The sequence below is a fragment of the Bufo bufo genome, chromosome 4 (genome assembly GCF_905171765.1).
Source record: "Bufo bufo chromosome 4, aBufBuf1.1, whole genome shotgun sequence".
Taxonomy (NCBI): Eukaryota; Metazoa; Chordata; class Amphibia; order Anura; family Bufonidae; genus Bufo; species Bufo bufo.
Genome location: NC_053392.1, coordinates 216,622,657 through 216,766,835, shown reverse-complemented (window position 1 = coordinate 216,766,835; position 144,179 = coordinate 216,622,657).

The following is a 144,179-nucleotide window of genomic DNA, read 5'->3' as shown; positions in this document are numbered from 1 at the left end:
CTTACATGCATACAAATATCCCAGCAGGAGGGGAAGAGCGCTCTTGCTTTGTAACAGAAAGTGTTTCTACAATAAAAAATGGAATTTAGGCAACAATCTTAATGCCTGTTTAATGAAGTGAATAAAAGAGAGAGATTCCTGCTATATAACATGGTCTACTCTACACTAACACATACACATATGCAGACTTATTTGATCACTATGCAAGTGAATCCGTAGAAGAAGATGTAATTCAAGCATTTCGATTTAACCTGTTAATTAAGTGTTCTTGCATGGCAAGGCCACTTATTGTTATCTCACATATATATTCTTGTTATTATAGCCAAATTTACCACCCTAACTCCTCCTACAGTTTTTACACTACATAGACAGTAATAAACCAAAACGTGCGGATTGTTCCTGATTGGTGTGCTATTACTTTGTGGAACGTTTCGCCGAATGGTTCATGAAATATGGGCGTTTTTGTGGCGAAATTGGTCCCATAGGAATGAATGTTCAAAACTAGAGTGGGAGCTGACAAAAGCTAGAGTGGGAGCTGAAAAATCAGGACATAATTTCTAATCTGCCACCACTCCCTCATTATCAAGCCCACCTACACAAATCTTATATCAAAACATTCAGCTATCCCTGCTGCCACTAAAAATGTCCTTGGCTAAGCTAAAGTCCTGATAGTTTTCACAATATGACCATTTGTTTGCAACTCACGCCGCCCATTGACATTCATTGAAACTCCACTCTAGCCACCGCAAATTTGAAGGGCAATTTCTAAACTGCGACTGTGCCTTCATTTTTAATATTTCAGAGACATACTATTCATCAAAATGTAGGTCAGGGTCTTGTGATTCTCACAATATAAAGCTCTTCGCTGTAGGAAGATGGCAACCTCCAGTGAAGTGAGCAAGTTGGAGCAGTTTGTTTTTAACCGCTCTTCTCTGCCCTTGCTGTAGAGTGAGTTGCCATAGGAACCCAGGTGTGTGAGCAGCCAGCAGAGTGACAAAAGCTAGAGTGTGAGCTGAAAAATCAGGACATGATTTCTAAACTGCCACCACTCCCTCATTTTCAAGCCCACCTACACAAATTGGCTGCTAATGTTTTTATAAATGTATGTTTTAATGTAACTGTGAAGCACTTTGGGCCACAACATTGCAATTAAATGTGCTATATAAATAAATAAAAGTTGAAATGCATTTCTCACTCTATCAAGCTTGCCATGTGCACTTTTTAAATTTGGTCAATCAATTGGTTAGTGTAATGTTTACTATCTTTATTCACTCCAAACACTCCACACAGTTACTCTGCCCACTCCATAAAGTTACTCTGCCCACTCCAGTTGTAGACTACTGGTGGAGGCAAAAACACTTCACACAATTTCCCCAGAAATTGTAGCCTTTCTAGTTTTTAAACACGTTAAAGGGAATCAGTCACCCCGACTTTGTATTACTATCTACAATAATACATGTCTAATTTTGTGGTTCCCCCACTGTCAGTACTAAAATCTGCACTTAGAAAAACAGTCTGGATTGCTGTGCTGTTCTAACATAATGGAGAGGACTCATGTGCGCATGCACGGCAGGCCTGACAATATACAGTATTTAAGTAAAGCTTTGAGAGCTGACAATGGCAGGGAAATGGGAAAATAAAAAATAGCCATCTGGAATCCTTATCTGCAGTACTACGCATGAACACCCCGTGATCCAATCAAAGTAGTTCCTAGGCATTTGTTCACTGGGACAGCCTGTCACAGTGATCCATGGTGAAAAAAAAATGTAAATAAAAGAAGATAATATATATATATATATATATATATATATATATAAAAGCCAGCAGGGCCTATTTCTCTGCTAAGATTGTTTTAGTTCTTCCTGTGAGAGAGAGGCCCTGCTGACTACAATAGTTTTTCATCACAGTGTTCCAAAAGCCATAACTTTTTAATTGTTCCTTTGATATAGTCATATGAGGCCTTACTTTTTAACCCTTTCATGACCAAAGGTCATTGATGCCCCAGTGTCCAGGTCAAAATTTACAAATCTGACATGCGTCACTTTAAGTGGTAATAGCTTTGGAACACTTTTACTTATCCACGCCATTCTGAGATTGTTTTCTCGTGACACATTGTACTTCATGACAGTCATAAATTTGAGTCAATATATATAACCTTTATTTATGAAAAAATACCAAATTTACCAAAAATAAATAAAAATTAGCAATTTTCTAAATTTCAATTTCTCTGCTTCTAAAACAGAAAGTGATACCTCATAAAATATTTATTACATAACATTCCCCATATGTCTACTTTATGTTGGCATCATTTTGGAAATGTTATTTTATTTTTTTAGGACGTTACAAGGCTTAGAAGTTTAGAAGCAATTCTTTAAATTTTTAAGAAAATTTCCAAAACCCACTTTATAAGGACTAGTTCAGGTCTGAAGTCACTTTGTGGGGCCTATATAGTAGATACCCCCATAAATGACCCCATTGTAGAAACTAGACCCCTCAAGTTACTTAAAACCAATTTTACAAACGTTATTAACCCTTTAGGTGTTCCACAAGAATTAAAGGAAAATGGAGAGGAAATTTCTAAATTTCACTTTTTTAGCAGATTTTCTATTTTTTTAAATTTTTTTCTTTAACACATTAAGGGTTAACAGCCAAACAAAACTCAATATTTATTACTCTGATTCTGCGGTTTACAGAAACACCCAACATGTGGTCATAAACTGATGTAAGGGCGCACGGCAGGGCGCAGAAGGAAAGGAACACCGTATGGTTTTTGGAAGGCAGATTTTGCTGGATTGGTTTTCCGAACGCCATATGTTTTTTATTTTTCTACCGATCGTCTTGTGCAGGGGCTCATTTTTTGCAGAAAGAGTTGAGGTTTTTATTGGTACCATTTTTGGGTACATAGGATTTTTTGATCATTCATTATTACACTTTATGGGACAAGGTGGCCAAAAAATTGGCTGTTTTGGAACCTTTTTTTTTTTTTTTTTTTTACAGCGTTCATCTGAGGGGTTAGGTCATGTGACAGTTTTATAGAGCAGATCGTTACGGACATAGCAATACCCAATATGTATACTTTTTCTTATTTATTTAAGTTTTACACAATAATAGCATTTCTGAAACCAAAAAAAATATGTTTTAGTGTCTCCATAGTCTGAGAGCCGTAGCTTTTTTATTTTTTGGGCGATTGTCTTAAATATGGGATTTTTTTGCGGGATGAGGTAACGGTTTGATTGGTACTATTTTGGGGTATATACGCCTTTTTTGATCGCTTGCTGTTGCACTTTTTGTGATGTAAGGTGACAAAAATGGCTTATTTTTTTACACCGTTTTTATTTTTTATGGTATTTATTGGACGGGGTTGATGATGTGATATATTTATAGAGATGGTCGCTGCGGACGCGGTGACACCTAATATGTGTGGTTTTTGTTATTTTTTTTTTATAGGAAAAGGATTTTTTTTTTTACATTTTTATTTATTTATTTTTACTTTTATTATTTTCAATTTTTTTTTTATCAGTTCCCTCTTGGATCTTGAAGATCCAGTGGGGCTGATTGTTGTACTATACTTTGCAATGCTTTTGCATTGCAAAGTATAATACAATCAGATGCCTGTAGGTGGCAGCACCGGACGCCTATGCCATGGCAACCGGACGCCTTTTCAACCGGACGTGATAGCTGCACGGGGTATGTGCAGCTATCACGTATATATACAGATTGCGGTCGTGAAGAGGTTAATAATAGTTAATTTTTTTTAATGGCACCATTTTGGGATACATATAATTTCTTGAAAAACATACTTTTGGGGGGGGGGGGGGGTGAGAGGATGGAAGAAAAACAGCAATACCATCCTTGTTTTTGGGTTTTGTTTTTCTAACATTCATAGTGTGGTATAAATGATATATTAGCTTTGTTCTGGGGACAGCACATTACTACACCAAATTTATATAATTTGTTTTGTGATTTACTCCTTGTGTATAATAAAAGCACATTCATTAATAAAAAATCAATTGCCATTATGTCGCCTTACTTCTTTTTTTTTTTTCATTTTTAATGATGTTCACCAAGTGGGCTAAATAGCTTATTAGTTTTATAGTACAGATCATTACAGTTGCTGCAATACCATTTATGTGTACTTTTTATAATGGTTTTTCACATAGTAAAGCACTTTGAAAGGGGATACATATGTTTGATATTTTAAACTGTTGATTAACAACCAATTTGTATTAATATGAAACAAATACAGTATATTTCTGCTAGTTTTATGTTTTCAATGTGTAGTCACACCCTAGTCATTGATCGCATAGATAAAATGGACAGGAAATCTTTGAAGGGAATATTTTCGAGATATTTTCCAGTAGCATATCATTAAAGCCTTTCTGTTTCTCTACAGTGACCACGACCTTTAAAAAACAAACAGGGCTAAAAATAAAGCACTTTCCCAGGTATGTAAGATCAGAACTCTAAACACCACACCTATGAATCTGAAACCTTTACCCTTCAGGCCCAACCTGGTTTGTGAAGGTGGAACAGTGGAATTACCGCCCAAACAGATGTAGGAAAGTTGAACCAGAAATCTGATCACTTTGGCAACAGGATAGCAGTGCGGAACCTCTGATTTATCTTCAGCTGTTTGGCCGAAACTTGCATATCAAGTTAAAACACTTATATCTATATGTATGTTTATCTCAGTCCTTAGTATGTGCATATGCACACAGAATGAGGAGGAAATAAATATTCAAAGGGTGCACCTGTACTGAACATAGAAGGCTTAGTATTGTTCTTGAGTAACATTCTATCCTGGCATAACACATTGTGATTAGAGTTGAGTAAACACCTAGATGTTCGGGTTCGGGGAGTTCGGCCGAACTTTAAAAAAAAGATCCGAACTTGGACCCAAACCCGAACCCCATTGAAGTCAATAGGGACCCGAACTTCACTTTATTATTTTCCGTTATAACATGGTTATAACGGAAAATAATAGTATTAGCTTTTTCAGATCCGACAGTATATTCTAACACAGAGGCGTTCCCATGGTGATGGGGACGCTTCAAGTTAGAATATACTAAGAACTGTGTACATAACTGCCCCCTGCTGCCTGGCATCACCCGATCTCTTACAGGGGGCTGTGATCCGCACAATTAACCCCTCAGGTGCGGCACCTGAGGGGTTAATTGTGCGGATTTCAGCCCCCTGTAAGAGATCGGGTGCTGCCAGGCAACAGGGGCCAGATTCCCCTCCCTCCCCAGTATTAAAATCATTGGTGGCCAGTGCGGCCCCCCTCCCTTCCTTTCCCAGTATTAAAGTCATTGGTGGCCAGTGCGGCCCCCCCATCCCCACCCCCTATTAAAATTTTTGGTGGTTAGTGCGGGCCCCCCCTATTAAAATCATTGGTGTCCAGTGCGGCCTCCCCTCTCCCCCCCACCCCTAATTAAAATCATTGGTGGCAGTGGCCACAGGTTAACAACCCCCCTCCCCCCCATCTTTGGTGTCAGCGGAGCGGCAGTTCCGATCGGAGTCCAAGTTTAATCGCTGGGGCTCCGATCGGTTACCATGGCAGCCAGGATGCTACTGAAGTCCTGGCTGCCATGGCTACTTAGCACTTTTAGCAGCATTATACTTACATGCGCTGTGTGGCCGACCGGGCGCTCCTCCTACTGGTAAGTGACAGGTCTGTGCTATAAGCAATGCGCCGCACAGACCTTTCACTTACCAGTAGGAGGAGCGCCGGCCGGCCACAGAGAGCGCATGTAAGTATAATGCTGCTAAAAGTGCTAAGTATCCATGGCAGCCAGGACTGCAGTAGCATCCTGGCTGCCATGGTAACCGATCGGAGCCCCAGCGATTAAACTTGGACTCCGATCGGAACTGCCGCTCCGCTGACACCAAAGATGGGGGGGAGGGGGGTTGTTAACCTGTGGCCACTGCCACCAATGATTTTAATTAGGGGTGGGGGGGAGAGGGGAGGCCGCACTGGACACCAATGATTTTAATAGGGGGGGCCCGCACTAACCACCAATAATTTTAATAGGGGGTGGGGGGGAGAGGGGGGGGGCGATTAAACTTGGACTCCGATCAGTACTGCCGCTCTGCTGCCACCAATGATGGGGGGGAGGGGGGTTGTTAACCAATGATTTTAACACAGCTTTAGATTCGAAATTGAGATGGAAATACCCTAATGACAATGTTCACTATCAATACTAGTGCTTTTCAGAGAAAACTAATTTTTCAAACAGATATTTAGGCAAATTAAAGGGATCATCTGAGATAATTACAAATTTGGTCATTGTCTCAGAATGCTTTAAAATAAAAAATAAAAATCATTATATAAAGGAGGGTCTCGTATTGAGTTGCTCAACCGAGAGTATAAATGGATAGGTGCAACTGTTAAAGACTCACCCAATCTGAAAAAGTAGTAATTTAACAAACAATTTAGCAGGCACTCTTACATGCGGAGTACGTCTTTATTAGATAAAATCAAATATTGAATCAGCACACACATAAATAGGTTAAAAAGTAGATTGTAGCAGCATCAATGAACTAAGGTAATTCACAAGGTCAAAACATCCACATTAGATATTTATCACTAGGGCGCTGATATGCCTCTATATTAGCAATAATAATGTGGAGTTGTCAGTCTTCCATCAAAAACCACATATATGGAGCTCTGAGTTAAATCAATGTCCTTGGGACAGTTGTAGCAACAGCAAAAATTAATAGAGTCAGTATAAAAGAATATCCGAATATTAGGACAACTGTGGTAACCCGCGAGGTCAATATGGTTAGCACCAAAACTTGGAAAGTGAAACAATAACAGTTCTTCCAGTTAGGTAGTATTTTCCAAACATCAGCACCAGCCTAATAATGAAGGATTAAAAAGTCCGAACACTTATGGGATATAGCAAAGTCGATGCCTCATATATCTAATAGTAGTATATTTCCAAGCAACGACAACAAACAAATAATGAAGGACTTACATGTAGGGGTAAATGGGTATTAGACCGGTGTACCTAGACGTGGCATCCTGCGTGTTCTTCGGTACTCACACGCCGCTTACCTCTCAAGAAGTTTTCTCTCCCCCTTTGCAATCCCGTTGGTTTCGTTTGTTGTACGTATCTGTACGTAGACCTTCGGCGTTCAACGTGGGGTGAGGCGGCGCGCGTAGTCACTGTTTGTGAAGCGCAGCTCGGCGTAGTGCATACGTCAGCGCTGACCTCACTGAGATTCCCCCCACGTGACCGGTGTTGTGACGGTCTCAGGTGATGGTAGCCAGGAAGTGATGCGATGGATTTGGTCTGGTGCTTCTGTAAACTTGTTTGTATATATTTATATATTCCTTTTGTATTTTGTAGGGTTGAAAATAAGGTCCAATAATTCTTTATCTTCCTTGCAAGTGAAAAGGTTAGTCCCCAACTTCCTCAAATGGGTTTCGGGACCCGTAGTCCCTTCATCACACAAAAGCCAGGTATATGCAAGCCATCAATCTATCCATGAGACAGATGACAGGCTGAGTCAGCATATCTTACAATGGCTGCCTTGTGCACTATGAGACATTCCAAACCAGCTCTCATCTAAGCCAGTCAGCCTCAAAGTTACTTCAGATCTGTTGGATGGCTTGGGTGGACCTGCACACCTATATCAATATCATTAGGGTGACTAAAAGTTTTCTGATTGTCCTAACATAATACTCAATAACCTTTCTATACAGTTTTGTCATGTAAAAACTCATTTGCATAAACATGCATATGGGAAAGACATGCAAATGAGCAGAATTTGCCTTGTTTTTCAGCTGATAACCATTTGCATGGAAAATTTGCGATCTACACGACTCATGAACAGCGCTATCTATTGGATTCATAGTCTTGTAATAAGACTATGAAACCAATAGATGGCGCTGTTCATGAGTCATCTATTCCTCCGCAAGTAATCCGTTGCTAATGTTATAAACACGCTGCAGTGTTTGGGGTTGAGCATTTCCTCCCATTTAGGCCACTTTACTCAGTGATTTTTCTTTACATTTCTCTGAATGTGCTAATTCTTGTCATTGGTAACATTCTGTTTCACCTGGTAGCCTGTGTCACATGGCCTGTTATAGGTGGGGCTTGCAGCCTCCTCCTCCCTCCCATTGTATTAGTGATCTTACTATGGAGGTACAGTGACTAACAGAAGTATTTGAACACCCTGCGATTTTGTAAGTTCTCCCACTTAGAAATCATGGAGGGGTCTGAAATTCACATTGTAGGTGCATTCCCTCTCTGGGAGACAGAATATAAAAATAAAAAATCTAATGTATGATTTTTAAACAGATTCTTTTTCTTGCACTGCTGAACATAAGTATTTGAACACCTGAGAAACAGCAAGAATTCTGTCTCTCAAAGACCTGTTACTGTGCCTTTAAACAGTCCAACTCTACTCCACTCATTAATCTAACTTAGTAGCACCTGTCTGAGCTCCTTAAAGACACCTGTCCTCCCCACAGTCAGTCAGACACCAACTACTACCATGGGCAAGACCAAAGAGCTGTCAAAAGATACCAGAGACAAAATTGTGGACCTCCACAAGGCTGGAAAGGGCTATGGGGCAATTGCCAAGCAGCTTGGTGAAAATAGATGAACTATTGGAGCAATTGTTAGAAAATGGAAGAGGCTAAAGAGTAAGATTGGGGCTCCGTGCAAGACCTCACCTCGTGGGGTATCACTGATGATAATAAAGGTGAGGAATCAGCCCAGAACTACAATGTGAGGAGTTGGTCAATGACATGAAGAGAGCTGGGTCCACAGTTTCAAAGGTCACTGTCGTTAAAAGACTACACTGTCATGGTTTCAAATCATACATTGCATGGAAGGTTCCCCTGCTCAAGTCATCACATGTCCAGGCCCGTCTGAAGTTTGCCAATGACAATCTGGATGATCCAGAGGAGGCATGGGAGAAAGTCATGTGGTCAGATGAGACCAAAGTAGAACTTTTTGGTCTAAACTTCACTCGCCGTGTTTGGAGGAAAAAGAAGGATGAGTTGCATCCCAAGAACACCATCCCTACTGTTAAAGCATAAGGGTGGTAATATCATGCTTTGGGGGTGAATTCTGCGAAGGTGACAGGACGACTGCACTGTGTTAAGGAGAGGATGAATGGGGACATTTATTGTGAGATTTTGAGCAACAACCTCCTTCCCTCAGTCAGAGCATTGAAGATGGGTCGTGGCTGGGTCTTCCAACATGACAACGACCCGAAGCACACAGCCAGGATAACCAAGGAGTGGCTCCGTAAGAAGCATATCAAGGTTCTGGAGTGGCCTAGCCAGTCTCCAGACCTAAATCCAATAGAATATCTTTGGAGGGAGCTGAAACTCCATGTTGCTCAGCGACAGCCCCGAAACCTGACAGATCTAGAGGAGATCTGTGTGGAGGAGTGGGCCAAAATCCCTGTTGCAGTGTGTGCAAACCTGGTCAAGAACTACAGGAAATGTTTTACCTCTGTATTTGCAAACAAAGGCTTCTGTACCAAATATTAACACCGATTTTCTCAGATGTTCAGCAGTGCAAGAGAAATACATTCTTTAAAAATCATACAATCTGATTTCCTGATTTTTTAAAAAAAATTCTGTCTCTCAGAGTGGGAATGCACCTACAATGTGAATTTCAGACCCCTCCATGATTTCTAAGTGGGAGAACCTGCAAAATTGAAGGGTGTTCAAATACTTCTGTTCCTCGCTGTATGTAGGAGTTTGGCTGTGAGTCGGTCCTTAGCACCTATCAGACTGTGTTCACACACGGTAGGTAGTTTAGCGGTAGGACCCACGCCACACTGAGACACCTTGACGGGGTGCGCAGGGCTCCGATATATTCCTGACTGGAATATATTTGCTAAAGTCTCAGCTTTTAACATCAGCGTGAGGGTCTAGCCAGTATGGTCAGTCGCATATTATTGTGGTGCACCTTTTTTCAGTGATTTATGTGACAGCTGCAGCCAACCATTGTCCTCACAGGTGGACAGCAAGAGACGGCAAACCTTGGGAGTAGAACTGGAGCTAGAGAAAGAGGTATTAGAGATGAGCATAACGATTTGAAACAATTTAGCAAAAATTCAAGGTGAATGTGAATCCAAAATGTTGGTGATTCGATTTAGTGGTGAGAAAGAAAGTTTAAAAACAAATTTAATAGAAAAAAAATGAGTCCTAGGAGACTTCAAAGTGTCATACAGAAATTGAATCAGATTTGACACAAATTTTGTAAAAATTTGGGGGTGAATTTTGAAAAGCGATAGAAAGAGAGAGAGAGAGAGAGAGAGAGAGAGAATAAAAAAAAATTAAGTGAGAAACAACAGAGAAAATTGGAATGATCTCGAACACCTCCTTTAATTTCGATCACTATGGCGATTGAAATATATTTTATTCACATATTAATAAATGAGCCCCAGTCTTATAAAGTATAGAACAAGAAAGGTTTAGATAATGATGGTTTTACTTTGGCGTGCACAGGTCTCTGCAGCTGGTAGGCATAGTGTATATCCGCCCTCTGCATAAATAAACAAGTGGCCTGTGACACAGATCTTATCATCTCTAGACAAAGTGTAATTATCAGATAAAGTCATCATGCACTGGGTCACGCTTCCTGTCCCATACACATTTTCCCATCCTTCACATCACTCCAATCTTTCCTTACCCTGAGGCACACAGGTGTGATTGACAGCTGGAGCACCTGACTGGAGAGCGTGCCGCCTACAGATTATCATTCCAGCCACTTGGAGCTAGAAAACAAGATATGGAGGTAAAAGAAACATCAGGAAAAAGTGTGTACAAGCCCACAGCGCTCAAACATATAGCCCAGGATACTATTATCATGCTGATCCTAAGAATAAGCTATGTTGACGCTATTGTACGTCCCACTTTTGTGGCTAGAGAGTACTTTTTTTAACAGAACAAAATGGAGTGGATACTGGTATAAAATGCTTTTCAATCTTTTAGGGCTTTATTATACTAACAGATCATCTGACCAATATCTGTCCAATCAGACCAATAGTTGATGTGAAACAAAAGATCTGTGTGTGTAATTGGCCACCTGACCAATGATTGGTCAGAAAATCGGCCAGATAATCTGTTTGTGTAATACAGCCCTTATTCCAATGCAATGTACAGATAAACAATGTTTTGTGTTATGTAAATTACATTTAGCCCCTTAAGGACCCTCGCCGTACATGTACGGCGCTGGTGGATGTGACTTAAGGACCAGCGCCGTACATGTACAGCGGGCTGATTGGGCGGGTGCAGGAGCTGCGCCCGCCCAATCAGCGGCACGGACCCGGCAGTCACTGACAGCCGGGACCCTGCTGCATATGCCAACATCGGTGAAAACACCGTTGCGTTAACCCCTTGTATGCCATGGTCAAAGCTGACCGCGGCATGCAGAGGGTTCGCGGAGGGTATGGGGGCGGGGACCCGATGGCAGAGAAGGCAAGCCCGATGCCTTTCCATAGGCATGGGAGCTTGCCTTCTGCGGAAGCCTGTGAGAATCAGCCCTTAGGCTCGGTCTCACAGGCAGGCTGTCAGCATTAAACCTGACAGCCAATGCATTACAATGTAGGTTGTATTGCAATGCATTGCAGAGGGGATCAGACCCCAGAAGTTGAAGTCCCAGAGTAGGACAAAAAAAAAGTGTTTTGCATGATAAAAAAAATAGAAAGTTTCAGTAAAAAAAAAAATATAATTCCAAAAATAAAACATAAAATTGTAATAAAATAAAAAAACTAGACATTTTGAGTATTGCCGCGTCCGTAAAGACTGGCTCTACAAAAATATCACATGATCCACTCCATCACCTGAACGCCGTAGAAAAAAAAACCTGTGCTGAAACAACCATTTTTTTGTCACCTTACATCACAAAAAGTGCAACACTAAGCAATCAAAAAGACATATGCCCCCCAAAAATAGTACCAATCAAACTGTCACCTCATCCCACAAAAAATGAGCCCCTGCATAAAACAATCAAGCAAAAAATAAAAAAATTATAGGTCCCAGAATATGGAGACACTAAAACATGATAGCATTATATAAATCATTATAGTACTGTGGGATCCTGTCAGACGTCAGAACAGGAACTCACACTGCCACAAGCAGCAAATTTCTCACACTGAACTTGCTCGTCTGTGTCTGACCTAAGGGTGTGTATTTGGCTTGTGAAAAACTCCACAAAATATATAAACGTTTTACATGCGTTACCTTGGGCTGCCATTGTTAGTCACATATCGTACTTGTGTTTTTTTCAGACAATTTTTTTTCCTATAGAGAAGTCTATGAAAACGCCTGAAAAAATAGTTTTGAAGTTCCCCTACAAAAATACAGTGATTGTACAGTGTTTTATAATTGGTGGAGGTGTTTTTGGTGCAAAAAAAAATAAGATGCAAAAAAACGCGTTTTTGAAAAAAAGACACTAATTGCACTACTAGTGAAATAGCAGTATTAAATCTAGTATAAAATTACTTGATTTTATTTCAATTCATCTACAATTAGCCAGAAAGCACATTAACCTTATTTAAGATATTATAAGATTCTTATAGGACTGCACGCTATAGGTAAACAAGAAAAAATAAATTCTGTGGCTTCTTCTCATTTAAAGTGAACCTCTTCTGTAATGCTATTAATGGTTCTAATTATTTCTGTATTATGTATATTTGAGCTTTATCTTTTCAGAGATATATCGTACAGTCTTGTGGAAAGGCTGCGTGATATGTCGGGAAGCATCATTAATGTCATTATTTCAGCAGGACAAGAAAGGACTAGCTGATCTGGGCTCTGTGCAGTGATGTTGGCTTTGCTATGCTAACGTTTGCTCAGTGACTCAGAGTTGAATCATAGGTTTCTGCAGGTGTACACTCAGAGACTCTGGACCCTTTCCATGTCTCATTGGATGCAAATGTTTACTTCATTAGTTCATGGGGTTGCTCAGCAGTCCAAACCTGCTCATTTTATAAAAGTTTGAGGAGAATATAGTAGTTTTCTACCTGATTGACATTTATACTGTGTAACTAACTGGTGATGTGTTAATTAAAGGCTTATGCCATCCAGTTGGCAAGCCATTGAATTCAGGAAGTTAAAATATCCATTGCAACTGTGCTCTTAAGGGCATATATAATGATACCAATTTCTATAAAATATCTAAAATGTATTTTAAGAAAATTGTGGCCATATTTTAATTTTTTGCAGTAATATTTTTTTTCCCATTTTTAGAGGTTTATTAGACTTCTTTCCAATACAAAAACTGTCAAGTAAGGAGGAGTTAGGAACTGTCCTAGGCCAAAGATATAAATGGAAAAAAGCAGGGGTCCCTGGTCACAGCCTTGAGGGATGCAGACAGAGGGTGTGATGAAGAGACGGTATATGAATTGAAGGCACTGAATGTATGGTTGGGGAGGAACAAAATGATACAGAAAAGGCCTAAGTCTCTGATGCAGAAGGTTGATGGAGTTTGTAACTAGAGATGGCCCGAATAGTTCGCCGGCGAATAGTATGCGATGTTCGGTCCGCCCCCTATACATCATCATTGAGTAAACTTTGACCCTGTACCTCACAGTCAGCAGACACATTCCAGCCAATCAGCAGCAGACCCTCCCTCCCAGACCCTCCCACCTCCTGGACAGCATCCATTTTAGATTCATTCGGAATCTGCATTCTCAGTGAGAGGAGGGACAGTGCTGCTGCTGCTGATTCAATAGGGAAAGCGTTAGCTAGGGCAGTGTTCTGTGTCCACAGACTCATCTGCTGTAAGGACAGCGTCCTGACAGCATCCCAAAAAGCCCTTTTCAGGGCTGGTACATCAGTCTGCTTTTTTTTTTATATATACATATATTGCAGTTGCCTGCCCGTGTGTGAGAGGCTGCAGGCTCAGTCACAGACAGTACTGTGTGCACACCATTCATACAGGGTGTGACAGAAAATACCTTGCAGATAAAAAAAATTATATTTAATTTTTTTCTGTGATCTAATCCCATTTGCAAGCCCGTGTGTGTCAGGCCCACACAGACTGTATTGTGGCCACTGGCTAGTGGCTAGACCTCCACTTATACCGTTACAGGGTGTCATTTACTCACAAATACCTTGCAGATAAAAAAAAAAAAAATTTAATTTTTTTCTTTGATCTAAACCCATTTGCAAGCCCGTGTGTATCAGGCCCACACAGACTGTATTGTGGCCGCTGGCTAGTGGCTAGACCTCCACTTATACCGTTACAACATCATACCTGATCATAAACAAACTGGATGTTTTAAACCACGTTGTTCAAAAAAAAATTGGATTGTTAGGTGATTTATGCCCTTTATGGATTAAAATCCAACTCTGCGTCAACTACATAATTTTCCATGGGAGTTTTGCCATGGATCCCCCTCCGGCATGCCACAGTCTAGGCTCTAGTCCGCTTGAAACAACTTTTCCATCACTACTGTGGCTAGAAAGAGTCCCTGTGGGTTTTAAAATTTGCCTGCCTATTGAAGTCTATGGCGGTTCGCCTGGTTCGCCTGGTTCGCCCGTTCACGAACATTTGCAGAAATTCGCGTTCGGCGTTCGCGAACGGAACATTTTATGTTCGCGACATCACTATTTGTAACAGGAGGGAGTGGCGTTGAAGGCAGAGGAAAGATCTAGAATGAGGGGCACAGAGAAATTATATTTAGCAGCTAGCACTGCTAGCACTTCGGTAGCTATAAAATTAATTGTGACTAATTAGTCAATTTTGGCACTTCATTGGAATGAGGGTTCAGAGGGTGGATTGCTGCTGGTCAAAAAGTGATGAGAGGTGGGAGAATAGTTTAAGATGGACATGTTGTTCTACGGGTTTTGATGTGAATGGGAGTAGTGAGAGGAGATAGTAACTCGATAACAACGATAGATCGAGGGAAGGCTGCTTGAGTATGGGTGTGATGGTGCCATGTTTATTTACTTGATTTTTTGCATCCTATGTTATTTCAATTTGAAAAAATATGGCCAAAAACCACCACAGAAAGTACCATTATGAAATTTCCCTGTGAAAATGTTTAACACTAATTGACTGCCTATCATAGAATCCATTTACCTCAGATTATCAATTCCAACAACTCATGTACACTCATTGACAAAAAAAAGCACACCTTGATAGAAATCTTAGATTTCTGCAAAACCCAGAATACAGTAATGTCTCAAGCAGATATGCAGATGATTACTGATGTGGTATGATTAGACACTGGATCTTGTCACAAGAGGGTATAAAATTCCTTCCACCTCTGCCCTATAAAAAGGCTCACAGAGGCTATTTTTGGGTGCTGTATTTCTTGGTGAGAGATCGTTAACTTTTAGAGATGCCTCTACAATGCACTGAAAGACAGTTTGCCCAGTTGAGAGACTTGGAGGGGGGTGGGGCATCACTGGACTTAGAGAAGCAGGATAGTCATTTCAACTAAGTGCCCGCCATCTAGGCTATACTGACCTAGCTGTAAGGAGGCATTGGAAGTAGTTGTGGTGTGAGGGCATGCACACATGGCGAACAGGCTCCAGACAGGCCAGACAGACCATGAGTAGAGAGGATTGAATGATCTGCCAACAAGCATGAGCAGCTCCCACAGTTTCATTGTCCACCATCTCACAGGTGGCACCTTCATTGCATACCCCTGTCTCTGCATGGAACATTTACAGGTGCTTAGCAGAAGGAAATTTGGTGTCATTGTGCTCATTACGTGTCCTGCCCTTGACAGCCAGCCATCATCATGTTTGTTTGCAGTGGTGTCATGAATGAAAAAAACCTGGACTGCTATGGACTGGAACAGTATCATCTTTTTTACTGATGAATTCAGTTTGTGTTTGAAGTCCAATAATGGTTGGGTTCAAGTATGAGGCCTTGTGGTGAGCAGGGCCGGACTGGCCTGCCGGGATACCGGGAAATTTCCCGGTAGGCCGGCAAGCCTGAGTGCCGCAAGGCCGCGGCCCTGGTGACAAGTGGGGGGCGGCCGCGGCCGGCGGCAGGGCAGAGCAGGAGATGAGCGCTTCCATTGTGGAAGCGCTCATCTCCATAGTCATCTGTATTGCCGTCCCCAGGACGGCAATACAGATGCCTGGGCTGCGGCAGAGGAGGGAGAGGTGTGTCCCCTCCTGTTCCTCTGATAGGCTGCCGGCCTAGTGCTGGCAGCCTATCAGTGGCCGGTGCAGGCGGCACGATGACGTCATCGCGTCGCCTGACTGCCGTATAGCGAGGGACACAGACGGAAGAGGCGGCCTGCATCGCATCACATTGCTGGAGGTAAGTATAAGTATTTACTTTTTTTTACTTTTTTTTATATAGGTACAATACTGGGCAGGCACATAATAATGGGGGGACTACTGGGCTGGGCTGGCACATGATAAGGGGGGCTACTGAGCTGGCACATAAGGGGGGACTACTGGGCTGGGCTGGCACATGATAAGGGGGGACTACTGGGCTGGCACATGATAAGGGGGGACTACTGGGCTGGCACATGATAAGGGGGGCTACTGGCACATGATATGGGGGGGCTACTGGCACATGATATGGGGGGGCTACTGGCACATGATATGGGGGGGCTACTGGCACATGATGATATGGGGGGGCTACTGGCACATGATGATATGGGGGCACTCTGGCTACTGGCACATGATGATATGGGGGCACTCTGGCTACTGGCACATGATGATATGGGGGCACTCTGGCTACTGGCACATGATGATATGGGGGCACTCTGGCTACTGGCACATGATAATGGGGGGGCTCTGGCTACTGGCACATGATATGGGGGGGGGGGGGCTCTGGCTACTGGCACATGATATGGGGGGGCTCTGGCTACTGGCACATGATATGGGGGGCTCTGGCTACTGGCACATGATGGTGGGGGGGCTCTGGCACATGATAAGGGGGGCTACTGGCACATGATAAGGGGGGCTACTGGCACATGATAAGGGGGGCTACTGACACATGATAAGGGGGGCTACTGGCCCATAAGGGGGGCTACTGACACATAAGGGGGCTACTGGCACATAAGGGGGACTACTGGCACATAAGGGGGGCTACTGGCCCATAAGGGGGGCTACTGGCCCATAAGGGGGCTATTAGCACATAAGGGGGCTATTGGCACATAAGGGGGCTATTGGCACATAAGGGGGGCTACTGGCACATGATATGGGGGGGCTACTGGCACATGATATGGGGGCACTCTGGCTACTGGCACATGATATGGGGGGCTCTGGCTACTGGCACATGATGGTGGGGGGGCTCTTATTTCTGGCACATGATTGGGGGCACTCTGGCTACTGGCACATGATATGGGGGCACTCTGGCTACTGGCACATGATATGGGGGGCTCTGGCTACTGGCACATGATGGTGGGGGGGCTCTTATTTCTGGCACATGATTGGGGGCACTCTGGCTACTGGCACATGATATGGGGGGCTCTGGCTACTGACACATGATATGGGGGGCTCTGGCTACTGACACATGATATGGGGGGGCTCTGGCTACTGGCACATGATGGTGGGGGGGCTCTTATTACTGGCACATGATTGGGGGCATCTATGGGGGCACATCTTACTGCAGATTATTGGGGGGCACTATAGGGGCATCTACTGAGGCTAAAAAGAAGATATTTTATATGGGGGGCTCTGTATAGGGGCATTTTATACTGGGACACATTATGGTGGGTACTATGGGGAAGGGGGGAGCACTATGGGGGTCATCTACGGGGGCACTGAGAAGGGGTATTTTATATTGGCACATTATGGGAACATTAGCTCAACTGGGGGCATTACAAAGGGGTATGTTTTGCATATTATAAGGAGAATTATTACTACTGGGGGGGCATTATGGTGGGCTTTATTACTCCCCCATGGTATGACCCCCTAGTAGCAGCACCAGCCTCCCCCTGCTCTGCTATCCCTCTGCCCCTTCTCCAAATCCTTATTATGAAATCTTTCTCATTATGATAAAGCACAACATCAGCTCCGCCGAGCCCCCGGCCAAGTGTTGAAGTGGCGTCCGAGATCCCCAAGGGCCAAGTCAAGTAACTGTAAGTTTTTATGGGGGTTCTACAAAAGAGCTATCGTGGGGCAAAGTTCATATTCGTGTGTATACACGTGTTTTAAAATGAATGCTTTCTCCTATTATAAACAAGTAAATAATGACGCAATGCTGTGGGGCTGGTGTGCAACTTTTTCCAGGGCTGGTTTTTATCCCCAGTCCGGCCCTGGTGGTGAGTGATTCAATCATGCCTTTGCTGTGGAGCGACATACTGCACCAACTGCTGGTGTGATGATCTGGGAAGCCATTGCATACTACAAACGGTCACCCCTAGTAGTGACACAAGAGACACTAATAGCTCAGCAATATGTACAAGACATGCTGTGACCACATGTATTGCCTCTCATGGCATGGCTTCCAACTGGCAATTTTCAGCAGGATAATGCTCATCCACAAACAACAAGGGTTTCCTAGGAATGTCTCCTCCAGATTGCCGCACTTGATTATTGCCAATCAAGCTTTTATTGGACCAACTGTGATACCAGCTTCTGCAACCTTCGAATGTACACAAACAACGAAAACTATGTCAGCAATCAGCTCACCAAATGAGCAAATGGTTTCAGCCGAAAATAGCGGGTGCAGGGAGGAAGTCCCGAATTGGCATACAGGCTCTGGCATGAATAGACTGAAATAGAAGGGATTTCTCCAGCACTCCTAAAATCCATGACGTTTTTTTTAGTATAACATTAAAAACTTTTCTGTGTTCACATGTAGCAGTGTTCACATGTAGCAGTAAAAAGATGCTGGAGTTTTGAACTAACAAAGACTTGTTCTTAGTCATGGTGTCTATTTGCATATCATGTGAAGGTCATGAGAAGGTTTTAATGTTGTGCTAATGTTAATCGTAATAAGAAATGCTGAAGAAAGGATCTACTTAGCCCATCTGCAACATTTGTGGGCAAATGCAGGGATGCCCAACGTGTGGCCCTCCAGCTGTTGCAAAATTACAACTCCCAATATGACTGGACAGCCTACAGCTATCAGCCTACAGCAGGGCATGATGAGAGTCAAAGTTTTACAACAGCTGGAGGTTGAGCATCCCTCTGCTACAGGATACCATACAGAACTTGTATGCCTCCATGCCCAACCGTATCTCATTTTGTATCCAGGCTAGAGGTGGCCCAACAGGGTACTAGAGTCTCATGTTTTTCCCAATAAATTTATCCTTTAAGGGTACATTCAAACGTCCGCAAAATGGGTCCGCATTCGTTCCAGAACAGGTGCGGACCTATTCATTTTCAATAGGGCTGGAATGTGCTGTCCGCACCCGCATTTGCGGATCCCTACTTCCGGATCCGCAATTCCGTTCCGCCAAAAAAATAGAACATGTCCTATTATTGTTCGCAATTGTGGACAAGAAAAGGCATTTTCTATGAGAGTGCCGGCGATGTGCGGTTCGCAAAATGCGGAACGCACATTGCCGGTGTCTGTGTTTTGTGGATCCGCAAAACACATGCGGACGTGTGAATGGACCCTTAGTCTAATATTGTATTCACTTACATGTATGATCATTACATTCACACATATAAAATTTAATTTGTGCATTATGTTCTTTGTTAGTTCTTTTTCTGGTGTTATAAACTTTAAATACATTAAGAGTAATTAAGAATACAGGGTAACTTTAAATTGTATACCCAGCTAAGGCTTTTCATGTTAAAGTTCTTTTGCATATTATGGAGTATATTTAGAGCAAGGATTTGAGAACCTTTGGCTCTTTGAATGTCATTCCATTAGTTTGTGTATTTAGACAGTCTTGAACCTGAGCGTATATTTAGTATGAGAATGTTTTCATGCCTCATAAAATGTAAAACACAGTTTCACAGCAAAGTCGCTAGTTTTTTTTCAATTCTTAGTAGCTTTCTTTCCATGCGATTAAGCTTTGACATTGTGTTTTGAGTCACACCATATCAGCCGATGGCAGCTTTACCACCTTGTACGAACCTTTCAGGGATTTTAGTAATTGAAAAAGCACTAGCTAGCTACCACATACTTCTTATAATCACAGAACTTCTGCTTTTGATACAATAATAACAATAATGTGTAACCTTGCAGATGTAAAATACTGAAGGAGTTGATAGGCTCTCCAATGAAATAACCTTGATAAGTTTCCACACTGATAAAAGTATGATGGTTGCATGAAATTATTCGTCCTGTGCACAGGAAATATTGGCTTTCTGGGATTTCATTCAAAATGGAAAAGTTTCAGTACATAGACATGGAAAAGGGGTGTGATAATGCCAAAAACATGAAGGAGGAGGAAAATTGACACTATTGTCTATTGCCAGTTTTAATTTTTTTTTTTACTTTTTGAATAACTGAAAAACATGCTGAAAGTAGACCAGAAATAGTAGAGGCTTAGTAAGGTACGTCTACAATAGTGAGGTGTACTAAGTAAATACATTATGTAGTAGAGGTATAACCTCAGTTTAATCTTAAAGGGTCATACAGGAACATATGATGATGTGATGAGACAAGAAGGTGCATTTCTTAAAGTGTTCACACCACTATTGTGGCATAAAACAGTCACAAATTATGGCACATTCCATATTGTGCAATTACTTGTGAGTTTTTACTTGGGTGGGGTTTATTTAGAGTGCCGTTAGCCTCCTGCAGCCGCAGGGATTTACTGGGGCATGGGCTGTCATTTATCAAACTGGTGCAAAGTAGAACTGGTTTAGTTGCCCATAGCAACCAATCAGATTCCACTTTTCATTTTTGGAAAATGAAAGGTGGAATCTGATTGGTTGCTAAGGGCAACTAAGCCAGTTCTACTTTACAAAACTTTCATAAAGGACCACAAATCTTTTTCAAAATGTCTGAGCACTCCTGTCCACGAGGGGGCACAGAACCAATTGGTTTTCTCTAAATGTTATGCACTGGAATAAAAAATATCATCAATTTCAAGGCGCAAGCTTTCTTGGCAATGAAAATGATTTGTGGATAAAATAGGCTCAATAAGGGTACTTTCAAACTAGCATTGTTAGAATCCAGCAGGCAGTACTGTTGCCGGAACTGCCTGCCGGATCCCGAAATCCGTATGCAAACGGATATCCGTTAGACTTATTCATTGAAATACCGGATCCGTCTTTCCGGTATCATCTGGAATAACGGATCCGGTATTTAATTTTTTTAAAGCTAGAAAGACCGGAAAACCGTATCCGGCAATGCGGCAATTTCCGGAACACTTGACATTAATATATTTCAATGGAAATTAATGCCAGATCCGGCAAGTGCGGTAGTGTTCTGGAATTATTACCAGAATAAATACTGCAGCAAGCTGCGGTATTTTGTTCGGTCAAATACCATACAAGGGACGGAATGGAAGACATCCTGATGCATACTGAACAGATTGCTTTCCATTCAGAATGCAGTGGGACAAAATGGAAGCTTTTTTTCCAGGTACTCAGACCCTTTACCGGATTTCAATACCGGAAAAAAATAACTCTAGTGTGAAAGTACCCTAAGTAAACCATTGGGTAGCATTAAATAGGTATCCCTTGGATTCTAAATTGAGTAAACATAATATTTAATATGCTGTTTGTAGAACATCTCACTTTTTCAGGGCCATATGAGGTACCAAAAGTCAGTTTCTTCTTGACTATATCTATTGCATCTATAGGTGGCTTTCATGGGACATTTATAGTTAATTGGATGATGTAGTCCTACTGAGTTATTGAAGATCTCACACGAAATCCCGTACATGGTGATGCAAGATTGCAAGCTAGATCTTTAATCAAGATGGCAGCGGCCTGCTCTTCGCGATCAAATGGATGAGGGTAAGTATGATTTTATTAATTAAAAAAATTAATTTTACTATTAGGCCTCTTTCACACGACCGTATGGCTTTTTCAGTGTTTTGCGGTCCGTTTTAAACGGATCCGTTGTTCCGTTTTTTGTTTCCGTTGTGTTTCCGTTTCCATTCCGCTTTTCCGTTCCGTTTTTCCGTATGGCATATACAGTATACAGTAATTTCAATAGATGGTTCTGCAAAAAACGGAACGGATACGGAAGACATATGGATGCATTTCCGTACGTTTTTTTTGCGGACCCATAGACTTTAATGGAGCCACGGAACGTGATTTGCGGCCGAATATAGGACATGTTCTATCTTTCAACGGATCGTAAAAACGGAAACGGAATGCACACGGAGTACATTCAGTTTTTTTTGCGGAACCATTGAAATGAATGGTTCCGTATACGGACCGTATACGGAACGCAAAAAACGGCCCGCAAAACAAAAAAAAAAAACCCGTCGTGTGAAAGAGGCCTTACTGTCAGTTGCCGTGATCAGCTATGAACACGGCATCTGCGGGATACAGTAATGGGAAGCATCTCAATCGCCGCTCCCTGTGATGGCACCCATTACTTACAAAGAAATGCACTTTGTGACAAAGTACATTTTGGGGTAAAATTGGGTGAAGCAGCCAAATTGAATTTTTTAATACTTTGCTCATTACTAATATATATATACCAGCAATAGCTACAGTAGTTGGCTAGAAACTGTAGTATGAAACTCTACCATGAAGTTCCAGCTATCTTTTAGAAAAGGAGTACAGGCAAATCTTTCTTTAAGGAGAGAACTAGAAAATTGGGAAATGTAATTGTGAAAAAACATATAAAATGATGGACTACATTGCAGCACGAGAGGAGTGCCCGGTGCTGGTGATGGGCGATTTTAACTCGGTCATGGACATTAAAAAGGATAGGATCTCCACCATAACCAATTACGAATCGAAATTAGGATCAAGTACAGCGCTATCTCGAATCTGTACAGAGATGGCACTTGTTGATATATGGCTATCCCTTTATGGAAATAAGCAAGTATTTTCATGCTTTAGTAATACATATCGGTCCATGTCCCGAGTTGATCTCGCTCTCGCCAGCCCCGGGCTCGTTAATAGGGTAAAAAAAATGAACTATGAATGTCACGGTATCTCTGACCATAGCCCGGTGATGGTAATACTGGACAGTCCTAAGAAAATAAATAAAAATAGAATTTTTAAACTTAACCCCTATTGGATGCCATTGATAAAGGATCTAGATAAGATCAATGAAGAAATAAAACTCTTCTGGAGGGACAATGTTAATTCAACACATATCCATATGGTTTGGGACTCGCTTAAGGCATATCTCCGGGGTATATATTTACACGAAATTAGGAAACAGAAAACCCTTTTTGCCCAAACTCAAAAAGAAATAGAAGGGAGGCTCAATCAGATAACTAATGAGATTAGTCGCGTAAACACCCTAGAAAAACAACTCCAACTTAAAAAAATACAAGATGAATATAAACAATATCTATATACAAAAGCACAGAATAAAATATTCTTTTCAGGGCTGAGGAGCTTTAGCGAGTCCGGCAAGCCAAGCAGATTATTATCAATGATTGTAAGAAATCAAAGGGGAGGCACTAATATTATCGGAATTAGGACAAATGCAGGAAACACCTTACGAGACCCCGACGATATCCTTAGCGAATTCACTAGGTACTTCTCGGCATTATACCAAACAGGGTCTATAAATCAGGGAGGAAAAATAGATCAATATCTGGATAAAATTGATATCCCGGAGTTTGATCAACAAGATATCGATTGGTTAAATAGACCAATCCAACTGACCGAGCTACAGGCTACGCTGCATTCTATCAAGGGCAATACATCCCCAGGGGTGGATGGCTTCCCATTTGAACTATACCGGAAACATGAGGGAACTATCCTTCCCCAAATGTTGGAGGTACTAAATCAATCTTGGACGATGGGAGCCCTACCCCCTTCATGGATGGAAGCCACTATCACACTGATCCCCAAAAAGGGGAAAGATCCGTTGTTAGTTACCTCTTATCGCCCCATCTCCCTGTTGAATACAGACTATAAAATTCTAGCCAAACTATTAGCTAATAGATTAAAAACTGTCATACATAAAGTCGTCCATGCAGACCAAACTGGGTTCATTCCCAAAAGGAATATACAGGATAACATAAGGCGGGCCTTTTTGAACATTCAGACGGGGGATGGGGAGGACTGCTCCATCCTGTCTCTGGACGCCGCTAAGGCCTTCGACAGGGTGGAGTGGCCCTTCCTTTGGAGAGTACTGTCGCGGGTCAGGATAGGCGAGTATTTCTCCAGATGGGTTCGCATTCTGTACCAAAAGCCAGTATCTAGGGTCCGAGTCAATGGTGAGTATTCTGCCCCTTTCTCTCTGAACCGAGGAACACGCCAGGGCTGCCCCCTCTCCCCCTTGCTCTTCTCGCTGTTCCTGGAGCCAATTGCATGCAAAATCAGAAAAGATGCGGAAATATCTGGCTTCGGGTGCGAAGGAGAAGCTGATAAACTCAGTCTATATGCAGATGATATGCTGTTATTCTTGGGGAAGGGGTACACTGACCTGCCCAGGGTTATGGAAAGTTTGGATGAGTTTGGATCTCTGTCTGGATACGATATAAACTGGGAAAAATCAAAATTTCTCCCATTAAGACGCCCGGTTCCACCGGGCCACAACTTCTGTGTCAGTATATTGACCCCAGCAGACTCCTTAGTGTATCTGGGCATCCAGATAGGTACCAAACTGGAACACTATCTGAAACTGAACGTATTCCCAATAATAGATAAAGTTAAGGAGAAAATTAGAATATGGTTAAAACTCCCTCTGTCACAAATTAATCGAATAGCGCTTATTAAAATGACATTACTACCACTGTTACTGTCATGGTCTTACCTTCTTGCTGTTCTCCTTCGTTTGACATGTGCTGGCGGCCATCTTGGTTTCTGGGTTTCTTGTAGCCTCCCACCCTGCGGCTCCTCCTTCCCACTGGGAGGAGCTGGATGCCCAGCTCATATATATAGGAGGTCTGTGGCTTCAGTTCCTTGCTTGGTCCTCCTGTGTTCACATGCTTCTAGACTGCTGCTGCTTCTGGTTCCTGATCCTGGTTTCGTCCGACTACCCTGCTGGTTCCTGATCCTGGTTTCGTCCGACTACCCTGCTGGTTCCTGATCCTGGCTTCGTCTGACTACCCTGCTGGTTCCTGATCCTGGCTTCGTCTGACTACCCTTCTGGTTCCTGACCTCTGGCTTCGCAAAGACTCTGCTTCGGTTTCGCCATCCGTTTGGACTTTTGCTCTACAGCTTTATTTTCAATAAAGCCTTCTTATTTTCACTTATCCCTTGTTGTACGTCTGGTTCATGGTTCCGTGACATTAGGACCAAGCCATGAATTCTGACGGTACAGGGCCATCCTCGCTACCCACGCTGGTTGCCAGACTTGATCAGCAGGATCACCTGTTGGGTCGGTTCGCTGTGGCGTTGCAAACCCTGCTTGAACGCACGGCTCATTTCGCTCCCGTTGCCAATGGGTCGGTTGTCGCTCCTGGGCCCGCTCCTACTGCCGCTCCGGTTGTTGCGCCAGAGTCTACCCCGACACCTGTTGTTGCACCTGCGGTGTTTCGGGGTATGACCGGTTCTGCCCCTCTTCCACAGCGCTTTGGGGGAGAGCCAACTCAGTGCCGAGGTTTCCTTAACCAGGTGGGCATTTATTTTGAGTTGCTGCCACATGCCTTTTCCACTGAGAGATCAAAGGTGGGCTTCTTGATCTCGCTGCTCTCGGACAAGGCCTTGGCCTGGGCCAGCCCTTTATGGGAGAACAACAATCCGGTGGTTGCCGAGTTTTCCGGTTTTGTTGCTTCTCTTCGGAAGGTATTCGATGTGCCGGCTCGTGCTGCCTCTGCTGCGAAGCTCCTTATGTCCATCAGACAGGGTTCACGATCCGTAGCTGAATACGCCATTGAGTTTCGTACCCTGGCAGCAGAGGTGGGCTGGAATAATGAGGCTCTGGTCGCTGCTTTCTCTCATGGTCTCTCGGATGCCTTGAAGGATGAGGTTGCAGCTAAGGACCTACCAGTGGAGCTCGAGTCTCTTATTTCTTTCCTGATTTTGATTGACACCAGACTCAGGGAGAGACCTTCCTTTAAGGAGAGCCTGCGGAGGTTTTCTAACAGATTGGCGCCTACGTTTGCTGTCCCACCCGTGCCTCCCTCTCCTCCCACGCCTCCTGGGGATGACTTGTCTGGGGGTGAACCCATGCAGCTGGGGTTTGCTCGCCTGTCCGAGGGGGAGAGGGTACTCCGGAGACGCGAGGGCCGATGCATGTACTGTGGTCTCGGTGGGCATTTTCGGTTGGCATGTCCGAACCGTCCGGGAAACGCTCGCACCTGAGATCCTGTCGGGGGCAGATCTTGGGTGGAGTCTCCTCGTCCCCCGGTTTCCCGTGTTGACAAACCACTGATCACTGTTGTCCTCTCCTGGGTCGGGGGCTCGGTGACGACCCAGGCGTTGGTGGACTCTGGTGCTGGTGGTTTGTTCATTGATAATGTGTTCGCTGCCGCCAATTCCATTCCTCTGCAGGCTCGAGGTTCCCCACTGGCTCTTGAGGCGATAGACGGCAGACCCCTTCTGCCGCCACACGTGACTCATGAGACCCTTCCAGTGGGGATAGCCATTGGTGCCGTTCACAGAGAGTCGGTCTGCCTCCAGGTTATTTCGTCTCCACACTACTCGGTGGTCTTGGGGTACCCCTGGCTCCGGAAGCATAATCCGACTTTCGATTGGAGATCGGCCGAGATCCTCTCGTGGTCACCGCAGTGTGGGGCTAGTTGCATCCATGGGTCTGTCAAGTTGCTGTGTACTTCCTCGGACTCTCTGTTGCCTCCTGAATACGAGGAGTACCGGGATGTATTCGATAAGGTGCGCGCGGTTGCCCTACCTCCGCACCGCCCATACGATTGTGCCATAGAGTTACAATCTGGTGCCGTTCCTCCTCGTGGCAAAGTCTATCCACTGTCGGTAGCGGAGAATGAGGCCATGGAGGAGTACGTGAGGGAGGCGCTTTCACGCGGACACATTCGCAAATCCTCGTCCCCGGCAGGGGCTGGATTTTTCTTTGTGAAAAAGAAGGGCGGTGAGTTGAGGCCTTGCATCGATTACAGGGGTCTCAATCGCATCACGATCAAGAACGCTTACCCGATACCCTTGATTTCCGAGCTGTTCGATCGCCTTAAAGGGGCCACGGTCTTTACCAAACTCGACCTGAGGGCGGCATATAACCTGGTAAGGATCAAGGCGGGCGATGAGTGGAAGACCGCGTTTAACACCAGGACCGGTCATTATGAATCCTTGGTTATGCCCTTTGGGTTGTGCAATGCACCCGCAGTCTTTCAGGAATTCATCAACGATGTTTTCCGTGACCTGTTGCAGCAGTGTGTGGTGGTCTATTTGGATGACATCTTGGTATATTCTGAATCCATGGAGGCCCACATTCTGGATGTCAGACGAGTGTTGCAACGGTTACGAGAGAACAAGCTGTTCGGTAAGCTTGAGAAATGCGAATTTCACCGATCCCAGGTAACCTTCTTAGGTTACATCATTTCCGCTGAGGGGTTCTCCATGGATCCTGAGAAGGTTTCGGCTGTCTTACAGTGGCCCCAGCCCAGTGGTCTTCGTTCCCTGCAGCGCTTTTTGGGCTTCGCCAATTATTATCGGAAGTTCATCAGGGACTTTTCCATGCTAGCCAAGCCTCTCACGGATCTGACCAGGAAGGGCAGTAATTCCCAGGTCTGGCCGCTCGAGGCCATCCGAGCTTTTGAGGCTCTAAAGTCCGCCTTTGTGTCGGCTCCGATTCTGTCGCATCCCAACCCTGGGTTGCCCTTTGTCCTCGAGGTGGACGCGTCTGAGACGGGAGTAGGCGCCCTTCTGTCTCAGCGTAGAACACCAAAGGGTCCTCTGCTTCCTTGTGGGTTTTACTGTTTTACTGTCTTCCGCGGAGTGCAACTATCAGATTGGTGACAGGGAGTTATTGGCCATCGTGCAGGCCCTTAAAGAATGGAGGCACTTGCTCGAGTGTTCGGTGGTTCCGGTCCTCATCCTGACGGACCACAAGAATCTGACCTACCTTTCTGAGGCCAAGAGATTGACACCACGTCAGGCCAGATGGGCTCTGTTCTTGTCACGTTTTAATTACGTGGTCTCCTACCTACCCGGTTCCAAGAACATCAGGGCGGATGCCTTATCACGGCAGTACTCCGAGCTGTCCAGGGAGGAGTCGATTCCGACTTCGGTCATACCTCCGAATCAGATCTTGGCCGCCATTCGCACCAGCCTGACCTCTCCCCTGGGTGAGCAGATTTTGGCGGCTCAATCTGGTGCTCCCTCTGGGAGACCCAACGGCAGATGTTTTGTGCCTGAGGAGTTGCGCACTCGGTTGTTGCGAACCTACCATAACTCCAAGACCGCGGGGCATCCTGGAAAGAATCAGCTGTCCTGGGCTGTTTCACGTCTGTTCTGGTGGCCTTCCCTACGTTCCGACATCGCCGCATATGTAGCGGCATGCTCCGTTTGTGCCCAGAGTAAGTCCCCTCGGCACCTTCCGTTGGGCCTTCTGCAACCCATAGCCACCGGGGAGCGCCCATGGTCACACCTGGGGATGGATTTCATTGTGGACCTCCCTGCATCCCGAGGCCATACGGTCATTCTCATGATTGTGGATCGGTTTTCCAAAATGTGCCACTGTGTTCCTCTCAAGAAGTTACCCTCTGCACAAGAGTTGGCCACGATTTTTGCCAGGGAGGTCTTCCGGTTGCACGGTTTGCCCAAGGAGATTGTGTCGGATCGGGGGAGTCAGTTTGTGTCCAGGTTCTGGCGCGCCTTTTGCTCCCAGTTGGGGATTCATCTCTCCTTCTCCTCGGCCTACCACCCTCAGTCCAATGGGGCCGCAGAACGATCCAATCAGGCCTTGGAGCAATTCCTTCGTTGCTATGTCTCCGATCACCAAGACAATTGGGTTGACCTCCTGCCTTGGGCTGAGTTTGCCAGGAACACGGCGGTGAACTCTTCCTCTGGGACGTCTCCCTTCATGGCCAATTATGGGTTCCAACCTGCCGTGTTACCGGAGGTATTCTCTCCCCAGGATATTCCGGCTGTGGAGGATCACCTTTCCGTCCTACGTGCTTCTTGGGTACTGATCCAGAAGTCCCTTGAGGTCTCTGCGCAGCGCCAGAGACTCCAGGCTGATCGCAGACGAGCGCCTGCTCCTTCCTACCAGGTCGGAGACCGTGTATGGTTGTCCACCCGCAACCTCAACCTTCGAGTGCCCACTCCCAAGCTGGCGCCTCGCTTTGTTGGTCCCTTCCGAGTGCTTCGCAGGGTAAACCCGGTAGCCTATGCCCTTGCGCTTCCTCCTGGCATGCGGATCTCCAACGTGTTTCATGTCTCCCTGTTGAAGCCACTGGTGTGTAATCGTTTCACTTCCTCGGTTCCTCGGCCTCGTCCGGTCCTAGTGGGTAATCGTGAGGAGTATGAGGTGAGCAATATCCTGGACTCACGCCTGGTCCGCGGTCGGGTGCAGTTTTTGGTCCATTGGCGTGGTTATGGTCCAGAGGAGCGTTCCTGGGTTCCCTCCGCAGATGTCCATGCTCCTGCCTTGCTCCGAGCCTTCCACGCACGCTTCCCTCAGAAACCGTTCTTTACTCCGCGGAGGAGGGGCCCTTGAGGGGGAGGTACTGTCATGGTCTTACCTTCTTGCTGTTCTCCTTCGTTTGACATGTGCTGGCGGCCATCTTGGTTTCTGGGTTTCTTGTAGCCTCCCACCCTGCGGCTCCTCCTTCCCACTGGGAGGAGCTGGATGCCCAGCTCATATATATAGGAGGTCTGTGGCTTCAGTTCCTTGCTTGGTCCTCCTGTGTTCACATGCTTCTAGACTGCTGCTGCTTCTGGTTCCTGATCCTGGTTTCGTCCGACTACCCTGCTGGTTCCTGATCCTGGTTTCGTCCGACTACCCTGCTGGTTCCTGATCCTGGCTTCGTCTGACTACCCTGCTGGTTCCTGATCCTGGCTTCGTCTGACTACCCTTCTGGTTCCTGACCTCTGGCTTCGCAAAGACTCTGCTTCGGTTTCGCCATCCGTTTGGACTTTTGCTCTACAGCTTTATTTTCAATAAAGCCTTCTTATTTTCACTTATCCCTTGTTGTACGTCTGGTTCATGGTTCCGTGACAGTTACTATATGTTCTTAACGCTAGTCCAATTATGATAGAAGATAAGTTCTTTAACAAGTTAGAGTCCCTTCTTAATGAATTGATATGGGGCCGCAAACGAGTTAGAATTAAGATTCGATATCTGTATAAAGAAGAGGGTGGAATGTCCATCCCCTTCTTAAAAGGATATTATTTAGCTGCTCAACTAAGATGGTGTTTGAGGAATCGAGGGAATAAATGCGTTCGTCTCCTTTTTGGGGAGCACTGTAGACCATGGGCGGACCTTTTCCATTTGCTTGAAAATGGTCTCGTTAAGAAGAACATAACAACAAACCCGTTTGGTAGAATGCTTGGGTACATCTGGCAACAAATTAGAGATATGGTGGGCGTATCTGAAGCAGTTCAGTACACCCCACTGTGGGGGAATGCACACTTACCACAAGTTATGCAACTAGGTCACGCCGAATATTGGGAAAAACACGGAATATACTTAATTGCACAAGTTTTTTCATCACGGACTGATTAAGCCCCCAAATGAAATACTACTAGATGATAAATTAGGATTTATTGATAAATTTCGATATGAGCAACTACGTCACGCTATACACCACACGGAGAATAAAAATTATTTGAAGATAGTAAGGAACACTTTTTTAGATTCTTGTCAAGATATGACACTTAACACTTCTACATCACATATTTACGCTAAGTTAAAACATGAATATATAAAAACGACCACATTTAGGGGTGAGGCTAAATGGGAAAGAGATCTACACAAAGGGGAACCTATTATGTGGAATATTGTGTACAGAAATATTAAAAGATCTACTGTTTCACTCGCCCATGTATGGATCCTTTTGAAAATTATACATCACCTCTACTATACACCAGCCCTACTCCATACCATTTACAAAGATAGGAAACAGAATTGCTATAAATGTAACAAAGATAGAGGAGATTACATACACCTGCTGTGGGAATGTCCAGGGATAAATAAATATTGGATTAAAATATTCCGGAAATTGCAGCATTGCTCCCTTTTGAAGTACCAGGCATGCATTGACTACGTCATCCTGGGCATACTCCCAGAGATAGACCAAAACAAAATTGAGCAGATACTGTGGCTCCGGGGCATAGCATTAGCTGAAATAACAATTGTTAAACACTGGGGCACCAGTAAATACCCCAGCTTTCAGGAGTGGATGGAGTGGATGAATAGGGTGAGGCAATACGAACACATCTTAGCCCAAACAGCAGGGAAGAAGGCAGTCTGGCTGCGGATCTGGGGTAACTGGAAATAATGACAGGTGAGGTAGACGTGGCAGCTTTGCGGAGGAGAAAAAGGGGGTATTCGGAAATATTGATAAGATGTAGACACGACAGCCCCGCGGAAAGAAAAAGGGGGGGGGGAGGCTGGGACAGGGGGGTTTATATTTACAAATAATTGAAGAGTTAGTTTAGGACGAGATGAAGCTAGTAATTTATCTATACGTCATTGCACTGTGATACTGAATAAGAAGATTGTTGTACTTTACCTCTTTGAAAATAAAATATATTTAAAAAATAAAAATAAAAATAAAAAAATAAAAAACATATAAAATGGTTTTCCAATTACTGTATGGAGTTGGGAACCTCTCTTCAGATATATAATGAATTTTATGAATTGGAGGTTTACATCAACATTGGCTCAACTCAGAAGGAGGTTTGGTGACAGTAGGCTCCCATCAACCAAAAAGATGTAATTATTAGTGATGAGCGGCAGGGGGAATATTCGAATCCGCGAAATTTCGCGAATATTTTGTAGAATATTCGTCATATATTATTTTGCAAAAATCGTCAATGTAATATTCACGTAATGCGCACGCAATACAGGCGTGGGTCATTTTTGCTACATTTTCCAAGCTGCTAGAAGTCTTCTGGAGAAAATGGTTGGCACGGCAGATCATTAAAAATGGCTTTATATGCAGATAGAGTGCTCCAATATATTCGCGATTGCGCTAATCGGCACTAATGATGATAATACGTTAACGCAATACATGAAACTTCACATTTTAGCAGGTCTGACTACATATTACTGATTGGTGCACTATGTATTGTTGTGACATCATAGCACTATGTAGCATGAATGTATGGACAGCAGAACCTATCACACTAACACCCTGCACTGCAACAGCTACACTATATCAGGATATAACCTACACTATCTCCCACTAACTATCTGTATTATATATATAAGCTAACTATCTATCTAATGTAATGAGTGGAAAGCACAGAGCACAGCAATGACACTGCTGTCTCTCTAGAGAACTTTAAAAAACTGTAGAAAATGGCTGCTGGGGAGGTTCTTATATAGTAAGGGGTAGGCAACTTTCCTATTGGTTGCTAGGGATGTTTCTAAGCTGTGACAAAGACATTGCAGCCTTCTTATTGGACCACAAGCAAGAAGCAGGGAGGGATCATGGGTGCAGATGAAAAAAAATCTAGAATATTCAAAATATGAATATATATCACTATATTCTAAATATTCGCGAATTCTCGAAGTGCCGATATTTGCAATTAATATTAGCAATTCGAATATTCGCGCCCAACACTAGTAATTATGAAGAAATCAAATAGAAAAAAGTGAGGAAACCTTATAAAAGTAAGCTGTCATTTGTGTACATGAGGAAAATCACTATATCTGGCTATTATATGACTTTTATTGTGGATTTTTACGCCTTTTCCCGTTCTTTGCGTTCCATCACAAATTGTCTCTGAGTACATGGGGACTAGCTGCTGTGATGTCTGCCCATATACTACACATAGAGAAATAGGAGATTCTTCTCTCTGTTACACACTTTCATAACTACAGCAGTAATGAAGGACATTATACTGAAGTACTGAGCAGTTTACATATGAATCCAGGAGTCAAATGAGACAGAAAAAAAATAACACTAAACAGCAGTAGTCTGTGTCTGTGTCTCTGCCTCTCTCCAGCGGCTTCTCCCTCCTTCTTCTCATTCTCCCAGACATGCTGTGACCACATGTATTGCCTCTCATGGCATGGCTTACAACTGGCAATTTTCAGCAGGATAATGCTCATCCACAAACAACAAGGGTTTCCTAGGAATGTCTCCTCCAGATTGCCGCACTTGATTATTGCCAATCAAGCTTTTATTGGACCAACTGTGACACCAGCTTCTGCAACCTTCGAATGTACACAAACAACGAAAACTATGTCAGCAATCAGCTCACCAAATGAGCAAATGGTTTCAGCCAATAATAGCGGGTGCAGGGAGGAAGTCCTGAATTGGCATACAGGCTCTGGCATGAATAGACTAAAATAGAAAAGAAGGGATTTCTCCAGCACTCCTAAAATCCATGAAGTTTTTTTAGTATAATATTAAAAACTGAATGTTCATATGTAGCAGTAAAAAGATGCTGGTGTTTTGAACTAACAAAGACTTGTTCTTAGTCATGGCTTAATCTATGATTAAGAATGAGTCTTCATTTGAAATGCATAAGTGTCTATTTGCATATCATGTGAAGGTCATGAGATGGTTTTAATGTTGTGCTAATGTTAATCGTAATAAGAAATGCTGAAGAAAGGATCTACTTAGCCCATCTGCAACATTTGTGGGCAAATGTGATACAGCAGGGATGCCCAACGTGTGGCCCTCCAGCTGTTGCAAAACTACAACTCTTAACATGCCCGGAAAGCCTATATCTATCAGCCTATAGCAGGGCATGATGGGAGTCATAGTTTTACAACAGCTGGAGATTGAGCATCCCTGTGCTACAGGATACCATAGAGAACCTTTATGCCTCCATGCCCAACCATATCTCATTTTGTATCTAGGCTAGAGGTGGCCCAACAGGGTACTAGAGTCTCATGTTTTCCCCTATAAATTTATCCTTTAAGGGTACATTCACACATCCTCAAAATGGGTCTGCATCCCTTCCGCAATTTTGCGGAACAGGTGCGAACCCATTCATTTTCAATGGGTCCGGAATGTGCTGTCCGCATCCGCATTTGCGGATCTGCACTTCCGTTCCGCAAAAAAATAGAACATGTCCTATTCTTGTTCGCAATTGCGGACAAGAAAAGGCCCTTTTTCTATGAGAGTGCCGGCGATGTGCGGTCCGCAAAATGTGGAACGCACATTGCCGGTGTCCGTGTTTTGTGGATCCGCACTTTTCCTCTCCTTGGACTTCCATGAGCTGCAAATGAAACCTGATCCTCATTGAGCTGCTTTTATCTTCATTGAAACGGATTTTAGCAGTGAATTGACAGTTAGTGAAGCACAAAGGAGTCTGATAGGAGGAGAAAGATGCTTTTTTTTTGCTTTAATAACATATATTACAAAGTTTCTTTGTTTATCTTGTACTGTTGATTTAAGTAAAAAAAATAAACTGACAATTACATTGATCCTGGAGCTGTGACACAAAGGAAATCAGAAGGCTGTGAAGAAGAAAGCGAGCAATAGTGGTGAATTATTGTTTGAAAATCTAAACAATTTGCGGTAATAGAACCATTATTACCAGATTTATTCAGAGTACAGACATTCCTTTCACACACCCAAATACTGTTCTTACATCGGAGCCCTATGTCTGTGTCCACCCTCTTTGTTAATGTCTAGTTAGCTAAGGAAAGGACCATCTTGAAGAAGCACTGCTACAAACAAAAATGAGCCATGAAACATGACTATATTTCAAGGCTGTTTTATGGGAGAGACTTTGTTTTAGAGAATAGCTACCTATAGGTGGTACTAGAGAGATGGTTTTCTTCCTTCTGGTGGAGAGAAAATGTGCATAAGTTCTTCAATAAACCATTTTTCCAGAGATAATAATATAAACATGCAATATACTGTATATCATTTGAACAAGGTATAAGACATACCAAGCAGAAGACCGAAAACATTAATAAGTATCAGCAGACTAAGCAGCCTCTTGTGTTTGATCTCATGACAGCACAACACACATAATATTATTGATGTTGGATTATAATCATGTATTTAGTGCCCTCACACCAAGATGACACATTTATGATATAAGCTTGTTGAAACAGTTGTAATGTATTGTCCATTACTTTGGAAGATCATTGAACACTTAAAGAATGAATGTGTGAACAAATCTCATGTCTCCGGTGTGTCTTGTTGGATAATATAGGTGTTGCGTTCAAACCTCGAGACCACACCTTGGAGATCCTCTTTTTGTATATGACAATTTAAAGCCAAAGGTATTACTCTTGTAACAGTAATGTTGTGCGGTGAATCAGGACAGATCATATAGCCTCACATTGATTTAATGAGGAGTGGCAAGAAATTCGTAAAGTGCATTTTCTGTTCATCTCTCTCTGTCATCCAGGCAGACATTATAATAGGAGCAAAATGATTAAGTGACTGGAGATTTTATTCAAGACCAATTCAAACTATAATTTAAAAAAAAAAATGAAAAGGCATAGGAAAATTATCTAATCAAAACAATGGACTCAAATGTAAGATGAGCCATCGCTCTCTGATTCATAGCGCGCGGACAAGAACAGATTATAGCCTCATTAATGTTCGCACCGCAGAAGAAAAATGACAGGCTTAATTCAGGGTTGGTTTGTACCAGGGCAAATCCCCTGACCATCTATTAGTGAAGGAGTGTTCTTGCCTGCATCTCCCAGGGCTAATGGGAGAATCGGTGTGTACCAGTAATTCATCAGGCACAATGGACAGTTTATTAAGATCTCCTGGGAGTAGTTCTCAGTCAAATAAAGGAGTGATTCAGAGGCGTTTTGCGTTACTGGAAAGTGCACACTGCATCTAGGTTAACCTTTAGTGCTCTATGGGAATGTAGCCAACATCTTGAAGTTCACACAGATGACCAGTTTTCTCACAGTGCTCATGGTATAGATGGCCAAAAAATACTAAAAACTCTCATAATAAAAGTATCTTACTCGAGTTCTTTATTTTTATAAAAGTGAACATTGTTGTTCTCAAACATCTTACTCGTGCATAGTATTGATTAAAAAGTTAAAGATTTATATATGGAAAAATCTCAAACAGCATTGTTTTTTGAGGGGGTCAAGTTCTTTTCAGAGGGTGAAAAAGTGGGTAAGACTCTGGCTAATATAGTAAAAAATCAACAGAAAGAATCCTGGATAGGGGTAATAAAAATTAATAAAGGGACAGATGGTAAAAACTCCGGAACAGATAAGTGAGGTGTTTCGTATTTACTATCAAGAACTATATACATCAAAAATACATTATGGAAAAGAGGAATTATGTCAATATTCAAATGAGGTTCCCTTTATAAAAAAAACTGTCAAAAAAACAAAAAGATCACCTGGATAAAGAATAACAGCTGGAAGAGTTAGAAAGAGCCTTGAAATCAGTAAAAAATGGAAAAGTGCCAGGAGGAGATGGTCTACCATTTGAGATATATAAAGATTTTAGTCAGATACTGCCAGAATTAAGGGAAACCCTGTGTGAGGCTAGGATGACAGAAAACTACCGGACTCAATGGATGAAGCTATTATAGTTCTGATCCCTAAAGAGGGTAAAGACAAAAAAAACAGAGTTATATAGACCTATATCCTTGTTGAATATGGATATAAAAATACTTGCAAAGGTTTTAGAGGGTAGATTATCTAAAATAATAAAAACCTTGATAAATGAAGATTAAACAGGTTTCATCCCAAGGAGACTGATCAATTCCAATATTAGGAGGTTGTTTATTAATATTGAAGGAAATAAACAAAGGGATATAAAAAAAAGGTATATTGTCTTTAGATGCAACTAAGCCATTTGATTGTATAGAATGGGATTATTTGTGGGAGGTCCTTAGATGTTTTAGTTTTGTAAATTGGATCAAATTAATATATTCTTATCCTAGAGCTAGAGTTTCTGTGGATGGGGTCACGTCCCTGCCTTTTGCCCTTTTGAGGGGCACTAGGCAGGGATGTCCCCTATCCCCGTTGCTCTTTGAAATTGTTATAGAGCCCTTAGCTAATATAATTTGTGAAAGTGCTGAATTTGTTGGATTCCATTATGGGGGCACTAAGGAAAAAATAATGTTACACGTGGATGATATTTTGATATATTTGAGTAACACTAAGGTGGAATTAGGTAAAATAATAAATATAATAGATAAATTCGGATTTTTTTCAGGATTAAAAATAAATTTGGAAAAAACATATTTGATGTTATTAGGGGAGGGAGAATTAAATAAGAGTTTTGGTGTTCATAGAGTAGATAAAGGAAGTAGTTTCAAATATTCAGGGATATTTTAAAATATTTCAAGAAAGGTGGAGGATTATGTAAAGATAAATGTTCCTCTTTTGAAGAAAATGAGAAAGAAGATTCATATTTGGAGGAGACTGACACTATCAATGATGGGTCGAAATTAATTTGACAAAGAAGATCCTTCTCCCTAAGATTCTGTTTATATTGCAGAATGCCCAGATTGTATTATAAAAAAAAGATCTTTGGGGTGTTAGATAAATTAATGAGGGAGTTTGTTTGGAAAGGGGGAGTATCTAGATTAAAAAAATAAATACTTCAGTTACCCATCAGGGAGGGGGGGTTATCTCTTCCAAATTGTTTCTTATATTTTTTGGTGTCACAGTTTTGTCATATTAAAGAGAATTAAGTAAGTTCACTTATGAGAGGGTATTTAATATAAATGGGAATTAACTAAGACTAAGCAAAGTAGTTTAATGGAGATATTAGAGTCCAGTTTATGGAATAGGAGCACTGATAATCAAATATTAAATCTTATGGATTATATTTGGAGAGAGGTAAAAAAAAAATTGGTATAAAGGGTTATTTAAAATGCACTCCGATATGGAATATTATAAACTTGAGTGAAATTCTGATAATTAAACAATATGTAAATTGGGAGAATAGAGGGATAAGTTTGTTATATCACTTTTTGATGGAGATAAATTGAAGGATTTTGAGATTTTGATTAGAGAGTTTGGGATCCCAAAAAAGAAATACTTTAAATATTTACAAATAAGGGATGCAATTAATCCAGCAACCAATTTAGAAATATAGAAAAGAGCCTCTTTGGAAGGGGTTGATTGGTTTTTTAGGGATGGAAAGGTCAAAGGTAGTATCTCTAGGAGATACTAATTATTGATGAAGGCAGTACAAACAAGGACTAAAATATTAGTTAAAGAGAAATGGAAAAAAGATATTAAAGATCTATTGAATGATAAATGGGATGATGTTTTAAATAACGTTTTTTTTTGTTTCGTCAAGGGCCTCACATAGAGTTTCACAGTTTTTTCTTATTCATAGGTTACATCAACCGTCATTGTTGAAAAGAATGGGTATAAGAGCGACTGATGAATGCCCGAGATGTAGGGAAGAACGGGCAGGTCTAATACATTTAGTTTGGAGATGCCCCAAACTGTTTAGGTACTGGTTAGATATAACAGTGATCATTGAAAAAGTTTTGGGAGAAAGGATATATGGGGACCCTGTGATATGTATACTGGGGGTTACAATACATTTGAGACTAACGAAAGTAGCTAAGCAAGCACTATGTTTACTACTATTCCTGGCAAGATTGCTTTTCTTTAAAAAATGGAACCAAAAAGATTCCTAGACTCCTAGTAATTGAATGGAGAAAATCTGTCAATGAAAGGATAAAAATGGAAAGGTTAATTAAGAAAAATAGGGGAGGGGGAGATTGCCTTATAGAAATATGGAATCAATGGTTTAAGGTCATATAAAAGAAAAAAGGAAATTCTTAATTTTTTCTTCTCTTCACTCCTCTTTCTCCCTACGTGGGGTTTACTGGGTTTTGGGATGGACGGGGTGGATTGTGTGAGGAAAAGATACATTTGTTATGTGTAATGGTAATGATTATTGATATTATATGTTGTATTCGATAATGTACAAATAAAGATAAAAAAAATAACATTTTCAAAATCATAGTTTACATGAAAAATTATAAGAAGATTGCAAAATTTAGATAAGTAGCAAAAATGTGGCCCCAAAAAATTAAGGACTGTTACATAGTTAATACGGTTGAAAAAAAGACATAAGTCCATCAAGTTCAACCAATGGATGGGTGGGGACATGTAATTGGCAAGAAAATTAATTGGGTATTCCAACCTGAATAAGTTACAGTATCATTTATCCATCATCTTTGCCATAGATTTCGATGCTTAGCCAAAACTATCTAAACTCCTCCTCCATGGTCAAACCCCTGCAGATCTAACATTTATCACCTACTGTATGCAGCCAGAAAGAGACTAGGAGGCAGGATTATCTGTGATTACTTGATTTTGTAGGACAAAGGAGACTACAGGGGCATAGCTATGGGGGGTGCAGAGCCCAGGAGCCTGAGGGGACCCAAAGACCCTTGTGCCACATAAGAAGACACCTGTATTACAGAAAGTGCATGCTGGTAGGGCTTCTTCATAGATTTTGCACTGGAGTCCAGAATTTTCAAGCTACACCTGTCTTAAGAGAAGGGGTTAGGTCAAGAATTTGGCAACGGGAAGGGGTGCTGTTTCAATTTTGGCTCAGGAAGAAGGAAGGCCATGTGCTCCCCTGCCCCTGGCCACAAAGCACTAAGGTAAGGAGGTCCAAAGTAAACTGTTGCACCAGGGCCCATGAGTCTTTAGCTACACCCCTGGGAGACTCCCAGTAATGTAATCACCACATCACACTGAAATCTAAGCACAGAGGTTGTGGTCACCATGCTGGCACAAGGACTATTGCTAAGCAACACGCCCAGTCATTGAAAGAGCATTTGATTGCACAAATAAATTGCAAACAAGCAAACGCTATTCAGGTGCATGAGAAAAGTTTAGATTTTAATAGGAAACTATGGGAAACAGTTACAAAATGTTAAAATAAAGCTGTATTGTCAAACTATTTCTTTCAAAGTAATTAATTTAGATAGATTAAGTACTGCATTTTCATTATCATTAATATTATAGGTAAAAAAAAAATGGTTCAGTAATCAGTATTAAATGAGACAAACCAGATACTTGGTTTAAAGAGGACCTTTCACTATAATAGAAAATCTAAACTAAGTATACAGACATGGAGAGCGGCGCCCAGGGATCTCCCTGCACTTACTGTTATACCTGGGCGCCGCTCCATTCTCCCGGTAAAGCCTCCGGTATCTTCATATGTTCGGCTCCACCCAGTTGAGTCTGCCGGCGTCTCCTTCTCCCATGCTGTAGCGCTGGCCAATCGCAGCGCTCAGCTCATAGCCTGAGAGGTTTTTTTTCTCTCAGGCTATGAGCTGAGCGCTGCGATTGGCCAGCGCTACAGTCTAATTTAAAAAATAAAAATATATCTTACCTTCATTGAGAAATGTGATTGCTTAAATTTGTAAGCCCTTTTCAATTTTTTTTTTTGCAAATAACATAATACTATAAGGCTGGGTTCACGTCATGTTTTTGCCATCTGTTTAATGCATACAAAAAAACATATACATTAATGGATGCCATACAGTGGCATCCGTTCACCATGGACTTCCATTATTTAAAAAAATGTATACGTTAATATATAATTTTTTTTTCCTGGACTCTGCAGGATACATATATGTTAAATGGCGGGTATCAAAAATGTGATATGAGATGAGAAAATTTTGTGAAATTTGTTTTGTTCTTATAGTATCAATTCTCCTGTCAGATTTGATTTAGTAGGAATTAAGTCAACCCAAATCGAAATTGCCCCAATTGCCTCCTATGACTGTATCCAACCCCTTTTAAGCTTTTTAACCCTTTCATGATGCAGCGATTTTTCATTTTCCATGAGCAATAACTTTTTAATTTCAATCTTAATATTCCATACGATATAGTGGGAAGCTGGAAAAAAATTCTAAATGGGGTGAAATTGGAAGAAAAAACGCTATTCTGCCATAATTTTATGGATTAAATTTTTATAGCATTCTCAATAGAGATGAGAGAATTTCATATTTTGAAATTCGTTTGCGCTTCATTTGCTGATAAAAGCAGAATTGCTTTATGGATTCCGTTACCACAGGCCATAACACAATTCTATGATGGAATGCATAACGGAATGCCTTTAGAGGCATTCCATTATTCATTCTGTCATAATAGAAGTCTATGGCCTGCATAACGGATCCGTCCTGTTTCCGTTATGCAGGGGAGTCCTCTCCAGCTCTGGGTGCCTGCTCTGGGCACCATCTTTTAAGACCCAATATGTGCCGTACATGTAAGGGGCATGCTGTGCAGGGGTTAAAGGGGTTATCCAACCCATATAATGACCCACCTAATGCCTGGGCCAAGGGATTATACTTACCCCACTCCCCGGCATCCACTTTGCTTCTGATGTCCGTATGGCCGCCGCTGCATCTCCCCATTACACGGATTTAAACATTTCAAAAGGTCACTTGAATGGAGTCCAGTACATTATAACTGCAACACAAAACTGAAGTTTTTGGGAAGTTCTTAACACATTTGATTTGTGTGGAATCAATTTGCTCAACTCTAAATATAATAAATATCATTTTCTCAATTTCATGTCACACCAAACATTCAGTCCAGTCTGCAGGCAGCATGTTATATAGTAGGAGTCACTACTGAGCAGACTAATATTTTGTTTTGTGGAAAAAAAATACAGTATAAGGCCCCATTCACATGTCCGCATTTTGCAGAACGGAATTGCGGACCCATTCATTTCTATGGGGCCGCACGAAGTCCGCAATTTCGTTCCCGAAAAAAATTTAACATGTCCTATTCTTGTCCGCAATGGCAGACAAGAATAGGTATATTCTATTAGTGCCGGAGCGGAACGCACATTGCCGGTGTCCGTGTTTTGTGGATCTGCGGATCCGTGGATCCGCAAAACACGCTACGGACGTGTGAATGGACCCTAACTTGTATTTCATTCATTTAAATCTCTGCTTTCTATGCTTAGGAGTCCAAAGGGTTGTCCTACTCAGTGACAGCTAGGTTTGTATGCACAATCATACATGAGGGCTGTCAGTAATGAGTAGGACCGCCCACTGGACTCCAAGCCTAGAATGAGCAGGAATTCACATTATTATAATACAGGTTATGAAGACTCTTTCCTCACAGAACTATATACAGCATCAGTCCGCTCAGCTCCTCCTGCTCTATAACATTTTGGCTACTGACGGGACATTATAGCTTCTCAAAATGACTGCTTATGAACACTCATTAAAATACATAATGCAACATTTCTTCTATAAAACGACAGCTGATTGACCTGCGATGTGACATCCCAATATTGCACAAAATCATCACTGAAGCTCCAGTCTTTAGATTTATTATACACATTTTTTTTATTGCACTTTATCAATTGTGTCACAAAAAAACAAGGATGTCCTATACATAGCAAGCTGCAGAATGCTGTTCAGTGCTAAATCAGACATGTCTCTGGTGACTTATCTCCATTCCCTCTCTCCTCTTTCTGAGCAATCATTTGTTGAATTATGATCAAATTTATTGCTATCAAAGATCTTATTTATCATCTCCTGACATGTCTGTTTTTGTTACTACCTGCATGTAATAGCAATTCTGGAGCATCTATTCTTATGAATCGTTGTATCATTCCTTTATTATTCCTTCTAGAAACTAGGAATAAGGGTCACCCATTAGGGGTATGGCCCTGCACAGTTTGACACTGACAGCACAGATTGGGTGGTGTCAGACTGTGTGGGGACACCACCCCTAACAGGTAATACCCAGTTCGGCCTTCACTGCAAATTGCTATTAATTCATTCATCATTTCTAGCAGGAATAATAAAGGAAGGGCAGATCACAGAGTCGTAACAATAGAGGCTCCAGAATAATTGCTATTGCAAGGGGAATGCAAGTAGTCACCGAAACAGCCAAATTAGGAGAGGTGACAAGTGGTGACTGATGTTCCAGTGGCACCACTGCTTCGTGTTTAGAATATGTAAGATGATTTAGAAGATGTTTTGTAACTATTTGCATTGATGACAAAGCCCTTTGACCTGCAAGTTTTTATGAGTTCAGTAATTGCTAGAGAATATTGAAATACTATGGGTAGAGGACATCACTCAACTCATTTGTTTTTAAACTACAACTCCCATTAGTTGTCAGGCAGCCATTTGCTAACTGATAGAAATTATAGATTGACAATATCAGGGCGCTTGCTGTTTGTCTGCCCGGCACTGAGCTAGTTTTGCAGTATATGTGATGACTACTGATGACTGCCTAAGTGGGCTATTAGGAACAATTTGCCCTCCAGGTATAGACCTGTCATGTTTAACATGAATAACAACAAACAGCTGACATAATGATCTTTCCTATGTAGAGACATTATTGCAGAGGCATTTTCCTCCTATCCTATAAGTGAAATAACAATCTATGTGTGGGATTTCCATTTCACTGAATGGCTTATTAGTGTTTATGAATTTATCTCAGAGCTGAGATAATTAAGCATGACGATTACGTAGCAAAAATTATTTTGTGATTCCGTAGATTGACTGAGACAAGTGAAGGTGCACTTGCCGTTGTCTAGGGAGGTCATGTCATTTTTTTTTTCAAAATCATTTTGTTTGGCAGCTTATCCCCTTTATCCTACCATTCATCTTTGCCAAAACTTGAATTTGCTTCCGTCAGATTAACTGTCTTCAGCAACAAACTGGCATTCCTCCTAAGGAGCAAGGATACAGGGATAAGCTTGAATGACATTCTGCCTCTCTCAGTGGAGCCTCTCATGAGTTTGTCAAACCAGAACTGCTAAGTTTGCACAGATGGCATCACATAGTCAGTCATCAGTCTTTAATATGTTTAATTAGACAATACGCCAACTTCAATTCTAGTTCTTAATTTAGGATTTATCTGTTGGAGATTAGCTGAGAATCAGACTCAATGCAGGGAATCATTTACACTCATTAGAGGTCTCGGTAAATGCCGATATTGTGCTGAAAATATTGCCGACAAACTACACAAGGATTCCCATAGTTGCTTGGGATGGGAATCATTTATCAGAGATTTCCAGTGGCAAAAAAAAAATCCTGAGGATGTTTAATCGCTGAAAATGTAGAAGATAAATATTTTAATTTCAGACTGCTCACGAAGATTACTCTACTTTTGGCCCTGTTACAAAAGAACAAGTTGAAAATAAATATATGTATTTATTACACAATCAGATGTCCTCGACGTGTCCTTCAAAGTAAGGAAGGTAAAGACACAGCTATCCCATGGATGTAAAGTGGTCTAAAGCATTTTACCTGGAAGCTGCGTAGAAATTTCACAGTGGTGGCTACAACAATGCATAAGTTTTCATATTTATATGGATATCACATCTGGTAGCACCAGGGAGGGCCGCTAGAATCTAAAGAGTCCCCCATATACAGAAGACGGCGTGGCTATAAAACAACTTTTCAAACACCATAGGCTTAAAAATTACACTGTTCTTGGATATTACATTATATTGAAAATCAGCAATGGGCCACATGGAACCTGTACCTATAGGTACATCAGCCCTGCTGCCAAATAGTTTGCCTCATCATAAACACTAATGTACTGTACTGTATATAATGGTATTTCTCTGAATAACACCAAATAATAGCACTATATAAAAGCCACATAATCTATCCTTACCTTGTCCACATATATCTACCACAAAGACCAATATAACCAATAATATTACCATATAGTACCTAGCTAGTGGTCACATATTAGGACTACACTTGCACTCAGAATATAATCATGCTCAAGACATTATACAAGTGAATACAGAACATTGAAATCCAGCGACTCATGATTTCTTCTATGATTGTAGTCCTTCAATTTCCTTTTTCTTCTCTATCTTGCCCGGCCACCATGAGAATTTCTCCAGGCTACCACCTTTCTCTGTTGAGTGAACTGCTCCTCCTGAATGCACCACCCAGTAGTAGCGCCATGTTCGTGTTCTTAATAGTAGTGGCATCCCCTTTTGTGCTTCATATAGTAATAGTGCCCCCAAACATTAACAGGGGCCCTTTAGTTCCCCCACAATTATAATTCCTCCACACATAGAGCAAAATTGCTCCTAATATTGGTGCCAACTCTGTGCCCTCCAAACAGTAATTAAGCTCTTATTCAGTATTGGTGCCCCTTTGAACATTCAGTCAATAATGATGTTCCATTGGTTTCTTCACTTCGTAATGGTGCCCTCCATAATGCCCCCAATCAGTAACATTTCCCTCTTAAGGCAGATTTAGATGCTGGGAGGAGCAGACTACTGTCAGGAAGGAAGCGTTTCTTCCTGACAACCGGCTGCTCGTTAAGTAGAGGTGAAGAGCTGCATTCACATGCAGCAATCACCTACGCAGTATGAGGATGACTGATGGCTGCTGCTATCGCTCATCCCCATGTAAAATCATTGCTCCTGGGCAGCAGGGTGCTATTTAGACAGCACAATCTGCTTCCCAAAAAAGATGATTCAGGTGTCCGCACCAAAGGTCATTTCAAGAGTTTCACTTGTTCATCAGGTGATCTGCGGCACCTACAGACGGGAAGATTCATTCCCGATAATTGGCCCAAACATCAGACCATTCCCCACATTGGAAGTGTTTGCCCACCAATTAACAAAACTAATACATATTAATTGGTTTCCTGCACAAACCCATCTGCACTGAGCTAACAAACTCTCAGGAGGGCACAATGATGTCATCACAGCGGTCTACGCAGGATTGCCATACGGATATCTCAAATAATGCCTTAAGTGGATAGTGACTGACAGGGCGGGGAGTTGACAGTAGGGGGGCCAGCCTCAAAAGACAGACTTTAAAACCCTGCCCCCGGTTCCGCTAAGCCACGCCACCAATCAGTTAGGCCTTGCTCCCTCCCACTCCGCAGCTAATGGGGATTTAAAAAATCAAGGTAAAATCAACTTCTGTCAGCTGCAGGGGTGGAAGGGAGGGTGCGTTTCTCCCTGCAGCTCACATTCGGACAGCACAGTGCTGCTGTCTGAGAGTGAGCTGTTCAAAAGGACATCCCTGTGTCCGTCCAGGCCCTGCACCGGACGGAGGACAGGGAGTCTGAAAGCCAGACTGTCCTGCCTAAAACCGGACCTCTGGCCACCCTAGTTGACAGTTACCATAATATTTCCCTGTATCTATGTTCTGAGTATGCAGATGTATTTGAAAGTGGCCTGTGAGTTCATATATTGCAATTATATGGTGTCAAATTAAGACAAAATGTGAACATAGCCCTAGGCCTCATTTATCAAAACTGTGCAACAATAAAACTGTCTTAGATGGCCATGGCAACCAATCAGAGCTCAGCTGCCATTACCTAAGTGGCTCTGAAAAAAAAAATTAAAGCTGAGTTCTTATTGGCTCCTATGGGCAACTAAAACAGTTTTACTATTAGGCAGTTTGGATAAATGAGTCCTAATTATGACGTACAGGTATGTACAGAGGTTAGATTCACACAGACTAAAAGTGAATACTATCACATTTAGTCTGTGTGAATCTAACCTCTGTACATACCTGTACGTCATAATGTGTGAGGAGATGAATGGAGCGGGCCCGCTCCATACAAGGTGGGTGCTGGCACCCGCTCGCACTAACAGGTATTGGCAATTGTGCCGTCCCCGTCATTTAATCCCTCAGGGCCCCAATCAACTCTGATTGCGGCACCTGTGAATGAAGGCAGAGGGATGCGGCTCCCGTGGTGAAGTCCTGGGGCTTGATTGGTTGCTATGGCAGCCTGGATGGAGATCTATTAGGGTAAATAGGAGAGGGGGAGATACTATGTACTAGGCCCCTAAGCGGTCTGAAAACACCAATATATTAAAAGTTGAAATCACCCCCCTTTCCTAATTTTACATATAAAAATATATAAACAATAAAAAATAAACATCTTAGGTATCAATGCATCCGAAAATGTCTTAACTATCAAAATATTTTCAAAAAAATTCCTGTACGGTGAACGCTGTAACGAAAAAAAAAATTAAAAGCGCAATTCGCCATTTTTTTGTCATCTTGTCCTCCCCCTAAAAAATAAATAACAGTGATTAAAATGGTACCAATAAAAAATACAGTTTATTACGCAAAAACAAGCCCTCATACAGCTGTTTAGACTGAAATATAAAAGTTATGGCGCTCTGAATATGGCAATGCAAAGAAAAATTAGATTTTTTCAAAGGTTTTTATATATTTAAAAGTAGTAAAAACAAAACTATACAAGTTTGGTAGTGCCGCATTCGTATTGAGCTGCAGAATAATGAAATCAGGTCATTTTTTGTGCACAGTGAATGCGGTGATGTCAAAACTTCAAAAACCTCGGCGGAATTCTTATTTATTTATTTTTTTCAATTTTGCCACAATGAATTTTTTCCTGTTTTCCGATACAAGACATGGTAAATTAAATGATGGCAAAATGCATTGTGTCCTACAAAAAATAAGCCCTCATATAGCTATGCGAATGGAAAGATAAAAAGTTATGGTTATTGGAACATGGGAAGGAAAAATCCAAAATCTAAAAATGAAAATAGGCATCAACATTAAGGGGTTAATGCTTTTAAATATACTGTATGAGAAAAAAATGTAGTATTCTACATCTTTGCAGAGAAATACAGCTGCTTGAAGTAACTGACCCAAAATCTACTGCAATCATCTCAGTGCTGCGCTGAAGAATTGGTGTGACAATGCATGGAAAGGGCAACTCCGCTTGTACCAGTGATAGCTGGCCGCAGTACTTTATATACAAGAGAGCGGTGGGTCCCTAGTTACTGTTGCTAGGCAGGGCTGTCAGCCCCACCCCTTCCGCAGCAGGAAGTGAGCTCAGTCTGACAGACAGTGAGTGTGAAAGCAGCTTTGTAGCAAAGCTGTGTAAAGGGACAGCATATGTGCCAGCCTTCAGAGAAGACGTTACGGGATTCTACAGAGAGTGTAGGGGTATGTTCACACGGTGGATTTCCAAAATCTGCTTACAAAATTCAGCGTGAAATCCGCATATTTATTTTTTCAGCACATTATATTGTGCATTTTTTTTTACATGTTTTTGAGTTTAATACAAAACTGCATTTTTACCTCATAATTTTTAGCACGGATCCGCATGAACACATATTGAGCTTTTTCTTATGCCTCCTAATATTTCAATGGGAGATTCAGCACGTATTCCGCCCCAAGGTGGAACATAATAGAGCAAGTGCTGTTTCCCATTGAAATGAATGGGAGACTGCTTTGAGACGTTTTTAGAGCTGATTTTAAGGTACCAAACACTTCAAAATCAGTGTCCTCTACAGTTCTACAAGTGGGTGTGCGGAGCATTCCATCAGAGATGGTAAATGCCTGCATTTTGACTACAGACTTCTTTGCACGTGGTGGGATCTAATGAGCTTCAGGTTCCCCATCATATCATTAGAATAGCCCGATTATCTGTTTAGAGACTGTGCAGTATTGAGGAGATGCCAATATATTGAGAGAGGAACTAGTTGAGTTGAAAAAGATTGGGCAGATTGTAAGAAATAGATTTAACCCATTGTCTCATATACATAGTCTTAGAAATTGCATATGCCAACTGTAAAGACTGCCTGTGTAAACACTCCATTGAACTGCTTCAGCAAAGTACACTGTAAAGTACTAACACCTGGCCTCATCATTGTACCGCACTGCACTACCACTGCACTATCATATCATTGCAATAGGGAACCTAGGGAGAGCAGCCTCCTTGACTACTACAACCCCTATATGCACTACTACTCCTACCCTCTCCGCTTCCCCACTTGTTTGTTGCTTTTGCACCAGTATTTCTCTGGAGACTTCCCAGGATCCAACAAAGTTCTTCAGGGCTACATCTTAGACAATCCAGTGCTACGCCAAGCACATGTACAGCATGCTAGCATACATAAAGTATAATTAAAAGAGGACCTGTCACCACTCCTGACGTGCCTGTTTTAATAGCTTCATGCATTCCCGATGTAATAACAATTCTGGATTCTTATGACTTTATGTTGTGCTACTCCTTTATAATTCCTACATCCATCCCTATATCTATCTGGGTGTTACCAGCTGTGGGGGTGTCCCTGCACAGTATGACACTGGCAGCACTGATTGGATAGTGTTGCCAATAAATATGGCCTTGCGGTTCGTCCGGTCGTCGTTTCGCGGCGAACTTTGCGTGTTCGCTGAACATGCGAACATATGGAGAAATTTGCGCCCGCCATATTCTTTTACATTATGAAGAACTTTGACCCATGACACATCCATCGGGTGGTACAGGACAGCCAATTGAGACATTTCAGCACATGGAAATACCCCCTACCTTATAAATAAACCTGATCTGGCCGCCATTTTACATTCAGTGTTTTGCCAGTGTAGGGAGAGGTTGCTGTGTGGAGCAGGGACAGGCTGTTAGGGACACCAAACGCTAGCTGATAGGGCCACAAAAGTCATTTTAAGGACTAGTATAGGTGTGCTATCTATATGTGTGATACACAGAGGGGTGCAATATACTTATACTATTATAATGAGTCAAAAATACATAAATCTATATAGTGATCACCTGGAAGTCAGGGGCCTAGGGGCTAGGGGCTTACTAGGGACATTTTTATATAGGTTAAGGTTCCGGACGGCGTTTCTCTTATCAGGGCGGGTGGTCTGTGGTTAGGCTATCAGGGCCAGAATAGCACCCCCCTGTAGGGCAATATCAGGGATATCAATATGTAGGGCAATATCAGGGACAGTTCTTTGCCCACCCTGTCCTTCAATACCACATAATCATCTAGCCCAGGGATAGATGGTTTTTGCTTTCCCTCCGGGATTCATGGATGTGCAGTGGAACCCCCCGGATTGTTGTAGGACATATGGTTTCTGATTTGGTGCCACCGAGCACCTGATTTAGTGCCGCCGAGCACTTGTTATTGCCTACCACATCTATGCTTTTTGCTTAAAGGGGTTCTGCACTTTGTTTCAACTGATGAGCTATCCTCTGGATAGATCATCAGCATCTGATCTGCGGGGGTCTGACAGCCGGGACCCCCGCCGATCAGATGTTTGAGAAGGCAGCGGCGCTTCAGCAGCGCCGCGGCCTTCTTGCTGTTTACCGCTGACCCAGTGACGTCACGACAAGTATCAACTGGCCTGGGCAGAGCTAAGCTCTGTTCACTTGAATGGAGCTTAGCCCCGCCCACGCTAGTTGATACTAGTCATGACATCACTGGGCCAGAGTTAAACAGTGAGAAGGCCGCGCCGCTGCTGGAGCGCCGCTGCCTTCTCAAACAGCTGATCGGCGGTGGTCCTGGGTGTCGGACCCCCGCCGATCAGATGCTGATGATCTATCCAGAGGATAGATCATCAGTTAAAACAAAGTGCAGAACCCCTTTAACTTTAATAATTTAATTTATTTTCATTTTGAGGGATATCTTTTCTATTCACACGTCCACAAAATAGGTCCATATCAATTTTGCGGAACGGGTGCAGACCCATTCATGTTCAATTGGGCCGGAATGTGCTTTCCGCATCCGCATTTGCGGATCTGCATCCGCATTTGCGGATCCGCACTTCCGCATCTGTGCTTCCGTTTCCGCCAAAAAATAAAACATGTCCTATTCTTGGGACCCGCCGCGAACTTGCGTTTCGCGAACATTTGATCGCGTTCGCGCAATCGCGTTCGCAAACCGTCCCGGCAGATGTTCGCCCATCACTAGTTGCCAATTCCTTCATAAACGTCTAGATGGGAAAATAGAGGAATAGCACAACATCGAGTCATAAGAATAGATGCTCCAAAATACAAAAGCAGTTATTAAAACAGTCAGGAGAGGTGACAGGTAGGGATGAGCGAACCCGAACTGTATAATTTTGGGGTGTCCGTGACACGGACCCGAACCCGAACATTTTCGTAAAAGTCCGTTTTCGGGTTCGGTGTTCGGCGCTTTCTTGGCGCTTTTTGAAAGGCTGCAAAGCAGCCAATCAACAAGCGTCATACTACTTGCCCCAAGAGGCCATCACAGCCTTGCCTACTATTGGCATGGCTGTGATTGGCCAGTGCAGCATGTGACCCAGCCTCTATATAAGCTTGGGTCACGTTGCGCTGCACGTCACTCTGCTGATTGAAGCATAGGGAGAGGTTGCAGCTGCGACGTTAGGGCGAGATTAGGCAGTGATTAACTCCTCCAAAAGACTTCATTCTGTGATCGATCTGCAGCTGTGGATCATTGAAGTGCTAATATTGACTTGCTCATTTTTTTGAGGCTGCCCAGAGCGTTTTTAGATCACTTTTTTTCTGGGGTGATCGGCGGCCATTTTGTGACTTGTGGTGCGCCAGCACAAGCTATCACCAAGTGTATTTAACCATCAATAGTGTGGTTATTTTGTGCTATATCCTACATCAGCTGCAGGCTGAGCCTGTGTCACCGAAGTGCATTTAACCATCAACAGTCTGGTTATTTTTTGGCCATATACTACATCAGCTGCAGGCTGAGCCTGTGTCACCGAAGTGCATTTAACCATCAACAGTCTGATTATTTTTTAGCCATATACTACATCTGGTGCAGGCTGAGCCTGTGTCACCCAAGTGCATTTAACCATCAACAGTGTGGTTATTTTTTGGCCATATACTACATCAGGGGCAAGTTGAGCCTGTCACCCAGCGCCTAAGAAATAGACCTGACATTTCTATTCAACCAAATCTGTACTGTTTTAGCTGGTCAAGTTATTTGTAGTGACCGTAAAAGCACACTTTTTGTTCTGGGTTGAAGAACTATTCCCAAATTTGCCATTCTCAAAATAACTAGTTTCTGGTATATGAGGCCTACTTAAAATCTATCCCAAAAAGGATATCTTACATTGAAGGTACTGATAGTGTCATTCAGAAAAACCTAAGACACACGCTACCGTGCAGATAGAAGTCTGATTCTGAGATTAAACCTTAACCTGTCACACAGTGCAAAAAAAATCAGGTCTCACATTTCTATTCAAGCAAATCTGTACTGTTTTAGCTGGTCAAGTTATTTGTAGTGACCGTAAAAGCACATTTTTTTTTTCTGGGTTGAAAAACTATTCCCAAATTTGCCATTCTCAAAATAACTAGTTTCTGGTATTTGAGGCCTACTTGAAATCTATCCCAAAAAGGATATCTTACATTGAAGGTACTGATAGTGTCATTCAGAAAAACCTAAGACACACGCTACCGTGCAGATAGAAGTCTGATTCTGAGATTAAACCTTAACCTGTCACACAGTGCAAAAAAAAACAGGTCTCACATTTCTATTCAAGCAAATCTGTACTGTTTTAGCTGGTCAAGTTATTTGTAGTGACCGTAAAAGCACTTATTTTTTTCTGGGTTGAAAAACTATTCCCAAATTTGCCATTCTCAAAATAACTAGTTTCTGGTATTTGAGGCCTACTTGAAATCTATCCCAAAAAGGATATCTTACATTGAAGGTACTGATAGTGTCATTCAGAAAAACCTAAGACACACGCTACCGTGCAGATAGAAGTCTGATTCTGTGATTAAACCTTAACCTGTCACACAGTGCAAAAAAAAAACAGGTCTCACATTTCTATTCAAGCAAATCTGCACTGTTTTAGCTGGTCAAGTTATTTGTAGTGACCGTAAAAGCACATTTTTTTTTCTGGGTTGAAAAACTATTCCCAAATTTGCCATTCTCAAAATAACTAGTTTCTGGTATTTGAGGCCTACTTGAAATCTATCCCAAAAAGGATATCTTACATTGAAGGTACTGATAGTGTCATTCAGAAAAACCTAAGACACACGCTACCGTGCAGATAGAAGTCTGATTCTGTGATTAAACCTTAACCTGTCACACAGTGCAAAATAAAAACAGGTCTCACATTTCTATTCAAGCAAATCTGTACTGTTTTAGCTGGTCAAGTTATTTGTAGTGACCGTAAAAGCAAATTTTTTTTCTGGGTTGAAAAACTATTCCCAAATTTGCCATTCTCAAAATTGTGGTGAACGGGAACAATGAGGAAAACATCTAATAAGGGACGCGGACGTGGACATGGTCGTGGTGGTGTTAGTGGACCCTCTGGTGCTGGGAGAGGACGTGGCCGTTCTGCCACAGCCACACGTCCTAGTGTACCAACTACCTCAGGTCCCAGTAGCCGCAAGAATTTACAGGGATATTTGGTGGGGCCCAATGCCGTTCTAAGGATGGTAAGGCCTGAGCAGGTACAGGCATTAGTCAATTGGGTGGCCGACAGTGCATCCAGCACGTTCACATTATCTCCCACCCAGTCTTCTGCAGAAAGCGCACAGATGGCGCATGAAAACCAAGCCCATCAGTCTGTCACATCACCCCCATGCATATCAGGGAAACTGTCTGAGCCTCAAGTTATGCAGCAGTCTCTTATGCTGTTTGAAAACTCTGCTGCCAGGGTTTCCCAAGGGCATCCACCTAGCTCTTCACCAGGGGTGGAAGAGATAGAATGCACTACTGCACAACCACTTATGTTTCCTGATGATGAGGACATGGGAATACCACCTCAGCACGTCTCTGATGATGACGAAACACAGGTGCCAACTGCTGCGTCTTTCTGCAGTGTGCAGACTGAACAGGAGGTCAGGGATCAAGACTGGGTGGAAGACGATGCAGGGGACGATGAGGTCCTAGACCCCACATGGAATGAAGGTCGTGCCACTGACTTTCACAGTTCGGAGGAAGAGGCAGTGGTGAGACCGAGCCAACAGCGTAGCAAAAGAGGGAGCAGTGGTAAAAATCAGAACACCCGCCGCCAAGAGACTCCGCCTGCTACTGACCTCCGCCATCTGGGACCGAGCACCCCAAAGGCAGCTTCAAGGAGTTCCCTGGCATGGCACTTCTTCAAACAATGTGCTGACGACAAGACCCGAGTGGTTTGCACGCTGTGCCATCAGAGCCTGAAGCGAGGCATTAACGTTCTGAACCTTAGCACAACCTGCATGACCAGGCACCTGCATGCAAAGCATGAACTGCAGTGGAGTAAACACCTTAAAAACAAGGAAGTCACTCAGGCTCCCTCTGTAGCCTCTTCTGCTGCTGCCGCCTCGGCCTCTTCTGCTGCTGCCGCCTCGGCCTCTTCTGCTGCTGCTGCCGCCGCCTCGGCCTCTTCCTCTGCCTCTGGAGGAACGTTGGTACCTGCCGCCCAGCAAACATGGGATGTACCACCAACACCACCACTTGCGTCACCAAGCATCTCAACCATGTCACACGGCAGCGTTCAGCTCTCCATCTCACAAACATTTGAGAGAAAGCGTAAATTCCCACCTAGCCACCCTTGATCCCTGGCCCTGAATGCCAGCATTTCTAAACTACTGGCCTATGAAATGCTGTCATTTAGGCTGGTGGACACACACAGCTTCAAACAGCTCATGTCACTTGCTGTCCCACAGTATGTTGTTCCCAGCCGCCACTACTTCTCCAAGAGAGCCGTGCCTTCCCTGCACAAACAAGTGTCCGATAAAATCAAGTGTGCACTGCGCAACGCCATATGTGGCAAGGTCCACCTAACCACAGATACGTGGACCAGTAAGCACGGCCAGGGACGCTATATCTCCCTAACTGCACACTGGGTAAATGTAGTGGCGGCTGGGCCCCAGGCGGAGAGCTGTTTGGCGCACGTCCTTCCGCCGCCAAGGATCGCAGGGCAACATTCTTTGCCTCCTGTCTCCTCCTCCTCCTACTCAGCTTCCTCCTCCTCTTCTTCCACCTGCTCATCCAGTCAGCCACACACCAGGCCATTCTGAAACTCATATGTTTGGGGGACAGGCCCCACACCACACAGGAGTTGTGGCGGGGTATAGAACAACAGACCGACGAGTGGTTGCTGCCGGTGAGCCTCAAGCCCGGCCTGGTGGTGTGCGATAATGGGCGAAATCTCGTTGCAGCTCTGGGACTAGCCGGTTTGACGCACATCCCTTGCCTGGCGCATGTGCTGAATTTGGTGGTGTAGAAGTTCATTCGCAACTACCCCGACATGTCAGAGCTGCTGCATAAAGTGCGGGCCGTCTGTTCGCGCTTCCGGCGTTCACACCCTGCCGCTGCTAGCCTGTCTGCGCTACAGCATAACTTCGGCCTTCCCGCTCACCGCCTCATATGCGACGTGAACTCCACCTTGCATATGCTGGACAGACTGTGCGAGCAGCAGCAGGCCATAGTGGAGTTTCAGCTGCAGCACGCACGGGTCAGTCGCACTGTAGATCAGACACACTTCACCACCAATGACTGGGCCTCCATGCGAGACCTGTGTGCCCTGTTGCGCTGTTTCGAGTACTCCACCAACATGGCCAGTGGCGATGACGCCGTTATCAGCGTTACAATACCACTTCTATGTCTCCTTGAGAAAACACTTAGGGCGATGATGGAAGAGGAGGTGGCCCAGGTTGAAGAGGAGGAAGAGGGGTCATTTTTAGCACTTTCAGGCCAGTCTCTTCGAAGTGACTCAGAGGGAGGTTTTTTGCAACACCAGAGGCCAGGTACAAATGTGGCCAGACAGGGCCCACTACTGGAGGACGAGGAGGACGAGGATGAGGAGGAGGTGGAGGAGGATGAGGATGAAGCATGTTCACAGCGGGGTGGCACCCAAAGCAGCTCGGGCCCATCAATGGTGCGTGGCTGGGGGGAAACACAGGACGATGACGATACGCCTCCCACAGAGGACAGCTTGTCCTTACCTCTGGGCAGCCTGGCACACATGAGCGACTACATGCTGCAGTGCCTGCGCAACGACAGAAGAGTTGCCCACATTTTAACGTGTGCGGACTACTGGGTTGCCACCCTGCTGGATCCCCGGTACAAAGACAATGTGCCCACCTTACTTCCTACACTGGAGCGTGATAGGAAGATGCGCGAGTACAAGCGCACGTTGGTAGACGCGCTACTGAGAGCATTCCCAAATGTCACAGGGGAACCAGTGGAAGCCCAAGGCGAAGGCAGAGGAGGAGCAAGAGGTCGCCAACGCAGCTGTGTCACGACCAGCTCCTCTGAGGGCAGGGTTAGCATGGCAGAGATGTGGAAAAGTTTTGTCAACACGCCACAGCTAAGTGCACCACCACCTGATACGGAACGTGTTAGCAGGAGGCAACATTTCACTAACATGGTGGAACAGTACCTGTGCACACCCCTCCACGTACTGACTGATGGTTCGGCCCCATTCAACTTCTGGGTCTCCAAATTGTCCACGTGGCCAGAGCTAGCCTTTTATGCCTTGGAGGTGCTGGCCTGCCCGGCGGCCAGCGTTTTGTCTGAACGTGTATTCAGCACGGCAGGGGGCGTCATTACAGACAAACGCAGCCGCCTGTCTACAGCCAATGTGGACAAGCTGACGTTCATAAAAATGAACCAGGCATGGATCCCACAGGACCTGTCCATCCCTTGTGCAGATTAGATATTAACTACCTCCCCTTAACAATATATTATTCTACTCCAGGGCACTTCCTCATTCAATACTATTTTTAATTTCATTTTACCATTATATTGCGGGGCAACCCAAAGTTGAATGAACCTCTCCTCTGTCTGGGTGCCGGGGCCTAAATGTGTGACAGTAGCCTGTTCCAGTGGTGGGTGACGTGAAGCCTGATTCTCTGCTATGACATGAAGACTTATTCTGTGCTGACATGAAGCCAGATTCTCTGTTACGCGACCTCTCTCCTCTGCCTGGGTGCCTGGGCCTAAATATGTGACAGTGGCCTGTTCCAGTGGTGGGTGACATGAAGCCTGATTCTCTGCTATGACATGAAGACTGATTCTGCGCTGACATAAGGCCAGATTCTCTGTTACAGGACCTCTCTCCTCTGCCTGGGTGCCTGGGCCTAAATGTGTGACAGTGGCCTGTTCCAGTGGTGGGTGACGTGATGCCTGATTCTCTGCTATGACATGAAGACAGATTCTGTGCTGACATAAGGCCAGATTCTCTGTTACGGGACCTCTCTCCTCTGCCTGGGTGCCTGGGCCTAAATGTGTGACAGTGGCCTGTTCCAGTGGTGGGTGACGTGATGCCTGATTCTCTGCTATGACATGAAGACAGATTCTGTGCTGACATAAGGCCAGATTCTCTGTTACAGGACCTCTCTCCTCTGTCTGGGTGCCTGGGCCTAAATGTGTGACAGTGGCCTGTTCCAGTGGTGGGTGACGTGAAGCCTGATTCTCTGCTATGACATGAAGACTTATTCTGTGCTGACATGAAGCCAGATTCTCTGTTACGCGACCTCTCTCCTCTGCCTGGGTGCCTGGGCCTAAATATGTGACAGTGGCCTGTTCCAGTGGTGGGTGACATGAAGCCTGATTCTCTGCTATGACATGAAGACTGATTCTGCGCTGACATAAGGCCAGATTCTCTGTTACAGGACCTCTCTCCTCTGCCTGGGTGCCTGGGCCTAAATGTGTGACAGTGGCCTGTTCCAGTGGTGGGTGACGTGAAGCCTGATTCTCTGCTATGACATGAAGACTGATTCTGCGCTGACATAAGGCCAGATTCTCTGTTACGGGACCTCTCTCCTCTGCCTGGGTGCCTGGGCCTAAATGTGTGACAGTGGCCTGTTCCAGTGGTGGGTGACGTGATGCCTGATTCTCTGCTATGACATGAAGACAGATTCTGTGCTGACATAAGGCCAGATTCTCTGTTACAGGACCTCTCTCCTCTGTCTGGGTGCCTGGGCCTAAATGTGTGACAGTGGCCTGTTCCAGTGGTGGGTGACGTGAAGCCTGATTCTCTGCTATGACATGAAGACTGATTCTGCGCTGACATAAGGCCAGATTCTCTGTTACGGGACCTCTCTCCTCTGCCTGGGTGCCTGGGCCTAAATGTGTGACAGTGGCCTGTTCCAGTGGTGGGTGACGTGAAGCCTGATTCTCTGCTATGACATGAAGACTGATTCTGCGCTGACATAAGGCCAGATTCTCTGTTACGGGACCTCTCTCCTCTGCCTGGGTGCCTGGGCCTAAATGTGTGACAGTGGCCTGTTCCAGTGGTGGGTGACGTGATGCCTGATTCTCTGCTATGACATGAAAACAGATTCTGTGCTGACATAAGGCCAGATTCTCTGTTACAGGACCTCTCTTCTCTGTCTGGGTGCCGGGGCCTAAATGTGTGACAGTGGCCTGTTCCAGTGGTGGGTGACGTGATGCCTGATTCTCTGCTATGACATGAAGACAGATTCTGTGCTGACATAAGGCCAGATTCTCTGTTACAGGACCTCTCTCATCTGTCTGGGTGCCGGGGCCTAAATGTGTGACAGTGGCCTGTTCCAGTGGTGGGTGACGTGAAGCCTGATTCTCTGCTATGACATGAAGACAGATTCTGCGCTGACATAAGGCCAGATTCTCTGTTACGGGACCGCTCTCCTCTGTCTGGGTGCCGGGGCCTAAATGTGTTACAGTGGCCTGTTCCAGTGGTGGGTGACATGAAGCCTGATTCTCTGCTATGACATGAAGACTGATTCTGTGCTGACATGAAGCCAGATTCTCTGCTATGGCATGAAGAGACTGATTCTGTGCTGACATGAAGCCTGATTCTTTGCTATGGCATGAAGAGACTGATTCTCTGCTGACGTGAAGCCAGATTCTCTGCTATGGGATCTCTGTCCAATTGATATTGGGTCATTTTTATTTTTTTAATTTTTATTTTAATTCATTTCCCTATCCACATTTGTTTGCACGGGATTTACCTACATGTTGCTGCCTTTTGCAGCCCTCTAGCTCTTTCCTGGGCTGTTTTACAGCCTTTTTAGTGCCCAAAAGTTCGGGTCCCCATTGACTTCAATGGGGTTCGGGTTCGGGACGAAGTTCGGTTCGGGTTCGGATCCCGAACCCGAACATTTCCGTGAAGTTCGGCCGAACTTCTCGAACCCGAACATCCAGGTGTTCGCTCAACTCTAGTGACAGGTCCTCTCTTTTTTTTTTTTTTTTTTGATTTTCAAAAAGCTTTATTGCAAAATAAATATCAGTTAAAGTTCATTTGATTCAATGAAGAAAAGGGAGGTGTGAGCTCCCGTTGTACATAGATGTTTTTACATAAATCGTTTAGAAACAATTAGTAAGCAATAAGCAACCTAACTACATGGAGGATGTATGTGAACAGCGCTGTATTGTAAGGAGTTCTTATCCGTGGTTTAAAGATGGGCCACAGGTATAGAGAATACTGCGGAGCAAGGTAATGAGAATGATTATATCAATGGAAGCCTCTGTAGAATCTCCATTTTTCCCAGAGAATAATAAATTTGTGGTGGGATCTGTTTTCCCAAGCTGCTATCTCTTCGAATCTGTATATAGAGTCGACTTTATTGAACCAGTGGTCCAGAGAGGGGGTAATTGTTAATAGCCAATGTATAGTGATTAGGAGTCGGGCGGCTACAATTAGGATCTTGAAGAGGGGAGGAGGACTTGTCCTATGGTCACACGGTAGACCCAGTAAAGCTAAAACCGGTGTTGGGGTGACATTAGAGTTGCAGATTTCCTTGCATTTTAAAAAAATATTTTTCCACCATTCAAGGACCAGAGGACAAGTCCACCAAACATGGAACATTGTTCCCCGTTCTTTTCCACATCTCCAACAGATGTCGGAGCCATTACTGCTGAAACGCCATGCAACGTCAGGCGTTTTGTACCATCTAGTTAACACTTTATATCCATTCTCCTGGATTCTGGTGCATCTTGAGGATATGTGTGGTATTTTAAAAAGAAGGAGTTGTTCCTCAGGAGAGAAGTGAATATTCAAATCCCTTTCCCATTGGTTTATGAAGCAAGGTTTAGGAGGTAAGATCGCTGTATTAAGGTATTTGTATAGTAGGGATATAGGTTTCTTCAGAGGAGAAGGACTGTGGATGAGGCTCTCAAACCATGTGAGAGGCCTGATAAGGGAATGCAATGGGATGTGTTTATTAATATATGTCATCAGGAAAGAGAGCATATGAGGATGGGGTTTGATCTCGGGTAGAAATGAGATAAAGGTTTCTCGGTTTAACGGGCCCTTCTCATTCCTTAATAAAATGCTGAGTATAGGTACATTAGAGGAGCGCAGGCTTTTAGGGATACTTTGTCTAAGCTCTAGGGAGGCTAAGCCAATCACATCTCTGACTTGGGCAAGGGGGGAGGGAGATGGAAAACCCCAGTTCGAATTTTGGAACCATCTCCAAGACTCTAGAGTAGATGACGCTAGAAGATTGTGCTTAAGGGATATGTACGGATTGTGATGAGGGTCTATTAATAGGGCCCTTAAGGTCGGGAGGTAGGCAGGGGTTTCCATGTTAATCCAGGACTTATGCTCAGGGTTTCTAAACCAGTCTAGGGCTCTGGAGAGAAGAATAGCTTTATTGTATAATAGGGGATTGGGGAGGCCTATGCTCCCTTGAGTTCTGGGTCTCTGAAGGGTGTTAATATTGATCCTTGCCTTTTTGCCGTTCCATATGAAGGAGCGTATGGATTTTTCCAGTGATTGGAAAAAGGAGTTGGTTATAGGAATGGGGAGGACCTGGAGGAGGTAGTTTAGTCTAGGTAGGACAAGGGACATGACCATATTTTTACGTCCAAACCAAGAAAGTAGAGGGGGGTTTAAAGTTTCTAGTTGTGATTTAATAGAGCTAAGTAGGGGGATATATCAGGGTGGATCTTGACTCCCAGATACGATATATGGGGTGAGTCCCAATTGAAGGGGGAGGAGAGGGTTAGTTTAGATTTGAGTTTCTGATTGAGCCCTACACTCAAAATGTGGGATTTTTTCATATTTATTTTAAAATTGGAAAGGAAGCTAAATTTTTCCAAAATGGAATAGATACATTGTAAAGAGGTGTCGGGATTGGAGGACATAATAAGGAGGTCGTCAGCGAAAGCTGCAATTTTATGTTCCTGGTCACCAAGTTTTAGGCCTTTAATATCATCTTCAGAGCGTATGAGATAGAGGAGAGGTTCCAGAATCAAGACGAAGATCAGGGGGGATAGGGGGCACCCCTGTCTGGTCCCATTCTTTATGGGAAAGGGATGGGAGATAGTGTTGTTGATCAGCACCGATGCCGAAGCATTGGTATACATTGATTGGACAGAGTTTATAAAGGCAGTAGGAATTCCAAAATGTTCCATGGTGCGGTACATATAGTTCCAATGTACTCGGTCAAAAGCTTTTTCGGCATCGGTACTGACCAAGACTAAGGGAAGATGGTATTTTGAGGCATGTAGCAATACGTTTAGTACTCTAGCTGTATTATCTTTCCCTTCCCTGCCCTTGATTAAGCCTGTTTGGTCTCTGTGGATAAGTTGGGGGAGTATGGGGGCTAGGCGATTTGCTAATAGTTTGGCTAATAGTTTTAAGTCTAAATTCAATAAAGAAATAGGGCGGTAGTTGCCACAGTCAGTGGGGTCTTTCCCCCCCTTGGGGATGATGGTGATATTAGCTTTTGTCATATCATGGGAGAGAGGGTCGCCCTGTAGGGTTTGATTACAAATATTAAGCAGGTGTGGCAGTAAAACGGAGTGAAATGAGCGGAAATAGAGAGCTGGAAACCCGACAGGGCCGGGAGCCTTACCTTTTGGGAGTTGTTTTATTGCCAGAAGGAGTTCCTCACTAGTAAATGGGGAGCTTAGGGTTTTAAAGTGAGTTTCGGTCATTCGGGGCATATTGATAGAACGGAGGAAAAGTTTTATTGAGTCATGGTGTGTGGTGTCCGTAGTAGCCCCATCCTGAGGAGGGAGGTTATAAAGGGAGCGATAGAACTCAGAGAACCTCCGGGCTATGTCCTGCGTATTAGAAAGCATGTTACCTTCTTTATTACGAATTTTGGAGATTAAATTTTGGGCCTTTCTCTTTTTAATTCTAGACATCATGAATTTGGACACTTTGTCTCTATGGGCAAAATATTTATTTTGTGCGTAAAGAAAGTATTTGGCCGATTGGGTGTTTAGGAGGTTTTTTAGGTCAGCTCTGAGAAGTGCTAGTTTTGTCAAATGGGAGTCCAACAGGGATCTTTTGTGGAGGCTCTCAATGTTCCTGATGTTTTTTAAGAGGGAATCAATGCGGGCAAGTCTTATTTTCTTTGTAAAGGAGCTCAAACTTATGAGTTGACCCCGGATGTATGCTTTATGGGCGTCCCATAGGGTATATGGGTGAATATCGGGGGTATTATTAGATGAGAAGAAGTCTCTCAGCCATTTGAGAACTTTTTCTTTGTTTTCTGGGGTTTGGATCAATAATTCGTTAAATCTCCATCTGAATGAATTGATGGGTCTGTCGGGTGTGAGGATGTTAATCCATACAGGGGCATGGTCGGATAGGCTAATAGAACCAATCTGGGCCTTAGAACATAATTGGATGTGGTCGGATGAAACCAGTAAGTAGTCCAAGCGTTGGTATGAACTGTGTGGGTTGGAATAGAATGTATAATCCCTTACGGTAGGGTTTAGGGTTCTCCAGATGTCAACCAGGCGTCGCTCATGGAGAGATTTCCTCAACTTTCTTAGGGCTTTATTTGAGATAGCCGATTTTTTGGAGGAAGAATCTGCTGGGGGGACCAGAGTAAGGTTGAAATCGCCTCCCATGACGGTCACTCCCTCTCTGAAGTGATCAATCGTTTGAAGAATATTGTGAAGCCATGTGACCTGGTTGACATTTGGAGCATACACATTAATAAATGTGTATGTCTGATTTGCTATGTTACCTTTTAGGAAAATAAATCTGCCCTCCGGGTCTAGTATATGATCTAAGTAGGTGAAAGGGGAGTTTTTTACTAAATCCTACGCTGACCCCTCTGGAGGCGGACGAATTAGTGCCACAGTGATACCAAGTGGGGAAGTAGGAGTGAGATAAGTTCGGGAAGTGATTCACCCTGAAGTGTGTCTCCTGGAGGAGGACCACGGAAAAGCCCAACCTCTTCAATTCCGAAAGAATTTGGCAGCATTTGGAAGGGGTGTTGAAGCCTTTTACATTATAGGAGGTGATTTGTATGTCTGCCATATTGCATTATAAGAGAAGTGGGACTGCTCCGTCGCCCCTCGCCACAGGGGGTATATATATCAAACCTGCAGGGTAGTACGGATAAATACCTAGCATAATATTTTTCTGCGGAGTATTTAAAGGGACCGCAGAGCAAGTTACATCCTAGAACAAAGGATTTAACAATATAACTATGAAATAACATAACTGGTGTAACCAGAAGAGTAATAGGCATGTTGTAGCCTAAGATGGAGTTGGGGGGAAAAAGGAAAAAACATGTTAGAAATCACCAAATTGTTAAAGATCTGGCGGATCTGGAGGGACTTGTGAAAAGATGATCAATTGTCCATAGGTAGTCTCCTGGACGAGGTCTTTCTAGAATTCCTGGGGCTCTTTTGACATCTGGGGGTACATTGACGCTCCCAGATGCCTGGTTGTGGAATGTCAGGGAGGTTGGATAGGTCCTGGATCGGGTCCCAGTTTTCTATCTCAAGGGGTTCAATCTGTAGGTGATCGAAAATTGAGTTCAGATCTGCATAGTTGGAAACAGAGAGTCTGCGTCCTTCGTTCATAAATGATAGGCCAAAAGGAAATGTCCATCTGTATGGAATCCTATGATCTCTGAGCCATCTTGTCAGCGGACCTAGAGCCCTTCTTTTATCCAGGATGGATTGGGCCAGGTACTGGTAGATTTGTATATCTTGGCAATCCCAGGTCACTTTGCCAGATTGACGGGCTTTAATGATGACTGCTTCTTTAACCGGGAAGCTAAGAAATTTACATATAATGTCCCTTGGTGGGGCTGTGGGAGCAGGCTTAGGCCTTAGGGCGCGGTGGGCCCTCTCTAGAATGACTTCATGGGCTGTTTCTGGGCCAAGAAGTGACATGCATATTTGTACCACAGTGCTAGGTATGTCTCCTGTGTCCACAGATTCGGGGACACCGCGGAAACGTAGGTTGTTTCGCCTACCTCTGTTTTCCTGGTATTCCAGGTAGTTGCATAGGCTATTCATCTTTTGCTGGATGGTCTGGAACCGTTGGGACACTTCAGTTTGGTGTCGTATGATAAGTTACAGATAAAACAGAAGGTCAGTCCTGTGTCCCAACACGGACACTATTAGCGCTGCTGCTGGTCCCGGAGTAGTGCGGTAGGTTTCACACAGGTAAAATCAAAGTCAAATAGGTTTTGGAACCGCGCTGCAGGAAAATACGTATTCCGGTCCCAAATGGATGATGTACGGGTGTCAGCCCTTCTCCTCGACAATCAGAGGGTACGGTCCTCCCAGACCCCCTCCTCTACAAGATTTAAGGAGATAGGCAAGATAGTGAAGCACCCCTGAGAATGTTATATTAAAAGGTTTTATTCTACTTACAACAGGTCAGTAGACAAAAGGCATAAAATTACAAGATGATCGTCACGTTTCTGCCCGACCCGGGTTTCGCTACCTCGCTTCTTCAAGGGCGATGACTGAGCATGCTCTCACACGAGCCTTTTAAATAGCCCAGCTGTCTCATTATTCAAGCGGGTGTGGTTCCGATCCCAAAATAACAGTTTTAGAAATTCCATTCATACATTCATAAATACAATCACTTTTAAAGTGTAAACATAAGATACATAAAATACACATACAATACACATTGATGTACATAGTCATTGCCAATTTATAAGTAAAACCCTTTCGAGTTGCCGCACATATCCAAAATCAATATATTCATTAGTAAATTCAGCCCCTTTCTCTGCATCCTCTCCCACAAGATCTTCTCATGTCCTAACATTTTCCACTCATTCTAATATAATGGTCCTATTACTCTATGCATGTTATCCACTCTTGCAACATTATACAGGTATCCTCCCCCTATTCCCGGAGCGTCATTCATCTAGTCTCCGCCCCCTCCTGAAGTGTCATTTCCTCAGACGTCATCCGATCCTGGCGCGTCATTCAGGTAGTCTCCACCCACTTTTAGCGCGTCATTAGAAAGAACGCTATCCGCTATGGTAGCGTCATTCGTGTGTTCTCGACCCCGCCTCCACCTGTGACGTTCCAGTCACGAGGCATCAAGGTCCAATGGAGCTGCCAGATAGTTGACGTCACCCAAAGGTCCTTAGGAGGCCCGGTAAAGAACAAAAGAAAGACGCCACCGTAAGATCGTTTCACAATAAACATGGTTTTAGGTCAAATTCAATATTAAGCCCTCTGGGTTTTAGGGTTCCTAGCTGGTAAATCCACTCCACCTCTTTTTTATTTATTTGTGCCAGCGAGTCTCCTCCACGCCAGTGGGGATTAACAATTTCAACTCCTGCAAATTTTAACCCTTGCGGATTTTTTCCGTGCCTTAATTTAAAGTGTGCTGATACACTGTGGGTTATTAGGCCCTTTTTGATGTTACGTAAATGTTCTTGTATTCTGACCTTTAGCTTTCTAATTGTCCGTCCCACGTACTGGAGCCCGCAAGGACATTCCAATACATAAATTATGCCTTCATTTTCGCATGAGCAGTTATTCTTAATACAAAATTCGACCCCATTACTTTTAGACATAATGTGCTGGATCTTTGGAATTCCGGTTCTTACAACCTGCACAGAATCCACACCAGGTGAACTTTCCTTCTTTTTTCACCTTTATACTAACTGGCGGTATGGCACTACGTACAAGTTTTTCTCTAATGTTAGTTGCTTTCTTAAAAATAAAAGAGGGATTCGCAGGTATCATTTTTCCTATTGTTGGATCGTTTCTCAAAACTCCCCAATTCTTTTTGACCATTTTCTTGATATCACCTGACATGGAGCAGAATTTAGTAACAAATGAAAATCTGTAGTCCCTATTTTCTTTTTCCACTATTCTTTTTATATTCTCCTTTTTTCCCCTTGTTTCTATCTCTACATTCTGTATGCATGCTTCCAAATCAACCTCATCGTATCCTCTCTCCACAAATCTGCTTTTTAACACCCCACATTGTGATCTATACTCGCTCTGTTCTGTACAGTTACGGGACATCCTCTTAAACTGCCCTTTCGGAATGTTCCTGAGCCATGGGCCGTAGTGGCAGCTCTTCATATCGATGTAGGAGTTCACATCGGTTTCTTTGAAATGGGAACTAGTCAAAAAGCGCCCATTTTCTATCCGGATGCATAGGTCAAGAAAATTGACGCTGGTGTCACTAATTTCCCCCACAAATCGTAGATTCCAACTATTATGGTTCAATTGGGAGATGAATGACTCGAGTCCCTCCCTCCCTCCTTCCCACACTAGGAGACAGTCATCAATATACCTCCTCCAGAAGGTCAACTTGCCCCCTGGAGTGTCCGCTCCCAGTGTGGGAAGGATGAAGCTCTCCTCCCAAGCCCCCATAAAAATATTTGCAAAACTGGGGGCGAATTTCGCCCCCATCGCAGTGCCAATGCACTGTACATAATATGAGTCTTTGAACCAGAAATAGTTGTAATCGAGGCAATAGCTGAGGCATTCTAAAATAAAGTTACCCTGGAGATTCCCCATTTTTACATCATTTCTGATTCTCTTCTCCACTGCCTCCATTCCCAATTTTTTGGGGATAACTGTGTATAGGGATGCCACGTCTATTGTGGCCATCCACGTATTCACAGTAGGGGGATTTAGATTTTTGATGAGCTCCAACACCGACCCAGTATCTTTCAAATGAGAGGGGTTCTGCATAACATATCCTTGTAAATAAAAATCAATATATTCCGTGACTCTGCACGTCAACGAGTTGAGCCCCGAAATTATCGGTCTCCCCGGGGGATCTACTGGATTTTTATGAATCTTGGGCAGATGGTATATGACCGGCACCAAGGGAAAAGGGATGGTAAGGTAATTAAACTCTTTTTTGTTCAATATTCCTTTAGTAAAGCCCCCTGTTAATATGCTATCGAGGGCCCGTTTATATTCTTGGGTGGGATTATTTTTCAGTTTCTTATAGGTGGTTGTGTCCGACACTAATCTTGCCATTTCGGCCTCATATTTTTCTTTACTCATTATGACCACCCCTCCCCCTTTATCTGCCGGCTTTACGATTATATCCGGATTCTTTTCTAGATCTTTAAGAGCTTTTCTCTCTTTATAGGTGAGATTATATGTCACCTTCTCCATATTCATCTCTTCCAGTTCCTTTAACAATCCAGTTTTAAATGCCTCTATACATTCATTATTTGGGTTTTTTGGAAAAAACTTGGACTTTTCCTTCATTTGGGTATGCAGAACATCCTCCCTATTATCATTTGAGTTAACAAGCTTTGGTGGGGAAAATTTTGTTCACCAAAACTACGGATATAGGGGAGGACAATATAGCGGTAATTATGGACAACATAATGGGTATAGGGAACAATCACAATACAGACAACCGTACAGACAGCCATACCAAGGGGGAGGGTACAAAGGAAAACCAAAATGGAGACCACAGGATAACTACGGTTATGGCTACAACGGTAACCATGATTCTAGTCATTTTGACAAAGGCACCCACTATGGTGGTAGCAATTACGGAGATGAATTAAAAAGGGATAATTGCGAGGGGAGTAGACCAAACCCAAAACCGCAAGGTGAACAAAATTTTCCCCACCAAAGTATAAAAGGAGTACAGAGAGAAGGAGAAACAAAAGAACAGATAATGAGGACCCCACAAAAAAGAAGTCTAGTAGAGGAAAACGAGGAAAAGGGAAAAATAAGCCCCAAAACAAAAAGGAGCAAGGAAATCTAAAGGGAATTTTTAACTTGAGCAGCCATATCCTAACAGAGGGGGAAATGAGTGTCCTAAATAAGGGCCTAAAATATGCACCTAGCCAGAAAATCAATAAATTTGAGACATTTCTGGATATACACAAATTTATCCGGAAATTGAATATGGCCAAATATTGGGTTAACAACCCCGCACCGCAGAGTGTGAACCCTGAGGTGGGGCTTGTTAACTCAAATGATAATAGGGAGGATGTTCTGCATACCCAAATGAAGGAAAAGTCCAAGTTTTTTCCAAAAAACCCAAATAATGAATGTATAGAGGCATTTAAAACTGGATTGTTAAAGGAACTGGAAGAGATGAATATGGAGAAGGTGACATATAATCTCACCTATAAAGAGAGAAAAGCTCTTAAAGATCTAGAAAAGAATCCGGATATAATCGTAAAGCCGGCAGATAAAGGGGGAGGGGTGGTCATAATGAGTAAAGAAAAATATGAGGCCGAAATGGCAAGATTAGTGTCGGACACAACCACCTATAAGAAACTGAAAAATAATCCCACCCAAGAATATAAACGGGCCCTCGATAGCATATTAACAGGGGGCTTTACTAAAGGAATATTGAACAAAAAAGAGTTTAATTACCTTACCATCCCTTTTCCCTTGGTGCCGGTCATATACCATCTGCCCAAGATTCATAAAAATCCAGTAGATCCCCCGGGGAGACCGATAATTTCGGGGCTCAACTCGTTGACGTGCAGAGTCACGGAATATATTGATTTTTATTTACAAGGATATGTTATGCAGAACCCCTCTCATTTGAAAGATACTGGGTCGGTGTTGGAGCTCATCAAAAATCTAAATCCCCCTACTGTGAATACGTGGATGGCCACAATAGACGTGGCATCCCTATACACAGTTATCCCCAAAAAATTGGGAATGGAGGCAGTGGAGAAGAGAATCAGAAATGATGTAAAAATGGGGAATCTCCAGGGTAACTTTATTTTAGAATGCCTCAGCTATTGCCTCGATTACAACTATTTCTGGTTCAAAGACTCATATTATGTACAGTGCATTGGCACTGCGATGGGGGCGAAATTCGCCCCCAGTTTTGCAAATATTTTTATGGGGGCTTGGGAGGAGAGCTTCATCCTTCCCACACTGGGAGCGGACACTCCAGGGGGCAAGTTGACCTTCTGGAGGAGGTATATTGATGACTGTCTCCTAGTGTGGGAAGGAGGGAGGGAGGGACTCGAGTCATTCATCTCCCAATTGAACCATAATAGTTGGAATCTACGATTTGTGGGGGAAATTAGTGACACCAGCGTCAATTTTCTTGACCTATGCATCCGGATAGAAAATGGGCGCTTTTTGACTAGTTCCCATTTCAAAGAAACCGATGTGAACTCCTACATCGATATGAAGAGCTGCCACTACGGCCCATGGCTCAGGAACATTCCGAAAGGGCAGTTTAAGAGGATGTCCCGTAACTGTACAGAACAGAGCGAGTATAGATCACAATGTGGGGTGTTAAAAAGCAGATTTGTGGAGAGAGGATACGATGAGGTTGATTTGGAAGCATGCATACAGAATGTAGAGATAGAAACAAGGGGAAAAAAGGAGAATATAAAAAGAATAGTGGAAAAAGAAATAGGGACTACAGATTTTCATTTGTTACTAAATTCTGCTCCATGTCAGGTGATATCAAGAAAATGGTCAAAAAGAATTGGGGAGTTTTGAGAAACGATCCAACAATAGGAAAAATGATACCTGCGAATCCCTCTTTTATTTTTAAGAAAGCAACTAACATTAGAGAAAAACTTGTACGTAGTGCCATACCGCCAGTTAGTATAAAGGTGAAAAAAGAAGGAAAGTTCACCTGGTGTGGATTCTGTGCAGGTTGTAAGAACCGGAATTCCAAAGATCCAGCACATTATGTCTAAAAGTAATGGGGTCGAATTTCGTATTAAGAATAACTGCTCATGCGAAAATGAAGGCATAATTTATGTATTGGAATGTCCTTGCGGGCTCCAGTACGTGGGACGGACAATTAGAAAGCTAAAGGTCAGAATACAAGAACATTTACGTAACATCAAAAAGGGCCTAATAACCCACAGTGTATCAGCACACTTTAAATTAAGGCACGGAAAAAATCCGCAAGGGTTAAAATTTGCAGGAGTTGAAATTGTTAATCCCCACTGGCGTGGAGGAGACTCGCTGGCACAAATAAATAAAAAAGAGGTGGAGTGGATTTACCAGCTAGGAACCCTAAAACCCAGAGGGCTTAATATTGAATTTGACCTAAAACCATGTTTATTGTGAAACGATCTTACGGTGGCGTCTTTCTTTTGTTCTTTACCGGGCCTCCTAAGGACCTTTGGGTGACGTCAGCTATCTGGCAGCTCCATTGGACCTTGATGCCTCGTGACTGGAACGTCACAGGTGGAGGCGGGGTCGAGAACACACGAATGACGCTACCATAGCGGATAGCGTTCTTTCTAATGACGCGCTAAAAGTGGGTGGAGACTACCTGAATGACGCGCCAGGATCGGATGACGTCTGAGGAAATGACACTTCAGGAGGGGGCGGAGACTAGATAAATGACGCTCCGGGAATAGGGGGAGGATACCTGTATAATGTTGCAAGAGTGGATAACATGCATAGAGTAATAGGACCATTATATTAGAATGAGTGGAAAATGTTAGGACATGAGAAGATCTTGTGGGAGAGGATACAGAGAAAGGGGCTGAATTTACTAATGAATATATTGATTTTGGATATGTGCGGCAACTCGAAAGGGTTTTACTTATAAATTGGCAATGAATATGTACATCAATGTGTATTGTATGTGTATTTTATGTATCTTATGTTTACACTTTAAAAGTGATTGTATTTATGAATGTATGAATGGAATTTCTAAAACTGTTATTTTGGGATCGGAACCACACCCGCTTGAATAATGAGACAGCTGGGCTATTTAAAAGGCTCGTGTGAGAGCATGCTCAGTCATCGCCCTTGAAGAAGCGAGGTAGCGAAACCCGGGTCGGGCAGAAACGTGACGATCATCTTGTAATTTTATGCCTTTTGTCTACTGACCTGTTGTAAGTAGAATAAAACCTTTTAATATAACATTCTCAGGGGTGCTTCACTATCTTGCCTATCTCCTTAAATCTTGTAGAGGACGGGGTCTGGGAGGACCGTACCCTCTGATTGTCGAGGAGAAGGGCTGACACCCGTACATCATCCATTTGGGACCGGAATACGTATTTTCCTGCAGCGCGGTTCCAAAACCTATTTGACTTTGGTGTCGTATGATGGCCTCTTGTGGGCATTCAAGCGTTTCAACCCGGCCTCCCACCTGCGATATTTCCTGTTTGATGGCCGCAAGATCGGAGCTCAGAGGCTCCAGGGCAGATGCCAAAGAAGAAGATAGGAGCTCCTTCAGAAAGGTACGTGAGATAGGGAGGTCGTCTGTGTCCTCCTCACCGCCTGCAGCTTGATCCAGCAGGTCAGTGTGTTTAGAGTGTGGGGCGCGAGTAGGAGTCGGCGCCATCTTGGGCTCTCTGGACACATGCAGCGCCGCTGCTTTCTTTATAAATTTGTCCATCTCTCCGGTGGTAGGGTTTCTCCTGTCATGTGCGGCTTGGTCTCCGGTTCTAGGGCCTCCGATTTTCACCATGATCGGTGCTCCAGCGTATGAGAAAGAGGCTTCGGTGGTGATTTCAATAACGGAGCTGCAGCCTCAAGCGTCCATGCTATTCAGGCGCATGTACCTTATTTGATTTGCAGTGAGCTGTTGCATTGCTTGTTTTGTTTAACAGTCTTGTTCTCAGCCATAGCAACGTGCCCCTGCGCTTTGGGATGTGCTGACTGACCCCCTTTTTCTTTGCAGTTTGTACTGGAGGTGTGGCTGCCTCCCCAGTCGTGCACTCCTTCCAGCTCATCTGTCCCACAGGTTGATTTTAATTAGTGTTAGTATTTAGCTTGGCCTGCTCCCCCCCCACTCACTGAAGCCATCTGGCACCAGGAGAGAGATAGTGTGTGGACTCTCATTGCAGTCCTTGGTGACCATGTGGCGCCAGGGGTGGTGTGGAGTGGGCCCGGCGTGCATGCTGGTAACTGCTTTCCCTGGATATAATGGAGGCCATTTTGGCACCGAAAATGACGGAAATTCAGGCGGATCCAGCATGTAAGTGGAACCTACACTTTCTGAATTTTATGATAGCCGCTATAGCACATAACAGGTATATTTAGTGTTAGGAACCCGTCTAACTAGAGATTGCCTTGACGTTCGGCAGACGGGCTCAAATAATTTTGTACAAAGCGATTTGCCAAGTATCTCTAACTTATTAGTTCAGCATTTGCTATTATGATGCAATTTTGTACCTTATTTGATTTGCAGTGAGCTGTTGCATTGCTTGTTTTGTTTAACAGTCTTGTTCTCAGCCATAGCAACGTGCCCCTGCGCTTTGGGATGTGCTGACTGACCCTCTTTTTCTTTGCAGTTTGTACTGGAGGTGTGGCTGCCTCCCCAGTCGTGCACTCCTTCCAGCTCGTCTGTCCCACAGGTTGATTTTAATTAGTGTTAGTATTTAGCTTGGCCTGGTCCCCCCCACTCACTGAAGCCATCTGGCACCAGGAGAGAGATAGTGTGTGGACTCTCATTGCAGTCCTTGGTGACCATGTGGCGCCAGGGGTGGTGTGGAGTGGGCCCGGCGTGCATGCTGGTAACTGCTTTCCCTGGATATAATGGAGGCCATTTTGGCACCGAAAATGACGGAAATTCAGGAGGATCCAGCATGTAAGTGGAACCTACACTTTCTGAATTTTATGATAGCCGCTATGGCACATAACAGGTATATTTAGTGTTAGGAACCCGTCTAACTAGAGATTGCCTTGACGTTCGGCAGACGGGCTCAAATAATTTTGTACAAAACGATTTGCCAAGTATCTCTAAATTATTAGTTCAGCATTTGCTATTATGATGCAATTTTGTACCTTATTTGATTTGCAGTGAGCTGTTGCATTGCTTGTTTTGTTTAACAGTCTTGTTCTCAGCCATAGCAACGTGCCCCTGCGCTTTGGGATGTGCTGACTGACCCCCTTTTTCTATTCAGGCGCAAGCTCCGCCCCTCGTGACAGGTCCTCTTTAACAAAGTATTATGTTTACAATAAAAAAACATACATATACTTTTTGGCTAGTCTCTCCAAAATGTATGCAGATTTGTGTACTGCAAAAAAGTAGGTTAAAGAAGTTCAACTTGTCCTGGAAAAAAATACTACAGCTGTATCAATAAAATATTTAACCAATTTAAAGGGGTTTTCCAAGGCTTTTTAAACTGATGACCTATCCTCTTATTCGTTATCTGATCAGTGGGGGTCCGACACCTGGGACCCCGACCGATATATGAGAAAGCATTGTTGCTCCTGTAAGCGCTTCATCTTTCTCACAGGTTTTTCTAGGCCAGTGACATCACATTTATCGGTCACGTGGCCTAGGCGCAGCTCAGTCCCTTTTCAATGGGGCTGAGCTTCAATGCCAAACATAGCCACTATATAATGTACGGCGCTGTGCTTGGTAAGTTGCCAGAAGGCTGTGTCGCTCACAGGAGTGCCGGTGCCTTCTCAAACAGCTGATCGGCGGGTGTCAGACCCCCCTACGATCAGATACTGTTGACCTATCCTCTGGATAGGTTATCAGTTAAAAAGTCTTGGAAAACCCTTTAACATTTTGATGTGGCCCTAAAGGGCATAAAAGATCTTGCTCCACATGTAGCAGAGAAAATGCTCACAGAAATAGGTGGATCCTTTCACAACTGACTATGATTCTACAGTAGCTCATGTTTTACATTGATAGGAAAACATTGATCGATCAGAGCACAGAGGTATGGGGCACAGCAGCATAAAGCACTTTATGGACATTATCATTAGTACATTGTGTATTTCAGGGGGATTATAATATTGTTATCCTTGACAGTTATGTTTTAGAAGGAAAGAAAAATGTCAAATAAATCATATTCAAAGAAGAGAATAGTAACAATGACAATATAAAATAAAAAGTCAGCTTGTAGCCTAACATAAAGATTAACAGAATTATTTTCATTTTTATATATGCTGCTTTTTTCAGATACATTATTGAAATCTACCATGGATTAGATGTATTAAAATTGTATAGAATTCCACATTCGTGTCCTTTGTTGAGATTTTTCATGATAGTTTCATTTAAAAGCAGCTCAGTGTATCATATGTTTCTTTTAACATTGAAGTCTATGCAAAATGGATGCAAATGAATGCCATGCCACCGGCATTTTTTGGGTATGTGTTAGTGCTCATTCAGACGGCCATATGTTTTTTGCGATCCGCAAAAATGCGGATCAGTTTTTTTTGCGGTCAGTTCAGCATGTCTGCAAAAACACTGATTGCATTCCACATTTTTATGGAACTATAGACTTCAATGGGGCCATCTCCTGATCTTCACTGACAAGTATAGGACTTGTTTTATTTGTTTTGCTGGGCCGTGGAGCCCCATAGAAGTGAATAGATCTGCATCTAATCCGCGAAATTGAGCCCTTAAAAAGATCTGCCACAAGCAGCACGTCAACACAGAACCAGTCGTTGACTGGCGAGGTGCATGTGACCATGCCCATGGCCAGCTGGATGTAAACAGTGCGGGGACCAGAAGATGGAGACAGCGGGGGCAATGTGGAGGACCTGTGCGATCCACGGTAACACGGTAAGACCATGTTCACATCTCTACTTATTACAGGAGCAGAACAACAAAAGTAACAGAAGCCGTGTTTCCATCAAATGACAGAAAGGAACAAGACCTGATCGGCCCAGATGACTATAATGGGATTTATCAGGTTTCCGTTACTGCACTATTTTGTCCAGCCTTTCGGAATCTGTGATGGAGGTCCTAATGGTTTCTGACACATGTAAGTATGTAATGGTCTGTTTAGCCAGAGCAATGAACACAAACTGTAATGAATCTAAAGATTGATCGACATGGATAACATCATTACTATGAACTATGTAGATCGCATTATACAGACAGCTTGCTAATCAAACTTTCACTCTTTAACTTAAAGAAAAGAATTGAAAAATGAAAACCTTGTATTAGCGAAGCTTTGTCTGCCATCAAGTAAATTCTTTGTTTCCATGGTTTCATTCGTCAGAGGCTTGAGTCCGACTCAATACCAAATTACACATTACATAAACTTTCAAGGCTACAATACTGTTCTCACAGTCGATCATTGAAGAATACACTAAAGCCATTGTCATCTTTCAATCTTATTAGAAAGAGATATTTAATGTAGCACACAATAGCTATGGCCTTTATACAGTCGTGGCCAAAAGTTTTGAGAATGACACAAATATTAGTTTTCACAAAGTTTGCTGCTAAACTGCTTTTAGATCTTTGTTTCAGTTGTTTCTGTGATGTAGTGAAATATAATTACACGCACTTCATACGTTTCAAAGGCTTTTATCGACAATTACATGACATTTATGCAAAGAGTCAGTTTTTGCAGTGTTGGCCCTTCTTTTTCAGGACCTCTGCAATTCGACTGGGCATGCTCTCAATCAACTTCTGGGCCAATTCCTGACTGATAGCAACCCATTCTTTCATAATCACTTCTTGGAGTTTGTCAGAATTAGTGGGTTTTTGTTTGTCCACCCATCTCTTGAGGATTGACCACAAGTTCTCAATGGGATTAAGATCTGGGGAGTTTCCAGGCCATGGACCCAAAATGTCAACGTTTTGGTCCCCGAGCCACTTAGTTATCACTTTTGCCTTATGGCACGGTGCTCCATCGTGCTGGAAAATGCATTGTTCTTCACCAAACTGTTGTTGGATTGTTGGAAGAAGTTGCTGTTGGAGGATGTTTTGGTACAATTCTTTATTCATGGCTGTGTTTTTGGGCAAAATTGTGAGTGAGCCCACTCCCTTGGATGAGAAGCAACCCCACACATGAATGGTCTCAGGATGCTTTACTGTTGGCATGACACAGAACTGATGGTAGCGCTCACCTTTTCTTCTCCGGACAAGCCTTTTTCCAGATGCCCCAAACAATCGGAAAGAGGCTTCATCGGAGAATATGACTTTGCCCCAGTCCTCAGCAGTCCATTCACCATACTTTCTGCAGAAGATCAATCTGTCCCTGATGTTTTTTTTGGAGAGAAGTGGCTTCTTTGCTGCCCTTCTTGACACCAGGCCATCTTCCAAAAGTCTTTGCCTCACTGTGCGTGCAGATGCGCTCACACCTGCCTGCTGCCATTCCTGAGCAAGCTCTGCACTGGTGGCACTCCGATCCCGCAGCTGAATCCTCTTTAGGAGACGATCCTGGCGCTTGCTGGACTTTCTTGTACGCCCTGAAGCCTTCTTAACAAGAATTGAACCTCTTTTCTTGAAGTTCTTGATGATCCTATAAATTGTTGATTTTTGGTGCAATCTTAGTAGCCACAATATCCTTGCCTGTGAAGCCATTTTTATGTAACGCAATGATGGCTGCACGCGTTTCTTTGCAGGTCACCATGGTTAACAATGGAAGAACAATGATTTCAAGCATCACCCTCCTTTTAACATGTCAAGTCTGCCATTTTAACCCAATCAGCCTGACATAATGATCTCCAGCCTTGTGCTCGTCAACATTCTCACCTGAGTTAACAAGATGATTACTGAAATGATCGAAGCAGGTCCTTTAATGACAGCAATGAAATGCAGTGGAAAGGTTAATTTTCATGACAAAGAAGGACTATGCAATTCATCTGATCACTCTTCATAACATTCTGGAGTATATGCAAATTGCTATTATAAAAACTTAAGCAGCAACTTTTCCAATTTCCAATATTTATGTAATTCTCAAAACTTACTGTACAATCAGATGAAAAAGTGAATAATATATCAAATGCATCTGTGATCAAATATTTTGTGACGGTCGTAGGACCTTGTAATGTGTAAGTTTGTCAGCAGTTTTGACCTCACTATACTGTATAGTTGGGTGGACAGTGTAAGCATACCTGGAGATGGTCATTACTAAGAAGTCCAACTTCTAATCCCCTTGATGCCAAAATTATAATTGTAGTTCAGTGCTCAGCTCCCTGCATTGAACACCTTCCCAACCCTACCCCTAGGCTATGAGTAACAGCTGTGGCTTCCAGTCAGGAGCCTTCTAGAGCCATCATTCAGAGCAGTTGGTGAGGGGCCGGGACAATGCATAGAACTGAGCAGACAGAACAAGAAGGGACTGCTTCCAATGTAATCATGGCCCTGGTAGTATTAAAAGTTGGACTGCATAATCATAGCCCTAGATAAGATTGCACCGCTCCTCATGTTGCCTATATTGCACTATATGACCTCTCAAAACTGCTGACAGACTCCCCTTAACCCCTTGGTGACCTGCCCTCTTTTAAGCTTAGTGACCAAGATACCACTCTATTATTTATATTTTTTCATTTTTCCGTCGTCGCATGGAGCTCTAACGTTTTCATTTTTCTGAGTTTTTGTTTTTGAAGGACGGGTTGTAGTTTTTATTGGTACCATTTTGGGGTATGCATAACTCATTGATTAACTTTCATTAACTCTTTGTAGGGGGATGGGAAAAACATCAATAACGCCATTGAGTTTTTACTTTGCGGCGTAATTAACAATCATTTTATCTTCTGTGTCCTTACTATAACAGCGATATCAAATGTATATAGTGTTTTTTACATTTTACTACTTTTGCAAAATAAACCCCATCTTAAAAGAAATTTTTTTTTTTATTATTATTTTGCATTACCACATCCCAAGACTCGTTTTACAGAGATGTGTGGGGTTTGTTTTCTATGGGATAACTTGTAGTTTTCATTGGCATCATTTTGGGGTGCAGAACAGTTTTTGATCGCTTTTTATTCAATTTTTTTTTTTAAGTAAATAAGCAGAAAACAGCAATTCTGGCATTTTTGGGAGTTATTTTATATGGCGTTTATTGTGCAAGATAAATTACATGATAATCATATGCTGCGGGTTGTTACGGGTGCAGCAATAACAAATATACGGAGGGGATTTTGTTTTTGCAAATTTTTTCATTGGAAAGCATTTTTCTCAATGGAAAAAGGTGTATTTTTAACTTTGAAGTTTTTCTTTTTACTAAAACTATACTTTAATGACTTGTGATCCTCTGATTGCTTCTATAATATACTGTACTACTTAGAATACTGGCAAGCATCATCAGACTTTACTTTTGGCCCCATTAGGCTCTCATCAGGCCCCAAGCTGCAATGCAAAGAAATTGGTACCCTACAATCTCATTTGTGGGTGTGCAGATGCCTGACAAAAGGAACCTCTCCCTCTGCAACTGGTTAGATTTTGCAGTCGCTATTGACTGCATCATCTAAGCGGTTAAACAGCTGGGATCTGTGTGTTTGTGTCACGGCCTTTGCTGTGTGCGCCGTGACACTGGTGCCATGCTTGCTGTTGCCGGTGGCAACGTGTTGCGGTTATGGCATGTGGTGGCAGTGTCTCGGCTTTGTCTGTGTGCGCCGTGACATGGTTGCCACGCATGCTGTTGCCGGGGGCAACGTTGTGGCTGGTGTGTGCACTTCCCCTTTAAGTTGTAGCCTTCCCCCTGTCTGGTGCAGTAGGGTTAAACTACCTTGCTGGGTGTGTTCACAAGGTGCTTCTTATACCTGTGGCTTAAGGTCAGGAGTCAGTTGTACTCCAGCCTTGGTGTGTGCTGGAGTTATGCTCCTTGTCTGGCTTTACCATCTTTCCAGTAAGGGCCACCCTTGTGGTCATAGATGTTCAATGTCATCTCCAGCGATGTCTTCCCATTCTATTCTCCATGTTCCCCTACCTTACCTGTGTGGTTGTTTGGTGTGGGTTTATGTTGAGGGTGTGTTGTACATCTTCATGGTTGTTACATGTCTGGGCTGTTGTTGGTGTTTGTCCCTACATGTATGTTTGACGTTTACCCTGTATGTTGAAGCCTGTTTGCAGCGCTGCTTGGGGCTGCCATGCACTGCACTGTGTGAGCATGGGGGGCTCTGGCAGAGATATGCTGGATTCCTGTGTGGGTGGTTTGTACTGTGACCTGCTGTGTGTTCGGGCTCCTGTACTGATGCACGGGTTCCAGTTGTGGAGGCTTCGGCAGGTAAGTGAGTTGTCATGTTGTTCTTACCTGCTGTTCCTCTTGCTGCGAATGGTCTCTCCTTTTCCCTTTGTTGCTAGGCCTGTGGAGACTCTGGTTCATCCGTGTCTTGGATGAACCTGGTTGTCTCTGGTCCCTGTCTCCTAACCTCAGGGAAATTCAGGGATTTCAGGGTTCTGAGGTTCCAGCGTATGGGCCCTCCTACCTTATGGGTCGGCTCATACAGTTAGGAGAACAGGGCCAGATTTAGGGATGCTTTAGGAGGTGACCTGCTCCCTGATCCTGGCGTCCTGGCCTAGTTGCTACCATTGCATGGTGGGGGGTTTCCCCCATTCCCCGCCGTGAAAGTTTGCCTATTCGAGCAGTTAGAGCAGGAGATCAACTGTCATACGGTCTTCCACAGGACAATGTACTACTGAATAACAATAATTTTTTAGGTGGCGCATGAAGGATTGCATCAACCAACAAATTTGTGTTTTCCTTACTCGCCGAGTAATCAGTGGCACATTTATATGAACATTTGATCCTGATAGTAAACTTGAAAATCTGCCTGTGTGTGAATAGGTCTTCCTAATAATTTCCCTATTGCTGTTGAATAAAACTATTGTATTGGGCAATATCCTCTCAGCTTCATGGTCAATGGTCCTTTATGTAAGTCAGAAATGAATTTCCCTCCTTATGAATTTCATCAAGGATGGCAGTGACCAATCTGAAGATACTGTGGTTTATGAACTGAAATATTTATTTGAGGTACACAATTTCATAAATATGCTTATCAATAAACAGGTTATTGTTTTGAAGTATTGATGTCCTTCATAAAAGGAGATTGAGTTATTTAACCACTTCCCATCTGGGCCCTTTGCCCCCTTCCAGACCAGGCCAAATTTTGCAAAACTGACATATCTCACTTTATGTGGTAATAACTTTGGAACACCTTTATTTATCCAAGTCATTCAGAGATTGTTTTCTCGTGACACATTGTACTTCATGATAGTCATAAATTTGAGTCAAAATATTTCACCTTTATTTATGAAAAAATCCCAAATTTACCCAAAAATTTGAAAAATTCGCAATTTTCTAAATTTCAATTTCTCTGCTTTCAAAACAGAAAGTGATACCTCATAAAATAGTTATTATTTAACATTTCCCATATGTCTACTTTATGTTGGCATCATTTTGGAAATGTCATTTTATTTTTTTAGGACGTTAGAAGGCTTAGAAGTTTAGAAGCAATTCTTCAAATTTGTAAGAAAATTGCCAAAACCCACTTTATAAGGACCAGTTCAGGTCTGAAGTCACTTTGTGGGGCCTACATAGTGGATACCCCCATAAATGACCCCATTGTAGAAACTACACCCCTCAAGGTATTCAAAACCGATTTTACAAACTTTGTTAACCCTTTAGGCGTTCCACAAGAATTAAAGGAAAATGGAGATCAAATTTTTAAATTTCACTTTTTTGGCAGATTTTCCATTTTAATCAATTTTTTTCTTTAACACATCGATGGTTAACAGCCAAACAAAACTCAATATTTATTACCCAGATTCTGCGGTTTACAGAAACACCCCACATGTGGTCGTAAACTGCTGTATGGGCACACGGCAGGGCGCAGAAGGAAAGGAACTCCACATGGTTTTTAGATGCCATGTCCCATTTGAAGCCCCCTGATGCACCCTTACAGTAGAAACTCCCAAGAAGTGACCCCATTTTGGAAACTAGGGGATAAGGTGCCAGATTTTTTGATCATTCATTATAACACTTTATTGGGCAAGGTGACCAAAAAATTGGTTGTTTTAGCACAGTTTCTATTTATTTATTTTTACAGCGTTCACCTGAGGGGTTCAGTCAAGTGACATTTTTATAGAGCAGATTGTTACGGACGTGGCGATACCTAATATGTATACTTTTTCTCATTTATTAAAGTTTTACACAATAATAGCATTTTTGAAACCAAAAAATTATGTTTTAATGTGTCCATGTTCTGAGAGCTATAGTTTTTTTATTTTTTGAGAGATTTTCTTATGTAGGGGCTCATTTTTTGCGGGATGAGGTGATGGTTTTATTGGTACTATTTTGTGGGACATATGCGTTTTTGATCACTTGGTGTTGCACCTTTTGTGATGCAAGGTGACAAAAATTGCTTGTTTTGACACAGTTTTTTTTATTTATTTTTTACGGTGTTCACCCGAGGGGTTAGGTCATGTGATATTTTTATAGAGCTGGTTTTTACGGACGCGGCAATACCTAATATGTATACTTTTTTTTATTTGTTTCACTTTAACACAATAATAGCATTTTTGAAACCAAAAAAATGATGTTTTAGTGTCTCCATGTTCTAAGAGCTATAGTTTTTTTATTTTTTGAGAGATTTTCTTATGTAGGGGCTCATTTTTTGCGGGATGAGGTGACGGTTTTATTGGTACCATTTTGTGGGACATACGCGTTTTTGATCACTTGGTGTTGCACCTTTTGTGATGCAAGGTGACAAAAATTGCTTGTTTTGACACAGTTTTTTTTATTTATTTTTTACGGTGTTCACCCGAGGGGTTAGGTCATGTGATATTTTTATAGAGCTGGTTTTTACGGACGCGGCAATACTAAATATGTCTATTTTATTTTATTTTTTCTATTTTTTTTTTTATTTTTTTATTCCTTACTTGGGATTTTTTTTTTTTTTACATGTGAACCTTTTTTTTATTTTATTTTTTCACACTTTATTTTATTTTTATTTTATTTTACACTTTTCGTCCCCCATAAGGTCATACAAGACCTCTGGGGGACATTTACTTCACTTTTTTTTTTTTTTTTTCACTGTTGATTTCTCCTGTAACTGGGACTGACATAGTAGCCCCAGTTACAGGACAAATGCACCCCTATAGAGGCTGTACAGCAGCAATCCTGCGCTGTACAGCCTCACAGCAGGGCTGATCGAGGTCTCTGAGAGACCTCACACAGCCCCTGCACTCTCCGGTCCCGGCGGTCACATGACCGCCGGGCCGGAACAGGAAGCGCACAGCGCTTCCTGCTCTGCAGACACAGCGCTCGGTGAGCGCTGTGTCTGCAGCGATCGTGAAGGCAGGGACACCTGGGCACTGTCCCTGCCTTGTCTTAGGGTTGCCCTGCTGTCACTGACAGCGGGCAACCCGATCAGCAGCTGCACGATTAGCGTGCAGCTGCTATTTCTGACAGGACGTTTTAAAACGTGCTGTCAGAAATAGACGTCCACCCATAGGACGTTTATATCCTATAGGCGGACGTGAGGCGGTTAATAGGTGAAAAGACCATAGGTTAACACAACCACTCGGAATGCACCAACACCTTGCCACCTCAGTGCACATTTGCTCTGTAATTGATTTTTATGATTAGCTGAAGTGCATTTTGTCAGTGAATTGTTCCAGGCCTTGATGAAGATAAAGACGCTGCCAGCACCGTACCTGGCTCATGGATAATTAGATATCGCTTGCTATGTGCCAGCATCAGCCCCTTAAACCTTTTGTGTGAGTCTAAATATTCATTGTAATTAAAAGAAAAATCACAGGGTGTAAACACTAAACTAACTTTTATATGTGTGGATATAGACTGTGGAGTCTAATTATAATTTATAATTAAATCTTGTAATGCTGTAATGAATAATTGGTAAAACTACAAGTAATTATGGTGTATCAGTAACTCATTTGTGCTGTAATAATTATTTTAGGTGGATTTGGCTGTGATCACAAAATCTTTCTTTGAAGGCTAAAGTATTGAAAATGGCTTCTCTCCAAACAACGTTTCTGTCCTTCCAATATCATGCTCCACTGGTGGCTGCTCTGCTGCTTCTTCTGCCGTCAGTGGCTTGGTAACCTGCGTTCCAAAGGTGGGAACACTTCAGAAGTGATGTTGATGGTCTCATCATTCATCTACTGTTTTTTCTTTATATTTCCTTATTTAACCCATCACGACATGACATTGATTTGATCTGCAAAAAATAATAAGTGATACAAATTTGTATCACAGTGGTACAATGGATATTTTCCAACAGGGATTTGCTCCATTACAGTCTATGGGTACCTGTACAATACACAGGTGCATCTCAATAAATGAAAATACCATCGAAAAGCTGAATTTATTTCAGTAATTTAATTCAAAAAGTGAAACTCATATATGGATTCATTATACACAGAGTGCTTACTTCTTTTAATGTGGATGATTATGGCTTGCAGCTAATGAAAACCCAAAAGTCAGTATCTCAGAAAGTTAGAAAATTATTAGTGTTGAACAAACTTCTGTTTTCCAGTTCAGCGTTCCAGTCCATATAAGTTAGTGGCAGCGGAATCCATAACGGAATTCTAAGATAACCCAAACCTAAACCTTGTACACCGAACTGGAAAACAGAAGTTTGCTCAACACTAAATATTAAAAAAATTATTTTTAATACTGAAAAGTATGTACAGTATACTGTAGACACTCAATACTTGGTCTACTTGCTCCATTACTGCATCAATGCACCGCTGAGGTGTTATCGAAGCCCAGGTTGCTTTCATAGCAGCCTTCAGCTTGTCTGCATTCTTGGTTCTGAAATCAGCATCTCTATAAAGCTTTTCAACAAAAGAAAGCATTATGTGCTCTAAAATTTCCTCATAGACGGCTGCGCTGACTTCGGACTCGATATAACAATAGTGGACCAACACTAGTAGATAACATGGCTCCCGAAACTTCATACTGGACCTCAAGCACTTGGATTGTGTGCCTCTCCACTCTTCCTCCAGACTCTGGGACCTTGATTTCCAAATGAAATACAAAATTTACTTTAATCGGAAAACAGGACTTGGACCACTAAGCAACAGTCCAGTCCTTTTTCACCTTAGTCCAGGTGATGCGACAGTTGTAGCCAGGGACGGACTGACAACTCATGGGGCCCCTGGGCAATAAGAGATTATAGGGCCCCTGTGTCCCCACCCACCCTCAAGCCACACCCACACACAGCCCCACCCACATCGCACCGTGCCGGCTCCAGGCTCATGTGGGCCCTTGTGCGATAAAGTCTCAGTGGGTCCCCCTATACAGTGATAACTCTCTGAGTACAGAAAAAATAGTAGATGTCCCCTGCAGTCCTATGTAACATCACAGATAACACAGTGATGGCTATCTGAGTACAGAAAATGTAGTAGTGTTACCTGCAGTCTTATGTAAAACTACAGATAACACTAGTGCTGATAATATGGTAGTGTTACCTACGTCCTTAGTGTGCCTCCCTATTAGTGTTGAGCGAACTTGTGTTTTAAGTTTGGCTTCAGGTTATCGAAGTATCCCGTTATGCATTATAAATTTCGTTATGGTCCGTGGTAGCGGAATCCGTAACGGGATACTTCGATAACCCGAACCCGAACTTTAGACGCCGAACTTAAAACACAAGTTCGCTCAACACTACTCCCTATGTCTCTCCCACGGACTCCATGCTGGCGGCGCTGCCTCCTCCTTTTCTTCTTGCCCCGCACGGAATGTCTTGTTGCAGCTGCGTCAAGACACAGGAACACTGTGGGCATGGTGATGGTGATGGTGACACACAGGGAGACACACACACACACACACACACACGGAGACACACACACACAGGGAGACACACACACACAGGGAGACACACACACACAGGGAGAGACACACACACACAAGGAGAGACACACACACACACACACACAGGGACAGACTCTCACAGAGTACAGCCCCGATAGCTTGTTTATAGACAGATCCCAGAAATCACAGAGAACATCTGGCTGAAAGAAAGAACCGAGCAGTTTCAGGTGGAAAAGCTTATGTTAGATGGAGACAGTCAGCAGGTTGTATGCAGGGCTCTCTGTGTGCTGACACACTGTAACACAGGTGCTGTATTGGAGGCACCAAGGTACAGAAGGGCTGGGACCACCACTAGGATGAGGTAAGGGGCAGGAGGACACACACAGGAGCAGGACTAGCCTCAGGGTCATGTGGCCCCTTATATAAGTCCATTACACAGTATAGAAATAATACTCCCAGGACGTCTGTGCTCAGAGAACCCCCTTTAACCGCCTCCTGGTGTTAATAAGGAATAGGAGGTAATTCAAGAGCAGAGAGCTGGTAGTGAAGGTGTTAATGACAGAAAAAGGCGGAGACTACACACATACCTCCACCTGCATTTCTGTACACGGCATGTATGGGGAGGCAGACTGGAGTTGTTAGAAAGAGGCCCCGCCCATTAGACTACCAGTCTCCACCTCCTTGGGTGACATCACACCTACCAGCAGCGACTCTATTCTAGTCACTATCCAACCAGTACAGCAGCACATGATCATGTGATCCGCTTGACTTTGCCCATACAGCATCACAGGGTCGCGACGTCATCACAGGTCCTTTACCTCCTCCAGTTGCACAGCCTGTGAGCCTGACTCCTCCCACACAGGATCAAATGATCTTGACATCATCACAGGTCCTTTACCTCCTCCCACTGAACAGCCTGGAGACTGACTCCGCCCACGCAGGATCACGTGGTCGTGACATCATGAAAGGTCTTTTAGCCTCCAACTAGAAAAAGCCTCTAATGTATGGGCTCCTGGGAGGTATAGGTCACGTGACGAGGGAACGCAAAATAGGCGGTGAAAAATAGCTCTTTAGCACAGCTGCGGCGGGCCCTTATCCTGGTCGGCCCTCGGACCACGTCCGAAGTGCCCGACCGGTCAGTCCCCCCCTGGTTGTAGCCCATGTCCTGGGTACATCTGTGTGTGGTGGCTCTTGAAGCACTGACTCCATGAATGGCCTTTTAGAAAATCCTTTCAAGGCTGTGGTTATCCCTGTTGCTTGTGCATATTTTTATACAACACTTTTTCCTTCTACTCGACTTTCCATTAATATGTGAACAGTTTCTCTAGCAATGACCTTCTGTGGCTTACCCTCCTTGTGGAGGGTGTCAATGACTATGTTCTGGAAAACTGTCAGGTCAGCATTACTCCCTATGATTGTGTAGCCTACTGTACCAGACTGAGGGACCATTTAAAGAGGACCTGCCATCAAAAAATGCAGGAGATGCTGAGCAGATATATAGTTTTGTAGGAAAAGATTTAGTAAAACTTGTAATTTATACATTTATATTTTTATATTTTTGCTCTTCCTGTGAAGATCAATCAATACAGGGAGGAGGTCTTATCAGTCACTGACAGCTATCTCTTACGCACACTTATACACACAGTACTATCAATCACTGATAACCCCTGCCTCCTTTACTGAGCAGATATAATAATTAGCTGTAAGCTATAATCATCAACATTAAAAGAAATAAACACTTGAAATAGATAACTCTGTGTGAATCTTTATCATATATGAGTTTCACTTTTAGAATTAAATTACTGAAATAAATAAACTTTTCGAAGATACACTAATTTATTGAGATGTAACTGTAGAGATAGATCTGTGGTGACTGTAGAACCTGCCATACACATTAGATAACTGTCAGCCAAACTATCTTACAGCTGACAGCTGTCTCTCCTGATCCTACCATACACATGTATGCTCGCTCGGCTGAGCATGCCTGTGTTGATGAAGGAAGGGGGCGAAAGCAGTTTTAAAGCACATGTATGTCATTGTAATGCAAGAGAACAGGAGCCTTGCCTATGCATTCATCAGAGATAATCAGAGATAACTCAGCCCCCAGCTATAGTGATCCTATGGCATGAGTTTTGGGTGCCAGTGGGCTACTATAGCAGACAGGGACCTCACAGTGGGTCTGAGGTCTACCCGCTACTCCTATTAGGTCTGGTAGGCATAATAAAGACCTAATAAAATATATCAAGTTCCTCTAGTGGTAAAGCACCCAGATGTTAAAAATAAAAATAATTATAAAAATAGTATATATATATTAGACAGTTTAAAGAAACAAAACACAAAAACATTCCTTTCTTGGTAAAAATGTTTTTTTCTGTTAAAATAAATAAATAAATTGGTGTTGGCGCCTCCATAACGACCCAACTATTGATTACAATATTTAACCACCTTGTGAATGATGTAACAAATATTCAAAAACAATGCCAAATTAGCTGTTTTTGTTTATCCAACCTCTTGAAAAATGGTTTAAAAAGTGGTCCACTCTAAGAGTATACAGTAAAAATAGCTGTCACACAGCTCTGCCTACAGAAAATTGCAAATACTATGGCTCTCAGAATATTGTGACAATCGAAAATGATTTTTTTAAAGGATCTTTTGAGCAAATGCAGTAAAAACATTTAGTATCAACCTGCAGAATGATGTTAACATACCATTTATGCCTCATGATAAGTGGGGCAAACTTTATAATGCAGAAATTTCTGTTTGCTTTCCCATAAAGAGTTAATAAAAGTTAATCAATAATTTATATGTACCACAAAATTGTGCCATTGGAAAATACAATTCATTCTGCAAAATACAAGCCCTTGGGCATTTCTTGCCTCTGACATCCATGGAAAATCTTTCCATGTTTAATCTGTAAAGGCACACATGAAGAATCCATGTTTGGTCTGTGTTTTTTTGCCCTCCGTGTGTCATCCATATTCCACAGAAACTGCTCAGCTAAAAATTAATTTCTGGATAGGGATGAGCGAACCCGAACGGACCCGAACCCGAACATTTTCGTAAAAGTCTGGGTTCGGGTTCAGTGTTCGGCGCTTTCTTGGCGCTTTTTGAAAGGCTGCAAAGCAGCCAATCAACAAGCGTCATACTACTTGCCCCAAGAGGCCATCACAGCCTTGCCTACTATTGGTATGGCTGTGATTGGCCAGTGCAGCATGTGACCCAGCCTCTATATAAGCTTGGGTCACGTAGCGCTGCACGTCACTCTGCTGATTCAAGCATAGGGAGAGGTTGCAGCTGCGACATTAGGGCGAGATTAGGCAGATTAACTCCTCCAAAAGACTTCATTCTGTGATCGATCTGCAGCTGTGGATCATTGAAGTGCTATTATTGACTTGCTCACTTTTTTGAGGCTGCCCAGAGCGTTTTTAGATCACTTTTTTTCTGGGATGATCGGCGGCCATTTTGTGACTTGTGGTGCACCAGCACGAGCTATCACCAAGTGTATTTAACCATCGATAATGTGGTTATTTTGTGCTATATCCTACATCAGCTGCAGGCTGAGCCTGTGTCACCGAAGTGCATTTAACCATCAACAGTCTGGTTATTTTTTGGCCATATACTACATCAGCTGCAGGCTGAGCCTGTGTCACCCAAGTGCATTTAACCATCAACAGTGTGGTTATTTTTTGGCCATATATTACATCAGGGGCAAGTTGAGCCTGTCACCCAGCACCTAAAAAATAGACCTGACATTTCTATTCAACCAAATCTGCACAGTTTTAGCTGGTCAAGTTATTTGTAGTGACCGTAAAAGCAGACTTTTTGTTCGGGGTTTAAAAAGCATTCCCAAATTTGCCATTCTGAAAATAACTAGTTTGTGGTATTTGAGGCCTACTTAAAATCTATCCCAAAAAGAAAATCTTACATTGAAGTTATTGATAGTGTCATTCAGAAAAACCTAAGACACACGCTAGCGTGCTGATCAAAGTGTCATTCTGTGATTAAACCTATAACTGTCACACAGCGCAAAAAAAAACAGGTCTCACATCTCTATTCAACCAAATCTGCACAGTTTTAGCTGGTCAAGTTATTTGTAGTGACCGTAAAAGCAGACTTTTTGTTCTGGGTTGAAAAAGCATTCCCAAATTTGCCATTCTGAAAATAACTAGTTTGTGGTATTTGAGGCCTACTTGAAATCTATCCCAAAAAGAAAATCTTACATTGAAGTTATTGATAGTGTCATTCAGAAAAACCTAAGACACACGCTAGCGTGCTGATAGAAGTGTCATTCTGTGATTAAACCTATAACTGTCACACAGCGCAAAAAAAAACAGGTCTCACATCTCTATTCAACCAAATCTGCACAGTTTTAGCTGGTCAAGTTATTTGTAGTGACCGTAAAAGCAGACTTTTTGTTCTGGGTTGAAAAAGCATTCCCAAATTTGCCATTCTGAAAATAACTAGTTTGTGGTATTTGAGGCCTACTTGAAATCTATCCCAAAAAGAAAATCTTACATTGAAGTTATTGATAGTGTCATTCAGAAAAACCTAAGACACACGCTAGCGTGCTGATCGAAGTGTCATTCTGTGATTAAACCTATAACTGTCACACAGCGCAAAAAAAAACAGGTCTCACATCTCTATTCAACCAAATCTGCACAGTTTTAGCTGGTCAAGTTATTTGTAGTGACCGTAAAAGCAGACTTTTTGTTCTGGGTTGAAAAAGCATTCCCAAATTTGCCATTCTGAAAATAACTAGTTTGTGGTATTTGAGGCCTACTTGAAATCTATCCCAAAAAGAAAATCTTACATTGAAGTTATTGATAGTGTCATTCAGAAAAACCTAAGACACACGCTAGCGTGCTGATCGAAGTGTCATTCTGTGATTAAACCTATAACTGTCACACAGCGCAAAAAAAAACAGGTCTCACATCTCTATTCAACCAAATCTGCACAGTTTTAGCTGGTCAAGTTATTTGTAGTGACCGCAAAAGCAGACTTTTTGTTCTGGGTTGAAAAAGCATTCCCAAATTTGCCATTCTGAAAATAACTAGTTTGTGGTATTTGAGGCCTACTTGAAATCTATCCCAAAAAGAAAATCTTACATTGAAGGTATTGATAGAGTCATTCAGAAAAACCTAAGACACACGCTAGCGTGCTGATAGAAGTGTCATTCTGTGATTAAACCTATACCTGTCACACAGCGCAAAAAAAAACAGGCCTCACATCTCTATTTAACCAAATCTGTACTATTTTAGCTCGTCAAGTTATTTGTAGTGACCGTAAAAGCACACTTTTTGTTCTGGGTTGAAAAACCATTGCCAAATTTGCCATTCTCAAAATAACTAATTTCTGGTATTTGAGGCCTACTTGAAATCTATCCCAAAAAGGATATCTTACATTGAAGGTACTGATAGTGTCATTCAGAAAAACCTAAGACACACGCTACCGTGCAGATAGAAGTCTGATTCTGTGATTAAACCTTAACCTGTCACACAGTGCAAAAAAAAAAACAGGTCTCACATTTCTATTCAATGGTCTGCCGGGTGTTTACTCCAAGGTCATGGAAGTCACGCCTGCGGCCACCCCCGTTCTCCGAGGGATATGTCCTGAAATCCAGCTGAAAGCTGCAGAACATCAGTCGGAGGTCTCTCCACTACTGGCGGGCCTCTCTGGCGCCCTCTTCCCACAAGCAAAGGCTCGGCTGGTGGCTGCTGGGGTCTTTCAATGCGTCTAGGTTCTTGAGCCTCTTGCTCCTGTCCAGGCTGTCCTTGGCTGGGCTGCCCCCTGGCACGTGCTCTTCCGCGGGCTCTGGCTCGTCCACTCATCTTCTATTCCTGAGAGGATATAAACCGCTAATAAGGTCAATCTGCCGCCTAGCAGCTCCGCCGTGGCACAATCACCTCAGAACTCGCACACTGGTGACTTTAGGTATCTTCACTGGTCACTTTGAGCAGAATGATGACATCCGAGTGACGGCACCAAATGTAACCCTCTTTTCCTTGCACCATCTGCGACACCTCCAGCTTTCACACTCACTCGGTCACCAGCTCCTCCAGGCATAAACTCTAAGTGGACTCTAAGGGACGACACTCAGGTCTTCTGTGGTTTAAAGCTTTATTGAGGTGTAGTGCACTTGGCTGGAGCCTGTAATACAACAGGGAAACACTGCCACTATGTGGTATACAGCCAGGTCACCAGCCCACCTATATCATAACAGGCAGTCATTATATTACATTCCCACATACATGTTACAGGATATAACAAAGCATACAGAAAAATGAACAAGAGAAAATCATTTACAAAGATATTGCAGCAGGGTGACCTGGAATACAGCATGTCTTGCAGCCATTTTAGGAAGAACACATGTCTCTTTAACTGTACATCATCTACTCAGCCTAGCATGTGCTGCAGGGTTTAAAGGCTGCTAAAAAACATACAGTCACCTCTTTACATTCTACAGAACTATTATGGGCATATATTATAACTTTTTACAATAGATAAATGAACTTTAGCTTTAGAGAACTTAGACAGAGATCCTACCTCCTTCACAGTAAATGTCTGCACTGAGGAGACCAAACCAAGTAGCAGAATACACAGGGGGCTTTCTGGAAGAGTCCACTGTAAAGACTCTGTCTGTTAAAACTTTCCTCAGTTATCTAATAGCACATTTGAAGAGGTTTATTTAGCATGTCCTGACTCTCTGCTAACAGCTTATGAATATATGGAACTATATTTAACAAGTGATCATTGCTGCAGCTCCTGTATATTGGTATGACCCTATTGCAAACCTGCAGACTGGATATTTGGTGAAACTTCATGTGGTTCATATCGACTGTACTACACCACTGACTTGGTGCCTGGGCCTAAATGTGTGACAGTGGCCTGTTCCAGTGGTGGGTGACGTGAAGCCTGATTCTCTGCTATGACATGAAGACAGATTCTGCGCTGACATAAGGCCAGATTCTCTGTTACGGGACCGCTCTCCTCTGTCTGGGTGCCGGGGCCTAAATGTGTGACAGTGGCCTGTTCCAGTGGTGGGTGACGTGAAGCCTGATTCTCTGCTATGACATGAAGACAGATTCTGCGCTGACATAAGGCCAGATTCTCTGTTACGGGACCGCTCTCCTCTGTCTGGGTGCCGGGGCCTAAATGTGTGACAGTGGCCTGTTCCAGTGGTGGGTGACGTGAAGCCTGATTCTCTGCTATGACATGAAGACAGATTCTGCGCTGACATAAGGCCAGATTCTCTGTTACGGGACCGCTCTCCTCTGTCTGGGTGCCGGGGCCTAAATGTGTGACAGTGGCCTGTTCCAGTGGTGGGTGACGTGAAGCCTGATTCTCTGCTATGACATGAAGACTGATTCTGCGCTGACATGAAGCCAGATTCTCTGCTATGGCATGAAGAGACTAATTCTCTGCTGACATGAAGCCAGATTCTTTGCTATGGCATGAAGAGACTGATTCTCTGCTGACGTGAAGCCAGATTCTCTGCTATGGGACCTCTGTCCAATTGATATTGGTTCATTTTTATTTTTTTAATTTTAATTTTAATTCATTTCCCTATCCACATTTGTTTGCAGGGGATTTACCTACATGTTGCTGCCTTTTGCAGCCCTCTAGCTCTTTCCTGGGCTGTTTTACAGCCTTTTTAGTGCCCAAAAGTTCGGGTCCCCATTGATTTCAATGGGGTTCGGGTTCGGGACGAAGTTCGGTTCGGGTTCGGATCCCGAACCCGAACCTTTACGGGAAGTTCGGCCGAACTTCTCGAACCCGCACATCCAGGTGTTCGCTCAACTCTATTTCTGGAGCATCTTCTACCAATGGTCTTTCCATTATTGTTGTGCCGGTGGTTTTTCACGGACCCATAGAGTTCAATGAGTGTTTGTTCCACATCACGGACCAAAGTAGTGCATGCCTCCATAGTTTTTCCACTGACCCATGGTCATTGGAAAGTGACTGATATGTGAATAAACACATTTAAAATCCATGGGTACATGTACTGTCCGTGAATAATGCAGATATTACATATTCGCGAAAAACGTAAATGTAAACAAATCAGAAAATAAAATGTGATGGCTCTCAGAATCTGACAAAGAAAAAAGGAAAATATTGCTTGGTCCTAAAGGTCCAAACAGGTCTGGTCATTAAGGCTCAGAACCTGAGGCAACACTAGAGATTAATTCTAAGTATATAGGGGTCATTTATTACGAAATATATGCCACTTTTGGGCGTATTTAAGACGCAGATTTTGACGTAAAGGGGATTTTCTGCAAAATCTGTGACTTTTCCTCCCTCACACCAATTTTCCTAGGTGGCATAAAAAGGAGGAGTGGCATGGGGGGGGAAGAGGGCAGTCTCATTTACCGTTTTCTACGCCAGTTTATGGCGTGGAAAATAGTCTTAAACTTTTCCAGCAAGGGAGCTGGGGTGGTTTAAAGAGTAACTAAACTTTTAATTAAGTTTTTCGTAAAATGTCCTAAATGCCCCAATAGTACTTTTTCTAATATACATAAGTAATGGATTTTGAATTTTTATGGTTCAATCTCTTTTTATTAAACAAGTTTCGAAATACATTTGACAGAGTGATATAAGCATGAAAACATTGTGTCTCAATCAGTAAAGCTTGGCATAATGCAGTATCATATAGGCATATGTAGCTGCTTAATATGATGGGTGTCACGACAGGTGGGTAAGCGGGAAAACAACCAAACACAGGGAAAACCAACAGAACAAATGACTAGGCCCAAAAGCTAGGTAGAAAAGGGTCACCTCCTAGCGATCCCTAAAAGCTGTCCCTAGACTGCTGTGCCCATGTGCATACCTTTAGGGTGGATATGCACATGCCCTTGTGCCTAAATCTGAACACCCTGGGCAAACCCTAAGCAGCAGGGAAAAGGGAAGAGGCAACCTGCTTTTTCCAACCAGGAAGAAGCAAGCGTCTGCCTAGAGGCCTAGATAACACACACAAAGGGAAAGGAAGGAGAGGACTTATCTTGAGCAGAGCTGGAGCAGACGATCCACCACAAATCAAGAGCTCCTAGAAAAGAACTATAACCCGCACAGGCCACTGGGGGAAGGAGGGATAAATAGCCTCACTAACGATGAAACCCAGTACACCTGAGGGAAGGTGGATCCAGTTCAAATCCAAATCAAAACAAACCAAGAAGTCAGACATGTGCAGTCAGTCTCACATATCTCCGCACATTCACAGGGCAAGGCGTAACAGTACCCCATCTTCTACGGGTGACCTCCGAACACCCCTGACCCACTTTATCCGGGTTAGCCCTGTGAAAGGCCCTCACCAGGCGACTAGCACTGACATCAGCAGCCGGAACGCACATTCTTTCCTCGGGACCGTATCCCTTCCAGTGCACCAGGTACTGGAGGGAACCTCGAAGAACACGTGAGTCGAGAATCTTAGAGATTTCAAACTCCAAATTGCCATCCTCTGGGACAGGGGGAGGTGGCAATGGAGATAGTTCCACAGGTTCTTCAATAAAGACCTGTGAAACACATTATGGATCTTCCAGGTCTGCGGAAGATCCAGACGAAACGCCACCGGAGATTTTGTAAGGGCCAATAAATCTTGGACTAAATTTCCAAGATGGTACCTTCAGTTTAATGTTTCTAGTGGACAACCACACCGAATCACCCACATACAGGTCCGGACCAGTCATACGTCTCCTGTCAGCCATCCGTTTATATCTTTCACCCATCTTTTCCAAATTAGCTTGGATCTTCTGCCAGATAGATGACAAGACAGACGAGAATTTCTCCTCTTCTGGCATCCCAGAAGATCCAGTCCCAGAAAAAGAAAACAGAAAAAAAACTGTGGGGTATAGACATACCTACGGACTTACAAGGGAGACCGGACAGATACACAAAGTTATGATGGGTAAGAGTATATACCTTATTAAAGATACTGACCATCTAGATGACCTGTGAAGGAACGCCATTGATCAACCATGCCGAGAAAAACAAGGACTTGCGGAACTGAAGCCAAGGAGCCCAAGCCTGTGTCAAGGCAGATACTAGGTGATGATCTTCTGTTCTGAGTTCCTCCATGCGAACAAGGATATTGAGTGCAGATACCCAAGTTAATCTCTGAAGACTCTCAGTTGATCTCCATCTGAATGCTCCTCTCTTAATATTTTGTATCCGGCCTATAAAAACAGATAACAAGGCTACTTTAGGTAAGGGAGGTATAGAGAATTATATAGGGTGAATACATCTTGCCACTGAGGAGCCACCCCCTGGCAATCCCACCAGACATGTAGCATTATACCAACCACTGCCGAAAAATGCCAACAGGTGTCAGGTAGTGATGGATGATCATCGGCTGGGACGTTTCGCGAACTGCGCGTTTGCGGCTGGCCCCATTGACTTTACCACTACCAGAGCTTTGAGACGTTCTCACGGCTCTGTTTCTCCACCCCTGTGATGATGTCACTACCAGAGCTTGGAGGAGTTCTCACTGCTCTGTTTCTCCGCCCCTGGGATGAGGTCATTACTTTCTGTTTCCTTCCTCCCAGCTGTTCCTCCTATGTTTGATTTCTCTGCCTTTAAATCACCCCTCCTCCTTTGTAGAGAGTGTGGATTATATTTCTCATTTGAGTTGTAGCTCTTGCTTGAGTATCTTCACTTGTATGCTATCATTTCACTGGACCTGTGTTCTGCTGCAGCAAGTACTCTGGATATTGCCACTGGACCTGTCTTTGGATCCGTCTTCTCTGCTGCTGCAGCTCCTTCAGCTAAGTGTGCAGACATTGTAGTGTATCTGTTTGTTTTCTGACCGGATCCGAGGCGACCACAGTTCCCTCCATATACTGAGCAGGGCACCGGTGGCCGTGCCCCTTCCACTATTGTAGGGGTTACAGTGGTCATCAGTCTTAGGTATGCGGGCATGCCGCGTTCCACCATTAGGATCCGGGTATGTGCTTAGCAGCATAGGGAGAGCTTTGAGGGTCTGACAGGGGTCACCCTTTATCCTCCCTAGTTTGGGTCCGGTCAGTGGCTCTATTTTCTGTGTATGCTCTAGTTGCTCACATACAGCCGTGACATTATAATCCACCAAAACCGTCTTTTTTTTACATGGATCCGCTTTCTGGCCTGGTTGACCGCATGCAGGGTCTTTCTTTGGAGGTAGCGGATCTCCGTCAATCTATGACTCAGCTTCAAGCATTGGGCTCTGCTCCGGCCCATGGAGTCTGTTGCAAGCCAAAGGTCTCACTTCCGGAAACGTTCTCCGGGGGCAGTGAGAATTTTGTTCGCTTCAGAGAGGCATGCAATTTCCATTTTTGCTTGTGTCCCCATTCCTCTGGTAATGAAGAGCAGAGGGTGAGGATTGCCATCTCCCTGCTCAGGGGTAATGCTCAGACTTGGGCTTTTTCGCTGCCATCAGGGGACCCCTCCCTTCGATCCATGGAGAGATTTTTTGTGGCCCTGGGGAAGATATATGATGACCCGGATCGTGTTGCGCTGGCCGAATCTAACTTACGTTTTTTATGCCAGAACAAACTGTCTGCGGAGCTTTATTGTTCTGAATTTCGGAGATGGGCAGCTGATTCAGGTTGGAATGATGCTGCACTCCGGAGTCAGTTCTGTCATGGTCACTCAGAGAGATTGAAAGATGCGTTTGCTTTCCATGAGAGACCAACGTCCTTAGAGTCTGCCATGTCATTGGCGGTACGCCTTGACAGGCGTCTAAGAGAAAGAAACGAGACCTCTCTGTCCAGCCATTGTCAGTCTAGGGGCAGTGGTGCGGACTCATTCAGTGTGCAAGGGCCTCATCCTGTCTCGGTCCCCTCTGAGGAGGAGCCCATGCAGCTAGGTCGACTTGCCCCTGATAAAAGAGGATTTAGTCCTCAGAGTATGGTGTGTTTTTGTTGTGGGGGCATAGGTCATTTGGCAAATGTTTGTCCGTCTAGGAGATTCTTGAACTGTACTAAGAGCGATAATAAGAGAAAAACCTCAAAAGGTAAATCATCAAACTCTGCTTCATCTGCTACTTTGGGCAAAGTTGATGTAGGAATTGATGCTTTTCCTCTGACCTGCAGTTCCCGTTTTCTCCTGTCTGCCAGGGTGGCGCTAGAGAGCAAAGTTATTTCTTGCGAGATTTTTGTCGATAGTGGAGCGGCCGTCAATCTTATTGACACTCAATTTGTAGCCATGCATGGTTTTCAGGTTTGCACATTAGAAAAGGATATACCTGTTTTTGCTATTGACTCTGCTCCACTCTCACAGAGATCTCTGAAGGGCATTGTTCACAATATCCGGTTGGCTGTGGGTGACACTCATGTGGAGGATATATCTTGTTTTGTCCTTAACGGATTGCCTTCTCCTCTAGTTTTGGGGTTACCCTGGCTCACTAGACATAACCCCACTATTGATTGGCAAGGAAGGCAAATAAATGAGTGGAGTGACTTTTGTAGAGAGAATTGTCTCACAGTGACTTTTGCAGAGGTGCCTACTAAAACTGTGCCATCATTTCTCTCTGATTTCTCGGACGTGTTTTCCGAGAGCGGTGTTCAGGAGCTACCTCCTCACCGGGAGTTTGACTGTCCCATTAACCTCATTCCCGGCGCCAAGCTGCCAAAAGCACGCCTCTACAATCTCTCACAACCGGAAAGAATCGCAATGCGAACCTATATCTCCGAGAGTCTCGATAAGGGGCATATTCGTCCCTCAAAATCACCTGTTGCCGCTGTTTTTTTTTTGTTAAAAAGAAAGATGGCTCTCTGAGACCTTGCCTAGATTTTAGGGAGCTGAACCGTATCACGATTCGTGATCCCTATCCCCTTCCTCTGATCCCGGACCTCTTCAACCAAATTGTTGGGGCCAAGGTTTTTTCCAAATTAGATTTGAGAGGCGCGTACAACCTGGTCAGGGTCAGAGAGGGGGATGAATGGAAAACGGCCTTTAATACCCCTAACGGGCATTTCGAGAATCTCGTTATGCCTTTCGGCCTGATGAATGCTCCGGCCGTCTTTCAGCATTTTGTTAACAGTATTTTCTACCATTTAATGGGGAAATTTGTATTGGTGTATCTTGATGATATTTAGATTTTTTCCCCTGATGTTCAGACCCATCAGGATCATCTTTTTCAGGTTCTGCAGATTCTGCGGGAAAATAAATTGTACGCCAAGCTGGAGAAATGTTCGGGGATTAACTCGCTGACGGCCAATCTCTCGCAATATGTGGACCATCAGCTGCAGCCCATAGTTAAAGATACTAAATTTTATTTAAAAGACACCACACAAATTATTAAAATTTTAGAGAATTTTATAGTAGACCAGAACTGTATATTAGGTACATTAGACGTCCAATCCTTATATACATTGATAAAACATGAACAGGGATTGGAGGCATTGATATCTCAATTGCACAAGAGTGGCAGATTTGCAAAAATCTGGTACCGCGATGGGCACCAGATTCGCCCCCAGCTATGCTAATTTATTTATGTTAAACTGGGAGGATGAGTATATCTCACCTAGACTGGGGGCGGATCTGGTGCTCTAGAAGCGATATATAGATGATGTTGTTTTTATATGGAGGGGATCAGATTTAGCATTAAATATATTTTTAACTGAGATTAATTGCAACAATCTGAACCTCCGATTCACATCCAACATCAGTAAAACCCATATTGAATTTTTGGATCTCAATATCGATGTCAATGCAGATAAGTTGATTTGCAGTACCTACGACAAACCAACAGCTAAAAATAATTTTATTTTACATTCTAGCTGTCACCTACCAAGGTGGCTGCTGAATGTTCCCACTAGCCAATTCAGACGCCTCAAAAGAAACTGTACAAGTAACGATACATTTATTAAAGAGGCTGAAATTCTGAAACAGCAGTTTATGGACAAAAACTATCCTAACCAATGTATCCAAAGATCTGGACCGTAAAGATTTTTTTGTAGAGAAAACTACAGTATCCCAAAATGACTTGATGCCACACGAAGGGCTACAGATAGTACTGCCTTTCAATACCCAACATAAAAAAGTAGAAGCAAGTATCATCAAACATTGGCCCTTCTTATTAAAAGATAAAATCATAGGACCCCTGTTACCAATAAAACCTAAAATAGTCTATACACGTGCTGACAATTTGGGCGTAAAAATAGCCCCCACAGTCAAAAGATCTAACCAATCGAAAGACAAACATTGGTTGTGTTTTGAAGGGTTCTATAGATGCAACTCATGTTCTAACTGCAAGTCAACTAATTTTCCCAAGAAAACCGTGAGGGCCGTTTCCAATAGCAATGGCTATACACACGAGATTAAAACTTTTTTAACTTGCAGCAGCAAAAGTGTCATCTATCTGTTAACTTGCCCCTGCAAAAAACAATATGTTGGCCGCACGAAAAGACTCTTCAAGAAAAGGGTCTCTGAACATGTGGCCAACATACGCCGGGGCTACGAGAACCATACCGTATCAAAACACTTCAAAATATATCACAACCAAGATCCTACTGGTCTGATATATACGGCTTTAGCTAAAGTTGAATCGGACTGGAGAGGAGGTGATTTGGTAAAGAAGATGTCCAGACTAGAATCAAGATTTATATTTGATTTTGGTTCATTGACACCTAAGGGGTTAAACGCAGATTGGGAACTATTTGGTTTCCTGTGAATGTTTTATTATCTGGCATGGGCAGGCCCAGACTACTCCCTCTCTGTGCAAGTTTGATGTCCATATATATATAAAAAAAAAAAAAAAAAAAAAAAAATATATAGGAAAAAAATATATATATAAAAAAACATCTATTACAGAATACATTATGCCTAGATTTAGAGCATAAATTGGGCAATCATTACTGTAGATGTGAGGCTGTTAGTGTTTATACATCTGATCTATTGGGAATTCTGTGATCCATCTTGGGCTCTTGGTATGTACATAATTCAACAGATTCCATATTTAATCTAAATTCAATATGAATGTAAAATAGAAACAAAAACAAATGTATAATGCTGCACACAAATAACATTATAAACCGTCTGGATTTTATATTTATGTATTATATTTCTATAATTACGATTGAGCAACAGCTCTGGCTATCTTAAAAATACATTGGTCATTTTAGCATAATTTTATATATTTTATTACAAAATAACATTTTTATAATTGATGGTGGTGGTGTTTTATAAATTTTTAATATTAGGTATGTTTTTAAATGTATATAAGCAGCTTTTATATGGAAAACGCACATTGATAATACAAACCGCTTAGAAAACGCATAAGAAATCGCATTATAACAAATCCGGGCTTTACATCCACCCATGAAACATTGTGATTCCGGTCCGGTTTTTTCGACATTTATCCCAGTATAAAAGAAGGAGGGGGAAGGCTGCAAGGCTACCACTGATGAAGGGGCACACCCCCGAAACGCGTATGGGCTATACCTTGCACCGGCATGCTGGCAAAGAATCTTCTCTGGACTTGAATTAAACCTTGGAAACTATAGAACACACTTGGATGACGCCTGGTCTTACGGAGTGCTTTACTCGCTGATGACAAAAAGCACAGTCAGCCGATATCCATCAGACCACCAAAACCGGCGTCTAGAGGAGTGGATCGACCAGACTAAAGGTAACAGTGCAACAGCAACTGCGAATGGTTGGGACGCCACCATGAAAGCTTACTGCATTTAACCTATTAGTCGTAATATCATATTGAAAAGACTGTTCACTTACTGGCTTACAAAGCCAGAAGTGGAATTACGCATATTCAAAAATTCTTTGAAGCTTGGATTGTCTATGAAATCATTTGTGCTGCTACTACTACCTGATACAAGTGGATGTAGAATCAGTTTGCGGTTTCACAATCAGTTTGCGGTTTCACACTGGATCACAATAGCGGTACCGCTTGGATAAATGTTTGAACTTTGCGCCCATTGATGCGCTCATTCCATATTGCTGCTACACTATTATTGTGACATATTCTGATTACTGATGTTCGCTAGATTTATGTTTATTATATTAACTGTTTTTATATATTGAATAAATATCTTAGCTGTGACGACATATATAGAGTGCCTGGTCGATCTTGTTTTATTTGTATCCATTTCGAGAATCTCGTTATGCCTTTCGGCCTGATGAATGCTCCGGCCGTCTTTCAGCATTTTGTTAACAGTATTTTCTACCATTTAATGGGGAAATTTGTATTGGTGTATCTTGATGATATTTTGATTTTTTCCCCTGATGTTCAGACCCATCAGGATCATCTTTTTCAGGTTCTGCAGATTCTGCGGGAAAATAATTTGTACGCCAAGCTGGAGAAATGTGTTTTTATGGTATCATAGATTCAATTTCTGGGTTTTCTCCTCTCTGCTTCTGGTTTTCGCATGGATCCGGAGAAGGTCCGTGCTGTACTTGAGTGGGAGCTTCCTGAGAATCAGAAGGCATTGATGCGCTTTCTGGGTTTTGCGAACAATTACAGAAAGTTCATTTTGAATTATTCCTCTGTTGTCAAACCCCTCACTGACATGACAAAAAAGGGGGCGAATTTTTCCTCTTGGTCGGAGGAGGCGCTTGCAGCTTTTTCCAAGATTAAAGAGAGTTTTGCGTCTGCTCCCGTCTTGGTGCATCCCGATGTTTCCTTACCTTTTATTGTTGAGGTGGATGCTTCCGAGGTGGGTGTGGGTGCGTTTTGTCCCAGGGCCCTTCTCCTGCCAAATGGCGACCCTGTGCCTTTTTCTCTAAAAAACTCTCCCCGGCAGAGAAAAACTATGATGTGGGAGATAGGGAGTTGTTGGCCATCAAGTTGGCTTTCGAGGAATGGCGCCATTGGTTGGAGGGGGCCAGGCACCCTATCACCGTTTTTACCGACCATAAGAATCTGGCATACTTGGAGTCGGCCAGGCGTATGAATCCGAGACAGGCCAGATGGTCTCTGTTCTTCTCCAGATTCAATTTTCATTCCGCCCTGGGATCAAAAATGTGAAGGCTGATGCTCTCTCTCGCTGTTTTCCGGGAGGAGGAAACTCCGAGGACCCGGGTCCCATTTTGGCGGAGGGGGTAGTTGTTTCTGCTCTATATTCTGATTTGGAGGCCGAGGTCCAGGCTGCCCAGACTGAGGCACCTGCCCGTTGTCCTTCTGGGAAGTTGTTTGTGCCTCCTGAGCTACGTCACAAACTCTTCAAGGAGCATCATGATACTGTTCTTGCTGGTCACCCCGGGAGTAGAGCCACGGTAGATCTCATTGCTCTGAGATTTTGGTGGCCGGCTCTTCGTAAGTCGGTGGAGGGTTTTGGTCGGTGGAGGGTTTTGTGGCTGCTTGTGAGACGTGCGCTCGCGCTAAGGTCCCTCGCTTACGGCCTTCAGGTTCCCTTCTCCCGTTACCCATACTGTCTCGTCCTTGGACACACCTGTCCATGGACTTTATCACGGATCTTCCTCGTTCCTCAGGGAAGTCGGTGATCCTGGTGGTGGTGGACCGTTTTAGCAAGATGGCTCATTTCGTACCTTTCCCTGGTTTACCCAATGCTAAAACGTTGGCGCAAGCTTTTGTCGACCATATTGTTAAATTGCATGGCATTCCCTCTGATATTGTTTCCGATAGAGGCACGCAGTTTGTGTCCAGATTCTGGAAGGCTTTCTGTTCTCGCCTGGGGGTTCGGCTATACTTCTCTTCTGCTTTTCACCCGCAGTCGAATGGTCAGACTGAGCGCCTCAATCAGAATCTGGAGACATATTTGCGCTGTTTTGTGGCAGAGAACCAGGAGGATTGGTGTTCATTTCTCCCTCTTGCTGAGTTTGCTCTGAACAACCGTCGTCAGGAATCTTCTGATAAGTCACCATTCTTTGGTGCATATGGGTTCCATCCGCAGTTTGGGACATTCTCGGGAGGGGCTCCTTCTGGTTTACCTGAGGAGGAGAGATTTTCCTCGTCTTTGTCTACCATTTGGCAAAAGATTCAGAGTAATCTTAGAAAGATGAGTGAGAAGTATAGGCGTGTGGCTGATAAGAGACGTGTGCCTGGTCCGGACCTGAATGTGGGTGATCTGGTGTGGTTGTCTACAAGAAATATTAAACTGAAGGTTCCCTCCTGGAAATTGGGTCCCAAGTTTATTGGGCCTTATAAAATCTTGTCAGTCATCAATCCTGTTGCCTTCCGTCTTGATCTTCCACGGGTTTGGAAGATACATAATGTATTTCACAGATCTCTCTTAAAACCATATGTCCAGCCCACGGTACCCTCCTCTTTGCCTCCTCCTCCGATTTTGGTTGATGGCAATCTGGAGTTTGAGGTTTCCAGAATTGTGGACTCCCGCATTGTCCGCAGTTCTCTTCAGTACCTCGTTAATTGGAAGGGTTATGGTCCTGAGGAGAGGATGTGGGTTCCGGTGTCGGACATTAAAGCCACTCGCCTCATCAGGGCATTTCATAGGGCTCATCCTGAGAAGGTGGGTCCTGGGTGTCCGGAGTCCACCCGTAGAGGGGGGGGGTACTGTCACTACCAGAGCTTTGAGACGTTCTCACAGCTCTGTTTCTCCACCCCTGTGATGATGTCACTACCAGAGCTTGGAGGAGTTCTCACTGCTCTGTTTCTCCGCCCCTGGGATGAGGTCATTACTTTCTGTTTCCTTCCTCCCAGCTGTTCCTCCTATGTTTGATTTCCCTGCCTTTAAATCACCCCTCCTCCTTTGTAGAGTGTGGATTATATTTCTCATTTGAGTTGTAGCTCTTGCTTGAGTATCTTCACTTGTATGCTATAATTTCACTGGACCTGTGTTCTGCTGCAGCAAGTACTCCGGATATTGCCACCTGTCTTTGGATCCGTCTTCTCTGCTGCTGCAGCTCCTTCAGCTAAGTGTGCAGACATTGTAGTGTATCTGTTTGTTTTCTGACCGGATCCGAGGCGACCACGGTTCCCTCCATATACTGAGCAGGGCCGCGGTGGCCGTGCCCCTTCCACTATTGTAGGGGTTACAGTGGTCATCAGTCTTAGGTACGCGGGCATGCCTCGTTCCACCATTAGGATCCGGGTATGTGCTTAGCAGCATAGGGAGAGCTTTGAGGGTCTGACAGGGGTCACCCTTTATCCTCCCTAGTTTGGGTCCGGTCAGTGGCTCTATTTTCTGTGTATGCTCTAGTTGCTCACATACAGCCGTGACACTTTAATGGCAGGAGAACCTGAAAAACCTTCAGGTCATATTTGCAGCCACCAAATACTTACTAGAAGTGCGCAAATAGTCCTGCAACATGGACAGTGACATACCAAAGGGGGATCAATGGGAAAAATTCCCACAAAAAATATGTATTTTAATCAGGGGCCATTTTTATGCGTCTTAAAGGGAAACTCTAAAAAATGTGCCCTGCTGGAGCCTAGGAGAATTTTATTTTAGTCCACGGGAGTACAGGCCCCAAAAATTAGGCATTTACCTAACAGAAAAGAACAAGTGATTATGTGGCTGGAGGTACATTAGGCAGTCACTGAATACCAATTTTACTGTAGGCCAGTGGAGTACAGGCCCCAAAAATAAGGCATTCACCTGACAGAAAAGAACAAGTGATTATGTGGCTGGAGGTACATTAGGCGGTCACTGAAAAACAATTTTACTGTAGGCCAGTGGAGTACAGGCCCCAAAAATTAGGCATTCACCTGACAGAAAAGAACAAGTGATTATGTGGCTGGAGGTACAAATATGCGGTCACTGAATATCAAGTAGTCCAGGGGTTCCTCGCTTCTCAGAGCGTCCACATCGGCCGTTAACCCAATGTAGACGGACAACTGTCGGTCTAGGAGTTCGCTGAGGCTGGATCCGGAGGGCGGCTCTCGATGGGTTGGCTGCAAGAATGATCCTATATCCGAAGTCACCAACACATCTTCAAACCGCCCTCTTCTTGCAGGCGCATTAGGTTTGGTACTCACACCTGTTTCACTGTGGGTGGAAATTCCTCTGCCAGCGCCTGCAGCAGCATAATGCAGCATCTCTTGCAGCAAGGCCTGGAAATACTGAATTCTGACAGCCCTCTGTGATGCTGGTAACATGTCCGCCATTTTGTGTTTGTACCGGGGGTCTAAGTACGTTGCTACCCAGTACTGGTCCTTGACCTTTATGCTTTTTATACGGTAGTCCCTCTTCACACACTGGAGCATGAAGGCCCCCATTTGCACAAAATTGGAAGCGGTGGAGCGCCCTGGCTCTTCTTTATCGCAAAGGAGAATGTCATCCTCGTCTCCTCCCCCCAGCCATGGACAACACCAGGATTCCCCAAAAAGTTTAAAGTCCCCCTCAAAGCCTGCTCTTCTTGCTCCTCCTCCTCCCCCAGCTACCATTCTCCTCTGACTCCTCTTCACACTCCTGCTGACTTGTCTCAGATGGAGTAGCCCCCCCTGGGAATTCATTCAGCATTGCGACTTCCTCATCTTCCAGCTCCTGCTCCTCGACGGCTTGATCAATAACACAACGCAATGCATGCTCCAGAAAGAAGGCGTAAGGTACAATGTCACTGATGGCGCCCTGGATGCGACTGACCAGTTTGGTGATCTCATCAAATGCCCGCAGAAGTCTGCATGCGTCGCGTATGAGCAGCTACTGGCGCGGTGAAAAGAAACCATTTCCCCAAATCCTGTCCTGCTGCAGAGTTAGTACAGGTAGTCGTTAACGGCACGTTGCTTCTGGAGCAGCCTATCAAGCATATACAAGGTGGAGTTACAGCTCGTTGGGCTGTCACAAATCAGACGTCTGACGGGCAAGTGGTGTCGCCGCTGAACATCAGCAAGGCGAGCCATGGCAGTGTAAGATCTTCTAAAATGGCCAGAGATTTTCCTGGCCTGCTGCAAGACGTTTTGGACCCCGGGGAATTTGGCATCGAATCGCTGCACGACTAAGTTCATGATGTGTGCCATGTATGGCACATGTGTCATTTTGCCCTGTTTCAGCGCGCTCAGCAGATTAGTACCGTTGTCGCACACTACTTTACCAACTGTCAAATTGAGCGGGGTTAGCCACTGATCGGCGTGGCTCTTGGCTTCCAGGTACAACAGCCGCAGCACAGCATGGCAACGTCTCACTTCAAATAAGTTCTGGGGAGCTTGAGGGGGTGCAGCGGAAGAGGGGGCAGCAGTGGAAAAGGAGGAGTCAGCCGAGGAGGAGATGGAGCATGGAGTAGGAGGAAGAGAAGAAGAGACAGGCCTGCATGCAATCCGTGGCGGTTACACCAAATCCACACAGGTGCCACGGGTTACATGCTTGATGGCCGTCAGAAGGCTCACCTAGTGGGCAGTAAAAGTTATGTACCTTCCCTACCCTTCTCTTGGCACCGACACTGTGTGCTAGAGATACATTCACTTGCCGCTGAAAGTTGTCATATAGCTCTGGGATGCCCTTCTGGGAGAAATATTTCCTTCCGGGGACTTTCCATTGTGGTGTGACAATGGCCACAAATTTTCTTAAGGCCTCCGAGTCCACCAGTTCATATGGCAGTAGTTGGTGGGCTAGCAGTTCCAACAAGCCAGCGGTTAGCCATTGGGCAAGAGGGTTATCCGGCATCATCAACTTTTTACGCTCGAACATTTGGCCCACGGAAGCCTGCCTTCTGCCAGATAAACGCGATGACGGCACGCTGGAAAGTGGAGTGGAGGACAAATAGGAGGAGAGAGGAGAGGGAAAAGGAGAAGAGGCAGGATGTAGAGCGCCGGGAGTGTGGCTTTGTGGGTTCTGACAGTGTTGCTCCCACTGAGCTCGGTGATGGGAGGCCAGGTGCCTTCTTAAGGCGATCACCCCTAGGTGAGTGCTGGGCTTACCGCGACTTATGCATTGACAGCACATGCTGCAGATGGCAACACTATTGTCAGCAGCTGACACGTTAAAAAAAGCCCACACTGCGGAGCCATGTGTCGGCGTCCTAGGAGTGTAAGATGTGACCGTGCATGGTGAATGGCTCGCTCCAGATACATTTGCAGTCTGCTTTTTGCCTTGGGTGCACTGTGAGTTCTGCCTGCTTTTCCTCCTTCTCCTCACTATCTGCTGCTCCGTCTCTCCGTCTCTCCCTCTGAACTCCTCTCCTCTTCCTCTCTTGTGAGCACCCACATGATGTCCATCGACACGTCATTATCGTCACCTTCAGAACCACTGACATTATAAATCTCAGAGTAGGCAGCAACAGCGGAGACCACCCTCCTTGGGCTGATCTGGGTACTGTCGTCAGGCCGCTGGGTGGCGGCCGTTGCTATCTCCTCTTCCTCATCTGATGCCAAGAATGGCTGCACATCGGAAAGGTCTTGGAATTGATAGGAAAATAATTCCTCTGACTTGAGTGGAGGGGCTATGGTGGTGGTGGTGGTGTCTTTGGGGTTGCACACAGCAGAGAGTGAGGACGGTGCAGATACAGAGGATGAGAAGGGTGCAGAAGCGGAAGGCTGAGTGAGCCACTCAACCAACTCTGGTGCGCCCTTTGAAGTTATTGCACGTGCCTTTTACAACTTCACACTTAGCCTCCGGCCTGCAGCCCCTGCCCGACCCTTATCACCCCTGCGGAACAGCCTGCCTCTTCCTCTGTCTGAGAGAGAGAGAGAGAAAGTGTGAGGGTCAGACGGATCTGTTGGAAAAGGGTTTCACTAGATCTGAATGACTTGAGGCACCTTGGGTTTATAGGAGTGGAGTGGAAAGAAGGTAGGGTGCTAGATACTAGAGGCTGCTCCGGGTATAGTCAGGTCGACATAGGTGTCTGCCTGTAAGTGATATGGTAGTGAGCCAAATTAGGGGGACTGGTAGGTAGAAATACCCTCCAGGTCTCGCCTATTTGAAATATACCCTTTTGGGCGCCAATAGCAGTTGATCGTTAATGGTTGGTATTTGGGCTTTGTATTTGTAAAAAGAGCAAATTTTAGGGTGTAGGGGTGTGTATAGAGGTATCAATGTGTGTGGTAAAGACACATATATATATACGCACATATAAAACCTGCACAAACAATCAAAAGATTGTACACATATAAAAAATCTAAAAAGTCTGCAAAGAGGATTAAAAGATTGTGCACATATGAAGGATCACTACAAACCGTCTTGAGTGCCTAAAAGACCGTGTTCTGCAATATCGTACACTGTGAAGTGAGTAACTGAACCCACGATACCACATTATTTTAAATATATTATTTTAATATATATATATTGGTATCCTTTTATACAGATTTTTAACCTATTGATTTACATACTGTACCATACTATACAGTGTACGATCCTATGTGCACAATCTTTTAATCCTCTTTGCAGACTTTTTAGATTTTTTATATGTGTACAATCTTTTGATCTTTTGTGCAGGTTTAATATGTGCGTATATACACTCACCTAAAGAATTATTAGGAACACCATACTAATACGGTGTTGGACCCCCTTTTGCCTTCAGAACTGCCTTAATTCTACGTGGCATTGATTCCACAAGGTGCTGATAGCATTCTTTAGAAATGTTGGCCCATATTGATAGGATAGCATCTTGCAGCTGATGGAGATTTGAGGGATGCACATCCAGGGCACGAAGCTCCCGTTCCACCACATCCCAAAGATGCTCTATTGGGTTGAGATCTGGTGACTGTGAGGACCATTTTAGTACAGTGAACTCATTGTCATGTTTAAGAAACCAATTTGAAATGATTTGAGCTTTGTGACATGGTGCATTATCCTGCTGGAAGTAGCCATCAGAGGATGGATACATGTTCTCATTCTGTTTACGCCAAATTCGGACTCTACCATTTGAATGTCTCAACAGAAATCGAGACTCATCAGACCAGGCAACATTTTTCCAGTCTTCAACAGTCCAATTTTGGTGAGCTCGTGCAAATTGTAGCCTCTTTTTCCTATTTGTAGTGGAGATGAGTGGTACCCGGTGGGGTCTTCTGCTGTTGTAGCCCATCCGCCTCAAGAGGTTGTGCGTGTTGTGGCTTCACAAATGCTTTGCTGCATAACTTGGTTGTAACGAGTGGTTATTTCAGTCAACGTTGCTCTTCTATCAGCTTGAATCAGTCGGCCCATTCTCCTCTGACCTCTAGCATCCACAAGGCATTTTTTCCCACAGGACTGCCGCATACTGGATGTTTTTCCCTTTTTACACCATTCTTTGTAAACCCTAGAAATGGTTGTGCGTGAAAATCCCAGTAACTGAGCAGATTGTGAAATACTCAGACCGGCCCGTCTGGCACCAACAACCATGCCACGCTCAAAATTGCTTAAATCACCTTTCTTTCCCATTCTGACATTCAGTTTGGAGTTCAGGAGATTGTCTTGACCAGGACCACACCCCTAAATGCATTGAAGCAACTACCATGTGATTGGTTGACTAGATAATTGCATTAATGAGAAATAGAACAGATGTTCCTAATAATTCTTTAGGTGAGTGTATATATGTGTCTTTACCACACACATTGATACCTCTATACACACCCCTACACCCTAAAATTTGCTCTTTTTACAAATACAAAGCCCAAATACCAACCATTAACGATCAACTGCTATTGGCGCCCCAAAAGGGTATATTTCAAATAGGCGAGACCTGGTGGGTATTTCTTCCTCTGTCTGTCATTTTCAAAATGACCCTGTGCCTAAGTCCCTAAAGAAGAGCAGTATTTATGGAAGCAGGTATATAGCAGGCCTCAATCAATATTTGGTGGAAACAGGTATATCGAAGCCCTTAACCAGTATTTTTTAGAGGCAGGTATATCACAGCCCTCAATCATTATTTTGTGGAAGCAGGTATATCAAACCCATTAATCAGTATTTTGTGGAAGCAGGTATATCGCAGGCCTCAATCAATATTTGGTGGAAACAGGTATATCGAAGCCCTTAATCAGTATTTTTTGGAAGCAGGTATATCGCAGCCCTCAATCATTATTTTGTGGAAGCAGGTATATCAAACCCATTAATCAGTATTTTGTGGAAGCAGGTATATCGCAGGCCTCAATCAATATTTGGTGGAAACATGTATATCAAACTTCATAATCAGTATTTTGTGGAAGCAGGTGTATCGCAGGCCTCAATCAATATTTCGTAGAAACAGGTATATCGAACTCCTTTATCTGTATTTTGTGTAAGCAGGTATATCAAACCCTTTAATCAGTATTTTGTGGAAGCAGTTATATCGCAGGCCTCAATCAATATTTAGTAGAAACAGGAATATCGAACTCCGTTATCGGTATTTTCTGGATGCAGGTATATCAAACCCCTTAATCAGTATTTTTTGGAAGCAGGTATATCGCAGGCCTCAATCAAAATTTTGTGAAAACAGGTATATATCGAACCCCTTAATCAGTATTTTATGTAAGCAGGTATATCGCAGCCCTCAATCAGCATTTTGTGGAAGCTGGTATAACAAACCCCTTAATGAGTATTTTGTGGAATCAGGTATATCGTAGGCCTCAATCAATATTTGATAGAAACAGGTATATCGAAACCCTTAATTAGTATTTTGTGGAAGCAGGTATATCACAGTCCTCAATCAGTATTTTGTGGAAGCAGGTATATCAAACCCCTTAATCAGTATTTTGTGGAAGCAGGTATATCACAGACCTCAATCAATATTTGGTGGAAGCAGGTATATCGAACCCCTTAATCAGTATTTTGTGGAAGCAGGTATATCCCAGCTCTCAATCAATATTTGGTGGAAGCCGGTATATCGAACCCCTCAATTAAAATTTAGTGGAAACAGGTATATCGAACCTCTTAATTCAGAATTTTGTGGAAGCAGGCACCGTATATTGCAGGCCTCAATTAATATTTGGTAGAAACAGGTATATTGAACCCATTAATCAGTATTTTGTGGTAGCAGGTATATCGTAGCCCTCAATCAGTATTTTGCGGAAGGAGGTATATTAAACGCCTTAATCAGTATTTTGTGGAAGCAGGTATATCGCACCCCTCAATAATCAATATTTGGTGGAAACAGGTATATCAAACCCTTTAATCAGTATTTTGTGGAAGCAGGTATATCGCAGGCCTCAATCAATATTTTGTTGAAAAAAGGTATATCGAACCCCTTAATCAGAATTTTGTGGAAGCAGGTATCGTATATCACAGACCTCAATTAATATTTGGTAGAAACAGGTATATCAAACCCCTTAATCAGTATTTTGTGTAAACAGGTTATATCACAGCCCTCGATCAACATTTGGTGGAAGCTTGTATATCAAACCCCTTAATCAGTATTTTGTGGAGTCAATTATATTGCAGGTCTCAATCAATATTTGTTGGAAACAGGTATATCGAACCCCTTAATCAGTATTTTGTGGAAGCAGGTATATTGCAGGCCTTAATCAAAATTTTGTGAAAACAGGTATATCGAACCCCTTAATCAGTATTTTGAGGAAGCAGGTATATCGCACCCCTCAATCAATATTTGGTGGAAACAGGTATATAGAACCCCTTAATCAGTATTTTGTGGAAGCAGGTATATCGCAGGCCTCAATCAATATTTGGTGGAGGCAGGTATATAAAATCCCTTAATCAGCATTTTGTGGAAGCAGGTATATCGCACCCCTCAATCAATATTTGGTGAAAACTGGTATATTGTACCCCTTAATCTGTATTTTGTGGAAGCAGGTATATCGCAGGCCTCAATCAATATTTTGTAGAAACAGGTATACCAAACCACCTTGTCAGTATTTTGTGGAAGCAGGTATATCACAGCCCTCGAGTATTTTGTGGAAGCAGACATATCAAACCCCTTAATCAGTATTTTGTGGGCGCATATATATCGCAGGTCTCAATCAATATTTGTTAGAAACAGGTATATCGAACCCCTTAATCAGTATTTTGTGGAAGCAGGTGTATCGCAGCCCTAAATCAGTATTTTGTGGTAGCAGGTATATCACAACCCTTAATCAGTTTCCAAGAGTTTGTGAGAATTAAAAAGATGATCAAGTCTATCATAGCTATTGTGCACTTGTGAATGGAAGCTATAGTCCCTGACACCCGGATGCAAGACACACCACAAATCAACCAAGTGCTACAAGGTCAGCCCTGAAAACGCGTAAGGACACTGGGGAGATAGAGGACTTACTGGTTGAGGAATCAATAGTTGGTTTCATCACCATATTAAAGTCACCTCCTAGGATTATAGAAGAGCCATCTGAAAATCTGGCCAATCGTCTGAGGACTTTGGATCCAAATGTCATCTTTCCCTGGTTAGGAAAATAAACATTAGCGACTGTGAAAATGGAATGATCAACTGAGAGTTTAAGAAAGATAAACCGACCTCTAGGGTCAATGTCTGAGGACAAGACAGTAGGGCAGAAGTTTTTATGAAAAGCAATAGAGACTCCTCCTGCCTTTTTAGTAGGATTGGGGCCATGAAACCACTCGGGGTAGTATCTGCCATTATATCTGGGCATGGATGCAACCTTAAAATGAGTTTCTTGGAACATGACTAGCATAACCCTTTTCTTATGGAAACGGTATAAGATCTGGCTTCGTTTCTCAGGCTTGTTGAGACCTCTGGCATTGTAGGTGCAGAATGAGAGAGGTGTCATCATGGTGGGTAATCAGATAGGAGGATTCTCAAAGTTGTCAGAACCCTTACCGAGGGTGAGGACATAAAAGGGGGGTAGGACATGTGGTGGGGGTGACATGTACAAAATTGAAAGCACAAAAAGAGGACATTCAGGGGGGAAAACACGAACAGAAAGGAGAAGAGCCAATTGAATCAGCTCGGTGAAGTACTAAACATTGACCTCGGTCACAGACAGCACCAAGTGCTGTGGTCCCTAAGTGGGGAAAGGAGAAGTCAAGGGCCAAATGGCAGCCATACTAATCTCCGGCAACAATAATGCGGTGATGTAACATGTAACAGGGCATGAGAATTGCATATTAACATCCTAGATGACAACCAATAAGATATATAAAGATGTTAGTCTAATCTATGCTGTTATGAGACATATTCACTACTAACAACTAGAATGGGACCTATAATCAAAGGAAAACATTAGAAGAAAACAAAAGAAAATAACATTAGCGTGTAGTGGAGATATCCAGTCCACTGGTGCTTGAGGTTGCCTTGAGGATCTCTGAGGCTTAGGCGCTGATGTCTGCCAGCTATCGCGGCGCAGAATGGAGAGGACTGAGTGTGGCCTTGGCCAATCAGGAAGATACAATGGCGGTAGATCGAACGTTTCCAGCAGTTTTGGCATGTCAGCTAGAAATTTTAAAATTGCTGTTTTCCTGTCTTTCTTGGCAATTAGATGAAAGGAGTATCCCCATCTGTAGATAATGGCATTGTCCCTGAGAGTTGTCAGGAGGGGTTTTAGGGCCTTGCAGAGCAGTTGTGCCTGGCAAGGTCCGGCAAGATGAGGAGTTCTTTGTTTTCAAAGCTGGTTGCCTCTGAATCTTTAGCAGCTCAGAGGATGGCTTCTTTGTCTTTGTAGAAATTAATTCTGCATATAATGTCGCGAGGGCGGGAGAGGTCCCCTGATTTTTGGCCTAGAGCTCTTAGGATTCGTTCAATATCTATTGGCTGACCAGGGTCTCTATTCAGCAGTTTGCCAAAATATTCATGTGCCCAAGATTCTAGGTCTGGTGGAGATACTGATTCAGGGAGCCCCCTGGTGCGTAATTGTTTCTGCGGTTCCTATTTTCAATATTGTCCAGGTGAGTTAGTATGTCCTGGATCTGTGCATTGTGATCATTTATGGCCTTATGATGCGAGTCCAGTACTGTGAGCATTTGGTCTTGCAATTCCTCCATCTCCTCTACCCTCTGGCCGACATGTTTAATGTCCTGATGTAGGGTTGCCATATCTTGCTTATGGGAGGTCTCCAATCTTGTGAATAGAGCATCTAGTTATCTAGTTCAGATTTTGTGGGGAGCGCCTTAAGGTGTGTTTTCCAGTCCCAGTCGCCATTTTGGTCTTCTGTGCCTGGCGGCCTCACTGACCTGGGTGTCATGGCGGGGGAGTCTCCTTGCTGGGGCGAGAAACCAGAGGATGCCGCCGCATATCTTGAAAGGGAGAAAGAGGAGGGGGCCGCTGAGCTGGGGCTCGCTGCTGCTGCGTAGGAGCCCCGAGACCCATTGAACTTAGAGTCCTGGTGTGTAGAAAGTCCACATGTTGGAGAACTCAGGCTCTGTGTTAGCACAGGCGAGGCTGCCCCACACGCTGCCTCCGCCATATTGGTAGACACATGGCCATCGGCAGGCCCAGCAAGCTGGCTGGAAGAGCTGAAAAAGCGGGAAATACCGAATCCCGATCCGTGGGCGTGGGTGTTGGAGGGATAAATAGCAGCCGAGGATGCTCTGCAGGGAGTAAGTATTCCGGAGTTGTTCAGAAGCCAGAGTGCTGCTCACTCCGCCCAGATTTTGAATTTTTAATAGAGTTTTCCCTCCCTAAAGCACAATTTTCTCTGTGCAATTTAAATTCACTCTTCTACACACAAAGTTTTTTTTTTCATTACTACAACACAAGAAAAACTATATAAATGTGGTATTGTAATTCTATTGACCCAGAGAATGAAGGGCATGGGCCAGCTTTACTGCATAGTAAAAGCCGTAAAAAACAAAACCCATAATGAACAAGGCCTCAAACGGTTATGTGAATGAAAAAAAAAGTTACAGCTCTGGGAAGGCAGAGAGTAAGAAATGAAAACGCCAAAATGGAAAATTGTCAGGAAGGGGTAAAAGGGAAAAACTTACAATGCTTTCTATATGGGTATAATATAGGACATAAAGACTGGAGAAAGACTCAGGAAGTAACACGGGAATGGTAGTGGAGCATGAAAATTGAATATTACTTAGTTTGTTATTTTATAATACTGACATTTTTTGGGGAAGAAATATGAAGTTGTTGATGATTTATAAGGTCCTCAGATAACATGATTGCACCTGGTGCAGAGTTTTCATTATATTGCTCATTGATGCAGCCTTTGGATTTAAGCTGATAACTTCAAATGATCAATCCTGGAGGCAGGGTGACCTCATATGTTTGAATGGTGGGATGTGTTGGGATAAGCCCACTTTTGGAGGTGAGCCACATTTTAGTTTTTATTATGGCAACCCCTTTCTCTATATACACACTTGAATGAAAATCACATATTTCTTGACGTACTTAAATCTTACATATTTAGTCTTTTATTTATTTATTTACTTTTTAACTATATTAAAGCGGAACTTATGTCTAGAGATGAGCGAATCGAAGCTGACGAAGTGGAGATCGATCCGAATTTCAGGAATTATTCGATTCGCACAGAATGCGAATTTACTCACGCTTCGTGGTAACGAATCGTATTTCTTCCTAAAATGGCAGCTGCACATGTTAGGACATGAAGCAAGGAACTCTGGAAATGAAGGATCACCCACAATGCCATGCATGCAGCCAATCAGCAGCCCTATAAATAGCCTCAGCCATCTTGGATTCAACCATTTTCCAGTGTACTTAGTGCAAGGAGAGACGTCAGCAGGCGCTAGGGACAGTGCTAGGAAAGACTTGAAAACTTATATTTTGCTCAATAGAAGTTCAGGGAAAGAGCATTAAAAGTGTAGGTAGAGGATAGGGAGGAATTATTCTACAGTATTGAAAGGGTCCAATAGAATAGGGTTAAATAGGGGAGTGTACAGCCTGGGTAATAGGAACAATCCTATTACACCTTGCTGCACTGACAAGGGATCCAAATTACCATTATACTGCTGCTCATTTCAGGTTTGCAATACCTCTGTAATTCCAGCAAACCGTTCTTGTTATTCGGGTCTTATTAGCCCTTGTGGGGTGCAGTTATATATATATTCTAAAGCCTTTTTTTGTCATGTATGTCGGGGCTTATTAGCCGTTGTGTGTTGAAGTGAGAAAATTACAACCCTTTTTTAAAGTGTATTAGTGGCAAAAAAAATATATTGTTTGCCGTTCATGGCCGCAGTTATATGTTGCTAATTTTTTGGGGGGCGTGTATTAGTGGGGAAAAAGAAAAAGGGCTTGTTAGCCATTGTGTGGTGAAGTGAGAAATATACAGCCCTTTTTGGCGTGTATTAGTGGCAAAAAAATGTATTATTTTCAGTTCACAGCCACAGCTATATGTTCTAAAGCCTTTTTTTGTTGTGTATTAGTGGGGGAAAAGAAAAAGGGGTTATTAGCTGTTGTGTGGTGAAGTGAGAAAATGACAGCGCTTTTTGGAGTGTATTAGTTGCAAATAAAATACCTTTATTTGCCTTCACGGCAGCAGTTATATGTTCTAAAGTCTTTTTTGGCGTGTATTAGTTGGGAAAAAGAAAAAGGGCTTATTAGCCATTGTGTGCTGAATTGGCGTGTATTAGTGGCAAAAAAAAAAACTTTATTTGCCGTTCGCGGCCGCAGTTATATGTTCTAAAGCCTTTTTGGGCGTGTATTTGTGGGGAAAAAAGGCTTACTAGCCATTGTGTGGTGAAGTGGGAACATTACAGCCCTTTTTGGCGTCTATTAGTGGCAAAATATTATTTGCCGTTAACGGCCGCAGTTATATATTCTAAAGCCTTTTTTTGGCGTGTATCAGTGGGGGGGGGGAGGGAAAGGGCTTATTAGCTGTTGTGTGGTGAAGTGAGAAAATTACAGCCCTTTTTGGAGTGTATTAGTGGCAAAAAAAAAAAATTATTTGCCGTTAACGGCCACAGTTGTATGTTCTAAAGTCTTTTTTTGGCGTGTATTAGTGGAGAAAAAGAAAAAGGGCTTATTAGCCGTTGTGTGCTGAAGTGAGAAAATTAAAACCCTTTTTGGCGTGTGTTAGTGGCAAAAAAAAAATTATATTTGCCGTTCACGGCCGCAGTTATATGTTCTAAAGCCCTTTTTGGCGTGTATCAGTGGGGGGGGAGGGCTTATTAGCCGTTGTGTGGTGAAGTGAGAAAATTACAACCCTTTTTGGTGTGTATTAGTGGCAAAAAAAATATTATTTGCCGGCCACATATGTATGTTCTAAAGTCTTTTTTTGGCGTGTATTAGTGGAGAAAAAAATAAAAGGGCTTATTAGCCGTTGTGTGCTGAAGTGAGAAAATTAAATCCCTTTTTGACATGTATTAATTTCCTTTTTATTTACTTATTTGATCTAACAGTATTTCACACAGAGAAGTGGCAGGCCCTGCACAAGGGAGGGGCACGGGCCTAAATGTTTCAGGTGCAGGCACAGGTCGCAGCAGAGTAAGGGGGCGTTGCAGCAGGAGTCTCAGCGAGAGGCCTGAGCTCCCGGTGTCAGCTAGCAGTCGTGTCTTGACCAGTAACCCAGCAGTTCTTGAATAGTTGACTTGGTCATCCACTTCATCCCAAGTGACATCAGACACCCCCAGCCAAAAGTCGGTAGGTTCGTCAGACACAACCCTTAGTTGGCATGGCCCGGGAGCAGGCCCTGTGCCCTCACCTGTCCTCAACCTGCCTCTGTCCTTTTCTGTTCCCTCAGCCAGAGAACTACTATATGCTGTGGGTTCAGGATGAGCTACTAGAGGACAGTCAGCAGCTACTGCCCAGCCAAGATTTGGAGGAGACATCTACCGCTTCCTCCGGTAGGGGGGCAAGTAGTGATGAGGAGAGTGGTGTGGGAGCTGGTGTTTTGCGAGCGGTCAGGCTCCTGTCTCAGAGACCGTTTAGGAGAACATCAGTGACGTGCAGACAGTACTCGATGATGATGTAGCCGATCGCAATTGGGAGCCGGGTGACGGAAGGTGGCAGCTTGCGCGTGAGGCAGTGATGAAACCAGCAAGTCGGTAGCGTGGCCGGGAGTCAGCAGGGTGGAAGCAGTGGGAGCTCGGGAGCCAAACGTGCCCGGGGTAGAGCACCCGCTACGCAGGAGCCTACCGGCCCAGAAAGTAGTGTTGCAGGGGTTCACGGAGGCAGTGGCGGTAGCAGTCAATTAGTGCGGAGTGCTCGGGTAAAATAACCTACTCGGCTGTGTGGCAGTTTTTTGTTACGCTGTCGGGGAGGTGAACCTGGCCATTTGTCAAATCTGTGGACAGAAGGTGAAGCGCAGCCAGGGTTCCAATGTTGGCACCACGGCCCTGCGTCAACACGCAGCGTCACCATAAAGTGGCCCTGGAGAATCGTGGCTCCAATGTGGTGGTCCAGTCTGCCTCAGCAACCGCTGCATCACCCAGTGGCACGCACCCGATTTCAGGCAGTCAAGGCTCCACCACCTCAGCTAAAGGAAGCTGTCTGTCCTTCCCATCATTGTCACGGTGGGGAGTGGGGGAAACCCCCCACCGTGCGGTGTCAAAGGGTAAAAGGGCATCAGCCTGGCCAAAAGGAGTAATAAGGGAGCAGGTCACCTCCTACAGCATCCCTAATCCTCTCCCTGACTCCTCATCGTATGAGCGGACCCCGATGGTAGGACGACTCATACTCTGGATTCCTAGAGACCCTAAGTCGCCCTGGTAATCCCTCACCAAGGAGCAGGGAAGAGACGACCTGTTCATCCCAGTAATGGAGGAACAGGAGTCTCTATCTGAGGCCAGGCTGCAAGGAGAGGGGAACACATACAGCATAAGGAGATGGCAGGTAAGCGAAACCAATAACACACTTACCTGCCACAGACACACTGACTGGAACCCGTTCACTAGTGCTGCTGTCCACACCAACATTAAAGGACACAGCACACACCACAAATCCACACAGGAACCCAGAACACCCATAGCTGCAATAAACATGAGACAGGGGAATGTCTAGTAAACATATTGAACACCAAACACCACCAGACATGTAACACCAAACTAGACATACAAACACCCTAAACATAACCCACTCCATACAAATAGGGACAGAAAGGGAAGGAGACACCGGGAAAACATTGATGACTGGACAGATGGAACACCTTGGACTGGAGCAGAGCTCCAGCAGCAACAACAGCTGAAGTACAACCGACTCAAGACAGGAAACCACAGAAGATGTAAGTCAAATGACCACACCCAGTCAGGGAGTTAACCCTAACAGCACCAGACAGAGGGAGGCTACAACTTAAAGGGGAAGTGCACACACAAGCATACCAAAGACGTAACCACGGGCAACAGTATGCGTGGCAACCATGTCACGGCAATCACCCAGAAGGCCGAGACACTGCCACTGCATGCTCACACAGCAACACATGTCCGCGGGCAACCGCAAGTGTGGCAACAGTGTCACTGTAGTTTACACAACCATTTTTTAGTGGGTCAGGCTACAGTAACTAAATAGTGGGGGGGGGGGGGGACACTGTATCTTTCTGATTAACACATCTGCACGTGTTTGATTGAGACCAGGATTTGCGACCCCTCACATCGGTACTGCAAATCTACCTGGACTCCAATCACCACGTCCCTTTTGCCAACTTTAGTGCCCACACCCGGTAGAGAATTAATTCATCACAGGACCATCTATTCTGTCTATCGGGCCAAGCTGGGCAGTCCACCTTCAGGGAGGGCGAATGCAGGGATTTATGCATTAGATAGTGGTGTGATCTAGATAGAGTAGGGACATCTAGGGTTTGGTCCCAGTAGTGTGTCCCTCTGTCTTGGTACTTGCGTACCCTTCACCCTATCTGTTTCAAACGCTATCCCTGTTTATGGTTCCTTCCCATCTCCGTCCATTTTTTCAGGAGAATTAGTGTAACCATTGGTTACAGATACATTCTTTTCTTTGAGTGTTTATATTTAAGGGCCTATCTTTTTATGATTGACATAAATTAAATGTTAAGTTTTAAATCAAATGAAATAAGCTACCCATAACCTGTTAATTCTTTGCAACAGTGTCACTGCATAAACCATAGGCCATGACAATCATCTGCTGGTCCTGATGCTCCTGCTCTTCCTCCTCCTCGTCAGTCATTCCGTCAGCAATCGATCACCGAAGCGATTGCCAAGAGACAACAGTATGCGTGCACTCATTCAACGGCGCAGAAGCTGAATGTGCTTTTGACCAAGTTGCTGATACTGCAGTCCCTCCCTTTCCAAGTGGTGGACTCTGCACCTTTCAGAGAACTGATGGCTTGTGCCGAGCCGAGGTGGAGAGTCCCAAGCCGTCATTGCTTTGCCAAAAAGGCAGTACTAGCCCTGAACACCTATGTAGAACAGAAGTTGGGCCAGTCCTTGAGCCTGTCGGTGTCTGCCAAAGTGCACAGCAGCGCCGACGTGTGGAGCTGTAACTACGGTCAGGGACAGGCCCACTGTATAAATGTGGTTCCTGTCCAGCTAAAATACACTCCAAAATAACATTAGAAGGTATACATTCAGATATTAATCTTGAATTCTCAACCTGATAGAACATTAAAAAACTAAATAATACATTTGTATTAATTAAGAACAATTGTGTAAAAAGTGATATGGGCCTATACACCCTCTACAATCAAAAACAGGCAAACAGGATACCCTGCATGTAAAGAGGGACTCAGATAAATGCCATCTACATGCCTTGTAGCCTGATTAGAAACCTGTGGTGCACTATCTTTGAATGAGCTCCATTTTTTTCTTAATTTTCATATCAGTGAATACATATCACACACAGGTATGATCACAACTCCCAGTGTTCCTATCCAGTCAACCTGAGTGGGGGAAGCCGTAACCTGACACTTAGAAGCAGTGTACCGCAATTCATAAGCATGGCTGCTCCCTGCCCTGCCTGACAAGCTCTAAGGTTTTGATGTATAACACTCGCTCAATGCGTTTCTGTGTGGAGATGCACTACCACGCTTCCTCAGGAGCGATTAACACAAACAGTAGGTGCAGTTGCTGTCAGTTGTTACAATTGTAACCGCACTGTAGCGTGCGGGAAACTGCGCTATAATGGTCGTGTACGGCCAAGTGAACGCTGAGCTGATATAATATAAGCCCCTCCCCCCGGAGGTGTGTGCTGTCGCTGTAAGCCAGTGGGTAGTCCAGGCGCGTCAACTGACACACACCCCGACCCAGGAGGTCAGCGCAAGTGCACTCAATAGGTAAGGGAGAACCACTGGAAACCACTGGGTAAATGTTGTTCCTGCCCAGCCAAACCCGCAACTTGGCCAGGTGACGCCGCTTCCGTCCTCCACGTTCTCATGCTATTGGTCCTGCGACAATGTCCGCCTCTGCCTTCTCATCCTCCACCTTGTCCTCAGCCTCCACTGCAAGGACAATTCACAGTGCCCCACCAGCATACCATATGGTGGGGTACTGCGGTGTCACGCTGTTCTGCACCTAATTTACCTGGGCGTACGGAGTCACACAGGGAGGAACTGCTCCGCGTCCTTTATCAAGAAATCTAATCCTGGCTTTCTCTGCGACAACTCAAAATCGCAACCATGGTGTATGACAATGGGAAGAACATGGTGTCGGCTCTAGGTCAGGGAGGGCTGAGCCATGCGCCCTGCATGGCGCACATGTTCAATCTGGTTGTCAAGCGTTTTCCACCATCTGCAAGACATCCTAAAAATGGCCAGAAAACTTTGCATGCACTTCAGCCATAAGTACACAGTGGCAGTATGCAGTGGAGATGGAGGCAGGGAGTCCCTCCGAGTGACTTGCTTACGTAGTCACAGCCAAATTGTCACCATTCGGCAGAGGGATGACTACTGGCTCTCCTCGCTACCGGTCCAAAATGGAGGCCTTTTTTACATCTTCTGAGAGGGAGGACAGACTGAACTACTATAGAGATATCCTATGTGGTCAGTTGGCTGCTGCCTATCTGCGCAATCATCCATCCTCTGGCAGGCATGACTGGGGGGGGTCCCTCTGCGCTCACATTCCACTGCCATGGCTGTTGGGGGGTGGAGTGGCAGGAGCAGTAATAGCTCCATCAGCAGCAGCCTGAGTCTAGAGTCGCTGATGAGCAGCTTTCTTCACCCACTTAGTGAAGAAACTACTTACCAGCAGCTAGACATAGAGCAAAACCTGAACCAGCAGGTGGTGGCATACTTGGAGTGCACTCTCCCAGTCGTCATTGAAGATCCTCTTGACTACTGGGCAGCCAAACTGGATTTGTGGCCGCAACTGGCCGATTTTGCCCTGGAAAACCTGTCCTGGCCGACCAGTAGTGTGGCATCAGAGCGGGTGTTTAGTGCGGCGGGGGCCATAGTTACCCCTAGGAGAACTCGCCTTGTGGAGAGACTGACCTTTTTCAAGATGAATCAGGCATAGATCAGCCAGGATTTCCACCCACCAATGCCTGATGCATCAGATTAGATCATCCATGCTGCCTCTCCCAAACCTTGACAAAAGAGACCGGTTTCTTCTGGCTACCTGCCTCAGCTACTATTCTGATGCTTCCACCCACCTGATGCAACACATCTGATGCCAAGTGCTCCTTCTTACACCCACCATTGTCAGCGGGTACTGTTATTGTCACCCACCTCCCCACTCTGTCACTGGGTCACTCTGTGGTCTCCTGATGCTGCTGCCACCTCCACACTATGTCACTTTGCCACTCTGTGGTCTCTTGATGCTGCTTCCACCTCCACACTATGTCACCTTGCCACTTTGTGGTCTCCTGATGCTGCTGCCACCTCCACACTCTGTCATTGGGCCACTCTGTGGACTTCTCATGCTGTTCCCACCCTTCCCACTTCATGACTGGGCCACTATTTTGCCTTTTGGCCTGGTTGATATCATCATTTATTTGAACCTTTTTCTGATCTGTCAGAAGGAAGGAGAAATGAGAGGCACAATGGATCCTGTCTGTGTAGCAGCTGTAAGGCCTGTATGGTCCCATCAGAATTGGCTCATGATTTGGTAGCCAAAAGCAGAAGTGGGTACAAAACACATAAGACATGCAAATATTCCATTCACGTGTCATCTCTGTTTTGGATCCAGTCCTGTTTTTTTTTTTTGGGCATTAGCAATACTGATGGATTACTGACCAAATGCTGACCCAGTGAAGGTGGATGCTCAACAGACAGGATCTGTTTTGTGGGCTTTATTGCTCTGACGGATTAGAGGAAGGGCAAAATAATCAGTGATGTCCACACAAACTTACTGCTGACACCCTCTCCACTCTGTTGAAGGGCTCTATTTGTATAAGAGTTTAATAGAACAGGTTCTGTAGACATCTATGTGGAATCAGCGGACGACGGTCTAAAAGAATTGCACTCTTTCACGCTATAGTAGGATCTTGGGCTTCTGCACGGTTCTTTATACTTGACGCTAACATCGACCTGTAAGTCTGAGGTCACACTTTATTTGGTCAGTTTTGGACCCGTAATTGCCCAAAGAAGTGAAGTGTGCACTGATTCTAGGAGCGATGCCTGTCAACTGCGTGTCATACTGACTCACAGTATTGTTTCACTACCACAGCAGACTCACTATGCATGTTGTTGCCAGGCACAGTGTTCTACATCACTATACAGGCTCTCTGCAGCCAGGAAATAGCTGCTTTTAACGCGATTCGCCACAAATGAATTCAGATCGAATCGAATCTTTTCGTAAAATTTGGCGAACCGACTGAATAGAATTTTTGAGAAATTCGCTCATCTCTACTTATGTCGATACAATTAAAGCTGCACATTTTAAAATCTTTCCATTTAAAGAGAAAAATGTGTAGCAAATACAGAAGAAATCTGTGCAGAGGGTGAATGTTCATGGTATAGTCAAGCATTTTCTTCTTTTTAACAGGTACATATACTACACCTTTTTATATACCTCTTAGACCTGAAATGCAGCCACCGTACAGCTCTAGTGATGAGCAGCATAGGCTATTTTAGTTTTCGCGATATTTTGCTAATTTTTCGCATAATATTTGCAATAAATTAGCAAATTCTAGAATTCGCAATTTCCAGCCATTATTTTCGCGATTGCGCAAATCTGCACTAATGATGTGCATTTTGTTTGCGCAATACATGCAACTTCACATTTTATCAGGTCTGAGTAGATATTACTGATTGGTATTGTTGTGACATCACAGCACTATGTCTGTTGCATGTATGTATGGACAGCAGGGAAACAATAATTCCTTTTACCCTACCTAACACCCTACGCTGAAACCTATCAGCTACACTTTATCACTCAAATAAACAGATTTCCAGCACAAAGGAGATAAAATCTTGCATGTTCTTTATTGAATATTCCAAACGTACACACGGTGCAGTGAAAGAGGTCCCTCCATGTCCCTGGTCAGACCGACATCTTTTGAGCCAGCCGGCTCTTAGTCATGATCATGAACACTATATCACTATCTAACCTACACTGACTATCTCCCACTAACTATCTGTATTATATATATGAGCTAACTAACTATCTAATTAAATAAGGATCCAGATGAAAGCACAGAGCACAGCAATGTCACTACTCTCTCTCTCAGAACTAAAAAAAAAAACAGCAGAAAATGTCTGCTGGGGAGTTTCTTACAGTTGCAAGAAAAAGTATGTGAACCCCTTGGAATGATATGTATTTCTGCACAAATTGGTCATAAAATGTAATATGATCTTCATCTAAGTCACAACAATAGACAATCACAGTCTGCTTAAACTAATAACACACAAAGAATTAAATGTTACCATGTTTTTATTGAACACACCATGTAAACATTCACAGTGCAAGTGGAAAAAGTATGTGAACCCCTAGACTAATGACATCTCCAAGAGCTAATTGGAGTGAGGTGTCAGCCAACTGGAGTCCAATCAATGAGATGAGATTGAAGGTGTTTGTTATAGCTGCCCTGCCATATAAAAAACACACACCAGTTCTGGGTTTGCTTTTCACAAGAAGCATTGCCTGATGTGAATGATGCCACGCTCAAAAGAGCTTTCAGAAGACCTACGATTAAGAATTTTTGACTTGCATAAAGCTGGAAAGGGTTATAAATGTATATCCAAAAGCCTTGCTGTTCATCAGTCCACGGTAAGACAAATTGTCTATAAATGGATAAAGTTCAGAACTGCTGCTACTCTCCCTAGGAGTGGCCGTCCTGTAAAGATGACTGCAAGAGCACAGCGCAGACTGCTCAATGAGGTGAAGAAGAATCCTAGAGTGTCAGCTAAAAACTTACAAAAGTCTATGGCATATGCTAACATCCCTGTTAGCGAATCTACGATACGTAAAACACTAAACAAGAATGGATTTTATGGAAGGATACCACAGAGGCAGCCACTGCTGTCCTAAAAAAACATTGCTGCACATTTACAGTTTGCACAAGAGCACCTGGATGTTCCACAGCAGTACTGGCAAAATATTCTGTGGACAGATGAAACCAAAGTTGAGTTGTTTGGAAGAAACACATAACACTATGTGTGGAGAAAAAGAGGCACAGCACACCAACATCAAAACCTCATCCCAACTGTGAAGTATGGTGGTGGGGCATCATGGTTTGGGGCTGCTTTGCTGCATCAGGGCCTGGACGGATTGCTATCATCGAAGGAAAAATGAATTCCCAAGTTTATCAAGACATTTTGCAGGAGAACTTAAGGCAATCTGTCCACCAGCTGAAGCTCAACAGAAGATGGGTGTTGCAAAAGGACAACTACCCAAAGCATAGAAGTAAATCAACAACAGAATGGCTTAAACAGAAGAAAATACGCCTTCTGGAGTGGCCCAGTCAGAGTCCTGACCTCAACCCGATTGAGATGCTGTGGCATGACCTCAAGAAAGTCATTCACACCAGACATCCCAAGAATATTGCTGAACTGAAACAGTTCTATAAAGAGGAATGGTCAAGAATTACTCCTGACCGTTGTGCACGTCTGATCTGCAACTACAGGAAATGTTTGGTTGAAGTTATTGCTGCCAAAGGAGGTTCAACCAGTTATTAAATCCAAGGGTTCACATACTTTTTCCACCTGCACTGTGAATGTTTACATGGTGTGTTCAATAAAAACATAGTAACATTTAATTCTTTGTGTGTTATTAGTTTAAGCAGACTGTGATTGTCTATTGTTGTGACTTAGATGAAGATCAGATCACATTTTATGACCAATTTGTGCAAAAATCCATATCATTCCAAAGGGTTCACATACTTTTTCTTGCAACTGTATATAGTAAAGGGGTAGGAAACCTCCCTATTGGTTGCTATGGATGTTGCTAAGCTCTGACAAAGATATTGCAGCCTTCTCATTGGCCCACATGCCAGAAGCAGTAGTACTGATTATGATGAAAAATATCTGGAATATCTGGAATATCCGCGATTACGAATATATAGCACTATATTCTAGATTTTTGCGAATTCTCGAAGTGCCGATATAAATTTACGATTAGAATATTTGTGATCAATACTATACAGCTCCAGTTTCAATTGACAGTTTCAATAACAATTTATATGAAACTTGCTGTATCATTCTTATCAATGTATTTGCAAGTTGAATATCTATAGTACACAAAATATTAGTATAGACTGGAACTGCTAGACAAAATGCTTAGTATTGTTTTGGCACTAGTGAATATGTACACACAGTTTTTTTCTGAAAAGATTTCAGCTCAGAATCTTTGATTTCAATCTGCACAGAATATGCGCTTAATCTGCCTCCTATTGTTTCAATGGGAAACCGACACAGTGAAATACAATTACCATGTCTATTCTTGCCACTAAAAGGCGCTGGAAAAAGTGTGGTAGGTGGTCACGTGTGTTTTAGCACCATTGAATTTGTCTAAGGCTTCTTTCACAATGGCGTAAGGATTGCCCGGCAGACTGTTCCCCTGCCGGATCCATACTAACGTTTGCACGAGTGTGCTGCTGATGTCTGCCCTGGCCCCATTCACTGTAATGGGGATGGGAAGGAGATGCGGCAGCAGCACGGCAAACATGCCGAGAGGTGGCTGGACAAAAACTAGATTATGCTGCGGTGAACATGCCCATACAGTGGTTTCCTCATCTGAACAATCCGTATCTATAGTCTCGGACTGCAGCAATTGGACTCTGTGAGACAGATTTATCATAGCCCAGTGGTGTACGCTAGGCTATGATAACAAGGCAAGGTGTCGGATGCTGCGCCTCGTCATAAATTAGGCACAGCATCCAGTAGTTTGTTCACCTAAACTGAAAAACAAGCCCTTATGCAGCTCCATAGAAGGACAAATAAAAAGTTATGGACCTCAGAATATGGAGACAAAAAACTAATGTTTTTTCTTTATGCAAAAGTAATAAAACATAAACTATATTAGTTTGGTATTACCTTTATTATGCCTACAGGCAGATTAAAGGTAGCACATTATTTATACCACATGGTGAACAGTGCAAAATTGAAAACATAAAAAAAGTTATTAAAGGGGGTTATTAACGATCAGAAATACACCTATATTAGGCGTACTTCTGGTGCAGATTGCAGCACAAAGGTTATTATTTCCACAATCTGTGACTTTTTCCTGCCTATGTCAGGTCTAAAAAAGTGGGCGTGGTGTTGGTGGAGAAGGGGGCAGGCCTGTCTCATTCATCATTTTCTACTCCTATTTTAGGCATAGAAAATGGTCTAAATGTAAGACAGCAAGGGAGCTGGCTTACATTTAGACTGGCACTGGATACGCCAAAGTTATGTAGAGGCCAGCCCAGCGCCTCTACATAACTTCGGCAGATCCACTGCAAGCGCAAAGGCTTATTAAGACCAGTGTCTAAAATATTAGTCTTAATAAATGACCTCCTAAAATCCCTATCCAGCTCTCATGTGGCTGCATCCCTAAAAATGCTAAAGTCTGGCTTTCATAATTCAAGGATGAAACCATGAAAAATTGCTAAATCTTAAAGTAAGAAATTGTCCTCCTCCTGGTGGGAATTTTCTAGTTTGAGGATAAAACACTTTCCTTGTTTCACTAGAATTTGAGATATGACTCACTCCAACTCTCCACTAATGTAGTGTAATAAATCTAAGATAAATGTAATATAGATCTAAGGTTCTGTTGAAACCTTCCATCAAGTTTACAATTTTTCTATTTCATATAAGCAGAAAAATAACAGTTCTGGATCTCTCATATAATGCCCAGCAATGCCCATTGGACCCAATTGATTTATAAACATCAAAACAGTGCCTGATGGACCCCTCTGGTCTGTCGAGTTCCTCCACAATGTATGACATTTTTACTGGAAAAACTGTGTTGAATTCTACATAGTTCTTCATGTATAATTGGACAAAATCTCTGATGGAGGCTCCTGATGGAAGTGTGAACAAAGCATAGCAATATCAATGTGCGATTACGCATTTCTACCAGATCTGTGAAGCTGAATTTACACCAGGGCTATTGAGTTCCATAGCTGTGCTCCATTATAGGAGGAGAGCAATGGAAAAAAATTGAGCTGCTGGATCCAACACGTAACTGATGCTAATGGCGACACATGGAACATATTGACTGTACTAGGATCTGTCTGGTTTCCATCATGTAGTTGACACTTAATTTGACAAAAATGTCCTATATGTATGTGCGATGGAGGCCCCGAATGGAGCCTCTGATGCAGATGTGAACTTAGCTTAACATGTAAGCAATGTAACAACTATTCATATTATACAATTACATTTTTGTTCTTCTTCAATAAATCTTTTTCCAAACTGAAGTTCCCGTTATCTCTGATTACAGGTAATTCAAACTTTAAGTAAGCCAATCTTTATCGACTTCTGTTTTAATAGTTGATTAATTAGGGCTATAGGTATTCAGTTAAGGTTTTATCTCAAGACCAGTTCAACCATTAGCAAAGGAAACTTCCTTGTGTACTTCTATCTCAGATAACAGTTCTAGATAATAGTTCACAGTCCTTTTTAGGCTAGAGCAAACATAGTTACTCCCTCTTATCCCAACACGCATAAGCCTGGCAGAAATGGAATCTCATCCAGCTTCCATTAGACGTTTGATTGTCCTGGTATTCTAGAACATCGACTGATTTCTATACGGGCCAGGAATATGTGTCACAATATAGTAAGATATGGTCATGAAACCAAGCTATCTTTTTCATCGTGTGAGACCAATGTAATTTCCCTGCCGATTACACACAGTGCATTCCTTGCTAAGCCCGGACCAGCAGCCAAGTATTCAAACACATTTATCAAATGTCAAATGAATCAGTAACAGCCAGAACGGTTGTGTGTACATGCTGAACTTGCTTTAATGAAAACTGGTCAGATCTTACTTCTTCACAGGGCAGGTGAATTCAGTCAACATTTTACAGAATTAGGGATTTAACCAGTTATATACCAGATATTTTAGTAACCTGGGTGTACAGACTTTTAATTGAAGAACTAATAATCTTTCATAAAAGACGTCACCATTCATCACATTTTAAAAATTACAAGCGGTATGCTAAGCACAGGTCAGAGTTTGTCTCGTTTATAGATTTGTCCTGTATACAGTTTATATAACCTTATTGGAAAAGCAATCTACACCTTTTTTTTATTATCCTCTTCTTTTTTCTTTATTTCTTGCAAAATCTCTTTCCAAATTTTTTTTTGTGCAATCCGATGAATTCTTATTTACGTTACTGTGACTGTTGGATAAAATGGGCGTGGTCATCATATAATCATAACTTTGCTTATTTTTAGCTTACCATATAAAATTATTAATGTGATATTAATGTGAATTACATTAAGGGTGTCCTCAGGGGTGCACCTAGCCTTTCTGCTGCCTAAAGCATAAATTGAAAAGGCGCCCAACCCCTCCAGCCCTACTGTTTAAGGCACACTGTGATACAGTTAAATATATAGAGCGATATTCCCACAGACCTGCCACTGCCCTCACTTGTCTCTAGGTCTTGCCACCTGAGGCAATCGCCTCACCTGGCCTCATTGGTGGTACACCCCTGGGTGTCCTTGCATACAGTGGTTTGTGATGCATGACAAAATAGCGTGCACAATTTTACTACACATTGTCGCAGTTTTGCATGTTTTTTTGCCATGTGGTTTGGGTGGGGCAAGCACATTGAGCATAATGGGGGATATTTACTAATCTATTTCTGTCACTTTTGTGACGTAAATAGGTTGCCAATTTTGTCACACATTTGTATGGTAAAATTAGTGACTTTTCCCCGCTCATGCCACTCTACTAAAGTGGCGATAAAATAGGGTGTGAGATGGGCGGGGAAGCAGGCGGGCAGCCAGGCCTGAGCCACATTTATCATTTTCCATGCCAGTTTCTGGTGTGGAAAATAACTTAAATCTACGCCAGCAAGTAGGCTGGTGTAGAGCTAAATGTGTCACACGCCCTGCCGGATGAAGCACCAAACTTTATTGTTTCATCCAGCAGAGTAGAGGGACTTGAGACCAGCGTGGAAAACGCTTCTTAATAAATGTCCCATAATATGTTTATGTTACAAGCCTTTTCTTTGTGAGGCAATTTTAGTTAATACAGTATAAAACAGTTTAGAACTGATTTCATCCCTTTTCCATGTTGACATATGTTGGCCATAAGCATGACACCTACATTTTAAGGGACATGTAGAACAATATGATGGTACGATGCAGAAGCTGTGTCCGTAGGACCATCTACTGTAGGGCAGCTGGGATTGACAACTGACCTCCTGTACTAATGACTGTGACTGGAAAAAAATCTCAGGGCTGTCTAGTATTTGTGACTGTTAGGGGATAGAACAGGCAAAAATGCAATGACATTTAGGTAGGGTATATGACAACACATCATTACAAAGAAATGTATTGTCATTTACTAGCCGATGTCACAAAATCATTACTAATCACTAAGGCTATGTTCCCATCTTAGGCTCCATTAGGAACCTCAGTTGCTGATTTTGTAAAAATGGCAAACAACATTATGCAGCATGCTGTGCTCATTTGCCTGCTAAAATGCAGGGCCATATTATAGTTAATGGTGTCCCCCAGGTCAGTTCTGTTATTTTCATTCTGTTTGATTAGAGTAATGGCTATGTGACCAAAACCTGTGGCATACCTCCAATAGAGGCAGACCACGCAGCTGATATGGGGACTCTTGCGGAAAAGGGGCCTGAAGTGGAGGATAGACAACGTCCTATGCCTACCATTAGTGGATGAAGCTAAAGGACCTGTGATGATGTCATCCTAGGTCCTGTACATATAGTAAAGGAACTGCGCAAACAAAGGTGTAGTTCCTAGGTTAGATAGGAGCATCTGCAGGAGCTGTGATGACATGTCATCTTCAGTATCACAGGTCCTGTACATCTAGTAAAGGAGCTGCACATAGCATGGTGTAGTTTACAGGTTAGATAGAAGCATCTGCGAGGACCTGTGATGATGACATCATCCTCCTCATCACAGGTCCTGTACATCTAGTAAAAGTACTGCAGACAGTTGTATCCACTATTACCTCATGTACTGTACATCACATAGTGACCATAATACAGTATATACCTGACCACATATATCTGTACACACTGCACTGTTATACCTTATACTTCTCACATCAGTACACTGCTCTATTATATATATATATATAGATATATATATATTGTGAAATAGTGAGGGGTTGTTTCTGGCAAGGCAGGTATTTTCTTCCCAGCAACCAGCATGTTTGGCTGCGCCCTTGACAGGGGTCTTGAAGGGACGAAAATGAATGATGGTTCGCTGGGATGATTGGGCAGAAGAGGCTTTTGACGCTTTTAAGTCGGCCCTGTGTGGGTCATCGGTTTTGGTGACGCCCGACTTCAAGAGGGAGTTTGTGGTACAAACGGATGCCTCCGTAGTAGGACTCGGTGCTGTACTGTCTCAGGAAGTCAACGCGGAGGAGCATCCTGTTGCCTTCCTAAGCTGCAAGCTCACCCCAGCCGAAACCAGGTACAGTATAGTGTAGAGAGAGTGCCTGGCTATCAAGTAGGCACTCAAGTCTCTCCACTATTTGTTGGGGAGAAAGTTCTGCCTGGTGACCAATCACTCCCCTCTAAAGTAGATAAGCCAGGCCAAAGACAGCAATGCCCGGGTCACCAGATGGTTTTTGTCTCTGCAGAACTTTAAGTTCTCGGTAGAACACAGAGCAGGTCGGTTGCAGGGAAAGGCGGATGACCTGTCCCGGGTACATTGTCTGGTGTGTGTCTACCCCCTCAGGGTTGAACAAAGGGGGGGTATGTGACACAGTGAGGGGTTGTGTCTGGTAAGGCAGGTATTTTTCTCCCAGCATGTACGGCTAGGCTCGTTTCAAGCCAGGTGAGGTAAAATACTGGACCGGAGTTTAAGTGCATCCGGGGTTTGGCAGAACCTGCTGCCCTTAAATTGGCAGCTGGGCTCAGCAGAGACGTTTCTGTTTTTGGGGATCTGAGGCTTTGTGCCGTGCTGGAGGGCTGAAAGCCGCATGCTGGGGAAACAGGCCCCCTAAAGCCTACTGTGGACTACTGGAGGCAGAACTGCCAGCAAGGTGACTTATGTTATATGAACTTTCTATTGTGTGTGAATTAACACCAAGACTGCAAAGTTACGTGTTGTTTTGTGCAATTGCCTCAAGTGTGAATAAACACTGATGTTTTCAGTTAAGAACTTGTATTTTGCCTCTGTACTGTGCCCGCTTACCCTATCTACCAGAGCAAAACCCCACTATATATATATATATATATATATAAAAAAAAGAAAAGAGATGGCAGCACCGTCACAGATAACAAAGAGATGAAGGGTGCAAAAAAGCCCAATATGGATACAAGCCAATCCAATGATGCAGACGATGAAAAAGGGCAGCACTCCAGTAGATTAAAAATCAAAAAACTTTATTTACCCATAAGGCTGTAGCGACGTTTCGGCTCTAACACAGGAGCCTTCCTCAAGCAGTGTGTACAAACCAAGATCTGAACATATATAGTGTTACAGCTAACCATAACCAATTACATGTCAAGTGAACATAATTAATAAAAAAGCAAAGTACATAATACATCATACATGTGAACACGGATAAAATCAGTGATACAATATAATCCAATTGTGATACACCTAATTGCATAAGAATAATTGTCGTAAATATAAAATCCAGTGAAATATTCATATAAATATATAATTAATAACATTATCAGTGTCAACTGTAGGTAATTACATAAAGTGTCAAGTGCTTACTGATACAGGTGATGCGTGCTAAGGATGCAGGATGAAGATCGATTGTAGTCCATGCTGACATGTACGGTCCGGCGTGCCTGGGTCCCCACTGCGCATGTCCATATGACGTGTAATACATGTTCCCGGCCAGTATCAATCTCGTCACATGACGCATGCGCTCTTGCGTCACCGCGCCGAGACAGCCCCAGATGGTATGCTGCCGAGTTTGGGGTGAGGAGAAGCGGTGTGGCATTCATGCGGGCAGTGCGATCACGGTGTCTGGACACCATTGTCTATGCCAAAAACGACTTCTGTGTTCTTTCCAGAAAATTGCCTTTATTCTTGTCATCGTCCGTTACATATGTGATAGGGTGTTATGAGGAGAGCCCTCTGAGTGGTGTGGTGATAGGTGGGTTTTGATCGGTGCGACTGCGACCCTGTATTTGTATGCAGATGCGCAGCCGCGCTGTGGTCACGGCTGGCGGATTCACTCTTAATTGTTAGTGTAGCCCTCAGCCGAGCCCGCTTAGCCACTTTCGATACTTTGGCATTGTCCCATACCAGCACCATCCTGATTCCACACTGTACCGGACTAAGTTGTCATCATGAGCGTCAGGGCGACATAATGGGCTGTTTTGCCCTTATCTATAATGGCTGTCTCGGCGCGGTGACGCAAGAGCACATGCGTCATGTGACGAGATTGATACTGGCCGGGAACATGTATTACACGTCATATGGACATGCGCAGTGGGGACCCAGGCACGCCGGACCGCACATGTCAGCATGGACTACAACCGATCTTCATCCTGCATCCTTAGCACGCATCACCTGTATCAGTAAGCACTTGACACTTTATGTAATTACCTACAGTTGACACTGATAATGTTATTAATTATATATTTATATGAATATTTCACTGGATTTTATATTTACGACAATTATTCTTATGCAATTAGGTGTATCACAATTGGATTATATTGTATCGCTGATTTTATCCGTGTTCACATGTATGATGTATTATGCACTTTGCTTTTTTATTAATTATGTTCACTTGACATGTAATTGGTTATGGTTAGCTGTAACACTATATATGTTCAGATCTTGGTTTGTATACACTGCTTGAGGAAGGCTCCTGTGTTAGAGCCGAAACGTCGCTACAGCCTTATGGGTAAATAAAGTTTTTTGATTTTTAATCTACTGGAGTGCTGCCCTTTTTCATCGTCTATATATATATATATGCAACGGGCCGCCTCCCCCAGCGCCCTCTATATTGTGTTCCAGGTGTAGTAGAAATGCCGAGGTGTGTGATGCGGCCTAAATGTCTCTTTATGTGTGTTACGGTGCTCCTACCTGGATATCACTGGACCCCAGGCTTTGGCTCCGAAGTAATAAAAAGGGGGAATAGTTGAGGGATTTGAAAGAATAACTTGAGTCCAGACCTTGAGATGAAGTTCAATGGCAGCTTTACTTGAATAAACATTTCTTCAAACAGTTTTCAGGTTTTGTCTTGGTTCCAGTAGGCTTTAGCATGAACTGGCAGGCAAACTCAACTCTGCTTTATCTCTTTCTCTCAGCTGTACTGACAGTCTAGCTTAGTAGTAACGTTGATTCCTTCTTTATGCTGCACTCCGCTCTTTAGTCTGACTAAGTTTCAGCCAAAGAACAGGTTAGTGTCCTGTCAGCTCCAACATGGAGTCTCAACCGGAATCATCTTGAACTTTCCCACCGCCTTGTGGTAGCAAGCAGGACTCTTCTGCCCAAAAGGGGGGGGGAAGTGGAATGGTGAGTTTAATTCTGTCTAAGGATAGATCTGCCATATTTGCTGCCACCTGCTGGTGAACCAGGTAAATTACATTTATAACAGTTACATAACAATATTATAGCTGCACATTGTGGTGAACCTGGAACAGAATACATAAGATGACATTGTGTTAGCCCAATAAAGACAGTTGCAGGGTGTTACATATATACATACACACACTGCATCTATTATTCAGTATCCTGCAGTGGACCCAGGTATGTAGTATACCCAGCAGTGTACTGATATGTGAGGTATGAGGTATAATAAATGCAGTGTTTACAGATATATACTATATACACCAGTGTACTAATATGTGAGGTAAGAGCTGTAATTTATACATCATACCTCACATATCAGTACACTGCTGGCTAGGATGGGTATTGGGAAGGACTATGAATGGGCATACATGTGACTTCTATGTATGCCCCTAACCAAAGCCTAATGGCCCTGCCACACACATTTAGTAAGCACATTGTAAGCTCTTGTGAACAGGGCCCTCACTCCTCTTGTTTTATTTGTTGACTTGTTTGTATGATGTTTTTTGTACATGAACCCTCTGATTGTAAAACGCTGTGGAATACGTTGGTGCTATATAAAAGATTACGTTTATTATTGTTATTACTACATATTTTTTTTGGTGTTTTTGTGAAAAGGAAATACATTCAAAAACAACTGACTTGTGAAGCCTTTGAAGCCTTTTTGGGTGATTGTTAAGTGTTTTTGTGGTATTTCAGCACATGCATTTTTCAATGCAGTTCTACTCTTTTAATATAGGAAATGCTACTTCCGCTGTAGAGCTGTATGAAAAAAAAAAAAAATTGGTAAAAAAAAACACACCATTAAAAGCTGCAACACTTTGCCACTTACATTTTTAAGGGGAAAAAGAACAATGACTGTCTATTCCACAAAAGTCCTAGAATGGTGGGGTAGGAGGGATGTCACATGCAGACCCAAAAAACACACCTCAATTAAATTAATTTTTGTTAGTTGTTTATGAATTCCCAGATTTCCATTTAATAACTAGAACTGGTATTTTTGCATAGTGTGTGGACACTATTGCTGGTGGAATTCAAAGTTGCCACTATTACATTCTGTAATATTTATTAAAACATTATATGTTTGATCATAAGAGCTTACATTCTATGCTTAAAGGCAGGTATTAAAAATCCTAATGCTCAGAAAGCAGTCATGTGATCACTTCAAAGTTACGGCTTTATTCTCGTCTTACAGATCCCTACTGTGTATCATCTAGATATTATTACTAATTGCACATCATGGGAAGGGGACAGACCCAGCTGTGGATGTGCTTAAACTCACTAAATGTCACCCTTAGGGTTGTGTGGGCGTAAGATGAGTGGATCTAACATCCCTCTTAGATCCCCTAGCTACACCCATACAGTTCTATCACATTCTTGTCCATGCGCCATTCAATGCAAAGGTTTAGTCTTTCCTTTTCATCTGAAGCTAGATACACAAATCTGGTAAGCACACCTGTGCAAGCTAGTTTACGCTATCCAAATATTGTATTTTTTTTTTCCAGTACAGCAAAGCGACCGTACAATTTCCTTCTCCTCCAAAAGACAAAGCACTAAAAAACTTATTAGTATTTTTCTCTGTCTGGTTTAAACGCCATCAGAAATATCTTCTCTGCCCTTTATGTTTACATGTTTATGTCATTTCCCCTTTGTCTATTTCTAATTACACTGATCTTATTCACTTCACGTTTTCCTTTATTTATTTGTTCAATTATGTCTCTAAAATGAAGGACAAATAAAGAGTGTGGCATTTCCTGGGGGTTTCTCATAATGCACGATGATGACTTGTTAATCTGTGTTGGGTGGCGGTCCAAAACTCAGGACCCCGACCAACCAGCAGAATGAGGCTGAGCTGTGGTGCCAGGCACACCCATGGGTATGGTAGCCGTGCTGCTTATGGATTTTCATAAAAAAAATGTAAGAGGGTGCCCCGATGAGGACCATCAGAATATTGAATCACCTCTCCATCAACTTGTATCCTTGAACTGTGCACCACTAGTGAAGTAACTAGTGACTACTTTTATGTTATGTTTTGCCATGCTATGCTATGTATACTGGGATATGCCATATTATGTATAGATCAACCAGTGCTTCATCATTGCTTGTATTTAATGAGTGCTGTTACTTTAAGATCATAACGCTGTGTAGTGGTGTGGGCAGGCAGGATGAGGTATCACACACACAGGCACTATCCCATTGAGTCACACAGGTTGCGTCCTAGGTGGTAAGTAAAAGGAGCTCAGAGCGCCTTGTGACCAGTCAGTTACAGAGGGTACGGCACAGTGATGGGGAGCTAAGGCACACCTGCTATGAGTTAGTTAGCATTAAGGAGGATCTGTGGTTGGAGGTGGGCCTGCTAAGAGAATTAGTGACCCTGAGGTTAGGTGAAGTACACCATGGACCTGCTTTGGACTGCTGTCTTTGATTTAGCCTGTTGGTGCAAAGCATTGCTGCGGTAGCAGAGACAGCCCTGGATATCTGTGCAAGTCAGATACCTTGAATTTAGGGCTCATGCACACGACCGCGTGCCGGCCGGGCCTGTGCTGCAGACCACAAATTGCGGTCCGCAATGCACGGGCACCGATCGTGGGGCTACTGCATGCAGATCGTGGACCCATTCACTTGAATAGGGTCCGCGATCTGCATCTGACGGTCCGCACCTTAAAAACTTTTTTGCGATGCAGAGGCACGGAGAGAAACCCCACGGAAGCACTACATAGTGCTTCCGTGGGGTTCCGTGCCTCCGTTCCGCACCGACCTTCCGGATTGCAGACCCTTTCAAGTGAATGGGTCCGCATTGTGATGCGGTGCCAAAACGCTCGGGGCCCATATTTTGCGGACCCGCTGCTTGCGGTCGTGTGCATGAGCCCTAAGTCAGTGACCAGGCACTGTAACCCAGCCTGCTTAACTTTTCTGGTAAAGATCTTGTATGAGGGCTTGTTTTTTGCATGATGAGGTGAAATGTCCACATTTTGAGATAAATAAGACTTTCTGATCGTTCAATAGGAACATGGGGCCAAAAAAGATGTCTTCAGCTGCCGAGTGTACATGCAACAGGTCAGCCAATTTCATAGCTACATATCTGCTGACAGATGCCCTTTAACCCCCTTCCTGACCGATGACGTACTATTGCTCCATTATGCAATTTGACGTACTATTACTTCATGCAGATTGGGCGGGCACCGCCCGATCAGTGCAGTAGCCTGGACAGTCACTGATAGCCGGGCCCCTGCTGTAAAAGCTGATGTCGGTGGATTAAGGTGTTTGCAGTCAGTGAGAGATCCCATCGGGTCCCTGAGCTGCAGTGACAGGGACCCAATGGGTAAGAAGGCAGCCCAATGCCTTGCTGAGACATCGGGACCTGCCTTCTACAGAGACTGAGGAGATCCAGTCCCAGGCTGGGTCTCATAGGCAACCTGTTAGGCCCCTTTCACACGGGCGAGTATTCCGCACGGTTGCAATGCGTGAGGTAAACGCATTGCATCCGCACTGATTCCTGACCCATTCATTTCAATGGGGCTGTGTACATGAGCGATCTTTTTCACCATCACTTGTGCGTTGCGTGAAAATCACAGCATGTTCTATATTCTGCGTTTTTCATGCAATGCAGGCCCCATAGAAATGAATGGGGCTGCGTGAAAATTGCATAGCATCCGCAAGCAAGTGCGGTTGCGATGCGATTTTCACGGATGGTTGCTAAGAAGACGAGGGATGAGTGACCCGGAACCCCATTTACTTTATTATTTTCCATTATAACATGGTTATAATGGAAAATAATAGCATTCTTTAATACAGAATACAAAGTCAAATGTCATTTGAGGGTTAAAAAAAGAATAAAAACATTACTCACCCCATCCACTTGATCGTGCAGCCGGGATCCTCTTCTTTGTTCTTCTTGAAGGACCTGCAAAAGGACCTTCGCTGACGTCATCGCGCTCACCATGTATTGTAATGCATTGCAAAAGGGATCAGACCCCCAAAAGTTGAAGTCCCAGAGTGGGACAGAAATAAAGTAAAAAGAAGTGTTTTTAATAATAGAAAAATAAAGTTTCAAGTAAAAAATAAAAAAAATGCCCGTTTACCCAGATTTTATAATAAAAAAAATAGAAAAAACACACATATTATGTATCACCGCGTCCGTAACGATCGGCTTTATTTATGTACAGTGGATATAAAAAGTCTACACACCCCTGTTAAAATGTCAGGTTTCTGTGATGTAAAAAAATGAGACAAAGATAAATCATTTCAGAACTTTTCCACCTTTAATTTGACCTATAAACTGTACAACTCGATTGAAAAACAAACTGAAATCTTTTAGGCCTCATGCACACGATTGTTGTTTTTGTCCGCATCCGAGCCGCAGTTTTTGCGGCTTGGATGCGGACCCATTCAATGGGGCCGCAAAAGATGCAGACAGCACTCTGTTCCGTAGCCCCGCAAAAAAAATATAACATGTCCTATTCTTGTCTGTTTTGCGGACAAGAATAGGCATTTCTACAATGGGCCGCAAATTGCGGAAGGCACATGTGCGGATTCCGTGTTTTGCAGATTCGCAATTTGCGGACCGCAAAAAACTGAACGGTCGTGTGCATGAGGCCTTAGGTAGAGGGAAGAAAAAATATAAAAATAAAATAATATGGTTGCATAAATGTGCACACCCTTAAACTAATACTTTGTTTAAAGAGGACCTTTCACTGATTCTTACCCTATGAACTAAGTATACAGACATGTGGAGCGGCGCCCGGGGATCTCACTGCACTTACTATTATCCCCGGGCGCCGCTCCGTTCTCCTGCTATGCCCTCCGGTATCTCCGTTCCCTAAGTTATAGTAGGCGGAGTCTGCCCTAGCGCTGGCCAATTGCATTGCAGAGCTCACAGCCTGGGAGAAAATAACCTCCCAGGCTGTGAGCTCTGCGCTGCGATTGGCCAGCGCTAGGGCAGACCCCGCCTACCATAACTTAGGGACTGGTATCTCCGCCTACTATAACTTAGTGAGCGGAGATACCGGAGGGCATAACGGGAGAACGGAGCGGCGCCCGGGGATAATAGTAAGTGCAGTGAGATCCCCGGGCGCCGCTCTACATATCTGTATAGTTAGTTCATAGGGTAAGAATCGGTGAAAGGTCCTCTTTAAGCACCTTTTAATTTTATTACAGCACTCAGTCTTTTTGGGTATGAGTCTATCAGCATGGCACATTTTGACTTGGCAAGATTTGCCCACTCTTCTTTGCAAAAACACTCCAAATCTGTCAGATTGCGAGGGCATCTCCTGTGCACAGCCCTCTTCAGATCACCCCACAGATTTTCAATCGGATTCAGGTCTGGGCTCTGGTTGGGCCATTCCAAAACTTTAATCTTCTTCTGGGGAAGCCATCCTTTTGTTGATTTGGATGTATGCTTTGGGTCGTTGTCATGCTGAAAGATGAAGTTCCTCTTCACGTTCAGCTTTCTAGCAGAAGCCTGAAGGTTTTGTGCCAATATTGACTGGTATTTGGAACTGTTCATAATTCCCTCTAGCTTAACTAAGGCCCCAGTTCCAGCTGAAGAAAAACAGCTCCAAAGCATGATGCTGCCACCACATGCTTGGGTATGTGGGTATGGTGTTCTTTTGGTGATGTGTAGTGTTGTTTTTGCGCCAAACATATCTTTTGGAATTATGGCCAAAAAGTTCAACCTTGGTTTCATCAGACCATAACACCTTTTCCCACATGCTTTTAGGAGTCTTCAGATGTGTTTTTGCAAAATGTAGCCGGGCTGGATGTTTTCTTCATAAGAAAAGGCTTTCGTCTTGCCACTCTACCCCATAGCCCAGACATATTAAGAAAACGGGAGATTGTTGTCACATGTACCACACAGCCAGTACTTGCCAGATATTCCTGCAGCTCCTTTAATGTTGCTGTAGGCCTCTTGGTAGCCTCCCAGACCAGTTTTCTTCTCATCTTTTCATCAATTTTGGAGCGACGTCCAGTTCTTGGTAATGAAATACATCAATAGGGAGTCGCACTCACCAGATCTTTGTAATGTCACTGTTGTGCCATATTTTCTCCACTTGATGATGACTGTCTTCACTGTGTTCCATGGTATATCTAATGCCTTAGAAATTATTTTGTACCCTTCTCCTAACTGATACCTTTTAACAATGAGATCCCTCTGATGCTTTGGAAGCTCTATGTGGACCATGGCTTTTGCTGTGGGTTGTGACTAAGAAAATTTCAGGAAAGACCAACTAGAGCAGCTGAAGCAGCTTTATTTGGGGTTAATCAGAGGCACTTTAAATGATGGCAGGTGTATGCTGACTCCTATTTAACATGCTTTTGAATGTGATTGCTTAATTTTGAACACAGCTACATCCCCAGTTATAAGAGGGTGTGCACACTTATGCAACCACATTATTTTATTTTTTTATTTTTTTATTCCCTCCACCTAAAAGATTTCAGTTTGTTTTTCCATTGAGTGGTACAATTTATAGGTCACATAAAATCTGAAATGATTTATCTTTGTCTCACAGAAGCCTGACATTTTAACAGGGGTGTGTAGACTTTTTATACTTTACATAAGACAATCGCCCAAAAAATAATGGACTATGGAGACCCTAAACCACCTTTTTTTTGTTTCAAAAATGCTTTTATGGTGTAATAATATTTAATTTTAAGTTTGCTCCACTTTCTACAACACCCATTTAGCCCATTTAGTGGAGTAAGATTGCACTGATTATTGCAGCTGATAAATCTCACAGAGGTGAACTAAAATGTCTTCTCTGGCACAGTTTTTATTTATTTTATTCATTTTTTAATGGTGTTCACCTGAAGGGTAAATCATGTTATTATATTTTTAGAGAGCCAGTTGTTATGGATGTGGAGATATCTAATATGTATTTTTTTTTTTATCCGTAAATGACTTGCTGAGGAGAAAAGGCCTTTTATTTTTATAGAAATTTTTTAACTTGTTTTTATATTTCACTCTTTGCATAGCAGAGCTCCATTAGAGTCAGAGAGGTAGCCTCCTCCATTTGTAAACCCCTTAGATGCAGTGGTAAGCATTGACTGCGGCATCTAAGGGGTTAATCCGAGAGGCTAGATGATAAAGCAGACCTGCACCATACATGCACATGAGGATGCAACAGACCACATTCCCTGACGTACATGTACATGAGAATGTGGCAGGGTCTCCATGAGAACATAGTGAAATTTTCATAGACTCCAATGCTAATGCATTGGGGTCTATGAGAGAAGCAATCTCATTATTGTATGTTCAAGTTCCCTATGGGAACTTTTAAAAAGCGTATAAAAGGTTTTTAAAAGTTATAAAAAAAATGGCTGATTTGCAGTTTTTGGTCGCTTCACCTCCCCTAAAAAAAAATATAAATAGTGATCAAAAGGTCATACATACCTCAAAATGGTATCAATGAAACGTAAAGATTGCCCTGCTAAAAATGAGCTCTCACACCATACACATAACTACAAAAAAAGTTTTAAGGGTCAGAATATGAAAATAAAAAATTATTATTTTCAAGGTTTTTATTTATTTATTTATTTCAATATTAAAACACAAGAAAAACTATACAAATGTGGTAGCAGCTTAATCATACTGACCTGGAGAATGAAGGTAACAGTTCATTTTTACCGCATAGGGAATGCCATAAAAAACATTCCCATAACACTGTGGTGGAATTGAGATTTTATTTCCAATTCCCTCCCATTTAAAAAAAATTTCCAGCTGTAATATTAAATGGTGCCATTAGAAAGTACTACTTGTCCCACAAAAAACAAGCCATCATATGACTTTGTGAAAGGAAAAATAAAAGAGTTATGACCCCGGAAAGGCAGGGAGTGAAAAACAGAAACGCACGAACAAATACCCAACAGGGTGAAGGGGTTAAAGGGTATTCCCAATATAGAAGTGATGGCATATCACTAGCATCCACTATTCTTCATTTCCCCACTAACAGAAATAAATGTACTATAATGCTGATTTAACACAGTTTTTTTTTTTTTTTTGTGCACAGTGGCCCTATGGTCATCAATCATAAAATAATTTTTATATGCTCTCAATTAAAAGATGTACATCTTTGGGTTTTCTTTGATAGGACATTGATGTCCTTTCCTTAGGAGATCATCAATGTCTGATGAATGGATGTAGCTCCCCTACGACCCTTCTTGATCATCAGAACAAATAGGCAGTGGTCTCTTTACTTCAGTATTTAGATCCTTCTTTCTACAGATGAGCAAGGGTCCTGGAGGATAAGCCATTTGTAATATCCTGGAAAACTCCTTAAACCTAAAAGCAGTTCATACATGTAACACTTAAACACTTATAACACTTGTAACACTTATCTAAACCTTCCCCTGTACCTCACATGGATCCAGAAATCTCTCCATTCATTGCTCCATTTGCTTTGCTAGATTTATTTCAAGTTGGTAGCTCAGGGGGAATGTCATTTCTCAGGAGGCATGTCCTTGCTGCTGCAGCTCTATACCTATCACAGCTCAGAGGGTGTGTCTCACTTCTGCAGCTCTGTCCCTATCACAGCTCAGGAGGCATGTCCTTGCTGCTGCAGCTCTATACCTATCACAGCTCAGGGTGTGTGTCTTACTTCTGCAGCTCTGTCCCTATCACAGCTCAGGAGACATGTCCTTTCTGCTGAAGTTCTCTCCCTATCACAGCTCAGGAGACATGTCCTTTCTGCTGCAGTTCTCTCCCTATCACAGCTCAGGAGACATGTCCTTTCTGCTGAAGTTCTCTCCCTATCACAGCTCAGGAGACATGTCCTTTCTGCTGAAGTTCTCTCCCTATCACAGCTCAGGGTGTGTGTCTCACTTCTGCAGCTCTGTCCCTATCACAGCTCAGGAGACATGTCCTTTCTGCTGCAGTTCTCTCCCTATCACAGCTCAGGAGACATGTCCTTTCTGCTGCAGTTTTCTCCCTATCACAGCTCAGGAGGTGTGTCTTTCTACTGCAGCTCTTTCTCTGTAACTGTCGCAGTAGATGTGTCTTGTGGCATTTGAATGACGAACTGGGCATGTGAGTCCACCTCAGTGATGTTACAGAGAAATAAAGAAGAGAGCAGACAGCAGGTGGCTCAATACAGATAGATTTTATTGCATAACTCAGTGGTCATACAATTTTTTTAATTACATGCAATTACAAAAGTATTCAGATCCAGATGCGAAAAATGTATAACATTTTCTGGGACAAACCCTTTAGGAAAAATAATGTTTTGTGATGGGAAAATGACCAGCTGATCACATTTGACTTGATAAAGACCTCACTCTGGTTCCTCCTGAATGCCAACACAGTATGCTATGGCAATCTCATCACTCATCTTGGGTGATTCCCAATACCTCAGTCCTAAATTAGCATTAACTCACTGATAAATATTGACAGTGTTGTGTAACTTGTGTAGGTGTTCCTTCCCTCACTTTTAAATCTGCTGTTTACATGCAGCTGTTAAATGTATGCCCAGTTTATTTATCTGCAGTGAACGCTTCAATTACATAATCTGGAAGAGTATTGCAATATCAAGGCAATGTAAGTTCAGGCAGGCCCTAACGTCTTAGTATGTCAGGTCAGCGTGCCAGAACTGTCACTAGATCACTGGGTTTTGGCAGAGGTGTGTATAAATCTGATAACGGCTTTATGCTTATTTTTTTTCCCCTCCCAAACAGCAAGTGATTACCCAATGGTTTTATTTCTACCAAGAAAACTTCATAAGAAAGGTCATTGTTAACTCAGTGATTATAAATGCAGGAATTCACTTGAGAGTACAGAATACATCAAATATAGTCTAATTATTGAAAACACGTAGAAGGGCAAATGCACACGACTGTTGGCTGTTTTGCAGTTGGGGATACCGGCCATGTGCATTCTGCATTTTGCAGAACAGAACGTCTAGCCCCTAGTAGAACAGTCTTATCCTTGCCCGTAATGCAGACAAGAAAAGGACATGTTCTGTAATTTTATGGACGGCACATGTGGATGGGACAGCACACAGAGTGCTGTCCGCATATTTTGTGGCCCCATTGAAATGAATAGCTCTTCATCCAACCGGATCAGAGGAGGACACAAAACCATGGTCGTGTGCATGAGCCCTACAGGGAATGGCCCCTAACTGTGTGCTATAATCAGCTTACAAAGCGTGCGGGTCGCATGCTGGTTCTTGTAAGCTAATGTTTAGTCGGTCTGCATTGTTAATAACCACGTGGTATTGAAGGTGCCTCACGGTCACTAAAGGGGTATTCCGGTTGTCAGAAGTTATCCCCTATGCACGGGATAGGGGATAGCTATCAGATTAGTGGAGGTCCTAAAGCTGGGACCCTTACTAATCATGAGA